The sequence below is a fragment of the Diospyros lotus genome, chromosome 1 (genome assembly GCF_014633365.1).
Source record: "Diospyros lotus cultivar Yz01 chromosome 1, ASM1463336v1, whole genome shotgun sequence".
Lineage (NCBI taxonomy): Eukaryota > Viridiplantae > Streptophyta > Magnoliopsida > Ericales > Ebenaceae > Diospyros > Diospyros lotus.
The window spans coordinates 51,125,939-51,270,117 of record NC_068338.1 but is presented as its reverse complement, the minus strand read 5'-3'; the positions used below and the strand labels follow the sequence as shown (position 1 = coordinate 51,270,117).

The window sequence follows — 144,179 nt, the reverse complement described above, 5'->3', positions numbered from 1 at the left end:
TCTCACTATCTGAATTTGTAAACTTTGTAAAATTATCCCAAACCTCTAACCTAGCTCTTATTGGTTTTCTCTTTGCCTTCCCAAATGATGTTGCTGTTAGACTGGGAAGTGCTATGGCACACGCCAAGAGGGAGGGTGAATTGGATAATTTAAAAACTTAATTGAACTTGTAAAACTTTTTGATACAAATTAAAGTTTTAGTGATTTAAAAATGTAAAGTATATAAAATGACAAATATAAGTTTGCAAAGATAAATAAGTGAACTAAGTGAGGAATAATGAAATGCTTGGAAAGATAAATAGATCAAAGAACGCAAATACAAAAGAACACAAGGATTTATAGTGGTTCGGTTTAACCCAATCCTAATCCACTACCTTAGCTCCTCATTAAGGATTTTGCAAATAATCCACTAAAACCTCCTATCACTTCAGATAGGCCCTCTAGCACCAAACTAGGAGATACAACCTCTTGCTTTCAAGCAAGTCCTCTAGCAATACAAGCTAGGAAAAACAACCTCTTGCTTTTAAGCAAGCCCTCTAACAAAATAAGTTAGGAAAAATAAGAAAGATACAAAAAAGAGTTTCTAAGAGTATATCCTCTTAATTACAATGACTCTCAATAAATATACAAGGCTTGAATCAAATGAAACAAATTTAGAACAAAGCCTTTTGAGAGAAAAATTGAAGCACAAATGTAAGTCGAGAAGTATGAAATAATACTTAAGCTCACTTCACTTCATTCCCATCCATTAGCCTCTTCTTGGTCATCAATGAGTTGTATATATAGGCATTCAAAAAGATTGAAGAGGAAACTAGTTGTTTGTGACCGTTGGGATTTGAAAAACTAGCCATTGTGCTTTCTGCGAAAGAAACTTAGTCGAAAGAATCAAGCAAAAATAACAAGCTCAGTCGATAGAGAAAATAGGTTGGTCGACCAAGTCATAAAGACAACAAGGCACTTAGTCGACCAAGACAAAAATAGGTATGGCAGTTAGTCGACCAAGGGTACCCATCTGTTAACAGACTCAAAGAGTTAGTCGACCAAGTCATATCAAAAGCACTGTTAGTCGACCAATGCTTATAGTTAGTCGACCAAGGCACAAACAAACACACTGTTAGTCGACAGATCCCATAGCTTTAGTCGACCAAGCAAGAGCAAATTCAATCCAATACATTACAACATATTTACATAAATATATTTACACAAACACACTGTTATATTTTACCTTCCATTTACTTTAATACATAAATGTAAATAACAAAGTACCCCCCATTTGGATTCAATAAAAATATCTAAAAAATCAAAATCCATAAGAATAAGAAAGTAAAATTTGAGTTTTAGTACAAACTTAAGATTTTACGATTTTACCACCTCCAAGATATACACTTTCTATTTCTTGAAAAATTCATTAAAATTCATTTTAACAACAATGAATACTATATATCAAAATATCGGGAGATGGTTTTCTAAAAAGAAAACATTTTCTTATAAGTCTCCTTATAAGGTGCTAACCTTCTAGACTTAGAAAAAATATGACTTTGAAATCTCGATACTTGAAATTCATTTGATTTTCATTCTCTCAAAGTAATACTTGATATTGAAATTGATTTATATTGAAAATCACAACTTTGACTCATGACTTAGGGATTAAACAAAATATATTTTTCATCATCAAAACTAATATACAAAAAGTACAACAACAGTTGCACCTTTATCATTTTCTAGTTGTCTATCTTGGGTTGATGCTATTGGTGCAGGCCTTGAACTATCATCCACACTAGAGATATTTGTGGTCTGAGTCATGTCTTCTTCTCTTGCCATCTAAAATTAGATTATTAATACAATTAATAATTGTAATTTTAATTTAAATATATTTAAAGAGTAGAGTAATTTTAATTTAATTTAAATATTTTTAAAGACTAAAGACTATGATTGGAGAGGGCTTCTATGTTATGTATATAAGTGTTAGGAAACCCAACACATCAAAACAAGAATCAATTACAAAAATATCATATAGTAATCGTAGTATAACTTTACGTACATTGCAAGAAGAGGACGTTGAGACTGCCATTTCGAATGAAATACCAGTGAATGGCCTTGGAAGGATAACTTTAGTGGGGTTTAAATAATACCACCACTAGTATCCATAGAAACCTATGAGAAAAATATATGTTTTTATTTTGAAAAATATATGTTATTTGTCATACATTTTGAAAAATATTAGTTTATACCTTTTATCAATGAAAAATATATGTTATTTGTCATGCATTTTTTAAGTATGACTTTGAACAAAATGAACATGTTCTGTTCAATGTTCATTTCACTATGACTTTAAAAAATATATGTTATTTGGATCGCAACTCAAGCCTTAAAGTTAAAGATCCATTTGATTATGATAAAAAAAAAAAACTATTAAAATGAGAAATAGAATAGATATGAATAAAAAAGTATAACACAATAAAGTAAAATACAAAAAAAAAAAAAAAAAAAAAACTTCTTATGTTCGACCGAATCCTTTATTTCGTGGTCTTGAAACAGACCATAAGTTAGCTAGCAGTACACAAAGATATGGATTGATGCCATCATGCCAAGAAGAAATCATTTAATTAAAACTAAAATAAAACCAAAACGAAAAAAGCAAACATGGATTGGGATAGTGTACACAAACTTGAGTAGCATATCAAAATCAAAACAAATGAAAAAATCAAAATAAATAAAAAAATACCTAAGAGTGGTGGATAGACGATGAAGGAACAACGGATGGTCGGCGACTCGGTGTCGGCGCTGAGATCTATTTGCTTAACCAAAAAGGAAAAAACAAAGCTAAATATTGGAAAGAGAGAGAGAGAGAGAGAGAGCAAGACGCGATGGCCAATCAGATTAGAGACCTACCTGTGTTTGTTGATGTCTAACACAAAGGCGACGGACGGGCCAGGATAGGACAGCGGAGGCGACGAAGGAATTGACTACCGAGGGTTTCACTCTCTCTCAATCTCAAGGAAGTCTCTCGAAGTCGAATGGCGCGCGGACAGAACCGAAATCGACAAAGCAAGGGTATAAGGCTAGTCAAGTCTTAACGCAAAATAACGTCGTTTTACGATATACAAAACGACGTCGTTTCATATATTGATCGGTTCGGTTCATTCGGGTAAATGGCCAAACTAACTGAACCGCTCAATCGAACCGACAATCGTCGATCCCTCTAACCGAACCAGTAACCGTAAAGCTAATTAACCGAACCGAGTCGGCTGATTCAGTTAAACCGAACAAATGCACCCCCTAATAGTAATGGACTCCCCCAAGTGGGGCCCAATAAACCTTTCTCTTAATGCGAGGCAAGTTTGAATAAAAAGATACTTATCAAAAAGGATAAAAAGGATTCATATGGGCCTTTAAAAATAGCCACCAAATGTACCTAATATTTGCCCTCATTGCAATCCTACTCAGGGGTGTTTATTTGAATCGGGACTGGTTGGGTCCGACCCAAATCAGTGTTAAATATTCTATTTTTAATATAAAATTTTAAAAATTTGCTTTTTTTTTTCTAGCCTGAGGGACGGTTGAAGGCGAGCTTGCAACGATAAGAGATGAGCTTCAGGGATCAGTCCATCGGGAGATGTTGATACCTGCAAGCACTCTAACATTCAAGTAAGTAAAAAAGTAAAATGACAAAGTATCAATAGGTTAGAAAGAGAATATACCTTGGCTCTAATAAGAGTTGACTTATATAAAAGGTGGAGAGGTTTTCCTGCATGTATGCGTCATGCATTTATAAGGTGATGGGACTGGATATCCGACGCCAATAAGGCTCCCTAACAGTGGCATGGTCCCTACAAAATCCTCATTAATATTAATAGGATCCGTCATTAATGTGGATAAGATTTGTCATTAATGAGGATGAGATCTTGAATAGGCACGAGAGTATCTAACATGCTACTGAAATGATGTTGTTACAAGCTAGTGCAGGGTTAAGATCGGGCCGGGGTTTGAGCTCGCCCAAGATGGAGCTTAATCGATCCGTGGGCCAAAATAGAACTAGGTTGGGCCAGTGATTCGACTTGGGACGGTACACTCCCAAAATATAGTTGTAATTTTCATACATATCATGCGAACAAAAATAATATATCATATATTATAGGTATATTATTAATAAAAATAAATATTATATTAATTTCAATATGCCAGACGGATGTGAGATGGGGTGGTGACCGCACGCAGCCGCAATCAATCAACAATTGGATGAATCTTTTTCAAGCCAATTGGAAGACGTCCTTTCTGTAAAGCCCAATTGGAAAGGTCTTCTACAGAACTCACATTGAAGAGGACGTCTGCTTTTATCTGTCACCGCAAATTATAATTTGAAATTCAATATCAATTTTCCTTTCAACTGGGGTGGGTAATTGATTTGACCCAACACCCGCTACCAAAGAATATGTGAATTGTATTCCTATCTTTTTTTTGTTAGGTAACGAAGACTTTAATCCAGCTTTAAGGATGTTGGAAGGCTATAAAAGAAAGATAGTGAGATTATCTCGAGACTAGTCGTGAAAGTTAACTTTGAGAATTAAGTCAGACTTGAAACAGTAGAGAGGAGACTGACTCACGAGCTAGAGATAATTTTGAATTGAGATTGAAAATAAATTGAGTGCTTATCCTAAGGAGAAGACTTTCTTTTATAAATATGTGGTGATAATTCCTAGTTTAGAATTACATCTCCATGTTGTATAGCATCATCTCCCACCCTTGAGATCTAGAATTTTTTTTTTTCTCAAAATTTAAATTAATTACTATGGTCGAATCAAATCCTAAGTAAAACTAATTTGTTCGCAAGCTTGCAAGAACTCTGGGCCTCAGGCCCAAGCACGACCTGTCCAACTGCCCATAATCTTAAAAGAAGTTGGAAAATATGAAATTGTGCTCGGCTCAGACCGGCCCAGCAATCACCAATGTTATAGGCCCATCTTAGCCGATCTGGAATTTGTTCTTTAGTGAACGGGCTGAAAGCCCAAAAGAGTATTCCTTTTGGGTACTTGGAGAGATGGCCCACAACTCAAAGAATGAACAGCTTGTGCCACCAGAAGAGGCTTCCCTGCAAACCGAATTCGGCCAAAATTTCTAAGATTTTTGCTTGCCAGTGAGCCGAAAGCTTTATTGTCTGTCGTTTAGTACAGAAATTAAGATTCATCGTTTCGGTGTTTTTGAATGGTTTCAAAATTTATATAAATTTGTTGGAAAGACATTTCCGGCTGAAAATGTGTTTCCAGCGAGTGCCGCACAGACCAAACAGGAATCACAGCGCTTACTTTCCCTCTTTTCCTTTTTCTTTTTTTTTTTAATATTCTTCTTCAGTCTCTTTTTTTTCCTATTTTCTCTTTTCTTTTCAGTCTCCTTCTTCTTCTTCTTCTTCTTCTTCTTCTTCTTCTTCCTCCGGTGATTACTTTTCGAATCTCACATCCTTTTTTGCTGATCCAGTGCTCACCGAAGATCTGGCCCATCACTTTGATTTTCAGTTCCCTCACTGCCAATCGCGGTCGTTCCTTCTCGCCCCTCTCGCTTCTAGTTTTGGTTCATTTTTCTTCTGTTGCGTTTTTCTTCTCCCCACCTGTCAGTTCTAAGTAAACACCCCCTCCCAATAATGCAGTCTACTCCAAAACTTGCACTACGTACTTTCATTTTCTTGGTATTTTTTCATGTAATTGTTGTCTTTTAACAATTAGGGTGCGTGAAGGATAGAATTTGAGTGAAAAAAAAATGAATTCTAGAAAATTGAATTGTAGGAAAAATGAATTTTTAAAAATTGAAAATTTAAGCTGTTTAATTAGTATAATTTTTTATCTAAAAAATATGTTATTTTCTATCTTTTAGTATTCAATTGATAATACTTTTCATAGAATTTGATTATTTTTCTGGCATTTCGTGTTTGATAAGAATTATTTTTCATGAAAAATGACATATTTTTTATAGAATTCAATGATGAAAATGTATTAAAAATATTAAATTTTATACAAAAAAATTAAAATAATAATGTATTTTAAATTAATTAAATTATTTTCTCAAAAAATGAAACTACAAAATTAATTTTTTTTTGTTTTTCAAAGAAATAATTTATATATAATTTTTGGTATATTCACTTTTTATATATTTATATTTATTAATTATTACTTTTTTGACATATTCACCTTTTATATATATATTTATATTTATTAAATAACCCCTACCGACCTGCTTTTCTCGCTCATCCTAACGACCATCCACCTGTATTTTTCAATTGTCAGGAAAATTTCATCTCCTCTTCCCCAATGAATTTGATTTCTATAATTTGAAAGAAAATACCCTCACACGTGACCATTGTAAGGAAAATAATTTTCCTGAAAAAGAATGACTATCAAACAATGCACAAGTTAAAAATTTGATAAAAAATTTACTTTTACGATGAAAAAAATTAACTATAAAACACGTCCTTAGTGTTTGCTCTAGATTTTTTTTGACATGACACGAGAAAGATGTTTTAGTATTGATTAATCTTGTAAGGCCAATGATTGAAGAAGGGAATAGGAATCAAAATTAAACAATCATTTTATTTATTTCTTGCAAGGTTAGATGAACAATCAATTTTTGAACTGTGGAAACGGAACTTTCCACTGGAGTTTGATTAGGTGGTATAGCAAAGTTTCCAGCATTATTATTAATTGATTTTGACCATTACTTTTAATTGATTTAATTTGCATAATCAATTGGAATTTGATCTTATATTATGAATCCTATATTTAATTTTATATTAATTTAAAAATAAAATTTTAATTATTTGTATTATGTATGAACTAATTTTTATATTTTTTAAATTTATAATTTATCCTATATTTTCATTTTCTACATTTTTAAATAAAAAATTGTTTATATATTTTTATTTTTTATCAGAAACGTTTTTTATTTTTATTTTCATGTTAGTTAGGTTTAATGCGACCCTTTCTTTATTCTTTTTAGAGGGAGAGAGAGAGATATACTTTGGATGCGACGTTAGTGACGGATGATTAAGATGTGTTTAGTGATGTTTGAATGTAAATGTATCAGCATTTTATTAGAGAAATACTGTGGTTGCAGTGCAGCTTATGACTTTAATCGACAAGTATAAAGTTGATATGTCTTGAAAAGGTGAAAACAATGGAGGAATTGGGGATGCTGAGTGGAATGGAATGTGAGCCAAGCACTAGCAGTGAAGTGAATGCTGCCGGCCGCCTCCCTCCCCTCCCCTTATCAATTGTTTAAAATTCTGTTAAGATTCCAGTGGAGGCTCTCTATATTTCTTTATTAAAAATTTATGGTAACTAAATTACACTCTCTCATACTGAATTTTAAATTTATTTTAAGGTTAATTTCGGATAACATCAAGTAAATGAATTTGCATAAACTCAAATTAAATCAAATTTCGGGTTTATATTCTCATTTATTGCACCTAGAAATGACATTCTCTTTTCTTCATAAAATATAGGCTAAATTCATATTTTTACCTTTATATTTTTATTTTTTTTGTCATTTTAATTTTTGATTATTTCAATTATATTACCAGATCTGTATTTTTATTTTATTTAACTCGATCTTGTACCTTAATTTTTTTTTGTATTATAACTTAAATTTTTTATTATTTTAATTACAAATTTCTATTTGTATTTTCAAGTCAATTTAATTTTTATACTTTGATGTGTATAAAAAAAAAAGATAAAATAAGATGAATTAATTTAATCATTTTTTATATACCAAAATATAGAAGTTAAATTAACTAAAAAATACAAGTACATAAGTGTAATTCAAACAACATAATATTCAAGTTGCTCTATAAAAAAAAGTTTAAAATGTAAAAATTAAATTAATTTAAAAAAATAAGTACGTGAGTATAATTAAAATAATAAAAAATTTAAATAATTACATAAAAATATATATATATATATATATAAACATAAGAACAAACATGAAGTGAACCACAAATTATAAACAATAGTTTGATCTAAAAAAAAAATAAAAAATGGATCAATTCAAGGAATAGGAGAGGAGTGAGAGAGATGGCTGGAATGAGTGGGTGGGCATACTGGTCCAAGCACTAGCCGCCCATATATTCTCGTCTCGTGCACGCCTAAGATCGCAACATGCCCAAATGGAATGGTCCTCCGCGGTTTTGTAGGGCACTCGGTCGTTGGCATTTGAACGATTCAACTTCTCAATCGTGCCCGCCAGGAAATTAAATTTCTTGTCTTGTCATATCATCCTATTTTTATTAGGGAATATGTTAAGTAGAAAAGACAATAATATATAATTTTTTTAAATCTTTTTCAATAAAAATATGTTACATGACCAATGATTTATCTTTAAATATTTAATATCCACACTTGTTTAATATATTACCAAAATAATAAGAAAATATGTTACCTCGTATGGTGCTGTGCTAATATGAGAGATTTGTTTTCAACATTTTTCAAAATTATAAAACGTGTTTGAATATGAACAATGAAATTGGGTTGATTTGTTTGTCATTATTAAAGGATGTAGTCGGTGCTTTTGTGGGGCAACCTCAAACCTAATTCTTTACTAAATTTGCATTGATTTTAAATATAGTAAAAAAAAAAAAAATCATTTTACCCTCCCTAGCTAGTCCCTGCTTCTTTCTTTGGGTAGGTGCCCTGAACTAAACCCCAACTTCAGATCCTCTTTCCCTAAAATTTGTCTAATAGCTATTTTGGGAATAGCTAGTTGAATTTGAAATGATTTAACCCCCAGTCCCACTATAATTTATTTATGGATATAAAATGTGTTTTAAGTGTATGATGATGATGATGATGGGATTATTGATTAGTTTTCAGAAATTATTTACAATGACCGAGAGAGGACGCGTAATGATGGTAACAAGTGGATGCATTTTGTGATTGTAACAAGTGAAGTGCGTTGCCCAACAAACGCGCGCAAAAACACCATTCACTTGGGAAGTGGGCTAAGCTAAATTCCAACTTTCTTCTTTTTTCTTCATCCTTTTGCTTTCATACGCTATCATCATTAATTAATAATGATAACATTATTTAGGGACTATATATATATATCTTAATATGTTATATTAATATGAATATATAAGTATTTTTAAAATATTATAATTCAATATCTAAATAACATTTTTGAATTAATAATTCTTGAGTTTCTCAAGTCGTGATAAATTTCAATTAATTTTAAAAATAAAATAAAATCCTATGAATTCCAAAGTATCAAAATTGATCCTATTATAATTAATTAATTAATTAAAGAAGCACATAACTTATGATAATTAGATGGACGTAAGTGTGGTTTGAGGAGGGAATGAATATCAAGTTTTAGTGGAAACACGAGGAGGAGGAGGAGGAGGAGCACAACCTTACTGGATACTGACTTAATATGCATCGTGGCATGGCATGGCATGGCATGGCATGATAAAAACCACTAATTCATGGGTCATTCCATTCCAGGTGGCCTTACTTAGTTCTCTGTACATTTTATAAAATTATTATTAATCTTCTATTATTGTCTTCTTGTTCCGGCCCAATAAAACTTGACGTCGGATCAGTTCCCACAATAATTCATTTTAATATTAATATATTTTGATTCATTCATGACGTGGTATGGTACTGATGGCTGTGGTCAATTTTCGATTTTGTCTCGCGTGCACGGCTCCTTCACGTTTGCAATAAAAGTGGGGCGTTCCTGTTAATAACCCAAATCACAAGAGTTTGAGTGCAATATACTCAAAAGATTTAACCATCCACGGTGGTTTAGTGTCACAAGACTAGCCTTCAAGACCGGCAATCTTGTGCATCCATCTAAATAAGTCAATAACCCTATGAGATTTAAGCGCACACAAAAAATATGAAAAATTTTTAATTTTATATTTAGATTTGAGAATACAAAGAATGATATGAGTTTTGCTCTTTAAAAAGCTATCAAAATTGTCAATCTACCCACGTATGTAGAGTACAAAATTACAAACAATTATGACCCCATAATCATCCCCTCAAACCTACAAGGGCTATATGCATCACGTGAGAAAGCCGTCTATTGGGTCGTATGGCTCACTTAGTTGACACTTGTCGTGACTATCTTGGTTGCGCGCGTGCGTGCAGGCTTTCATGGGCATGCATCGTGCGGACGTGCCCCACTGGTGCTATAATCGTTCTCATTTCTTGGCTTTGTCTCCTGCTTAGACTACGTGAATTGCCCCCATGTCCCGCACATCTCGCTCAGCTCAGCCCGCGTACGTGTCCTGTATTTCCCGGCCTACATAGTTGCCCCGTGACATTTACCCTTACTTATTCGGGTCTAGCCGCATTCGTGCACGCCAGCCATGCTAACCATCACCTTGTGTGCGAGCATCTTGGCCATCGAGGTCCATTCCTCCGCACATTGTTGCACATTTGTTGCCACATTGACACAATAACCCTATATCATCCAACACTTGAACCTGTCATATGTCTATACCCCGTCATGACATGCCACCCTCATGTCACGATACTTCACAAAAGTCGGGCAACTTTCGATGGGTTTGTCGGAGTTGAAAATATCAATTTTCCAAGTCTATTTCCATTTCATAATTTGATAAATTGATATGTAAAGCTTATGTGTCATATCCTTTAATTCTTTCTTGAGTGTGGTAGTTTGGATGAATTAACATATGCTTGTGCCTTTTAATTTAAAATCTATTTAATATATTTTTTGATTTTTTTTTTTATATATTTGATGAGATTGGTTTGTTCTGATGGATGTATATTAATTCTTAAATTTTTAAAATTATATTTTTTATATTTCTCAAACCGTCAACGTAACTAAACTATGATTTGAATAGGTTGAGACAGATGATAATAATTAGTTATAATTTGAGAAATATCCAAACTGTCTTAGTTCATGGTAAACAACAGGTGTCCTACGAGCTGGAAGGTAGCTTGGAAAAGATATATAAACAACCAAATGAAATGAAATGAAATGAAATGAAAATTACATTCCACCACCTTATCGTCGGGTCGGCTAGCCGGTAGCCAGTAACCAGTAGCCGGATGGGTCAACTTCCCTGCTCAATGCATTTTTATCTTTAATCCTAAGCCTAATCATTTCATAATATAATTGCATTTTTTTTGTTCATAAGTAATATGAAATATTTCAAAGGAATTAATCAATCCAAAGAAGAAGTCTATACTCAAAAGCAACTTTTATTACTACTTCTTAATTAATCCCAACTACCAAGATTATTGAGGTTTTTGATGATGATGGTTAAATAGCTTATCAAATCTAAATTTGATACATGTCAACCTCTCCTTGACAAAATTTAATTTCTTCGCAAATATGATATATATGCAAGGCATATCGAAAAAACATAACTCTTTTTTGTAAAGTTGTTAAAATCTAGATTTTAAGTGGGTTAGAATGAAAGTTTATAAAATCAGATCGTAAAATTATAAGATTTTAGAGATAATTAAAAATATCATTTAATTTATGTAAATATATATTATAATAATATAATTTTATAAAAAATAAATTAATATTATTTAATAATCTGATTATTACAATCTTATTAATATTCTTTAATATAAATAAAATATATGTATTTATTTTAAAATTATTTCATCCATCAATTTTAAAAATATTAAATAATATAAAATTTTTAAATATCAAGTCCATCATTTATATATCATCAATTATTCATTCATAGTAAAAAAAAAAAAAAAACAGTTAGAGCTACCAAAAAAAGACTTTAGGAAACATTATCAAAATTAAGCAAAGCTTCTAGCTAGGAGGGCTTTTCCTCATTTTATTTGTGATTATTTTCTAAATCAAAGCTACCCTTTCAATAGAAGTTCCATGGTTTGTGTATTTTACCACTTGTTTTGTTTTTTTATCAATGAACTTTTGAATATACAAATTTTAACAGGAAAATACAGTTTAGGGATTTTAATTCCTATTTGTGTTGTGTGGTTGCCCAAATCAACTGGTGAATTCCTAAGCTAGCAAATTGTTTGAGCATGCATGGTTTCCTTAGTAGTTGAAAGTGAAGTATATGAGAGAAAAAAATAGAGATTACGCGGAGAATGTTGAGCTAGAAGATGTGCGACTGAACACCGAGCAACCAAGAAACAAGAAAGCAGACGATGGCATAAAGCATTGAGCAATTGTGGTGAGAAGGAATAGAGATAGAGAACGGCGATGGAAGGTTAAAACTAGAGAGTGAAAAAGAAGGGTTTTTGGTTTGTGGAAACCCTTGATTTTGCGTGCGTAAGAACATCAAGTCATTAATCAATTTTTCGTCTCTAAACTTCTAGGAAGTGAAAATTAAACTCGCTCAAATCTTGATTAAAATCGTGATTTCATCTATTTTAACGATTTAAATCTCAATTTAATATGATTTTTCCCAATTTCAATTTTACATGCGATTTGAATCATTTGAAGGTCTCCAACGCATAATATCGTACTTGTTGAATTGAAATTTTAACAACAATACTTTTAAGAGTTATCATATATAAATTACTCCATCTAGCATAATAATTGATCAAACTTATAATTTAATTTTTATATTTTGATATTTTTCTTCACGTAACAATCAGAATTTTTTATTATTTCAATTATATACTTGAACTATATATTTTCGAGTTAATTGCATATTTTGCTAGTATGGCGAAGAACTAATGTTGTCAATACACTTAAACTATATTGAAGATCTATAAAAGAAGTTGACATGGATTTTTCAATATCTATTTTTCCTCTCTTGAGTTTTCAACTACCACATTCTCATATTTTCTCAGTCAATCTTTCTTCCTTGGCTCTATCTCTATTTATCTTTTCCAGTTTCTTTTAGCTTACTCTTTCTTCTCCACCATTTGTTCTTCGGAATATTAAAGTAACAATCAATCTTTCTTCCTTATCTCTATCTCTTTTATCTTTTCTTGTTTCTTTTAGCTTACTCTTTTTTCTTCACCATTTTGTTCTCTGGAATATTAAAGTAACAGTTCTACTGACCCGAATTTGGATTTGGCAACCATTGACAACTAGCAATGAAAAATAATCGAATAGATTACCTCACTACCTACCATTGTGGGGGTGATTGCATAGTTGAAGCTGTTCTATACTAAGGCAAATCCCATGAAGAAGTTCTAAAGTGGCAGAAATTATGGGATAATTTTAGAATAGGATTTTAACTGTCACAATTATGTATAGACTCATATATCAGCAATTCAAGAGAGAGAATACAATCCAATAACTGAATTTGAAATATTTAAAGCGTGCCGTAACTAGAGTACTGTCTATATATATATAACGTATCTTGACTATTTTATTAGGAGTCACGAGATTTGATGTAATTTTCAACCTTGCCAGTACAAAAATTATATTGTATTAGGGGGTTTTATATATAGTTTGTACATAATTATATATTTAATAAAAATATTATGTTACTTTCATAAGATAATTAATATAACATTTGATGCGGAGAAATGTGAGACGGCAGACGTAAACCCCATCCCCTCCCTCCCTCCCTCCCTCTTGTTAGCCTGCATCGGGCAAACGTACGTGACACAAACAATAAAACAGAAGTGATATATTTAATGAAAGGATAATGTTAACAATTATCTTTTAACCTTTAAAACATGTGTTAGAAAATTTATGAAAGGAAGTGACCTCTGTGCCCACTTTCTGAAAAGGCGAAATTGGTACGTATATTCATCAAATCACACCCCAAGCAGCAAATGCAAAAAATTATATTTGGGATGTGAAGTCACAGTAACAAATTTATTAATAATTTTATGATTATAACAAATATTTATTTTATTTAAAAATAAAAACTAAATTACACATTAGATTTATATTTACAATTTTTTTTTTAATTTTTATTTATATACGTATGACCCACAAACGGTTGCTTCACGGGTAATTTGCAAAGAACGAAAGGCGGCCTTTTTCCGGTCAATGGTTAATCAGAAGCAAAATTAGTTTGTTTCATCTCACAGTCAGAGACTTCAACCCAACGAATACGCCCAAATACTTTCCCCCCACTCTATCCCCCCCCCCCCCCCCCCCTTTCCCACCCCATGCCCTTCCATCATGGATATATATATATATATATACATCCATATAATCTCATCTCTCCATTCATATCGATCGCCACAACCCATCTCTCTCTCTCCCCCCATAATATGGCTTCGGCATCTTCCGCACCAAAGTCCATGAAGTCGTTAAGAGCCATGGCCGATGAAGCTTCATGGTTCTGTGCGATTGTGCTGGTGGCTCTGGTCTTGCTAAGCTCCTACAAAGAGATTACTTCTCCGGCTGAGGCGGCCGGAGAACCGGTGAGGGGCAGCCAACTGCTGGACCGGCCGTGCGACGAGATATACGTGGTCGGAGAAGGGGAGACCCTCCACACCATCAGCGACAAGTGCGGAGACCCCTTTATTGTGGAGCAGAACCCCCATATCCATGACCCAGATGATGTTTTCCCTGGTCTTGTCATCAAGATCACTCCTTCAAAGCCCCGCAAGCTGCCAAGCTAGCTACCTCTACCTACCTACCTACCTACCTACTATCTATCTGTGTATATTTGTATATGCAGGCAAAGCTGTGAGGTTTGTGTAATCTAATCAGATGAGACAAAGGAATTTTCTCTTCTTTTGATTAGCTCTTTCTTTTTCTCAAAGAGAGATACTTTATTGGCATGTAAACCCGGAAGGGATGGATAAAGTTGATGATAGATAATTTTCAACAAGTTCATCGTGAAGACCGCTCATATATATATATATATATATATATAGTATTTGTATGAATTAAAGAAAGGATTTTCATTTTTGATTTTGATCAATATAATATATATACATATATAATACCATGGTGGATGCCTGTATTGATTATTACCTCTCAATCGTCGGTTTAGGAATGAGTTCAATTCCTGGCTGGGTGCAGTCAAAGCTTCTTTCTTCCATCTCCTTCTGTTTTCTTTTCTTGTGTTTTGCCTCAACGATGGCAGGTGAACAGTTATTTTGTTTAAATGTTTGATCTTATAGTTAATCTTTGTATTTATAAATAACATGTAGTTTCCTGTAAACTGCCGGGAAAAGTGATTTAAAAGGCTAGCTGTTCATATGACTTGAAACTGATTTTAGTACATATATATATATATATATAGTTGGAACTCATCAAGCTAAACATATGAATTAATTAATCTATCAATTATTAGGCAAAATGAAAGCAAAAGAACAGTCAGGGATTAACCCATGACTTTGTGGAGGATATGATAAGGATATGATTGCCAATTTGTGTCCTAAAACGACACCATATGTATGATAAGCACACTCATCACTTTCCTAAAGTGATAGCAGTAACGCATTCGGAACATCGATTGATGATCAAAACAAATTAACCTAGCAAGGATGCATGGATATATTAGCCTTCTTACTCTTGTTTAATACAATAACAATGTCTTAAATTCATTAATTCAGTTGCAAACCTATATCATAGATGATGGTGTTAATGAGGCAAAGTCTTTAATTCAAATCATATTAACTTACTATTCCACTAAATCTATAGGGTTCATATGGTCCAAATTGGATTAGGACTAGAATTTTAAGAATTGAGATCGAAGATCAGACCAGTCCTGGTAGAGACTAGATTGGTTCAGTCCAAACAACTCCTTACTGATTCAATATATATATCTATTTCCTATTTTTATTTTTTAAATATAAAATTTTAAAAATATGCATATATATATATAATTATTTATATATCATTCAAACAAAAATTTTCTTAAAAAGAACATCTAAATAAAAATTAATATTCAACAATCAACATAATGCATCATTCTCGTTATCGCTCAAACACAATAATAAATTTATAAGGTAAAAACATTGTCATCAAGCCATTCGGGCCTGTAATAAAGAAAACGGTCAGAAGGTGCGAGAAAATTCTTACGCAAATATTCTGATATTTAAATTAAACATTGAAGATTTGAATGTCTTATTTGAAACCAATATTAGACACGTACTTTTTTTTGAAATGAAGACCTACTCATTTATAGTAGTAGTGCACGGGCTAATCCTAATTCCATTAGGATTACGACTCTTATAAATAATGCTCATCTTTTACGGATGATATTTATCTTCTCAAATGAATTTTTGAATGTTGGAATTATCTTGGTTTATGCATTGCGTGGGATCCTTTCCTCCTTGTACATGGGGAAAATGTTTGACAGCTTTGTCGCTCTTAGGTGACAAGAATGGTCCCTTGTTATGAGTCTTTGGAAGATCGAAGGGCAGGAAACTTGTGTGACCATCATCGATGGAAGGGCAAGAGACCATTATTGGTCTCTTGGGGTATGACCATTTAAGAGGAAGGTGAATTGAGTGTTTAATTTTTTTACTAATTTACTTAATTAAAATTATTTTTATTTAATTTTAAACAAATTAAGTTTTTGTAACTATGTATAAATAAATTGTAAGTCACAAGATATAACAAGAATATATAAATGAGACACAAAACGATCTATAGTGGGTCGGTGTCTCCATACACACCTACTCCACTCTCCCAAAGTTTCAACTACCATTAGGCTTCCACTAATCTTACTAAGATTTTCATACTAGATCATCTTGAAAACTAAATATTCTCCTGAATTACAATAGATTCTAAGTAACCACTATACCAAGGTTTTTTCCTTAGCTTATATTAGAAACTAGATACACATAGATTTTAATGATTCTAAGAAACCTATACAGTCCACAATAATAAAAAATGATTACAATTAGTTGTCCACAGATGGATACAAATGAATAAACAATTAAACGCAAATATACAAACAAAGCAATAAAAATAATTACATAAATCAATGACCTCGGTTTGAATGGAGAATATCGGATTTGGTTTTGCGATATTTTTTGCTTCTCTTGTCTTATGGCTCTTCGATGGATGTACAATGATGCTTTGAGAGCTTCGAATTACTTGGATATTTGCTTAAAAGAGTTTGAGAACTTTCGATTGCTTTGGATATGTAATATGTACACTTTTTAATCTTCAAAAACGAGTTTGTGCCTATTTATAGGCATTCTGAAAAATACTTTAGTGTCACTGTTCACAAAGATTGGATTTACTATTTAATCGGTCAAATTATTGTAGCGAAATGTAGCGCACTGTTACGTACTGTAGCAATAGTAAAAAAAAATAAACTTACAGTCCAAATTTTGAGGAAAAAAAATATTTATATTAATTTTTACTTACTTGAAAAATAATTTTAATAAAAAAATACTAATTTTGATAATAGCCAAAATATTTTATAAATTAATAAAAAATAATTAGGTATAAAATATCATTTTTGTTAATAATTAAAAATTAAATAGAGTAAGTTGGCTCAATAATTATGGGTCTCCCACCTCAATCATCGTCGTCAGTGGGTGAGAGTCCCTTGGTCTCTCACCTACGTCGTCATTGTTGAAGGAGGGGTTTGGAAACCGTTAATCTCCTATTAGTGTTTGCAAGTGCCAATGGGGTAGGAGACCGAAAGAGAAGGTCGAAATTGACTTCGTTAGATAGGGAAGGAGATCAAAGATTTTCGCCTTCGATGTTGTCTCTCGTCCCGTTACTAACTTTGGAGGTTCGATCTCTCACCCTTGGGTCTTTGCCTATTTTTCTAGGTTGACCCGCCTCTTCTAGTTATATAACTTTTGATTTTTCCAATGTCTTTTCTCATGACACATGAATTCTAAATTATAGAAGTTGATTAATGTTGCGAGCGTTTTTCGAACCGCCTTGGGCTATTGTACAGATTGCTTTGGACTGGAAATAGTCTTATGATCGAGCCCCAGCCACTCGAAGCCCAATGGGCCTAAGGCCGAAGAGCATCTCAGCGAGGTAGTACAATGTTAAAGCAGGAGCTCAGATTGCGGTAACAAGCAAGCTCCTAGCGATGCCTCTAGCTCGTTGGCTGATCCAATCAGCTCGCAAAGAAGACCACGAAGCAGAATAATCGAAGATGATATCTATTTGTCCTTATCAGTGGTGAACCAGTCCCCACATAGTGCAAAACTTTTTCTCCCGATTTTATAGAGATAATAAGGGCACATTATCCCTGACGATATGGTCCCGTTACTCAGAACTTTGTGTAAATTGTAAATATTCCACACTATAAATAAAGGGTCAAAAACCATTACAAGGGAGGAACAACATGATAAAATGTATATTGTTACTTTGTCAAAATGATCAGAGAGCAGTCATGGACTAAGCATGATTATGGCTGAACTACGTAAAAATTTATGACGTATTGTCTGATTGATTGTGTTATTATTTTCTTCCCCTCATGTTCATAATCATTCTATTAGTACGAATTGAAGAATCACAATCGACCAAATCTGAATGTCGATAATTAACAATTAATTTCATAAAAAAAATTAAACAATATTGAATGATTCAACTTAATACAACATTCAATATTTTTTTTTATAATATTTTTAAAATATGACATTCATGTCAATAGCATCTAACCAGTCTAAACCAATTTTGACTCTTAGGCCAATCTTGAATCGGACCCAAGAGCTATTGCTGCCTTTCAACAAATCAAATGCCAAACAAGAAAATATGAATTACCGTAATATTTTCTTTCTTTCTTTGGACTCTGTTTAAGCTTTTCTTTTGCTCTAGAACTAACGGCAACGGCATCAGGTCATGATTTGATTTGGGTCTACACCTCCTCCTCTACTTTTCTGGGTCTAATTAGTTGAACGACATGAATTGACCGTTTAACATCAGGGAGGGAGCCATCGCATTACGACCACTTCAAACATATAATTAATCCTAAAGCAAATTTCCCTTTCTACAATAACCAAAGCCAATATTATCAAAAATCATATGATGGCGACAACAAGCCATGACCAACCCCCCATATTTAAATTACACCAATCATAACATAACAAATACCTAATCTATAGTTTCGTAATACATTTATGTTTGCTGTCGCTTTAACCATACCAAATCATATATTAAACCTAACAAACCAACAAAAATACAATAATTAATACTTTGCGTTGTGTTGTTGTTATTGTTGTTGTTGCTAATTAAATTAGTAGCAATATTAATTGTTGGTTTAATTTGTTTATGTGGCATCGCATGCATCGTCAATGTAATGGTGATGCACCAAGTGTTTAAGAATGTTGGACGCTTCCACATGAATAGTCAAACTGGTTGGTAGAGTAGTTAGTAGTTATGTGGGAAGGTAGTATATATTGGTAATAGATATATTGAATAGCCAAGGCCTTTGAATCCAATTTATTCAAATTGATTTATACGTCGATGATGGCAGTCGCCGGTCGGTGGGGTAGCTTGAAGCATGGCGGAGGAAGGAAGTGGTGACACTGACCCACTCCCTGGCAGTGTCATGCTCCCTTGTTATGATGCTTTTAGAATTAATCTACTCTACGTCTAGATGTATCAAGGAGGTTATCAAAGGGTATCAAAAAAATAAAAAAAAAAACTTTCATTTAAATTACAAATTTGTAAATCCTGCCATTGCCTTGCTCGCCTGCTCTCTCATCACTCCCCTTCCCATGGTTATCGATGCAACCGTCGATCGCCAATACCTTCGTTTCACTGTTATCGTCTAGCCAACCGCTGTTACATTCTCTTTCCATCGAGGCAAGACGAAAACAGTGGTGACCATCGATTACATTCACGACAATGAGAAGGGGAGAGAGAGGAGAAAGCAGACGGACAAGATAATGACAAGGTTTACAAATTTATAATTTGGATGAAGGTATTTTTGTCATTTTAACATCCTTGATAGATTTGTAGAGCAAAGTAGAAAGGTCCATACATTTCACTTAGATAATTAAATAAATTTATATAGGATTTTATCGTATTATTTAAACTTAATTTATTGTTGATTTTATAAACAAATATCTATTTTCTTAAAAATATTGTTTGAACTGTTTAGACATTGAAAAGTAAATGATGAGGGATAGTTTTAAATTTTTTTTATTTTTATTATTCAAAATTTATATATTTAAATATATTTATTTATGAAAATGTAATTTTTAAAAAGAAAGAAGTCTGCGATAATTTAGGCCCAAATTTGCCCATAAGCCCAAGATAACGCCCAAGGCCCATTATCCGTGTTTGTGTATAGATTTGTCCAAGTCGGAAACATAATGGGCTGTTCAGCAGCCCATTATCCCTGTTTGTCGATAGTTTTGTGATAATGGATTGAGCCCAACTGAATTGCCGCTTTTTATATTGTTTTAAAATTACTTTTAAAAAATTATATTTATTTATTTGATAAATAGGATATAAAAATATTTCTAAGAATACAAATTCCACTTTTAAAATAAAAATTTAGAACTTAGAATGCTCTAGCTTTGATTGACCAAATTAAAATTTTAAAACTATATTAAATTTTATAAATATTCAAAAATTATAAAAATATACATCTAGCATTTGTTTATGGTGATTATGGATTTCTGTGTATGAGACTATATAATTGTGTATGACATATAAATTTTTTAAATGATTAATTATTAGATATAATTTTTGAGTTTTCAGTTTCTAATTGTTACTTTTGTTTATTTTAAAAAATGAATTTATGTTGGACCCAACTAGTTGGACTTTCGGCACTCCCTAGCCAGAGTAGGCCCTAGCCTTTTTTCAGGCCCAATCCTATCTAAGGGTTGGTAGTACAAGTCGAGCCAAGCTGGCCCACAAACTTCCAAACTTGTTTGAATTTGGTAAGGAGGAAGGAACTTATATAAGATATTTATTATAGGTAATTATTGTTTTTAGTGAAAGTAGTTGCATTATCCAATGGAGTTAAGTCCTCTTAGGGGTATTTTTTGGATCATTTCGTATGGATTGGACTTGACCCAATAAATCGACCTAATCTCTTGAAATTCAATAGGCATCGAAACTCAGATCACGAAATCAAAAGAACTTCCAGTGATGCTTCCAACGAGCTAGCATAGCCAAACAAGCTCCCAACGATACTTCCAGCTCGATAACTTAACCGTTCAGCTCATATAATAACAAGGCTGCTAAATAAACGGAGGTGGAACCCACCTAACTTACTTGAGGTGAACCGGATCCCTAGTAATACAGAATCCACTCCCGATTTCATGGAATTGATAAGAACATTTTGTCCTCCCACAACATTATCCTTTCATTTATAGATTTTGTAAAAATTGTAAACACCACGTACTATAAATAGGGATCAAAACACTATTGTATAGAGAAATGAATAATAATGATATATTGTTACTCTGTCAAAATAACTAAAGAAGAGTCGTGAACTAAGCCTCATTTTGACTAAATCACATAAAAAAAATTTCTATATGTGACTTATTATTGTTCTTCATTTGTTCATCCTCTTTGTATTTGTACTCATTTTTTTTATTATAGATCTACGAATCACGATCGACTAACTCCAAATATTGACAAGTCTCATATCGAATTGGGGGGGGGGGGGGGGGAATTAAAAACTTCCATTTGGTGCAAGTACAAGGTTATAGTATAAATTTTAATTATTTTATATTTGATAATTCAAAGTTAAATATAAACAAATAAAGGATAAGTTTAGATTAATTGCTAGAAAAGGAAGAAAGAAAAAGGACACAAATTGCAATGTTTTAGATATAACAAATAAATGCTCCTTCATTTAAGGGTCATGTCAGCCCACTATAAAGCAAGTGGTCCATTAGGCACAAATTTCAATTATTTATAACGTTACATCCAATGCAAGATTATGGACTTTCTAACTTTATCATTCGAGAGTGTATGCATGCATATAAATGATTCAATATGGACTTTTTTTGCTCATTGTGTCAATTGATAGTGAAAACCGCTAGTGATTGACCTTAGTGTTGCGGTGACTTTGTCTATTGCTAAAAATCATCATTATTATGTTGTTAGTGATTGTCTAGGATTGCGGTGAATTTAAAATATCAAGCATTACAGTCTTGTAAAAGTTATATTTTTATCTCGTGGGATAAAGTTTAACGATCAAATTAGTACTTGATATTAAAAGATGAAACATTAGAGTAATAAGTGACTAAAAGTGTACTATTTATATGGCCCAACCCCATCAATGGGTAAACGAAATCACAGGTGAAATTATTTTTAATGACTCTCGAATAAAATCTTCGACAATAATCGACCCAAAATTCATAGAATAATTAAAAAGTATCTAATGATGTAGACAATTTTATTGATAAATTAATTAAAAAAATATGACATTTGCTAATAAAAAGAAATACGTGTTAAATCATGATCATACTGTCTACCATAATGACTTTTTGCAATCACAAAAAAAAAAAAGGGTTGCTTTCTATTATATATATATATATATAAAAAAAAGAAGTCTAATAAATAAGAGCTTACAAATATATATGCTTAATTTTCCATGCATCAATTTTTGCAGATGTAACATTAATTTACCTCTTATGTAAATGTTATTGCCTCCTACTAATTAATTATGAAATTAATTTCATAAATATTAAAATTTGGATAAGGTATTTAAATTTAAATGTTTAATAAATGAATAGGAATATAATTTGATAGAGAGAGAGGCGCGTTCAATAAATTTAAATGTTGATTGCCTCCAACTCATTCAGCTGACTTTGTACCAGCTGGCTAGCTCTTGAGTTAACTCAACCTTATCGCGTTAAACCTAACTCACTTGACATTTCCACTTTGCATTTACATGTATCGACATAATCTGTGCAACAGACCCACCACCAATAATAATAATAATAAAATCAAGGAAGGGATTGTTAATTCTAAACAAAAATCCTAATAAATGTTGGTTGTCAGCAATTAATACAGCTTTTAATTCTACTAACCCCCACATGGGCTATTCAGCAAACCTACCCTTATTTAATTACCACTATATATATATATATATATGTTGTTTCTTTAAACTACATTAATTCACAAAAATTACAACAATTCCACCACTCCCATATATATATATATATAATTAACTAGTCATTACAATTTTTTTTTCTTTAATTTTTAGTCATGATTGATAATTAACGAGCTAGATACACACCTAATTATTAATTAATTAATAATAATAATATAATAATATGAAAACCTAGCTCTTTTATATATCTCCCGTACGTCATCCCTTGAAACTAACAGGTATTCTATTGACTTTTTCATCACAAATTATTTGGGTAACCTCATCCTCCCATCTACCAGAAATAAATAAATAAATAGACAAAGCAAGACGTACGTACGCCATCCTCTCAAACTTGTACGTGCTCCTGTGAGTACTGTGACACTCATCCAACGCGCATGGGCAGCTGCATTTACTAGCCTCCACCGGCACCGCTTCTACCACATATATATATACACCACCATCATGTTCATATACGGCAACTATCACTTCTACTGCTACATATACATACATATATAGCTCAATCTAACCAACAATGAAAGGAACAAATACATAAATAAAAATCATGAGTTCCAGATGGTGCAGTGAACTGAAGATATATAGTCAGATCTGGCCCGTCCGCCCGCCCGCCCGCCGTAACTGAGAAACTTCTTTTGTCAGATTATTAATTCGATATATATTTTGAATATTATTATGAAATTCTGTTCTGTGCAAATTTGAAGTGCCGAATATATTATTATTATTATATATATGCGATTTAAGGATATTATTATTATGGAAAGTATAAAATACATACATGAATATATGTTCAATATTATATATATATATATATGGACTGTATACATGAGCTAGCTGAGCGTACCTTCGCTGATAATTGACATGTTAGGAACAGCAGATTAAATGAAGCCACCAACAGCTAGCGTAGCGTAGTAGTAGTCAATGGGAACGCTATATATATATATATATAGTCTTCATCGTGCATCGACTACTGCTTCCTTCCTTCCTGGCGGAGACAAATTAAGACAGAGGGAGAGTAAATGAGAGGAGCTAGCTAGCTTGGGCTTGAAACTGCCGGCCATTAACTCTTTTGACTTTTACAGGTAGGAAGAAGCGGTTTCAGTGGTTGTTTTTTGCCGCCGATACCGCTCGTGCCCTTCGGGCGTCTTAAAAACCCTAGTAAATTGATTTCAGGTTGTGATTGCGAGCAGAGCAGAGCAGAGAGAATCCAATTCCGATTCTCAGGTTATCTGACCTGCTCTTCAATTATTGCAGCTTTTAATTTGATCGAGTTTGGATATGGCTTCGTCAGGCTGGCTTCGAATCAGCTGCGTCTCCGCTGCTCTCCTCGGCGTTCTACTCTTCCATGGCTCTTGTTTCTCCGAGAAAGGTAAACGAATTCCCGATATCTCCTCCTGATAATCCTAACCCTCGCTTTAATTTGATTAAACAATTGATGTTGCGAAAATGATTTTTTTCATTTTAATTTCACGATGCTTACCCAAATTTTGCACCGGATCATTATCGCCGGCGATGGTAAGACCGCGATGTCTTTCTATTGGAGAAACATGCTTTTTCCGACATCATATTCCTCGTAATGCTGTACCGCATGGCCAACCATTCTAAAAAGGGTACATCGGCGAGGAATAAATTTCTGAGAATCATCAGTCCGCCGGCTTAATTTAATTTACAAACTTCATTATCAAACTTTTGTTTTTGGTAAGTGATATCTTCACTAAATTAATTAATTTAAAGAAATGTTACCAAAAAAAAAACGTGGCAGTACTACTAGAATAGAGTGTAACCATTTTTATTATTATAATATAATGGTCAAAGTCTGGTCCCATCGTCCGTCCAACCAAGTACAGACCACAATCATTGAATGAATGGTCATTTTCACACTTACAATCTCCTGTCCTGATAAAATCTTCTCTTAATTAGTGTCGCAACGCAACAGCTCGTTCGTCGATCATTGAGATTGATTGAGGCAAATTACATGGACTTGCTTTAATTTGGGATCTTTTTCTTTACAAAAGGATAATATGATTTTAATTTCATCTTCCAATATGTATTGCTGAAACTGTCTTCCTTTTTCATTCTCAGCTCCATATTCCTCATTTGCCCACGATGCGACGGCGGCTCCTCCGGTGGAGTACTACGACTACATCATTGTCGGAGGAGGAACCTCCGGCTGCGCACTGGCGGCAACTCTCTCCGAGGGTGCCAAAGTTCTCCTCCTGGAACGAGGCGATTTGCCCTACGGCCAGCCCACCATCAACAACATTGCCACCTTCGCCGCCACCCTCGCAAACAACTCTCCCTCGTCGCCCTCCCAGTCCTTCGTCTCCACCGACGGCGTCATCAACGCCCGCGCTCGGGTCCTGGGCGGAGGCTCCTGCCTGAATGCCGGCTTCTACACTCGCGCCAGCACGGCCTACGTGAGCCGCGCCGGCTGGGACCAGAGGCTGGTGAACGAGTCGTATCAGTGGGTGGAGGGGAAAGTGGTGTTCGAGCCGCCGATGTTGGAGTGGCAATCGGCGGTGAGAGACGGGTTGCTGGAGGCCGGCGTGCTTCCGTACAACGGGTTCACGTTCGATCACATTTATGGGACGAAGGTCGGTGGGTCGACCTTTGATCGGGAGGGTCACCGGCACACCGCCGCCGATTTCCTGGAGTATGCCGATCCGAGAAAGATTACTGTGTACTTGAATGCTGTCGTCCACCAGATCTTCTTCACGGTGAAAGGTGAGGATTCATTGTGTTCAGATCAGATCAGATCAGATGGTCTAGGCGATCTACCTCTTGTCGAACCCCCATGTTCGTTCCCCCCATTGGACCCCTACCTACCTCTTCTAGAAAATGTTATTTTTGTTACTCAAATTTAATAAATATTTTATAAAATATTAAATTATAAATATGTAAATAACATTTTTAATGACCAGAGTAGCTAAGTCTTGAATTAGATTAAATTAACAAACACTTAAATATATAATCCCTTGTTATTTATTAGTACGTAACAATTAGTAATTAGTGGCACGTGACAGGACAACCGAAGCCAAGAGCCTACGGCGTGGAATTCAGAGATGCGAAAGGAACAGTTCACAAAGCATATCTTAACAGGGGCTCAAAGAACGAAGTGATATTGTCTGCAGGAGCCCTAGGGAGCCCACAGCTGCTGATGCTGAGTGGCGTTGGGCCCAAGGAGCACCTCATGGCCCACGGAATACAGACGATAGTGGACCAGCCCATGGTTGGCCAGGGGATGTCCGATAATTCCATGAACGCTCTGTACGTTCCCTCTCCCCGACCCGTTGAGATCTCTCTCATCCAAGTCGTGGGCATTACCCGCTTCGGTAGCTTCGTTGAGGCTGCCAGTGGCTCCCAGTTCGGCTCTGTTTCGCCCCACTCCATTCACGAGTATTTCCAAACGTTGGCCAATCAGGTATTATTATCTCTCTAATATATATTATTATATATAGTTTAATGCTAATTATTGCTCTTTCTTTTTCAAAGGCTAGCTTAATATGATATATGATATGGATATATGTTGTTATAAATATTGCATTTTGCAGACAGGCGAGGACGACGCCATCTTTTCTTCGGGCGAAGCCAATTCGTTGTCGTTGCAAGGCGGCCTGATCCTGGAGAAAATCCTAGGCCCCGAGTCCACTGGCCATCTCCTCCTCCACACCACCGACCCAAACGACAATCCCATCGTCACCTTCAACTACTTCCAGGACCCTCGCGATCTGCAAAGATGCGTCCAGGGCATGAAAACCATCATCAAGGTCATCGAGTCCAAGTCTTTCTCCAAGTTTCGGTACCCCCTTGTCACGGTTCAGGCCCTCATCGACATGATGCTGGCCCTGCCGGTGAACGTCCGCCCGCGTCATGTCAGCGCATCATTCTCTCTAGAGCAGTTCTGTGTGGACACTGTGATGACCATTTGGCATTACCACGGCGGGTGCCAGGTGAGTAAGGTTGTGGACCGCGATTACAGAGTGATGGGCGTGGAAGGGTTGAGGGTTGTTGATGGATCTACCTTCATTCGCTCTCCGGGAACCAATCCTCAGGCCACTGTTATGATGCTTGGAAGGTAACTAACTCTCTCTCTCTCTATATATATATGTATCCTTAGGATTTGAACAATTATAATGGTGTTTTACACTTTTTTGTTTTATGCATGGAATGAACTGCAGGTACATGGGCCAAAAGATCCTGCAGCAGAGGAAGTGATGGTACTGTTCTATTTTAGTAGAGAGATATGATGATGAATTCAGCATGTAGTGTTATTTATTTTATGTATTTGTTAAGACGGCTTTTTAGAAATAAAAAAACTACAAAAAAGTGGGTTCTTAATTTAATGGAAAATTGCACTTTTAGTGCGTTTTTATTTAAGCCAAACTGTTCGATCGGTTTTTGTGTTGCAATTAATTGCTACTAATTAAAACCATGCATCTATTTTCCTATATATGCTAGGTAAAATAATTAAATTCATATGTATCCCCAATCTAATATATATTTCCTGTAATTTGGGTTTTGAGTTATTTGTATTTGTTTCTGATGTGATGTTTATGTAGGCCAAAACCTAGTAAAATAAATTAATCTAAATAGAGATCTTAAGGGAAAAAGATTTGGGCTCAAAGGAGACTCCTAATGAATATATATCAATCAAATCATAAAATCTACGATAGAACAAAGTTCAAAAACAAAATAAAATGGGCCAAAAGAACAGCTTTAGACCAAAAGATTACAAGAGACCTTTCGATCGTGGGGTTTTTGAAATGGTCTTTGTTGCAGAAAACTCTACAAAGCAGTGGAGTTAGTACTCAATCGAAATCAAATAAAAAAAACAACTGAATGCAAGAACAGATCAAGGCAGAAAAATAAACTCCCTATTTCGACTATAATGATAGTCACGAAGACTGCTCCAAGGCTTAGATCTAGACTCGTTCAATCACCACTTAGGCAATAACCAACAAATAGAGATACCAAGCCACAAAGGAATCCAAACCCCCAAGAAGCGAAGCCCTCAAACCCCCCCCAAGTCTCTCAGCTGATCGACACCCCTCACACAAGCTTCCACACATAGTAGGATCCGCCAAGGAACAAAAAGTAATCACGAAGATATGGGTTAACAATGGTCGAAAAACTTACCTAAAAAAGAAGACAACAACTCAGACTAAATAGTCATTGCAAACGCCATTGAGGAACAACCACAACGCACAAGGAAAGTGCAACACTCAGCAAGGAAAGAAGCATCTGACCAAGAAGGAAAGAAACCCCAATAGGATCAGCCATCAATGAAGGGAGAATCGACCGAGAGAGGGAACAAGGGAGAAAACACAATTGGCCGCCACACATAGGGCACAAAAGGGGAAAGAATCCATTTTATATTAAGGGCCTAGGGCACAAAGTGAGAGGAAATGGGCTTGGGCTTCATGGGCTTCTTCCCTTCCTTGAGCAAATGGGCCAAGGTCCATTTCTCCTCCAAATGGAGGGTTAAGGGCTTATGGCCCAACTTCTATAAATGGGCTGCCAGTAAGTGGATTGAACCGTTGCTTTAATCTCGAGTCGAAGTCTATAAAACTAACCCGAATCATCGTCATTACCTTGGGTCTCATTAGAAAACACAAAACCTAAGGTGGTGTTCTCTTTGTGTTTTAATTTTGAGTTTTGAGTTTTGAATTCATTTTGAGTTTTGTGTTTTGAGTGTCTGTTTTGAAATTTTTAAAAACGCGTTCTTTTTGCTATTCTGAAAAACTGTTTCTTAAAATAGAAAACTAGAAAATACGTTTACTTCGAAATTTTGAGAAAATTTATTTTAGAATATTTTATTTAATAAATCTGATTGAAAGTTATAAATATTTATTAATAAATTATAAATTTAATTAAAAAAATTTAAAATATAACATAATAATCTAAACATATATAATATATTAAAATTATAAAATATATTTAAAATTATGATCTAATAGTCTGTTTTGAAATTATAAATTATTTTTCACATTAATTTTGAGATTTAAATTACTCATAACATAAATATTAAAAATAATAATAAATCATAAAATAACAAAATGTTGATTTATTCAAAATTTTAAAAATATAATTAAAAATAAAAATTAAAATAAAAAATTGGGAGTGGAGATAGGGCTATGGCGGAGGAAGAAATCGCTAAAAAAAGAAGGAAGAAATGGAAAGGCAGGAGGCGATGGCGGCAAGCGATGGCGAATCTGGGCATGGCGGTAGCGGCGATGGCGGTTATGGCGGATCTGTGCATGGCGAGCGGCGGCGATGGCGGATCTGGAAGAGGAACGGCGCAGGTGAACGACGAAGCGCGACGGATCTGGAAGGGATAACGACTTGCAGCGGCGACATAGGCGAACGACGTAGGCTGTGGTGGCAGGCGCTGCGATGGCCGACAAGGAAGAGATGGCGTCTGGAAGGGAAGAGGCGGCGACGGAGAAGATGATTGGGGCAGTCGCAGTGTTTTGGGTGAGGAGAGAGAGAGAGAGAGAGAGAGAGAGAGAGAGAACGAGACTGGAGGGTTGTTGGGGGTGGGTGGGGGGGACCGTTTTCCGTGTTTTGTGTTTTTGATAAGTTTTCACTAAAAACACCCAAAACAACAAAATGTTGTTTTGGGTTTCCTTTACAAATTTTTTCCTTGTTTTTGAAAATGCGTTTTTGAAAATAACAAAGAGAACACGTTTTTAGTGTTTTGAAAAACTGAAAACTCAAAACAGGTTGAAAACAGCAAAGAGAACAGCCCCTAAGAGTCTCGTCAAACTCACATAAAAAAAGTATCCACGAAGAGTTATTCGCAAGGTATTTTCAAAATAAAGAACTCAAAACACAATTTTGAAAATCTCTTGAAAAATCTTGTAACGGATAAAGCTTATTCATATGAGTTTAAATTTTAGTCCATCTTCGAACACTAATGATATTTATTACAAATCTGCATATTCTTTTATAAATAAATGAGTCTAAAATTTAAAAAGAACATATCTGTAACACCAATTCAAAAACTTTGCAAATTTTTTAATATTATTAAGAATCTGAGTTAAGCAATTAATGAAGAATTTACTTAGAGAATATCTTGCGCTCTTTGACTAATTTATATCTTGCAAATTTTTAATGGCTTTAAGACGATGCCTCTATCCAAATTTTATCATTGTATTTCATCATATTTGAATTACAAGAAATCTTTGTTAAATGGACAAAAGTTTTGGACTTTTTTAAGAGTAATTTATCTGAAATTATCATGTCAATTTTCTAAAAATTTGTTGATTATTAATGGTAAAATAAATTCACCATATGCTCGTGGGATGTCACTAAATCTCTAACATTTAATTACTGTCTACCCTTTGATTAAGAAAATTAACTTAAATGATGAGTCACGGTATTATGTGCAATGCAATGAAACCTACTCCCCGCTGGTTGCGGCTACGAGATGATGTTGACATTCGAAGGTAGAAAGCGTCTTAAAATTAAATACCGTACTTGGGGAAGTCAGAGGCCGCTAATGATTTAGGAACCTCTGCCTGCCTCTGTACATTAATTAATAAACTTCATTTCATATGCATGTTGTATAGTTTTCTCCAACGGAGCCACGACAAATCGGAGGTCCTTTCAATTTCATTGGTTCGGATCCAGTTTGTTTGGCTTTGCAACTTATAAGAAATTTGAATTTGAATAAGGACAGGATCGGATCGGGTCGGGTCGGATTAAATTGAATTAACAGTCTCCGCAAGCACATATTGCATAAATTGTTGTAATTATTATATTATTATTGTTATCGCCATTTGGTGGTTGAGGGGGACGCCATCCATAACGCGGGAGATGAAACGGTCGTTGGAGCATTTGGGAGGTTTGGTGGATGGTGGGACCAACTAATTGTTATGTCACGAAAATGACAGTTTTGAGTTTTTTATTTATTGTTTTTACACCACCTTTCTTTATAAACATTGTTAATAGTGTTTGTATTTTTCTTAGTATTTAAATTTTTTCTGATTAATTTTTAAAGACACATAACCTTTTTTTCTTGATATATTTTTTTTTGAATAAATTCAAATGCGAACACAATCTAATATTCTATATTCATGAATCCATAAAAATATAATATTTGTAATTGTAACTATGGTTAATTGATTGCCACATAATAAGATTGTCTGCTACCCCTTGTTAATTAGGATATTCATATTACTACTAATCATTTTAATTTATGTGAATAAGACTCTCATTACCACATTTTTTATAATGGAGGAAGAATTCTCTTTAAAAAAACCTCTAGAATTAAAGAAATATTCCAACTGACATTTTTAATATAACAAGTACCCTTAAACCTCTTTGTTCGGGAGAAATGTTCATAATATCTTTGATTTTCTGTTAAAAAATTGCCTGAGAAGAAATGAGATCAGTTTGGTTCGGATTTGCCTTTCAAACCAGAATGAATTGAAACTAATATAAATAAGAAAAATACTACTTTGTCCGAATTAATTGACACATGATTAAAAAATATCAAATGACAAATATACTCTCACTTCGAAATTAGAACTTGACTCGAAGATATAACACGCGCATCAAATGAAATCCGCCCAACAATGTGACGGGCAGACTTCAATTCAAGTGAAGCCTGCCCAGTTCAGGAGAACTTCATCATGATGAAGCTTGTCTATCCGCCCACGCACATTGCTGATGAAGCCCGCCGACAGTCTGAGTGGATTTCAATTAATTTTTTTAATAAGTTTATGTGTTAATCTTTTCGAGCACTATAGCACGGGTGTATAAATAATAAACTCCATCCTTGTTACTTTACTAATGCCCAGTAAAGATTTTAAATATTTTATTCATATTCTTATCATAAATATTTTTTTTAAATCCATATTCATTCACTATCTTTTCAACAGACGGGAAAAGAAAAGTGAAAAGAAAATGACCCTGCCGATGGATGTGACAGCGGGACACTCTTTTAAGGCAGGCTTGGCCGAGAGCGATTTTGTTCACCCCGTTAAAGGGGGTGAACAAAATCGCACTCGCCTTGGCCGCTTGGGTGCCTACAACAGTGCCAAAAAGACACCTTGACAAAGAATTAAAAAAAAAGTGACTTGACTGCCATGGCCGGAAAATGGCGGGGAGGGGAGGGCTTTGCTTCTTTGCGAAGGAAAGTTGCAATGGAGCAACAAATTAACTAATGATTCGAAGAAGGTTACACGTTTTGCAATGGAGAATTAAATAATGATGGGAAGATTTCACGTTTGGTTTATTTATGCCAAGAGATTGGGAAATTTTATTTGGAGCAGTGATGGACTCATTCCAAAACCAAAGCTCTTTCTTCCGGCCAGCCCTCATACTGCCGGCCAATTCCGATGCCCCTTTTGTCCTCCACTTCCACTTGTTGCCTTCTCTTTTCCTCCGCGACAGACTACCCCCATTGCTTTCTGAAATTGAAGCCCGACGAATAAAATTAGCATATCTTTGATCCGAGGGCCAAAACTGCACATCATCTCAAAATCAGATCATGCTCCTCAATCTCAGAATTCTTTGGCCCCCTCCAAAGCCGCATTCCAAAGCATATGTCAAATTAGAAAAGGTCAATCCCCAGAGACCTGAACAGTTCAACAATCATATCGAGTCACTTTAAACAAAAGACTTTGAACGCTGTTTCTTAACAAAAGAGCACCCATTTTAAACCCCACGAGATTGGACATTAGAGCAGCCAGCAGAAAGAGAGACGAAGAGGCCGGAGAAAATGCAACCACAATGGTTCAAAGAAGCCACCCAAGTCTGCCTCCATGGCTGCTGCCAGAGACCCTTCCTCACTCCGCCGGAGACCCAGAAAACCGTCGGTAAATCCAGAAGCACATCGTCGACTTGCAGGCACCACTTCGCCGTGACGACTACTTCCTCCTTCTTCTCCAACACCCAATTCACCAACCACGAATCTCTTCCTTCTTTGCAGGAATCATTCGCCCAGTTCACGAAAACTTATCCACGGTACTCTGAAACTTCTCAGATTGATCAAATCCGAGCCAAAGAGTACTGCCACCTCTCCCTCTCCAAACATGTCTGTCTCGATTACATAGGCATAGGACTCTTCTCAGATTCACAGTTGCAGAGCCATTATTCTTCGGCAATCCCGGTTGCTTCCTCCTCTTCTCCACCGCCTCAGAATTCTGAGTTTCCGCTCTTCAGCATATCGTACAAGTCCGTGAGTTTCAAGTCGCAGCTACTCCATGGCGGGGAGGGATCTGAATTGGAATCCAGCATCAAGAAGAAGATCATGGAGTTTCTTAACATATCTGAAACTGATTACGCCATGGTTTTCACTGCCAACAGATCGTCGGCGTTCAAGCTTCTGGCCGAGTCTTACCCGTTTCCGTCCAGCCGAAAGCTTCTGACAGTGTACGACTACGAGAGCGAAGCGGTTGACACCATGGTTAGAACAGCGGAGAAGAGAGGAGCAAGAGTCATGTCGGCGGAATTCAAGTGGCCGAGGCTGAGAGTTCACGGGGGGAGATTGAGGCAGATTCTGGTGAGGAAGAGGAAGAAGAAGAAGAACAGGGGACTCTTCGTTTTCCCTCTCCAGTCCAGAGTTACAGGAGGAAGTTACTCTTATCAATGGATGAGCCTGGCGCAGGAAAATGGCTGGCATGTCTTGCTTGATGCTTGCGCGCTGGGACCAAAAGATATGGACAGCTTCGGCCTTTCTCTTATCCGCCCCGATTTTCTCGTTTGTTCCTTCTACAAAGTTTTTGGAGAAAATCCGAGTGGATTTGGATGCCTCTTCGTCAAGAAATCCACCGTTCCAGTCTTGGAATCTTCTACGAGCACAGGGATTGTAAATTTAGTCCCAACGAGGAAGCTGCTTTCTTTTTCCGAGGATTCTTCCGAGATAGATGTCGAACAGGCTTCCAGATTGGGGATTGAAGAAGTTCGGTTACCGGCATCGAGCTTCTTCTCAGGTCCAATTCTTGCGGAGAAACAAGAAAAAGAAAAGGAAATTTCGGAAAAGACCAGCGAGTTGGTCCAGGAGATTGAATGCCGGTGCCTGGATCACATGAATTCGCTTGGACTAATGCTGATCAGCAGCAGAGCGAGGTTACTGATCAACTGGCTGGTGAATGCGATGATGAAATTGCAGCATCCGAATGCGGAGGAGAGGATTCCGCTGGCCAGAATCTACGGGCCGAAGATAAAGTTCGACCGAGGACCGGCATTGGCGTTCAACGTGTACGATTGGAAAGGGGAAAAGGTGGAGCCGATTCTAGTTCAGAAGCTCGCTGATCGGAGAAACATTTCGCTCAGCTATGGCTTCCTGCACCACATCTGGTTCTCGGACAAGCACGAGGAGGAGAGGGAGAGAGTGATGGAGCCGAGAAAGAGCGGAGAGAAAGAGACGAAGAAGAGAGGAAAAGCGGATCGGATTAAAGTGGTTACCATTGCGCTAGGGTTTCTAGCCAATTTTGAAGACGTTTACAGGCTTTGGGCCTTTGTGGCTCAGTTCCTGGACGCTGACTTCGTGGAGAAGGAGCGATGGCGATACACAGCGCTCAACCAGAAGACGGTCGAAGTCTGAATCCATCGTCTTCCTCCGTCCGTTCATCCAGGCTAGCAATTACAGAAGGTAAAACTTCCGTGCAATTCACTTTGAAATCGTATCGTTTCCCGATTAACTGTCATTATCAAATCAAATCAAAGCAAAGATCAAAAGGATGCATCCAATGATCCAAATGAGAGGAGAGTCTACACTCTACAGGTGATGTGATGATAGTACCTTCCTATGTAATCCTGTGAATCGCCATATAGAGTAGCGTCTCTGGGGCGTTTCCTAAAGATGGAGCCCATTTACGAAGCCCAAAGTGTTGGGCCGTCTGCAAATTGCTTGATATTGGGCCCATTTGTGGGCCGACACTTCTTGCTCTATTTGAACGGGTTCCTTTCTCTTGAGCTTACTATCTTTTCTCTAGCCTACAAAACAACAACAACAACAACAACAACAACAACAACAACAATAATAATAATAATAATAATAATAATAATAATAATAATGTTGGTAAGCATAACATCTCACTAATACTTGAAGAAAAAGTGAATAAAAATGTGAAAGATTTAGAATCGGCAATGAGAAGATTAAAGTGCCCGTGTCACTTAGTCATGCCTGTAACCCCCTACTAACTTCGGCTTCCTTTAAAGCCTTGTTGACTGTCTCTGCCCCGCAACCATCGCATTGAGGCGGCGTTTTTGTTCACACGATCTCTCCGCGTTTATTTGTATTTCGTTATAATTAGTATAATAATAATTATGACATTTTATTATTAACAATGTTGATGTTGATTAAAATATGACTTCAGTTACTTCTTCTTCAAATATGGAACTAAGAATAGGGGTGTTCAAAAAATCCGACGCACCGCGAAAATCGCCTGCACCGAACCGAACCACACCAGACCACATGATTTTTTAGAGTGGCGGTCCAGTGCGGTTTGAGAAACCCTCAAACCGCACGTCGCACGATTTGGGGGTTTCGCAGTTTGGTTTCAAACCAAACCGCCAGATATAAGTATAATAATCAAAAACATAAAATATAAAATATAAAAAGAGGTAGGGGTACGTAGCCTTAAATCGCAGTTCTCTCATCTCCCTCTCTTCGTCTCTCAAAGCTCTTGTGCGCACCCATCCCCGTCAACTGCCGCACCAAACCACTTGACTCATCCCCCGTCGACTGTCGCACTAGACCACAAGGCACGAGAGATGAAAAGTTGCGACGACCCTCACTGCTGGCCGCACTAGTCCACGCACGAGCGACAGAGAGTTGCTACGATGACCCATCCCCCACCGTCGGCCGCACGAGCAAAGGGGAGTTGCGACGATCCATCCCCTGCCATCCATGAGCGACGAAGAGTTGCGACAACCCATCCCTTGCCATCGGCCGCACGATACTAACTCCATTTCTGACAAGATATCTCTTCCATTTGTACTTTCATTCCTGAATGTTTTGTTAATAAGATGGTTCAGTGTGGAAGCTTGAGATCTTTGGTGGACATTGTCTTATCAAGATATTTGGATTTGGATTTATCTGGATGTTTATTGGGGTTAATGGGATTTATTTGGAAACCTTAGCACGTATGCAGTGCGATTTTTCTGCACTAAATCAAACCGGTTGGTTTGATTATATGTGAAAACTGCATATGCGGTTCGGTGCAATAAATTGGCAAAAAATCGGCCAGACCGAACCATGTACACCCTTAACTAAGAAAATCTAAGAATATAAATAAAATAGGGAATTGCATTTTGAAAAATAAAATTGTTATTGTCAAGATACAATAATAAATTTATTTGACTGAGAATATCATCATTTAGCAGTCTGAGTCTGCAATAAAGAAAATAATTAGGGGGAGCAAGAAGGTCTCAACAGAAACACTTCGATGCTTAAATCAGACACTAAGAATGATAAAATTTGTAGAGCAGAATTTACACCAGTATCAAAAATATACCATTTCTGCAATAAGTGACTATCAATTTATAGAGGGGTATGAAACAATTTTAAGTAATCCATGATTATGATTCTTACCGATAATATTTATCCTCTTGGAGAGATTTTTAGATGTTGAAGTTATCTTGGTTTGCGCATTACATGGGATCCCTCTGTACTCAAGGAAACGGTGAAGTCACCTTTGGGAGGCGAGATTGCCCCTCCCTAGGTCTAGCTCTTGGGCCGTGGTCGTAGTATCGTCGGCCCTGACAGGGCAAGGGTTTGCCTCTCTCAATAGGCCCATGGGGGTTGCCTTATGCAGAGGCCCTTCGCAACCCCATGGCGGGCACGTAAGGGTGTCTTCTACGAGAGCCTGCCACTTTCACTGTGGCTGTTTTGCAGGGGTGCCTTCCGTAGAGGCCCCTTGTGGCCTTCTCTATTGGCCCATTGCTTGCGGTGGCCACCTATTTTAGGAAACTTGATCTCCTACGGCCCTCTGTCACTAGTTCAACATGGTCAATCTAGATTTACCAATTTATTATTAGTTATTAATTATTTTTTTCAGTGTGCATTTTTGCTATGATATATCAATTGCTACCCACTCTTTCTTCTGAGTTTGCTAGGAGGAAGAGTAGTTCTTTTCTTACTAATTATCGTGTGCATTTTCCTCCAGTTATGGATTCCCCCGAAGGCATTTTATGTAAAATCTCTAACTGAGCTTTAAGCTCTTTGCGTGTGGTCCCCCGCTATATAAAGGGGGGACCCTTCACTTTTTTCCATCTCATGCTCTATTCTTCCTCTTTCTAGAAATCTCTTTCTTCTTCCTTTGGTTTCCCAATTTCTGGTTGCTTGCAACAGACCACTATAGTCGTCACTTCTTCGCCGCCATGACCTACCTCTCTGCTAGCCTACCATACACCCCCATGGGTCGTCACCGCCTTCACCACACTTGTCGCGAACCCCTTGTGGGTCTTGCAACCCTCTGCCTTCCTTCGAACATCCTTCGTTTCCTATGGTGTTTGAGTCTTTGGTCTTCCCTCCTATCTCATTTGTGTTTCCAGTATCCATAGAGGTATTTCTCCTAAGTCTTTCTTCGAGCATATTTTCTTCTTGTATTTAAGTTATCATGAAATGTAAAAGGGTTGTTAGAGAAATCCCAAAGCTTTTGAGAGATATTATTTTATGAAAGAGCTCCCATCTAGGGAAAGGTGACCTTGCAAGGATTGCCTCTTCTTTCCTATTTCCATCCAATTACAAGAATTACAAGATGAGGTTGCCTTCCTTAGAAAAGAGCTACAAAACAATGGTTGGCGGAGGATGGACAGCCATGTACAAGGCTTCTTTAATCGTGGGTCTTAGGTTACCTTTGTCTGACTTTGGTTAGGGATTTCTTTAAGATTTTCATATTTCTCCTCCTTAGATCCATCCAACGGGTGGATGTTATTAATCGTTTGTTCCATTTTATGTGGTCAAAGAAAGGTGTCGGAATCTCCCAGACTCCTTATAGTTGCTTCTATAGCTTGCAAGAGGTGGACCATCGTGCTAATTTTTAAACCTTTCAACAAGTCGTTTCTATTTGGGGATTATTTATTGATTCCCTATGCAAGGTCAGTGATTTCGAGGATAGGTGGTTTTTACCTAGGCCTTCTTATGATTTTGCGACTCCTCGATATTGGTGCTTCGATTCTAACCGAAAGGATCATGCTGCCAAATTCCACCACCCTACGAACCTTCAGGTTAATTTCAAGCTTGAGATTGCACGTTTGTTAGCTCTTAGCCCTGTTTCCCATTGGGACATCGTGTCAGAAGAAAATATTGTTATTGTAGGTTGTTGGGGCATTATCCTGAGCTATTTAGCTGGTGCCTTTGGGGTTTCTTATGGTGTATGTCCCCCTATGACGACGATGATGCTGATGACGCTCATTCTTTAAGGGAACTCCCTCCCCCTATAAGGAGCAGGTTTCTTCCAAAGGTATTGTTATTTTTCTATTTTAGCCTTTTGTTTGTATTACTTTGCTTTTGTTTTCTAAGCATTTTCGTCTTGCTCTCTGTATTTTTGTATTGCAGACATGGGTCAACTAGCAGATGCCATCAAGAGGAAGAAAGTGTCGATCGATGGTTTGGGCAAGCCCCCACCTGCTTGGGGTGAAGGCACTAGCAAGCACCCTAGGCCTTCTCATTAGACCATTGCCATGTCATCGCCAGCCAAGGGGCATTCTCCAAGGACTCCACTCCCGCCACCAATTTCTTCGACCATACCAACGAACGTTTTGAGCTCTTCAGCATCTTCCATTACCAAAGCTTTTCTCTAGTTCGGCTCCCAGCATTCCTAATGAGTTGATGTCGACCCTCCAAGCTCTTCTCATAAGCGTCCTCATGGTATTTGCAGTCGTCGCTATAGGCCTCTATCTCCCTTTCGTCATGACCATGTACGACTTTCCTTGGAGAGTAGCTGTTACTCGTCTGTTCTTCTGAAAGTTTTGTCATCGCATCTACCTATGCGATTGGAAGATGGCCACTTTCTTTGAGGTAAGCATTTCCAGGTCAGTCTTGGCGTGATTGATTCCAATTCCGTGAAAGAGCCCGAGATAGGTTCTTACTTTATTTATTCCACTGTCCCTTCTCATGATGAGAGGGATATGTTTAGCAGGAAATTTCCTGACTACTTGGATAGCCTAGAACACGAGCTCATCCGTGTAAGTTCCATTATTTTTTTCTTCTTTACTTTAATACTTGCATTCTTTTTTTAACTTTCTTCTTTTCTTTTTCTTTCTAATGGGTGCAATGCGTGGTGGTAGCCAACGCACATTCTCATTTCCATCACGTTTCATTGAAGAGCAGATAGCCCGATGGCATAGAGACTGAGCTAGGTCGGATGCCTAGTTTAAAAGTGCTGACTAGTCTATTATCAAGGTTCGCAAGGAGTGCAATTCCTTGCGTCGGTCCTGCCAAGAGTTCCAGGGACATGCAATACCCTATGTTTTCATGAGGTTGCCATATAATTAAGGTTAGTTTGAAATACCGAAAAATGGGCTTGTAAAGGCAACAAGTGATCGAATCAGCTGTAGAGAGTGCCCTGGAGCTTAGATACCTAAGGTAAAATGTATGAAATTGACGAGCATCTCGAGATGAGATTTATGACTCTGAAAGAAATCAAATCAGATATGATTTTTGGTACAACTAAGTTATAGCCTGAAAAATTGAATAATGGAAAGAGACTTCCAAGAAATTCACGAAACCTTAAGGAGACTCTAATTTTGTAGTTAGAACAACCCTTAAGTGGTTTCAAAATGAAACAAAAGGGTTTTGCGATCGAAACATGAATTTGGGGCCTAAGTGTAATTTTCAATTCTAATTAAAAAATGGGCGAAATGATATTTTTTCCAATTTGGGGAACCAAATGTTGAGGGTGAATCTTATGGGTTCAAATGGTCAAATATCGAAGACTAAGGACTTCAAATAAGGGCTCAAAATGAAATTTGAAAATGATATGACGTCAAAGTGCGAATTCTAAAAAGCAACCATGGCCACCGCTGACCAGCCTCCAGCTGTCGTCAGAAAGGTCGCCTCAAGGTCCATCATGGGCTTCAAGGCATGGAGAGTTGAATTGGGTAGGGTATGGGCCAAGGATGGCCGTGATTTGACGTCGGTAAGGTGGGGTATGGCCGAGGGTCACCAAAAATCAGGAAAGGGGTGTTCGTGACAAATCATCACAATTTGAGGCTATCTAAGGTTGTATCAGGAATTAAAAGCTTGGATTTGACTATGCATGGCTTGTTTTAGCTCAAAAATCGAGTACAAATAGAGGTTTAAGGATGACCAAATACTTCAAAAATTAAACTCGAGAATTCGAGTATTTGAGGAAGAATTGAGAGAGAAGGATAAAGGAAATTTGTTCCCCATGTGTTGAGGATCAATTCTAGAGTTTGTGAAGGGTTTTCATGTGGTTTTGAGGGAGATTTAAGGCTTGGCCGAAAAATGTGTGGGTCGTTGAAGGCGGACTGAAAATGGCAGTTTCGGGCTACCTTAGTCGATTGTTTCAAGCCAAGATTGGTTCCATGGGGTTCGGAATGGTCCATAGGCCAAGAAGGAAGAAAGAAATCGAGCATCGGAGCAAGTTGCAGTCGCCAGCGACAAAGTGGTTGTCAGAGGAGAAGATGCGCTTGGGGTGCACGCGCAAATCTCACGTGCAGTCCACACGCTAGCGCATGAGGACTAGTGAAGCACGGGGTAATTTTGGAATTTTTTTTATTATTTTTCTGAAATTATTTTATGAATTATGGTGGAGAAAAATTTGAAAAAAAATCTTGAGCATGTATTTATTTTAAAATTATCGAGAGAGAAATATGAGAAAGTAAGATAAAATTATGTAAAAATAGATGATATTCTTTTGAAAAAATATAATGGCCTGGGATCGTTGAGGCTTGAGATTGAGAAATAGTACGATTATTTAGGCTTGACATGAAAATCAAGGTAATGCAAGCATACCGAGAAAGTCTAAGAGGCTAAATCAATGTGAGTAGTTTTTCCCGAAAACTTATACATATTATGTTTTGCCTATGTTGAGTATGTTATTCACAAAAATTGCTAAGTTATATGTAATTTATGTACATCTTGGCATATTTGTACATGTATTGTTGGCATATCGATAATTGTGAATGGGATGAGATGTTACCCTGATAGTGTAGTCGTAATTCTCCAAGGATATTATCGAAATAATGTATAGGAGTATCATGTTGCCTTGTGTGCTTGCCGGGATGACTGCCTAGGGTTCCATGTCAGGCTGGATTACCAAGGAAGTTACACTAGGGTATCTGTTTGTTCTTGTCCATGCATCATGTATTCATGTAACTGTTTTGAACCCTCACTTAGATGATTCAGCATCTAACTTGGGCTATGTCGCTAGAACATTCAAATGTTCCAATTGAGAGCTAAGGTAAGGAAGTGGTTGAGAGATAACGGTACGAGGTGACGAGTCCAATGAATTTGGCAAGTTATTCTTGTATTTTGCTTTTTCATGAGGATTCGAATATGTTTTAGTCATATTGAGGAACTTATGTTCCATTGATGAACAATCTTGTTAAAATTATGAATGTTACATATTACGAATGATGTTTAAAGGTTGATCATGTAATACTGTTATGGTTCAATGTTATTTTGAGGTATCTTTTGATTATATTTGAGGTTCTCAGTTGTTACTTTCGAGAGATAACTCTCCATGTATTTTGTTTGAAGATATGATGTTATACTATTGTACGGTTTTCATGTTTTGAATAAAGTGAGTTTGGTTAAGTACCATATAAAGTTTCGATTTTTACTTCTACATTTGTAATAATATATTGAGAATTTTTCTTTAAAATACGATACTTGAGATGTTAAAAAATATATGGTGAAAAGAAATGTATATTTTTAATGAAAAAAAAAAATGGGGGTGTTACAGGACAACTTGCCTAGAGCAAAGTTGTATACACCGACTGAGTTATCTCATTGGAGCATGAGGTAGATTAGTTGAGCCAAGCATGCTCCTCCCTCCGTTTAGAGGTTGACCAAAGCCGATCACAAGAGGAGGAGACTCGGAGGGAGCTAGAGGGATGCCATCGATAGCTCGTGCAGGATCGTGATTAGATCAGGGCTGAGGTAGTTTGGGGGAGCATTGTCTTTCTCAAGACTGCGCGCTTTGAGAGGAATGAGGAGTATGCTGGCAACCTCATGAAGCTCCTCTTTTATTTAGCCCGTTCCTTCCTCGAATTGAAAAGGCTCGATAACTGCTTTAATAACTTGATTTTTTTTTCTTCCAAGGCCACTGATGATGTAGATTCCCTGGATTGGCAAATGAGCCCAACGCCATGAGTCCAAACACGTACAGCTTAGTTGCTGTCTATAGTGGACAATTTATCAGGCCCCTAGGAGGAGCCATACGAGGATGGGTCAATTGTTCTGGAGGCGATTAGTGCTCTTACGGGCTTGGATGCTACTGAGGATCCTGTTCCCTCGACAACCCCGGCCGCTTCATCTCTCCCCCTTCCTGCTGACGACTGACTTTGTTTTCTTTATTTTTTTAATACGAATTTTTGAGTGTTCACTGGCTTGTACTATTGACCCTTTGTTTTGCGTATGTTGAATGCTTTTAATGTGATGACACTCTTTCATGGCAATGGATGACGTATTTGGTTGATCTTTATTGTTTTGTTGGTGTTGTGCTTATTCTCTATCTAACGATTGTTGAAGGACTTCACGAATTCCCTCCAAGTTTTCGAAAAGTCATTTTGCTGCTCCCCAGTCTGCTGAGGGCCTGGCACAGTTGTAAAATTTTTAAGGGTTATTTTTTGATGTTTTAATTTTTAATTTTGTGTTTCAAATATTTATTTTGAACTTGCTGAAAATGTATTTTTTTTATTTATAATATTTTTTATACTTTTTGTTATTATAATTTTTTTAATTTTTAAAAATATAAAAATAAATATATTTTTATTATTTTAAAAAAATAAAAACTAAAAAAGACATAAAAACAACACAGAGAAATATGACCTTATTCTTTTCGAGAAAGGTCACACTGTTGCGGGGGCACTCTACAATTATTGTAAAACAATAATAATAATAATAATAATAATAATAATGTTGGTAAGCATAACATCTCCCTAATACTTGGAAGAAAAAGTGAAAGATTTGAGATTTAGAATTAGTAATGAGAAGATTAATGTGGCGGTGTCACTTACCCTACTTTCCTTTGTCTTCCTTTAAAGCCTTGTTGACTCTGCCCATCGCATTGAGGCGGCGTTTTTGTTCACACGATCTCTCTGCATTTATGTGTCTTTGGTTATAATTAGTATAATAATAATAATAATTATGACATTTTGTTATTAATAATGTTGATGTTGATTAAAATAAAACAGGGAATTGCATTTTGTAGAAATATATTAAACTCAAGAATTAGATAATTAGGATTAAAGAGTTTCATAAGCTTTCAAGTCTTCTTTATAAATATAATTAATGAATTATATGAAAAATATTACTTAAAACATTTAAAAATGACATTAATAATATAATACTTTTTACATTCATATATTAATATAAATATTGGATACACTAATACAATAATAACGAGACATTAAGTGTGAAAAAGAAAGATTTTGGTTTGTAAATATAGTGAGAGAAGGAAGAGTCGAAGAAAATTTATTTATATAATAGATAAAGAAAGAGTGACAGAGAGAGAGAGAGGGACATGAAGAAGCTCAGAGCAGCCTCTTTTGCCTTTCGTTTTCCGTCCGTGTTTTGCCCACCCAACACCAACATGCCCCCGGGGGGCATCATCAATTACAATTATATAACCAATATATATATATATACATACATACAAATATATCCATAGCTATTATTATATATACTCTACTCACTTACTTCAACTATTATGTTGCTCGATGGGACCGTCTCCCATGGGCTCAGGCCCCACTCTTAATTTGTTTATATTAAACAATTTTTTTTATGTTATTCAACATGAGTAATAAAAAAAAATTTAAATACTATTCATTCATAAAGTTGAGATTTACTTAAAATTTAAAAATATTATTTTTTTATATTATATTGTAATCGTACTAGATATTTGTTTTATTGTTGTGCTTTAAAATAATTTTTAAATTCAAATTAAAAATTTGGAACTACCGTGATTGTATCGTATCGTATATGATCTAAAAGAAAGCTGAAAAAATATGGCGAGAGGAGGGTATTAAGGGAAAATTAAACAAAGCGAGGGGGCGGGGGGTAAAAAATTAAAAAAGCCGCGCTACAATCGGCGCCACACGTTCGAGGCCCATCATCACATTTTTTAATCCAAAAACAAATCAGAGAGAGAGAGTTTGGGAGATGATGGTGATAAGGATGCGGACCGCAACACACCTGCACTGTCATGCACCCGCCGTCCACGTGTCACCTCCGGACCAATTGGTCCCCACCCAGACAGCTAAGCCCCGGGACGCGTGTCATCTCGCCGAGCCAGGTCCCCTCTCCCCACGCACCCCAATTTTTAAAAAAAATTAAAAAAAAAAAAAAAGCCGAAAAAAGCAGTAAAGCAGCAGCAACCAGCGGACCTAGAAATAAATAAATAAAGGGTTGCCCCCCGCCCCGGGGGGGAGGGGGGGCGGGGGGGCCAACTTGGGTGGGCCCCCTCATTTCTAGGGACACGTGCGACCCATCACGTGGCCAACAAGAAAAATAAAAAAAGGAAAATTCAATGGCCCACATTCAAACCCAACTCCTAACCATTCGTTTCGCTCTGTTGACCCCACCGCACACAACCCATGAGGCTGGGCCCCACCTCGCACGTGCGGCCACTTTAGGGAAACAAATATAAACTTAAAACACAGTCAGCCCACATAAAGGTACCTTAACGAAAGCCTGATCATCACATGTACGTGTAATTAAGTGTGGATTTGGAGAGTCATTAAGCTAAGCCGCCATGGCCAAATTTACAGAGAATAGGGAAGAGGATTGATTTATGACAGTAACTGAGTTATAAAAGCAAAATATTACGACAATGGCTAAACCCTAAAACGGAAAAACTGTTTTCTAAGCCTAAAACCCTCCTAGCTTTGTCGTTTCATTTCCTTTTCAAGGTTTTGAAGATGGAGGTTTGTCGCCTGAAGAGCTGACCATAAATTGAAGCTCTTTCTTATCATAAATCTCCAAAGAGAAGTCCCTAAGCATCTGGGTTGTGGTCGTTGCTGTCGAACTCGAGCTCGGCGCCATTGTCGATGCCTTTCCGGTCTTCTCCCCGCTCGCGGTATTGGAGCTCGAGTCCGCCGGAATTTGGTCCTCTCCGCCGCTGCCGCTGCCGCCGCCGTGGCTGAGACTCACTCCCGGTTGCATTGCTGACACGAAATTTGAAATGGGTCTCGCCGAAACGTTGAACACCGGCGTCGCTCCGGCCGGAATGGCCCAGAGTTGGGGCTGGTTCGAAGGACCGGCAATGGCGGCGCCCGTGGGCGGGATCATGAAAAACGCTCCGGTCGGCATCGCGCTCGACGGGACAACACCGGCGCCGCAACCGACAGTCCACACCGGCAGGAGCCCTTGCGGTGCCATCGACGCCACCGGAGCGAAACTCGACGAGACCGAAACAGAGTCTTTCACGTCGTAGAACTCGCTGTTGGACGCCCGCTTGCGCTTCTTTTTGGTGGCGTCGCCCTCCGTCGTCGTAGCCGGCGTCGTCGGGATCTTTAGCGCACCGTTGACGGAGACGGCGATGGCGGGGACCGTGCCGGTGCCCGTGGCTTCGATGATGGCCGGCTCGGCGCGCTCCAGAAGCCACCGGATGGTCTCGCCATCGGACTTGTGGCCAAGCTCTCGCGTCAATTGGAAGATTCTCGCGGCGCAAGGCGCCGGCATGCGGATCCGCCGGCCCCGACCCTCCACCTTCGTGTGGCGATCTTTCGATGGCCTCTTGGCTGGAGCCGCCACCGCTGATTTCTCGTTCGGCATGATTCCAACTGGGATTAATCCCTGCACGTAGGCGTCGGCGGGCTCTTCCTTCGGAGCTGGAACAAGAGCCCCCCGGCGCGGCGGCTCCGCCGACTGCTCCACCGCCGTGATGGTAAACTCCGGTGGGTCCCCGAGCAAGGGATCAGCCGGCAAAATCTTGGTATTTTCATTGTCATCCGGCTCAATACTCTGGTTCTCAATCGCCGCCATGACAAACCTAATCCAACAGTAAACCTAGAAAGGATCGATCAAAACCCAGAAAAGATCGACAAAATCGAAACCAAGAAAGCCAAATATTAATAGTTGGGGTTGTCGAAGTAGGATGGTTTGACTGGCTCTCAATCTACAGTGAGTGAACAAATTACAGGGCACAGACAGAGAGATTGAAAATAAGATTGAGATTTATTTACAGGGGAGATAGAGAGAGAGAGAGAGAGAGAGATTACTGTTAGGAAAAATTGAAAGAGAGAGAGAGAGAGAAGAAAGGAACCAAACCCTAGAAAAGGAGGAGGAGGAGCCCACTTATCTCTACGAGATTCCTAACCGGAAAAGGGGACCCTCCTCGAAGCTTAATATAGTTGGGGAAGTGGATTGAATCAACGGCTGGAGGCTCTCGTACGGCAGATGGGCCCTCCAGATCGCGACACGTGGTGGGTCCTACTGCAAATGGGTTTGGCCGTTTTTAATTTGGTCAAACCTGGTGATTTCTCCCCAATGTAAATGTAATTCCTGATTCAATTTGACTTATTTTTATATTTTGTTTTTAATAGCCCAAAATGTAATTACAAAAAAAACCAAAAATTGAAAGGTTAGTTTCAAAATCTTTGAAAAGAGGGGGCATTTTCTCAACCTTTTCAGACTCTTGTAGAAATTTAATTAATTTTATATTTTTTCTAAAGTTTTAAATAATAGACAACTCAGTGCAGTGGTGGGGTGGTGGGCTGTGGACCCCTACCACTTTCAGAAAACAAAAGCCCAGTCGCCACAAGTGGGCCCAGCTATGGGCTTCTGTGAATTGGGAGATGATCACAAACACATTCCAATATTGCATAGTTAAAAGGCAGCCCACTTTTGCAAGTAACTAGCAAGCAAATTGCTTTGCTCACTCCCCACCCACCAGCACGAATTGTTCTTTAAATTTAAAATAATCATATATACATTATATTTTTTTTATGATAATATTAAATCCATCTTATTTTTAAATAATGTAAGTTTATTATATCTCTTTTTAATATGTAAATAATTTTATTAAGAAAAAAAAAAAGAAAGCAGAGAAAAATGTCTTAATACTTTCTATTTTAACTATTTAATTAAATCATTTATAATTTAAAAATAAGATAAATAAATGTATATTATTTGAACAAAAAAAAATATTTATTATCGGTTGACTTTTACCCGTAGAAGAATTATTAGCCTTACTTATAAAAAAAACATATTTTATTTTCTAACAATGTGCATTTATTATATATTATTTTTAACATTCAAACAGTTCTATTAATTAATTAAAAACACCATAGACTCATCATTAAACAATAAAATTATTTTGATATTAAAAATAAGATATAATAAATATATTTTATCTAAAAAAAAAATACATTTAACTTATATATCATTCTTGACTTAGCATTAAGTTAGCACTACTCATAAACTTTTCATTAGCGTAATTAATGAAATTATAACTGACTAAATTAAAGGCGAAATGAAATCCGAGGCCACAAATTACATTTGAAGCAGTTATACATTTATACCATGGCATATAGATATAGCTCTATTTTCTAAGGTAGACGTCGACCAAATTCAACAACTCACTCTTTCTTAATGCGTTATTTTAATTTGAATAATAATAATAATAATAATAGGTCAAGTTATTTTCATTGTCTTAAAATGTCAAAAATAAAACATTTTAAAATGTATATAGCCTTGTAATTTAAACTAGCAGATCACTCATGCGATGCATGGATGAATGGATATCGTAAAAAAAAAAAAAAAATTATTAAGGTAAAAATTATATAATTTAATAGTTACAATAAATGAAAATCACAATAAAAAAGTAAAAAATAAATAAAATAACCGTGTTACAATCATGAAAATACAACAAAAAGATTATAAATTTTGAAAGATTTCCTTATATGCATTTAAGGGTAGACAAACAATTAAAAACACATAACTCTATCCCGAAATCATGTAAAAATAAACCTAAATTAACATATAATACAATAAGCAATGCGTAAAAAATAAAAAAATTACACAATAACAGGAAAAAAAAATAAACGATAACCAATCTCTTTATTTTGAAATATGCATTCAAGGATAGACTTTTTTTTGGGGGATTTTTACGTGTATTTGTCTCATATGTGCATACCACACGAACTCTCAAGGTCTAATTTTTTTTAGTTGCATTCACATCACTCACTTGACAGAATAGTGGTGTTATGTTACACCAGAAGACCAAACTGGGTAAAAAAATACGGTTAAAATTTACTAAAAAAAAAGTAAAGAAGAAGAGAAAATTTGAGAAGAATAATCGAAAAAGGAAAAGAGAAGAAATGGAAGGGTTGAACGGGGAATGGAGAGAAAGAAGAGAGATAGATATTTACTTTCTTTTATTAATTTCTCTTCATTCAAATTCTCCTATTTCTCTCAATTTATCAAATCACATGCCACCATTAAGTTTCTCTTTTTTCCCACGCTTTGCCACACAATTTGAATCTTACTCACTTAACATAATTTTCAAAACACAAATTTAATTTGCATTTAATTTCTCCAAGTCCAACATATAACACATCTTCAGTGTAGACTAATGGGAAAAAGGAGAATTAAATAAATGATAATAATCAATTAAGTTGAAAAATAAAATTATGACATTTAAAATTATAAAAAATAAATTTAAATTAATTAAATTGTATGTAAAATAAATATAATTTAAATAATCAATTAATTATACAAAATAATAATAATCAAATTTTCAAAATTGATTATCCATACATGACTTTACATATTTCTCCTAACAATTAATTATCACATTTAAGACATATCAAATTTTTAAGAAAGTAAAAAAAAAATTTAAAAATAAAATTATAACATTTAAGTTATATATAAAATTATAATATTTAAAATTATAAGAAAAATAATTTAAATTAATTAAACTATATATAAAATAAAGATAATTTAAATAATCAATTAATTATATAAATGATAAGAATCAAATTTTCAAAATTGATTATCCATGATTTTACATATTTCTCCTCGTAATCAATTACCACATTTAAGATAGGTCAAATTTTTAAGAAAGTAACAAAAAAAAAGTTAAAAAAATAAAATTATAATATTTAAATTATATATAAAATTATAACATTTAAAAATTTTAAAAATAAATTTAAATTAATTAAACTATATATAAAATAAGAATAATTTAAATAATCAATTAATTATATAAATAATAATAATCAAATTTTTAAAATTAATTATCCATACATGACTTTACATATTTCTTCTCATAATCAATTATCATATTTAAGACAGATCAAATTTTTAAGAAAACAACAAAAAAAATAAAGTTAAAAAATAAAATTATAACATTTAAGTTATATATAAAATTATAACATTTATAATTTAATTAAATTTAAATTAATTAAACTATGTAAAATAAAAATAATTTAAATAATTAATTATATAAATGATAATAATCAATTTTTCAAAATTAATTATACATACATCACTTTACATATTTCTCATCTCAATCAATTATCACATTTAAGACATGTCACATTTTTAAGAAAGTAACAAACAAAAATAAAGTTAAAAAATAAAATTATAACATTTAACTTATATATAAAATTATAACATTTAAAATTATAAAAAAATAAATTTAAAATAATTAAACTATATATAAAATAAAGACAATTTAAATAATTAATTAATTATATAAATAATAATAATCAAAATTTTAAAATTGATTATTCATACATGACTTTACATATTTATCCTAACAATCAATTATCACATTTAAGACATGTCACATTTTTTAAAAAGCAACAAAAAAATAAAGTTAAAAAATAAAATTATAACATTTAATTTATATATAAAATTATAACATTTAAAATTATAAAAAAAATAAATTTAAATTAATTAAACTATATATAAATAAAAATAAAATACAAAATTTACTTAACAGTCGGTATTCAACAATATTACCTAATATTTCAAGATTTCTCCCGATTTAAAAAAGTCTCATTTTTCTGTAATTTATTTCAATTAAAATTTGATACTAATATTTAAAAATTAATAATATTTATCTTTGCTCTTCATATACAAGCATGATTACACATTCTCCAAACACTATTTAATTATGAAAAAACTATTTACATATTTCAAGAACTACATTTCCAAGACTTAATTAATGACTTATAAAAATTCTATTTTAGGTAATTAAAAAAAATTAAAAAAACATAATAAAATATCAAAATAGTAACTGGAAATGGGCGGAAAAAAATTTGACGGCTGTTTTGTTATAATATATATATATATATATAAATGAATGACCTACAAATACGGTTATTAATTTTTGTGACCTTCGAGATGGAGTTTTGGCTTCCTTGAAACCAAAGGATGCAATGCATGCAGTACAGAAATTCTTGTACTCCATCATCCTACCAACCGATACGGACAAACGAACAGTCACCCTTAATACTTTAAGCAAATTATTATTATGACGTTCATAATTTAATTATTATGGGTTAAGGCATAATTTTACCTACCATGCATGATCCATGGTGGTTACATATTTTATTCTCATTCTCATAGTTATATCTATAATAATTATTTTGTTGTAGCCATATATAGTATTAACATATATAGTTGTTAATTTGACTTGAAAACTGAATAAAAATTAGTTTTAATTTATATTTTTATCTTTTCTATCTAAACAAAAGAGAGTCAAAAAGTCTCGAGAAGAATGAGCCGACAAGGTGAAACTATAAATTCAGCATTACTTTGTATTTAATTATCAATGTTCGAACCACGATTATTAAAGTTTTAGAATGATATATACACACACCAAGTTGACATCCTAGCTACTTGATATTAATAGGGTACATATAGATGAATAAAATTTGTATAAAGTAGTATATATGATCAGTCGTTCATATCTCCAAATTATTATATAAAAAGATAGATAAAAACTTATTCAAAATGTCACATACCTGCTGAGTTATTTACTAATGGTAGTTGCTACTGGGTTATTTACTAATTAATTAATGGTCAAAGACTCGTAATCATCCATGCATGTGTTGCTCACCTCGACTACAGACTTTCTGCAGCTTAATTTGTTCTGTTTCTAAGCATAGAGAAAGAGATTGTTAACCAGCTTTGCCAATCGTAAAAGAAAGTACAGCTTAGGAGGGAGGAAGACAGAGCTTTGACCAAGAACTCCAAGCAAGCCTGCAGCCTTCTGTTTTCCACAGTTTGGTCCATCATATGTGTTGAGTAGCTTCGAAGCACATGAATTCTTCAAAACAATTAACTTATAAATTTGCAGAACTATGTGTATATATACTAGCACTAGCATAATTCCACAGGAAACTTCATCATCGTCGTCGTCGTCTACCAGTGAGTAATATATTGATCATTCAACAACAAAAATGGCTGGTAATTTTGATCCAGAAATGATCATTTCTCGAGCCATATTTGTCCTCTTGCTCATGACCCCTCTCTCAAAAGCCGTTCTTGATGCCCATTATTATGATCAAACTTGTCCCCATGCTGAGACTACTGTGTATGAGGCCGTCCGTAATGCTACCATGCACGATGCTAAAGTCCCCGCTCGTATCCTCAGGATGTTCTTCCATGACTGTTTCGTAAGGGTATCCTCTCTCTCTCTCTCTCTCTAGTTCTAGAATTATAGACCCATTTTTCCTAAATAAACGAAATTTCATAGACATATCTGATTGTTTTGTGGTAAATCATTATCTTTAATGTTGATCCTACTGTGTCATAAATGAATTTGTGGGTGTGTACTTCATCCCTAACCAGTGGTATGAGAGTCCTATGTTTTTTTATTTTTTTTTCTGTCCCCTAATTAATCCTAATGTTATAATAATGGTGTTTTCTACGTTGAAGTTTCAGTTTATAGATAATTTGTTTGAATGTTGGTAGGGATGCGATGCATCAATATTGCTGGACTCGACCCCGACGAACAAAGCAGAAAAAGATGGGCCCCCCAACATCTCAGTCCGATCATTCTACGTTATCGACGACGCCAAATCCAAGCTCGAAATGACATGTCCAAGCACGGTTTCTTGCGCAGACATCATCGCCATGGCAGCAAGAGACGTTGTAGCCATGGTAGTATTAATTCATTCCTCTTCTAGAATATCTCAGACTTACAAAATATTATTTCTATGCCTGATTTTATCGGCAAAATAATTCTAGGTAGAACTAGAAGAATGTAATTTAACTCTGAACGTACCTCTGTTTCTCTGCTCCAGTCTGGAGGTCCATACTGGAACGTTCTGAAAGGCAGGAAAGACGGAAGAGTGTCGAAGGCTAACGAAACCATTAATCTACCAGCTCCAAGCTTCAACGTGACTCAATTGGTTCAAAGCTTTGCCAAGATAGGCCTGGGAGTCAAGGATCTGGTAACGCTATCCGGCGGCCACACGCTAGGGTTTTCCCACTGCTCTTCTTTCGACTCGCGGCTTCGCAATTTCAGCGCGGCGAGCGACACCGATCCGAGCATGGACGCCGAGTTCGCCGCGAGCCTGAGGAGAAAATGCCCCAAACCGAACAAGAATCGAGCTGCCGGAGAGTTCTTGGACTCCACCGCCTCGACTTTTGACAACGACTATTACAGGCGAGTGATGGCGGGGAAAGGCGTGTTCGGATCGGACCAGGCCTTGTACGGCGATTACGGGACGCGGTGGATCGTCGAGTTGTTCGCGAGAGACCAGAGTTTGTTTTTCAAGGAGTTTGCAGCTTCAATGGTGAAGCTCGGGAACGTAGGGGTAGTGCAAGATGGAGAAGTGCGGGCCAAATGCCGCGTCGCGAACTGAGAGAGAGAGAGAGAGAGAGAATAAATGTATTTCCTTTTGTAATCGAATATATTTGTAACGAAATAACTTACGAACAGTTTCATAATGTGCCAGAAAGAGTTTCATTTATGAATCAGATTAATTGTTTTTGGCAGTGAAATGAAATGAATTTGGTTATGAAGCTAAATGGAATCTAATTTGGCTATTGTTGCTATTGTTCAAGTGACAAAGAGAATAGACATGTCTTTTGCGGGGTTCACGAAGTGTAAATGGCTGGCTGGCTGGCTGGCTTATTGTGGCATTTCAATATCCAAAAGGCCAAACAAAACTCTACAAAACCAAGACACCATTGTAGTAATAAAGCACGTGCATTTTAAGAAGAGACGAGAAGAAAGTGCTAATGATGATGCTAATGGAATCGTTGGAAAAAGAGGTTTTGTTTGGAAGACAGCAACAAGAAATTAACATGGTAATTGGGTTGATGAGATACAAGGGTGAAATGAACGAGCCAAATGCAGCCAATGCAGGAGGCTTTGTTCTTGGAATGCCAGTTGTGAGAGACAACAGACAAAAGCCATTCCATTCCCATGCTAACACACACACAGAGAGAGAGAGAGAGCTTGGCCTATAAATTAGCAGAAAGTTTAATCTTCATCTCACCCAAACTAATCTCCCCCCTCAAATCTTCTTTTCTTCTTGAAAGCAAAGATGGCTAGAGCATTGCCAGTCTTTCTTCTCTACATTGTGTTGATCGCAGCTTCACTGTCGCACTGTCATTCCCACAAGAGGAAGGTACAATAAATTACTTGATCTTTTCTACTTGCAAATATATCCGACCAATCCAATTGTGACAAGAGAAATCGATCATTTCTCAAATTTAATTAAGGACAGGGTAATACCCCACCCTTTTCAATATGATTATATTGTATATGTACACGATTAATGAAACTAACGTATACTTGTTTGAGAAATAAAAAAAATACAAACAATCGGACTTGAAAAGGGCTTGAAAATATGGAGGGGCTAGATAAACACTTGATGGAAATGGTCTTGTGTTGTGCTTAACGTTTGGGAACTTCTAACTGGAGCCTCACATGCAGGTCTATATCGTATACATGGGATACAAGCCAAAGGCAGATGCTTCCATCACATTAACCCATCACTCCATGCTACAGACCGTTCTTGGAAGGTCTCTTCAAACTGCAATTTCTAAAGCTTTAGCCTTTATTAGCGGCTACACATCCACTCCGGATGCTTGTATAGATGCTGCTGCACTACTTTATTAGGCTAATACCAATGGTTCCAACTATATGCAAATCAAATTTGTTTTGCAGTGCCCAATCTGCAAAAGAGTCACTAATTTACAGTTACACGAGGAGCTTTAACGGGTTTGCGGCGGAGCTATCCGAAGAAGAAGCTGCAAGATTTGCAGGTGAGAATCAAGATTACCAAGCAAGAAAAGATAGGATGAGGATGATAGGCAGGGGAAGCTTCTAACTAATCTTCTTTATTCGATGAAATTGGGGATACAGATATGGAAGGAGTGGTCTCAGTTATCCCCAGTACCATACTCCAGCTCCACACGACAAGATCATGGGACTTCGTGGGATTGACTCAGTCCCATGTTGGTGATTCTCAGGGGAGTGATGTGATTGTGGGGCTTCTAGACACAGGTTAATTAGTTGAAGCATTCACAGCAACTGTGATTTTGGGAATATTGTTAAAGTTGTACCTGAAATTTGTCGGATAATGCAGGGATTTGGCCGGAATCAGAGAGCTTCAGCGACAAAGGATATGGTCCTCCACCTACAAAATGGAAAGGAAAATGCCAGACTGAAAACAACTTCACCTGCAACAAGTGAGCATATTATATGGTCTCGTATTTAACCATTTTTGTTTCTTCCCACTGTTTCCCTACTCGCTCATGGTAAGGCAAACTTTCCCAGCAAAGTCATTGGAGCAAGGTACTACCACAGTTGGAGAACATACTACGATGGAGAAATCAAATCGCCCAGGGACTCAGATGGACATGGAACTCACACTGCTTCAACCGCGGCAGGTAGAGAGGTGGCCGGAGCAAGCTACTATGGCCTGGCGGAAGGACTTGCACGGGGAGGTTTTCCGCGAGGATTGCAGTGTACAAAGTTTGTTGGGAGCTTGGATGTGATTCTGCAGATATCCTTGCGGCTTTTGATGATGCAATTGCAGACGGAGTTGATATCATATCAATCTCCCTGGGATCACTTTTCCCTGTCCCACATTTTCAAGACACAATCGCAATTGGATCTTTCCATGCCATGAAAAACGGAATATTAACTTCAAATTCAGCAGGGAACTATGGGCCATGGAAGGGATGGGTCTCTAACTATTCACCTTGGTCCTTAACCGTTGGCGCAAGCACCATAGACAGGAAGTTTGTGTCGCAACTCGTTCTTGGCAATGGACAAATATTTACTGTAAGTGTCCTTGCTCAAGAAATTTACTCTCTACTAGATACTTAACTATTCTGCTAAATTGTCGGTCATTCCCAATTTTTTACCAACTGAAGGGTGTCGTCATCAATAGCTTCAACCTCAATGAATCCACGTATCCCTTGATTTGGGGAGGAGATGCAGCTAACTTTTCAGCATACAGCATTCCCTTAGCCTCAAGAGACTGTCTCCCGGGCGATCTGGATTCACGAAAAATCAAGGGAAAAATTGTCCTTTGCGAATTCCTCTGGGATGGTTCTGGTGTGATGATGGCAGGAGGATTGGGCATCATAATGCCTCAAGGTTATTTTGATGACGTTGCCTTCTCCTTCCCATTGCCAACAACACTCCTTTCAGATCAAGACATTGCTAAAGTATTGGAGTACATCAAATATACAGAGTACAAGAACCCTTAATCCACATCTCTTGCAACTTCAGTAAGATAGGATTAGATATCAGTCTCGTTGCTGAATCAGTATACTGACTTTGATAAACCTATTTTCAGCAATCCATATGCCACTATCCGAGTGGGTGAGACATGGAATGACACGATGGCACCTACTGTGGCTTCATTTTCATCTAGGGGTCCCAACCCCATCACCCCTGACATCCTGAAGGTAACCTGTAATCTTATAGTATTTGTCATAATTATTTTTCTGCTATTTTACTATTGAAATCTCTCTCTAAATTTATGGTTACTAATCAACGAGTAATGAACAGCCTGATCTCACTGCACCTGGTGTTGATATTCTTGCCGCCTGGTCTCCTCTTGTACCCCCTTCAGAACTCAGTGATGACACCAGGAGTGTCCCATACAACATAGTCTCCGGAACATCCATGTCTTGCCCACATGCTAGTGGAGCCGCAGCTTATGTGAAGTCCATCCACCCAAGTTGGTCTCCTGCTGCCATTAAATCTGCGCTCATGACCACAGGTAAATCAAACGGATACAAGACCTAAGGATCCATCAAGTTATATGAGATGATGATGGTGTTTGCAAAATTTTCCTTGTTTTCAATTTCAAAAACTATGAAAAAAAGAAACTGAAAATGTGGTAACAATAACCTAACAGGTCCTATAACTCTCTCTGAATTCCCGCACTAACATTATAGTCTTGTTGAAACAGCTACTGTGATTGATCCAAGGAAGCACAACGAAAAAGAATTTGCTTACGGGTCAGGCAACCTTAACCCTGTGATGGCCATAAACCCAGGGCTAGTCTTTGATGCATCTGAGGCAGATTACATCAACTTCCTCTGCAAGCAGGGCTACAACACAACCACACTACGACTTGTTACAGGAGATGACAGTGTTTGTAAAAGCACCAAAGCTGGAAGGGCATGGGACCTCAACTACCCCTCATTTTCACTTGCGATAGAAGATGGCAATAAGATATTTGGAATTTTCACAAGGACAGTCACCAATGTTGGATCACCAAATTCAACCTATTATGCCAGCATCTCCATACCTGCTCCGCTTCAGGTCAAGATTGAACCAGCAGTACTCTCATTCTCTAGCATGGGGGAGAAGAAATCCTTCACAGTTGAGGTGAGTGGTCCAGAGATAATTCAGGAGCCAATTATATCAGGTTCTATCACTTGGAAGGATGGTCTCAACCAAGTTCGGACACCACTCGTGATCTATACATTCCTTCCATCAAAAATTTCTTCATATGCCGTACGTTCTGAAAGGGCAGAGAAACCAACTCTGAGAGAGAACAACAACTATCGCATGAACAAAGCTTTGGGACAAAGGTATAGCCTCCACTAAAAAGCAGCCTGAGTATACACTACTTGACAGAAATGGCAAAGCCACAGTTGGTCAGACTCTAAAGTCTCCAACTAAACTCAAAGCCCCTGAGGGCATAAAAAATCATAACTGATGTCAAAATTTCCATTCAGAATAAGCACATGCTGTTTTCCTCTCTAGAATAAAACTGATCAATTGTCTACTCCTTGTTTCCCAATTGCAGCATCTCCTTCAGTACAACATTACTAAATGACAAGTACTTTGAGCTATTCCATCCAAAAACAAACAGATGGGTCTACAGGCACCATCTGCAACAAGAAGTAAGCAGCTAGCATTCTTGAATTAGCTAACGATAGAATAAAAATCTTAGTGGAGATTATTGTAGCCAGTCACGACTCACAAGGAAAATAACTCTCGTCCAATATAAATCTACAAGAATTGTTTGCACAACTTGCAATGATGAAAAAATGCAGGAAGGCAAATAAAAAGTAGATGGATAAGCTGCCTTAAATGAGTAATTAATCGGGTTTTTTGGGGGATAAATAGTTAATAAGGTATTTATTAGTCTAACGAATCCCTTCAATTCTTTAAGTATCCAGAAGAAGCTTCTATGGGTCAATCAATCATGACTACCAGTTCAGGACATGGAAACAACATACAGAATAAGAAATGGAATAGAAAATGTAAGGCCAGGGACAAACTGAGTATCAATGAGAACTTAAAAGATTCAGATTTTCCTTTCCTTTCTCTCATTCTTGTGAAACCATAAAGCCATAAGTTAAAACTGAAAAATATCAATAGATTCCTGAGAAGTAGAACTAGTTCCTCTTCCTCCTGTATAAGCTGCCATCTAGCTTGGGAAATGGATCAATGTCTACTATAAAAATTTAAGCAATTGTGATGTTAGATAAGTATCATGAAATTGTAAAATTCATCACTAGATGTTTCAGAAGAAAAGTATAAATAGTTCATCTGTCAGAAGCCCCACATGCCCAAAAATTGGCAGAAAAAAAAAAAGAAGCAAACAAAGACAAGGTTCCCTTCCCTTGAGCCCAACTGGAGGCTGAAAACCCAACACCCTTTCAACATCAGCTGAGCACCTCATGCTGAAATCCCACATATTGGCATCAATTTACTTTCTATCAACAATTACAATGTCCTTTTATTGATAAAAAGAGAAACAATATATGTTGGAATACAAAAAATTTCATCAACACATGAAATAGAGACATAATTTACATACCAGATTCAGTGCAGTCCACTGAAAATAATTAAGCAAACAGAAAATGTGCATTTCTGCTATTGAGTACCAGTAGAACAAATAACGGAAAGTAAAACTTCTTTGAAGTTGTTTCAGCAAGCAATAGTGATATGTATATCCTTTAGTGGGCCAAGTCTCGACCTCATATGTAATACCTGAGAATTTTCAAATGACTCAAGAGTAATTTATCTTGGAACGAAAATGAAATTTTCAGAAGCTTTGAGAATTTTAGTATAATTTCTCACAGTTATAAGTGATTGAATCGACTGCAAGGAGTGCCCTGGAGCCGAGATATCTAAAGAAAATGATATAGTATTGACGAGCATTTCGAGGCAAAATTTATGGCATCGAAAGAAATCAAGTTAGAGACAATTTTCGGTACAGCGATGTTTCAGGCTAAAAAACTAAATTGTCGTAGGAGACTTTTGGGAAGTCAATGGAATCCTGAAGAGACTTTGATTTAGTATGTAAAACAACCCTTCAATGATTTCAGATTGAAACGAAAGAGTTTACGGTCAAAACGTACATTCGGGCCTAAATGCAATTTCTTAATTTTGCCTGGGGAGGTCGAAATGACGTTATTCTTGAATCTTTGAGAATGAAATGAAATGTTTAAAACTTGTGGGTTGTAATGGAATTATTAGGAAGCTCAAGGGCTTCAAGGAAATGACATAAGTGCAAATTGGAAAGAGGATGGGGTTAAAGTGTAATTTTGCAAACTTGCAGTGAGAACACTGCCATGGCCGACCAGCCACCTTGTCAGCCGCCGGCCGCCGCTTTCGACCGTGAGGGACTCGAGGAAAGTGGTCGGGGAGGCCCTAGGGCTAGGCCTAGGCCGACATCGGCCTCAATAGTAGCCGATTTTTCGAGATTTACGGCCATGTCTTGGCCAAAAATTTCAATGCTTTGTAACCAGGTTTGGGGGCGAAGGATGATGTTTTCGGGTCGATCTAGAGCAGGTAGAGGCATTAAAGACCTCGGATGTGATGGCTAAGAGCATTTAAGGGTTCGATTTTGGCTATAAATAGCCAGGTTTGGCCGAGGGTTTTCACAAGTTTAGGCCTCAAAATTGCTCACGTTTTTGGAAAAATTGAGGGCTATGGATAAGGGGCTTTTGTTCCCCATGTCTAGAGGATGATTTCTGGAGAATTTCGTGAGTTTTCGTGAAATTTAGATGGTGTTTCAAGAGTCGCCGAAAAACCCAGGCGGTCGTCGGGGCCAAACCTTTAAACGACCGATTGAAGGCCTTCCAGTGATGATTTCGAGCACAAAATTGGCCCATTGAGATCGACTGGTAGTATAGAACAACGTGGGAGAAGAAGCCAGCAGCGCCGGTGTGCCGATGCTGGAGAAGATGACTGGCACGTGGGCTACACACGCTGGTCATCACGCACAGCCCACTTTCCTGGCGCGTGAGGGCACGTGGCCTATCTGGTAATTCTGAATTTTTTTTATATTTTTTCTAGAATTATTTTAAGAATTATTGTGGAGAAAAATTTGGAAAAATGTTTGAATAGGTATTTATTTTGGATTTTTCAAAGAGAAAAATGAGAAGAAAATAAAGAAAAATGTGAAGAAATTACGGAAAAATAAGGATGATATTTATTTAAATAAATATGATGGATAGGGTGCTTTGTGGCTCAAGATTTGAGTGTTTGTGCAACTTTTGAGGGTTGACATGCAAACTGAGACAATACTCGCTTTTCGAGGTGATCTGAATCTTATTTAGAATGTAAGTGGTTTTCTCCAAAAGCTTATACATGTTATGTTTTGCCTATGTCGAGCATGATAGTCATGAAGGTGGCTAAGTTATATGTATTATATGAGCATTTTGTCATATTTGTGCACGTATTGTTGCATCAATAGTCGTGATATTTCATTCAGCATGATGTTATTTGGCATATCGATACTTGTGTCGGGATGGGATGTTGCCCTGATAGTGTAGCCGTAATTCCTTAAGAGCATTGTTGGAATAACGTTAGGAGTACCCTGTAAACAGGTCAAGATTACTACCTAGGGTTCCGTGCCGGGTATTGATTGCCAGGGAAGTTACACTAAGGCATATGTTTGTTCATGTTATTGCATCATGCATTCATGAATCTATTTTTAAACACTCACTTAGATGATTCAGCATCTAACTTGAGTTATGCCCTTAGAACATTCAAACGTTCCAATTAGGACTTGCAGCTTAGACAAAGAAGTGGTTGAGATGTGACGGCACGTGTTGACGTGCCCGATGGATTCAGCATGTTGTTCCGATATTTTGCTTCCTCAGGAAGATTCGATTATGTTTTAGTCATGTTAAACTTATGTTCCTTTGAGGATTGGTCTTGTAAAATCAAAGTATGCCATGTATTACAAATGATGTTTTATCAATCATGTAATATTGTTCAATGTTATTTGAGGTATCATTTAATGATATCTGAGGTACTCAATTGCTATTTTCGAGAGATGGTTCTCCATATATTTTATTTGAAGACATGATGTTATACTATGGTACGATTTTCATGTTATGAATAAAGTGAATTCAGTTATATATCATATCAGGTTTCGATTGTTGCTTCCGCATTTGTGAATAATATATTGGGGGTTTTATTTGAAATATGGTACTTGAGGTGTTAAGAAATGTATCGTGTAAAAAGAATGTATATTTATATGTTGAGCCCAGTATAATGACACGCCCTTGAGAAGGCGGGGTGTTACACCATATAAATGTGATAATGCAAGAAATGGTTCAGCCGAGCAGCATAATGATATATCAGAGAATGGAATCATTTACAGACACTGTGCATATAAATAAGATATGGAGAAAACTTACCTACTCTGGAAAAAGGAAAAGTGAAGTTGAAGGCAAAGTTATTTTCAATACTACTCTACTTGAAGAAGTCTTCATATGCAACCATATTCCCATCTATCTAAAGAAAACAATACCTCTACATTTGATGACCATTTAGATAATAATGACATGAAATATAATCATGAAGCAGCAAGAGTGTACTTATCAATACTGACAAGCTTTAAGGCAAATACAGTTGTAAATAGGCCAAAAGGCACAAGCGAAGTGGAAGAACCAATAACCCTTTCGAGTCTCAGATAAATCTTATTTGATTCTTTTACACAACTTACAAAAAGAAAAGACATCTGACAAAATAAACTTCAACTGAAGAACTTACACAGGCTGACAGATTTGGTTATGTATGGACTAATCAAGCAAAAACTACATCTGATCTTAGAACATATTTGACACCCTTAGTAACATTCCGAGCTTCATGCAGCATGCACTTATCACCATGAATGTGAAAGAGAGCCATCCCCTCAGTAGGATGCACCTAAAAAAATCAAACCATTTGCATCAAAAGCCATGCCTTTTTCCAAAGAGCCGCAAACATAATTTGATAAAACCAAAAATAACATACAACAAAAAAATTCAAGCAGAGTGTGTTACCTCAGCAACAACACCATTTCTGGAACCATAGAAAACAGTCTCTCCTCCAATTAGAATCTCAGAAGAATCTTGAGGACCGCTCTTATCATTTTTAGATTTTGGCCTAAAACCACCACTTAGATATATCAACAGAGTATAATGAGTGCGCTTTCCTTCTCCAATATCAACACTTTCATCAATATGGCGCCCAAAACGCTGACCAACCTTGTACCTAACAAGAAAAAAATTGGGCAATTGAAATCAAATCAAATTCTTAAGGATATAGCTCCATTTTATAATTTATGCTGTCCTTTTGAATGAAAGAGGCACATGAAAGAAAGAACCATAACTATAAAAGATACTTTAACAGGATCAAGTCCAAAAGATTTTTTGTTAGAAAAACATGGCCAGTAACTCATGGAGATTAGATCATAGTGCTTTGCAGCTCATTTAGTCAATGAAAGATACGTAATTGTTCCCCATCTATCTGAAGAAATGACATAAGCAAAGATAAAAACATTCAACTAACCGGTAGAATCTGATGTTTGGATTCAATCCTATAGCAATTTTGCCCCGTATCTTAATTTCAGAAAACAATTTGTCAAGTCCAGATTTCCATATTATATCTGCAAGAACAGGGTCATTCACAGAGACCCGATCATTGTCTCTGTAAGCTTCGCCTTTTGTTGGGCCAAGACTTCCTTGGTGGACAAATCCAACCAATTCTGCAGCTGTAATGAATGCCTTTGACTCACCAGAGGTCAAAAAATTATGCACCTGAATACCTTGAATAAAGATGGAACAGTTACCTCCCAATGAATCCAACATAAATATAAAGCAATCATCTGAAGCAAAAAAATTGGTGCATTGAAGTACACCTAATTTCAGGGGCAGGCCCAGGATGGAAGGTCGGGGGGTTCCAAAATTTTAACATTAAGATAATTATGCTTTGGATACTCTCTTAATATGCCCAAGTGTATAAGTCTCTTTAAGTTTATAAGATTTTGACTTTAGTTGGGGGGCCAATAATAGTAATATTCCAAATTTTTTATTTTACTACATACTAAAAGCAGTTTTCAAAAATCTAGGGGGTCCAATAATAGTAAAATTCCTAAATTTTTTGTTTGTTTTTAGTATATACTAAAAGGGGTTTTCAAAAATCTAAGGGGGCGCATGCCCCCGGGCCCTAAACATAGGTCCGGCCCAGCCGTATATACTGGTGGGGAGAGAATGAGTTAGGTGATCCCTCCTCTATCCACAATCTCTCTCTCACAGATTTCCATGCTCATTTGCTTTGTTCCCTGTAGTTATTCTCAAGCCTGACGGAAAATGTTTTCAAGCTCTCTCCAGCTGGAACTATTGAACTAAGAGTCAAAGGCTCTTGTTTGTGAGAGAGTTATTAGTCATGGAATAAAATGGAATGGACTGCAAAATATTTTCTTCTAGTTTGGGAAAAGTGGAAACGATTGAAATGAAAAAATAATTTCAGAAAAATAAAATATTAAATAACAAAAAACAAGTATGCCCTCTTAATGGATAGAATTTTGTTATTAAAGATAATGCTCCCAGACCAAAAAATTAAATTCTTCATCCATTTTCGTTCCATCCATTCTCCCCCAATTCAGAGGACACAAAAAATAGGGCTTTAAAGAAGAATAGATGAAAAGTGTTTCCATTCTTTTTCATTTCATTGTATTATTATTGCCTCCCAAATGGGGAAAAACCTTTCTACCCATTTCCACTCGGACATTCCATTCCCCTTCTCAAAGACACAGTAAAAGCGAGATTGGAATATCTTTCCTAGGGTTTGGAAAATTCTAAACCGTGAAGAGATGAAACTGATAATGTTCTGATGCCATAGGTGAAGAAGAGGCATTTTTTATAATGAGAAAATGAACACATTGTCAGATCCTATTAATAGATACTATTATAGGTTACCAATCAGAGTCTGTTCAAGTTTTGATTTTTTTTTTTTTTATGAGAAAATATACACATTGCTAATTTCCATTTATGGGTAACCCATCAAAGTCTGTTCAAGTTTTGAAATGTAATGAAGCTTTCCGGTAAGCTGAGAACAACTGCTCCCATTAAAGCAAAAAACAAGAACTTTGTGCTGAGATTTATAAGTTCAGCATTGGCAGATGGATTCTTATGGTGAGAAAGTGAATTTGGATTATCATAAATACCAATCCATTTAATTATCGAATTTTTAAATATACCTTTTTTCATATAGTTTTCTTTTTGACATGAAAAAAAATTTGGAACAAGTAGTAAGATGATTTAGTCCTTTCCTCAAGCTTCTGTATTCTGAGATCACTTGCGAACAAAAACCAATTCAACAAACACGGGCTAGTGGAGACCATTGTTGCTCGAGGACATTTCAGGGAGGAAGGGGCGACGGATCGGGGAACACACTTCTACTGGAAAAATTAGGTTAGGCTTGCCCACGTAGGGCTTGAACCAAAAAGTTGAACATAAGCTGTCATACAGCCGGGATGCCAGTGCCTTGAACATGTTTGATAAAAATCCCAAGAGGAACTCTGATGGAAACCATGAAAGGATCACAGAGCACGGATGAGTTGCAGAGATTACAACCCAAGAAAGACAAATTCACATCATACCCAGAGAAATATTAAAAGACAGAAACAGTACCGTGAAGAGATCGGTATCTTTGAGGCGAGAAGCGGTGAGATTAGACTTGGGTTTGATACGTGGCCATTCAGTTTTTGCTTTCTTGCCATCTCCTTGTCTCCTGCTTTCCCCCATTTTTCTCTTCATTTGGTTGTTGCAGAACATGGCATTACATGATAATTGTTGTACATCCTTTGCCCCTCATTATTTGGGCCCCAAAATCTAAATCCATACACATTGGGCCAAAACTAGTGCGTGGTAAATCCATACACATTGGGCCACTTATGGGATAAAGCCCATGAAACAATTGTCTGGGCCCATCTTATACGGAGGACCCAAATCTGAATTCTCCCAACAATAATACATCTAAATAATTTCAAATTTAAAATCTAAATATTATTATTCTCCGGCTTAAATTTTAAACCTTAAACTTTAAACCCGAAAAATGTTCTTCTCGCTCCTCTTAACCAATTGTATTTAGATCGTTTTTTTTTTTTTTTTTTTGTTGATATTTTGAACAATAATTCAAGGCTGGTCCCTGTTCTGCATTCTCTTATTCTGCAGTTGAATAGTAGCAAGCATCAGACAACACATATAATTGTAATTGCAGGCACTTATCTGCTGTACACAGTGACCTACCAAAAGACAAGCCAGCACAGCAGCCTCCCTTTGCCTGTTCTTGTCTGCCGGACGCTCCACTTCCCTGCACCTCCGCTCTCATCTGCAATTTTCAAGCCTTCCATCACTGTATGCTCCTCGAGTGACACCTCATGATGATGGATATAAAACTTTAGATAAGCCTCTTATCATGCATGCACGTTGAAAACACAGTAAACGAATACAGATGCCCTTTTATTGTATGCTGACACATTACCAATTATCACCGCTACTAAAGTTTAGAGTTTAAAGTTTAAATATGATAAGTTTTAGACATATTTTCATGTGTCTTGCAGTGCTCTTTCAATACATTTATTAAGTTTAGTAAATTGAGAGATTAATGACACCATTATAAAAACTTAACTGATATCATCAAATTAGGAACATTCATTCGATCCGAACTGGATGAACCCTAAATTAATTGAATCAAGTTGAGGACAAAAATCTCAAACTAAAAATCGAACTGGATTGGGTTAGGATTGGACTCGTCTAATTATAACATGAATATTTTTTCTCATTTTTCAAAATATGAATTTTTAACAAATATAATTATATATATCACTCAAACAAATTTTTGTATAACAAAAACTAAACAAGAATCAATTGATTTACATTTATTATTAATAAATAATATTATTTTTTTAAATCAATTTTCAGTCTTGGATTGGTTTCGAACCAAATTTCAATAAGTCCAAACTAATTTTGATTTTAGAATAAAATTTAAATAACCCTTGGATCTCTAATTAGGAGTTGAATGTTGTTTCATTGTGAATATTATATAAGGTTGTCAGTTGTATCAAGCCTAATCTCATATAGGGACAATGAGTTGAAAAAGATTTGGTAGCATGTGATCGCTCAAAACCTAGCAAATATACTAGTTCATATCATGCAAGTAATATAATAAATATGAGTTCAATGATCGATCCCTTAAGAACTAACTTATTTAATTATCAGAATTATGGAATTACATATCTTAACTTAAACCTATCAAATATTAAGAATTTTATTAAAATAATTAATTAAAATAATAAAGTAAAATTGATTGGGATGATGACTTAATCAAGAGAAATTAATAAATTTTAATAACTAAGACATATATATGAACCTAGTTATTTAGTATAAATTATGAAATTTATGCGAATAAATTGATAAATTAGGCACGTCACAACAAAATCTTCAAATACATTTATTATCCTATCTCTAAGTTATAATAAATCTATTTCTATTTAATAACTTCTTATATTTTTATGAAAGTTTAATTAAATAAAAATATATTATGATTTGTGAAATTCCTATTTTACGGTAAGATTTGTGAGTCACCTTATCATTAAAATTATATAAAAAATAAAATTTTATTTCTAATCAATTTTACTTTATGGTGTTTAATCACTCACAAGTATTAAATCTAATATCACACAACTCAACGTAACTCAAATCATTCAATTACATAAAATTATAAAAATTGCACTGCCGTAATTTCAGTCATAACATGATCTTAGTTTAAATAAATTAGTTTATAACGGAATTAATTAAAATCTAAATCAGAGAAGAAGCAGCTCCGTAGCCAGATCCGGAACCGGACCCGAACCAGCTGCTGCTCGCCCGCTTGGCCGCGCTGCCTTCTGACTTGCCGCGCGCCTTGTTGCTGGCTTTGCGTGGGCCAAGCTGGTTTGTGGTTGGTTGGTGCGTGAGTTTCCTTGGCTCTGTGCTGTGCGTGGGCCACGCCTGCTGCTCAATTCCAATTCTTCTCTCTCCTTGTTCCGTCCAACTCTGCCGCTCCAGCCTCCGTCTGGCCGCCTTACTTATGCGTCTGTCCGCCGCTTCAGTCCTTTTTCTCCTCCTTTTGCTTCCCCTTCGATGTTAATATTCTGCTGCCCTACTCCTCCAATTTTTCAATTCTTCCTTGTCTCCACCTTCATCTCCTCATCATTTAATTTGCACTCTTTGCTTGTCCAGAATTCTTTCTCCTTAATTAAAATTAATTATTTAATTAATTTATAATATTAATTTTAAAATTAATGTTATAAATTAACTTATAATATCTTTTTGCTTCAAATTCTTTAAATTAATTTCTTACCCAAAAAAAATTAATTATGTAAAATCTATAAAAATTCATAATTTAAGTAAAAAAAAACACAAAATTAAGCTTGAAATTAAATAAAAAAAATATGTATAAAAATAAATCCTATCAACACGCATATACAAGTACATTGTCCATCCGACTTTATATTTTACCCAGCAAAAAAAAAAAAAAACCCAAAATCCTGAAACTAGTTGTTATAAATTAAAAACAAAAAGCAAGAAGATAGATGGATGTGTTTCAGAAAACAAAGGTTGGGAACAAACGACAACTAGTACAAAGTAGAGAGAAAGAGAATCCCAGTGATAATAATATATATAGTGAAATGGCAAATAAAAACTGAAATATTTTGGTAATGGATGAGAGAGAGAGGAGTGGGTCCAACTGCAACTGGTCCAACAAATTGCAGCATGTGGTCCTGATGATGAATAGTAGTGGCCCATATATATATATATATCAAATTAAGCTCAGTTTTTGGAGCCATCTGCTGTGCAACTCATCAGGGTTGGGTAGCTAGCACAGACACAGTCAGAGTCACAGCAGCACTAGCTTAAGGGTTCATTTTTCTTTGTCAATTACCAAAAATAAATAAAAATAATAATTTTTATTTTTATTTTTTTCTAGCATCAAGATGATTTGAGACACCTCAAATTTACTAATTTAAAATTTAAAATCCCATTAGAGTAAGAGATATGTAGATTGGAGAATGTTAGTGAATGAATTTAGGATACATATACTAATACCATTACCATATATGCTACAAGTAGAATCTCATTAATTTTACCCATTTCATTCTAGAAACATGCATGCTAAATGTTATATTTCATATAATAATAAAATCAAGTTCCTAGTTAGCATCCATTGTTATGGATAATTATATTTATTTCATGAACGAACCCTTATGGCTAAAAAGTCATTAATTAATTAATTATAAAAATAAAAATAAAAATAACGTGGCAATATCCTCTTTTATTTGAAAACAACAAAAGAGAAGAAGACAAAAGAGAAGAGGAGGACGGGTCCCCTTCCACACTAATGCATTTCCACCACCGCCCCAACTCTCTTCTCTTCTCTTCTGTAACCCCACTTTGAGTCGATCTACAACTACAAGATCCCAATCCTTGATCTTGGGTTTACTAACCAAGCATGGTTAACTACTGTGCGTCATGATTTGAACCCAATCCCCCAACAAACAACACACCCCATTTGACCCCACGGAAGACACTCGTACAGAGTACACTAGTGTGGATTAAGAGTTCATCATCTACTCACTAAACATTTTTAGATTAGGTTAACCAGTGTTTTTATGCCCCCTTTTTTTTTTTTTGGTTAATTAAATCTGAAAATGTTGGATGATATATATGGTTAAAAAGGGAGGGATATAAGAGGGCAAATGATCAAAATGTCCAAAGTAGGGCCGTCAATTTACCCTCTCAATGAAATGGTACCTTTTATTTTTTTTTATTAATGAGTTATATGCATGTATTAGGTTACGTCATTCTAAAATCATGCACCCTTGGACTTGGAGTTGGCAGAGTCACCAATGGTGGGAGTTAATATTTCTCGTTTATATATATATATATATAGTAGGGGTTGATGGATCCGGCTTTCCCGCTTCCTCAACATTATAGCGTTTTCTCAACACAAAGCACAAAATTCCTCCACTTTCTTTCTGAATTTCCCTCTTTTTCTCGCCACTGCTCCTATCATCTGAGTCCGGCCGAGCAGTCCAAAACAGTCTCAGATTCCTTCTGCAAAAGCCAGCCAGCTGCTGCTACCACTGTCGTTTTCATTCTAATTCCTCCGTCTTTGGAAGCTTTTCTCTTGCCGCCGCCCGCTGGATATGGGAAAAGAGTGGCTCAGCTGGGGCGGCGCCGGATCTTCAAAGAGAGCAGCACTAGGCGGCGGTGGCGAGGCTCAGAAAGAAACCACCACTGCTTCAGCTGGATGCATGAGCTCTGTCTTTCATCTCTTTCAGCTTCCCTCTTTCAAGCTTGATTCTTTCCTCTCTCAACAACCCACCGTTCTCAAAGGTCTCTCTCTCTCTCTCTCTCTCTCTCTCTCTCTCTCTGTGGATTTATGTTTGGTTAGGAAGAAAATTGAGTTGTGGGTTTTGTTCAAATAATGCTTGCAGGAGAAGAAGGAACAAGGAACAGCTTGGAGATCACGGAGGAGAGATTCATCAAAGGTGCCATGAAAGAGGAAGGAGAAGCATTTAGTATTCCAGTAAGAAGTACTGTAGTGTCATCATCATTTTCCATAAATTAATATTCAATTTTCTGGACGCCCATCTGTTTAAAGTATGTAATGATGATGATAATTCTGATATTGGATGCTCCAAATCTAAAAAAAAAAAAAAATCCAATCCAGATGGGTATTCAAATCAAAACAAGTGGTCGATCAAAAGCAGCTGAAGCTCCAAAAGCAAGAACGGATGAATCAGAATTACTATCTCCAATGGCTAGGACACCAAATCTAGTGGCTAGACTAATGGGTCTTGATCTTCTTCCCGACCCACAAACTCCAGTACAGAATCTAAAACAAGAATTTGGACTCCGGCAGCCCCCCTCCACAGGCCGGTCAAGAAGCAGCAGATCAATCCTGTTGGATGCCGATATCATCGGCAGCCGGTCGTTGCCGGAGACTCCAAGAATGTCGGCGGCCAGAAGGTCAGACGTGGATCACAGGTTTTCTCTTCAGATCAACAAAGAGAATGTCGGTGCAAGCCAAGAGTTGGAACAAATCTCAGCGGAGAGAATGAAGCAAGTTATAGAAAGTAGAGTTGGAAGGAAGTTTGGCATGGATTTAAGCAATAATTTGAGGAACAGAGACCAAAGAAGAGATGGAAATCTTGTTGTGTCCCAAGGGAAGAACCTATTATATGAATCATTTTCTTGCTCGCCCAGGCTCAAGAGCAAGAACAAGGTCAAGGCGGAAACCACCAAACCATCGCCATTATCGTCAATACCGGTGGATTCTGAACTACAACAGCCAAGGCCGAAGAAAGAGGAGCTGCAAAGCCAGCAGGATCGGAAGAGAAGTGCGAGCGAGCGTTACGGTCCGCGCCTCAGAAAGCTTCCGAAAACGCTTCGAAATAAGCAGGAGGAGCCGTTTGTTCGATCGCCGGCGGGGGCGGCGAATAAATCAAATCTCTCAGCCGGGAAATGCAGGAAACCGACATTGCCAAGTAAGCTTCCTAGTGTCACTGCCCCAAGCCTTTTCGCGGTAAAGAGAGAGCCTTCTTCTCCGACCACAAAATTACCTCAAAAACAGGTATCAACCCTTCATCTTTAATTTCTCCCTCCCTATATTATACATAATATAGTATAATTATGTAAATTCAATATCTGGTCTTGTCAAACTCTGCATTTTTTAAACTCCAAGAAGTCCCTAATTTTAGTTGAACGAAGAGTTTAAAAATAAGTTAAATTAAAATGGACAAATTTGGTCACTAGAGAGCTTTTTATCAAAAGAATACATTCAAACCCACAAACAACTTTTATAGATAAAAACAAGAGTGAGAGTTTCTAGGATAATAAATTATAAAAAATTTCAATTGAGGAATTAATTTCATTAAAAACACACACACACACACACACACCCCACAAATAAGAGCTTAATCACTATGTCATTTAGAGAGTGTTTGACTTGGTTTAAATTATATATAGAAGCTCCAAACTCTAAAGCTTATAAGTTTTATATAAAAAGGTTGTGAGAGTTTATTTGATAAGGTATGCTCCCTCCCTCGTGTGTGTACAACTCGTGAAGTCTTTTATCCAACAAAGATTAGAATGTGCTCCCTTGTGTGTGCGTATTGTGATTATACCTATGAGTATATAGAACATGGTTTCGTGTCATCTTGTGTATTAATTTTTAGTGTTGAAAAGAACCCACAGGTATCTGGTGCTCTTTCACGGAAAAGGAGGACGGTACAGTACTTGTCTAGTAGTCTGGGCCAGACGTACGACCAAAAAGCAAGGCATCCGTCCACCGCCCGAGAAACCAGACACCCCGGCACCACCGTCGGTGACGACGGAGCGGAGCTTCAGTACATAAAAAGGATTCTGAAATGTACTGGCATCATCAACAACGTCAATACCGACGACGTCTCTTTCCCCAAATTCCACTCTCCCGCCCACCCCCTCCACCCTTCAATCTTCCACCACCTTGAACTCTCCTCCGTCGCCAAACACTCGCACCTGAAGCACCGGTGCAACAGGAAGCTCCTCTTCCAGCTCCTAGACGAGCTTCTCGCAGAAATCATGAAGCCTTCCATGAATGCCCACCATGGTCGTCGACTTAAGGGGTCACAGTTAATCGAGGAACTAAGCTCGAGAATTCGGAGCTTTGTTTCTGAAGACATAGATGGGCTGATCGAGAAAGATTTCGGAAGAAAAGAAGGGGAAGGGTGGGGAGAGTTTGAAGAGGAAGGCGAGGCCATAGTTGCAGAGCTGGAGGGGGAGATGGTAGACTGGCTTGTGCATGAAACGGCCATGGAAGTACTGTGGGGGTCCGTCACGTGGCGTTCACGTGATCCGACGTTATCGGCTTCGGCTGCTTTGGAGCCCTCCCTTCCTAGGATTAGAGCCACTAGATTAGGGCTGTAAAGACTGGTTTTGAAAGATTAATTAGCAGCGTTGACAGACAAATATACTCTAAATGTGTTTTTAAGAAAAAAAAAAAATTGTCGTTATTTTGGGCATTTAAATTGCAAATCATAAGAAAAATATTTTGACCGACTAATCAAATTATTTTCATGAATTTACAATTTTATTCAATTTTGATAATTAAATTACTCAATTGAATACAATTTTATTCAAGATGTAAAATTGATTTAGAGGAAATTAACTTAGTATATCCAATGTTCTATAATAGTAATATTTGTGAAACTTACATATACGCATAAATAAAATATATATATATAACTTATTACACATAATCTATTTATTTTATGTGTAAATATATGTCAAATCAATATGAATATATTTTTTCTAAATTAATTTTAATAAAATTACACCCAATTGAGCTAATTTAAACTTAATTAACAAAATTAAAAGAATTAATTAGATAAAATTATAAATTAAGGATTAGGTTTCTTTCTAAATTAGCCCAAATATTTTTTAGCCAAAGTCTAAGAAAGGATTTGCTCAAAGAATTTTATTATTTAGTTTTTCACACAAAACATTTTAGGTAAGAACAAAATAAAAAATTACATGAAGTGACATTTCACATATAATATTTTAAAAGTAAATTGATTATAGATCCAGAATTTGGTCATGAACAGACACATTCTAAGCTTTAAAATTAATCACTACACCCCTAAAGAGCCAAAGGTTAAGAAGGGTCTAAGACTAGTTCTCACCAGATATCATTGTTAATTTTGAAAAGTTGATGAACTCATGAGTAAGTAAATTTCAAAAATTCAAATAATATTCAAACCAAATAATCAGAATTCAAGAGCTTTTCGATCTATTTACCTATATTTAAAACTTAATATTTCCCCAGACCATACATAAAATAGATTGTTTCAAAGTCTAGTTGTCATATAAAATATTTTACAAAGTTTATGATTGATCTCATCTTTTTTGGAATTTTTTTTAAATAAAAATAAATTACCTAAAAATAAAATAAACAAATATCATTACCGTCGTCACAAGCCTTAATCTGATCTAGTGAATGGGATCAATATAAAATTCTAGCTCTCTGGTAATGTTTGTTTACAATTCATGTCGAAAGATTTAATAATTTTTATGCTAATTGACAATAATTACTTAACGCAATTAAATCTATGATAAAAAAGAATACCCTTGACCCTAGAAGTACTAAGATGAATACTCAACCCACAAGCATAGTTGGGAGATAAATAATATTATATTATATTTGTAATGCATGTAAACAAAATATGCATTTTTATTTTTGGTCAAAACATCCTTCTTCCAAGTATCACTAGACAAGTGACTTGACACTATATTTATCACTCACTTTTAGAATTTTCCAAAACCATGTAATTTACTAAGCCCCCTACGAAAGTTGTGTGGACGTATGGAACCTTTCTAGCCAGACGAAAAATGGAAGGAAATATTAGAGGAATAGGAATACATATATATATATGTATATGTATGTATTATATGTATATATATTATTGAAACTCTAGAGTTGAGAATCATATACAGCAGCCAGGTACAGTCTTAGCAAGTAAGGCATATCGGCTGCCACTCCATGAGACATTTGTCAGTGGCACAGTTTAGAGAGGAAGAAAAGCCAATTTCAATAGAGAAGAGAAGGTAAGGGAGAGGAATTTGATCAGAGAAGAATTGGTTTATGTACAAGTAATAGCATGCAGCCAATGCACAATTCATGGGGGGGCAACCCGTGTCAGTCTTTGAGTACAGTAGAGGCATCTTCTATTCAGTATTCACCAACCCAAATCAATAATTTACCTGACAAATATGTATATACATACATACATATATATATACACGCGCTCGAAAACAACTCCAAATAAGATTAAAAAAGTAAATATTTTCCCTCTGAGCCCTCTTTGTTCCATTTGAGAAAACTATTTTTAGTTGCAGACATTGTTTTAGTAACATATTGGATAAATTTCAACCATTTACAGGAAAAAAAAAAAAAAATTCAACCGAAATCCCTGTAAAAAAAAAAAATTTACAGACACCTCTGGTTTATTTTTAATATTTCAAGTCCATATGATTTTGTAAACAATCCCTTCGCTATAACGATCCATATGCTTGCACTGTGATTTTGCACTTGGAATACTATAAGAATAGCTCAAACCATAGGGATCTAAGTGTACTTTACCTAAATTTTATATTAGAACGCCCCAATTTTAAAAAGATAAAACACAGAAATGCTTGCTCTGATTTTGCAAAAATAGGATCGTTATAGCGAAACAATGCCCATTCTAAAGTCTTTATTATTTCTGAAACTGAAAAAATCTAAATAAAAAAAAAAAAAACGAAGATGGAAAACATCCAGGCAATAACCAACCAGTCCCAAAATTCTGTGCTAGTTATAGCAATATGCAGTTACGGCAATCTTCAAGCGGGAAATTTCAAATGCTACTTCTACATAAATGCGAATGTACATGCCCAGTGCAGATGTAGATGAAATGCAGTCAATTTTGGCATATGGCTGAAGCTCAATAATTGTTTTCTCTGCAATAATTAATGGTGGGTATGCAGAGGTACATAGATTATGGGTCTAGTTTGGTTAGCCTTTAACAGTCCTTGTAATGTAGCTGGAGCCGTTTAACATCAAAAGTTGGTTCTCACAGGCCAGCCAGGTGCATCTATTCAGGATTCAGTATCTTGTTATTTATTGTGAGATATATAATTATTACATTCAAACATAATTTGATGCAACATCTGTATTTTTCTACTCAAGCTAATAATTTCTGCCGATCTAGGTTTTCTAAGCAAAAAGTTGGTCAAAAGATTGTGGCAATGAGAGAGCCAGATTTTAGGTTTGACAATCATAATGCCCCTCCATATCAATTCCATGAAGGGTTAGGAAACTGATGTAATGGAACCTGCCACTACCCCTCACTAAACAGAAAGGTTATTAATATGGCTTTTCGGATGGTACAAGCAATAATTATTCACATTGACATTGATATCCATAAAAGAAAAAAAAAACAATTATCACCTGTATAAAGCCAAACCAGTGCTTCAACTACCGTGATATAAAACCAATCACCTGCAAAATCAAAAGCAATGCTTCAAAAATATATAAGAAGGAGAAGATAATTATTGAAGCATATGAATTATGATTATGACAATGACATGACCGACCAATAAAGGACCTTCAAAAGCTACGGTAAAGTCACTATCAAAATACTGTTCCATGACCATAGTAGTTTTACTGCACAATTCAAGGTGTTATCTCTGATTCATTGCATGAATTTGACCGAGCAATTAAAGTTAACAGCCCTTTTATTGTGCCATTATGTGAATTCATGAAACCAGAAACTGCAAGACCGTCTCAAAATAACATAGCCCATGCTATTGAATCCATATGAAGGAAGTTCTGATGGATATTGGTCCATTGGAAATGAAATGACAAAATTTCACCATTTAGCAATGCGCTGCAAATGGTTGCCCTAACTTTCCAGATATCCATCATAGTTGAATTGGACTACTGTAAGTCTTTAATAAAAATAAGATTCCAAATGCAGCATTCAAATTTCAAAATTAAATAAGAGAGAAGAAAAAAACAAAACACTATGAGGTCGGCTCTAAATTCTCATTGGTAAGTAGGTGATGCAATCATTACATGAGATGAAACATGGAAAAATATGGACATGACGCAGAGGTGTAGGCAATAGATATATCAATCAACAAGAAAGAAATTTGAATAGAAGATACTGGTCATAATTAGGCATAATTCAAAAGCGGCCCAACCACACGGATCAAATTACTATGTACATATATATATTTTTAGATTAAATTATATTATCACTTTTCTAAGATTTCAAAATAAAAATATTTTTATATTTTTAAAATTAATTGGCCATCTCAAGTTATTAGATCTTATTGTCATTTGGCTATCGTCCAGAGTGTAAACAAAAATATGCGGACATCAATATGTTTGAAACTGAAATGCTGATTTTATCTTTGAACCTAAAACTGAGTTCCAAGGGCCTCCCTCCCTTCCCCCCCCCCCCGGGTCTCTCTCTCTCTCTCTCTCCCCCTCCCCCTCCCTCCCACTCTCTCCCTCTTTTCTTCTCCCATAGGTTCACCACTCAACCATTAGTTAGATTTGGGTTCCAGTCGACGGCTCTAGGTTTGCTAGCTAAATCCAATTTGAGTTTCAACTCATGAATGGTAATCTTACAGAATAAAGGAAAAGAAAAAAAAAAAGGATTAAAAATAGACATTTCATCAGCTAAAAAAACAAAAATAAAGAAAGAGATAGAGCACTTTAATCCCTTTTTTAACCAAAAATAAGTCACATCTAGCATTAACTAAATTAAAAACAAATTCTATCCTACTGTAATCTTAGAAAGGGGAAGGGTATTTCTTAATGTTGTCAATGTAACTCACCTTACTTTCTATTTACATGAATGTTCGTACTTGAAATATTACCCCTTTTTTTCTTTTTTTCTTTTTTTTTGTTCAAACAAAATGCAATTAACATGCACTCCAAAGGGTGAAAATTAAAGGATGACTAGAACCATGATCCGCACTCCAAAAAGGCTAGAAAATTCCTCTGAAGTTTTGGACTAGTAAACATTTGGTTTTCTAAACTTCATTCTAAGGTTGAAACTACATAAAGTGGGGTCTGAGGGCGTACTAAAAACAAGTTTTGCATAATGGTATTGAAGACACTTAAGGAAAAGGAGAAGGTGAAAATGGTTAACCATGGGAAAAGCACTCGCACTAGCAAAAGTTAGTTTCCTTGTCATGTCAGCATTTAATCAAAATATCCTATAGAGACAGGCTAAATAGTTCCAACAAGAATATAGTGTCTGCTTCTATAAGGAATTCTATGGTACTAAATTCAATTGAAATAAAATTGGAAAACAAACAAACACTCTTGACAGGTGAGAGGGTGAAAATGTTTACAATTAGTTAGTGAATTAACCTTCATACTCAAGATCTTAAGGATAGGTCTTTTAAGTTCTAATACTTACCCTCCATGTAAAAGATTTTATTAGTTTATTTGCTCTAATTCCTCCGTTCTTTATTTTTTCAATAACAAGTAGCTTCCAAGGCTTGTTTCATCTATGAAAATGATTTTGTACTAAAGCTTCTCATGAAAAAAAATAATAAAACTTTAAACCATTCTTTGTTTGATTGAAAACATTGACAACATTTTCAAGAGTGAAGCAGCAGAGAGAAGTACGAAAAGTTGATGCAGGACGGGGAATAATGTGTAGAAAAGGCAGAAAGTGAAGAAAAAGGATAGAGATCAAAGAGAACAAACCAGGGAAAGAGACTAAGCTAATCAAAAGTGTTCGTCGTGTTTTAATTTGAGTTAGATTCTCAGATTTTTGATAAAGATCAATATAAAAATTTAAATTTCAACACTTTGGATTGGCTCAGTCTACCTTCACCATCTAGACTAAGTCTATACTAGAATTGCTCTGAAAAGAGAAGACAGGAGACAATGAAGACCAGAGATGAGACTATAAGAACCAAATTAGGGGGAAAACGAGCTATAGTCAATATCATTTCAATATCCCACTATGTTTATTATATCAATAATCAATACTTATACACTAAAAATCCTGAAATAATTATGACTTTCAAACTAATCCTACCCCAAAATCTATTGAAGTGCAAAATTCAAAATCCTTATCTCATAAACAAGATTCCTTATCTAACTGCATCAAATTTTAAACCCCAATAATTTAAAAATTCCTTATCTAACTGCATCAAAGGTCCCTCATCATTGGTACAGATAATTACCAAAAGAACAAAAAATAAGGTAAGGAAGGGTATTCCTAGACTTGTCAGAAAACAACTTCTTAGTTGTTGCATTTTTTAAAACAAAAAATATATATAAAGGGCATTTTGGGAAATCAAAAATCTGACAGGGCTTCATTACATAACACCAAATCTGGTGTTTGCTAATAAAATAGATAAGAATATATGAGAAAAGTTGTACATCAATTAACAAACCAATTAAAATATTTTGGACAAACATTATACCTAGTTGATGAGAGCTGGTAAACTTTCATCCTATAGAGTTAGCAGGAAAAAGTGTTCTAAAATGAAGCCGCTAAGTTCTACCATTGACATTGTAACACCACAAAATCTCACCTGAAAAGTGTTAGCTAAATGCGACTCTCTTGGACTATTGAACCAAGTAATACTCTAATAAACTATCGATGTGGAATAAAATCATGACAGACATCAAACTCGGCCCCAATCAAGCACTTGTTTGAGGTCCTCGACCCTTGGTAAGAGATCTTATTCTTTTTCCTCTCCCTTGTATCAAGATTTTCTTCTCCCTCTCTTTGCCCTCAGCAGAATGCTGTTGATTGCAACCATTTGTGACTTGGGCAATTACTCCATTTTCTTGATTGGCTAGATTATCTGTTCCAGCCAATGTCATTCACAAGGAACTGAAGAAACACCTGGAGCAGGACTTTGCGCATGCCATTGTAACATATCAGGTTACAAACTTCAAGCCAAGGATATGTTGATAATCTTTCTACAGCTCAAATCTTCAGTGCAAAAGAAACAACTCCATCATTTATGTGTGAATCTGATGGTTTTATGCTATGTGATGCACTAGAAGGGATTGGGCAGGACAGGTGTTGCTTTTGTGCATGCCTGCATGTATGTCAATCTGAAGACTTATAGGGGACTAATGTAAAAAAGAGAGGTGATCCATAAAGAGCAACCTAATTGCCCAATAAAAAGGTTATAAGGGGCAACAAGAACATGTTATATGAGCCAGCTGACATAGATGTTATAGGACCATCTTCCCTGTATTAATTCTTTCCTTCAATGTTACTTCCCCTTCTTCTGGGGCCAAACTAAGTATTTCCTATATCTTGGCCTGGAAATAGAAAGATGGTTGTCAGTTAAAAGAGAGAGAAGTATGTAGTCCTGCCCATATATTAGATCTGAGAGCAACCAGGGATACAGATCTGTTCCACAAAAAGGACTAGTTCCAACATCATTGTGCTCTCACGGGTGTTAGCATCTCTTCCAACAAACCAGCATAATTCCATGGAGATTAGGACAGTCACACAGGCATATCCTAAGAATATAATTTGTGGGAACAAAATGATAAATATCTTGGGCGAAAAAGTTTTTGACCAGCAAGCAAGTGAGCTGCTAGGGGGCTGCTGGGACATGCCCATTGGCTGGCCATCTGCAAGCCAATGCTAAGGCCTAGAATATATAACACAGATTTTGAGGATTAATGACTTAAGAACAAGAGAATCTTCAACTGAGGACATGGATATGTAAAGGGTGTTGTGAGTTTGTGTCCCCTGTACATGTGATAGGGTGTAAGATGATGTGAGTTGGGGTGTACATGTGAAAGCTTAATTCTCTAAGGCCTGGACTTGGCCCTTTAGAAGCATCATAATGATTTATCTGAGGCTAGGTTGATTGCAGAACCCTTTAGATTGCATTCTTTCCAAGGTAACAAGACGGGCAATCAAACCCATATTGATCACTAGCATGTTGTCACTAGGTGGAATAAAGTCTATATTATACCAACTTGAGTAGATAGTGTGGGTATGTTTCGAGTATTGAACCTACCCCAATACTAAATCTCAAGATGTAGGGATACCATCCAAAAACTAGGTATGACTTATTAGATTCCTGAACATTTAGGTACATTGTATATTTTCCAAGAATATGAGTAGTAAATTATCATATATTGGAATAAGTTTTAAACTAAATGAATTTAGAGATAAAACAAAATTTCTTGTTCCAATCCATGTGAGTGGTTAGAATTTTTTTGTCAAAGACACTTACATTAAGGATTGGAGCAGTCCGCAAAAAAACAGGCTAGAGTTGAGAGCATGTGACTGGCCTTATTTAGAGAGCATGTGGATTTTCAACTCAAATGAGCAATACCTTCAGATTGCAGATTTCTGCCCCAAGTGTGATAATCATGCACGCCAAAGAGCAGACAGAAAATATCTCTAGTGAAAGCAAAAACAAAACATGCTTTTCAGGGTGCCTTGTTCCAGCCTCTTCAAGCAACTTGCATTTTGACTGACCTCATTTAGAGAGCATGTGAATTTTCAACTCAAATGAGCAATACCTTCAGATTGCAGACTTCTTCACCAAGTGTGATGACCATGCACGCCAAAGAGCAGACAGAAAAGATCTCTAAGTAAAGCAAACACAAAACATGATAAATATATGTAATACCCCGTAGCTCCCAGCAGCACATTCAAACAACTCTATAGCATTTGTTACCTCTGAGAACTTCATTACCTTTAGATTATCTGGCCAAGTAAAGAAGTCACCTATACCTTTGTGTCACATGATCATGTAATCTAATCTCTAAGGCCTCACTAATATACAGATAGAGTTTCCACCCTATCAAAAACAAGAAATCATCTTCCACATTAGTGATTGTGGTTCCACATGTCTAGAACTCTCCAAGTTTTCACACTAACAAGAAGAAAAAGCCCCTTTCCGGACACATTCAGGTTCTTCATCACCTGAAACTCTATCCCTCTTATCCAGCAGAATCATCCCAACAACCATACCACTTCCAGAAAGTCTCCCTCCATCACCCTGCTAAACCCTATACAGGTTCATCAACCGACAAACAGTTCTATTCACGGCTAAAGACATCTCTCTCTAATCATTTTGGTCCAACCTTTCTCCAAACCTGTTCTCTCGCCACAAACTCCTTCTCCAACTACTTGTTTGCAGGATTGGAGAGATGATATTAGAAAATCCGTCGTTCTATTATTCAGAATTGCAATTAAAAAAAGCCAGACATAACTACGGAAAGGAAAGTGGAAGGGAATCAATTGTCCTTTCAGACCTCAAGATGAATGCCATCAACACGAGCAGCCGACTCAAAATACTTGCACAACAAATAAATAGAATAAAATCACAGTCAAAATTACTAGCATAATAATGAATATAAAAATAAGCATAATTAAGAGTTCCAAGAACAAATGGGGGATGCGTACTTCCCGATCGAAGCTGCTCTCCTCTATTACCTGAATAAATGGAGCCAAAGAGAAAAAAAGTCACAAACAGTAGAACACTTGCCAAGCAATTCACCAAAACAAAAACTGCACCCAAACACAGATATATATATATATATAGAGAGAGAGAGAGAGACCGAGCGAGCGAGAGAGAGAGAGAGAGAACCTTCTCGGTATGGATGCTTCTACTGGGAAGTCGTCCAGTCCAACATCTGGAAGCAATAAAACACTTGACAATGGCGATGGTGTTGGCTTGCCATCCATCTTTGGACTAGACGATCAGAAATGCCCCTCTGATCTCACCGGCGCTGATCCAACACTACACCAAAACTCGCCGTTTTCGTACATCGACGAAGCAATAGGCCACGATGTGAAATGTCCCAGGATCGTCACCCGATTTGCGTTTTGAGGTCGACTCTGTGGCTTTTCTTGTAGCCCGGTGACATGTTTGGAACAATAACTTGGCGGTGCAATAGAAACCGAAATGACAATAAATTTATATTATGTAAAACTATAAATTAACTAATAGTTTTTTTTATTCTATTATGTTAGAGATGCATAATTAATTAATTAGCATGATAATATCTTATCATGTATTTTAAGAATGAATAAATGATAATTAATAGCCCTCAACACAGACCAAATGATTGAGTTATAATAAGTTAAAATTCGCATTAATAAATCATAAATTTAATTTTTTACCTTACGCATAAAGTAAAATCTCTACTTACGATTTAATTCTTCTGCCAAAATCAAATATACGAACAGTGAAAAATCGCACAAAGACAATAATCTCAATAAATGATAATTAATAGTGTTATACAAATTTAAAATTTAAAATAATTTTTTTCTTATTTTTTAAATTAACATATTATTTTTTGCTAAATGTAAAATCATTAATAAGAACAATCCTCCCATGCAAGGCAAGTAGAAACAACTTGCTAAGGAAGAAAATATAACACTATGTACGAAAAAGAATCTTACACTAAAGTCTTGTGCCATAAAAATACACTTATTACGGGAGAACGATGGGACTTGCCGCAATTTATGGCTCAAAATGAAACAAAAGGCCAACACAAAAGCAAGATGTGATATGTAAAGAGGAAGTCATTATTTTCCCAGAGGGGTAGTCCAAATTGCACTAGCTTAAGAGAACAGGTACAGGTCCAAGATCATATGCAGAGCTTTCGTCTTCGTCTTCGTCTTCTTCTTCTATACTGACTTGGCTTCAGCTAAGAATTGGAGGACCGCCGGCTTTGTGGGTAGGGCAGGGATGGCGCCTTTCCCTTTCACGGTGAGGGCACCGCAAGCATTTGCAAACAGGAGAGCTTCTCTTAAACTCTTCTCATCCTGCCATCAAGTCAAAAAGGGCTCGGCTCAATTATGTGCATGCAGCCAAAAAACAGTAAATCCCCGATTGAAAGGCCACTGAGATTGTTACTCCAATAATGTAACATCTTACACAGAATGACACAGTTGTAAAGCTATAAAATTTCATAATCTATTCAGTGACGAGGATTTGTTAGAGAACAAGTGTTAAGTAGAAATAAATGAGTAATGTAGTTCAAGGTTCCTCCATTAACAACTCGAGTGAGAAAGCAATTCGGATTTCTCAAGTAAAGAAACAAATTACAATAACATAACTGTACTCAAAAGAAAGACGACAAAGTAGTTGTGTTCTTCTCTGAGCCAGAGGAAACAGAGAAGTTGTTGCTAAATACAGAAATCAAGGTCTTAAAGAAGTAGGACGAAATAAGTAACAACCAAGCAGTACCTCCAAGGTTTTGCAGGATCTACCATACCTTATAAAGATTCATATTAGAAGCCAAACGGTTCAGTAGCCCACCAACAAATGCATCACCAGCGCCAGTTGTGTCAACAGCTTTAACTTTAACACCAGGAACTCGACCCTTAAATTGCTGAGCAGCACGCTTAATTAGTTAATAGTAGAATGTCTGACTGCTGGTTAATGTTAATTGAACCATAAGTGGCTTTTAATTAATTATGAGCTCAACTTGACAAACTATAAATCATTAATTGTAAAGTAATGATCATAAAAGCAATATGAATCAGAATGTTCACAGTGCATAACTGCCAGGATAGGAAGCAAAAGCAAGAATAGATGAGGGAAATGGAAACAAGACGTGCAATAAGGAAATAGAGGACAAATGGGAAATGAGAAACAACTAAGAATCAAATAAGAGTTAATAGGAGCTTTGCAAAAAATAAAAAAATAAAACTTTTGCAATAATAAATGAAAGCCTTATGAAATTTTATAAAGAAATTACAATAACCTCTAATAAATAACAATAAATATTTAACTCTTTAACTTAGTGAATGAAATCATGAAAATGAACCATCGGGTTTTCAAATAGTTTCCAATGAGATTATTACAGGTAGCCCTTAGGTTTTTTGGAAGTCTTTCTTTAGTGTACAAAAAATGTATCCTAAACATTTTCCCAAAATATCTTCAAATTGTCTCCCAGAAGTTTCAAAGAGATTCAATCCAGTACTGGAAGCACCCACCCAAACTTAGCCTCATCTCCTGATAACGAACTGCATACTTGTTTCGCATTTACAAAAATGTGAGGGCACGTTGATTATGACAAAACAATAAAGATCATGATAAGATAGATAATCATGTGCATCAAATTGAATGCTATTTGAATTACAAAAAGAAAAAGAGCAAATAAGTTCGAAGAGTCTAATTCCAGTGGGATCCTTGTAAGTCAAGGCAATATAAGAAAAGAAATACCTTAGTATAGTATCTGCAACCCTCAGATCCTTCAGTCACAAGCAAAAGCTTAAGATTAGGATGAAAAAGCTTCCCCAACACCACGTTATCATCATTAGGGTCATCACCCCTGGTCAAGAATGATATTTCATCCTCACTTATCTGTGTTCAACGGTGGACATTAAGAACTTTTGTATTAGAAATAATGACTCTATCCAGATTTGTCCATCCAATATAAGATGCCCCTGCCGAGGAAGCGGCAACATTATTAAGAATCTTGGTGCTAAATCTTATAATGTCCAAAGGTTTACCTTTATTACATCTGCTTGGTCCCATATGCTCATTATGCCCTCCAGAGCAGCATCAGCTGAGGGCCATAGTTGCACTCTCAAATTTGGATCGTAAGAAAGGACACAACCAGACTCTTTAGCAATAGCCATAGCAGCTAGATGAGCTGACCTACATGGTTCTGAAATCAAACTAATTGACCCGTAGTGGAAAATCCTCGCCTAGAATCACAAAAAAAAATTATCAATCAAATCAGTATCTCAATCAAAAAGCACTAATTCTTGTTTAAGTTCCTAAATGCGCAAGGACAAGGATAGCATACCTCCTTTATAAGTTTTACATCAAGCTCTGATTCATGGAGAAGCATGTCAGCACTAGGATTGCGAAAAAACAAGAATTCCCGCTCACCATCAGCCCTAAGTGTAACAAATGCTAGTGATGTCCTTGCATTGCGGTCAAACCGCATGCCAGAAATGTTGACCTTGTTCTGATTCAAAATATCAGCCAACATGCGCCCAAATTCATCCTCACCTACCTAATACAAATGAAAAGATTTATGCAACCATAACAGCACTTACATTAAAAATACAAGATGCTTTGGCAACATTGGAAAGTATGCCCACAAACCTAAGTGTATGCCAAGGCAATGCGGTAAGCCAACACATTAACAGTGGTAACCTAAACTATTTATGTGTAGCACCAGCTACAAATTATGGACACAAACAAACCGTTAGATATGTGAACTAAATAACATTCATTTTTTTATATAACATCAACTTCACAACATTTTCCACCAAAAAATATGGGAAATCGTAGTTTATCTCTTAATGAACCTCATAGGGAGCCTCTTTAATATGCGTACTACCTGCACCAGATATGTAACTGCCCAATTACAATTTTCAGACACCTACTGTGGTGTAGCTAAGAATAGGAAGGCCCTGTATGTTTAGCTTGTTGGTAACTTAACTACTTAATGGCCTACTACTGTAATTCTTAGTAACTAGGATGCTCTTTTTCTTGGTAAGTACTGCATTTCTTTAACAAAGATGCTTTAGCTTGCATTTTCTTTTCTGATTATGTCATTAATACTTCAGAATTCAACGGAACCAGCACTCAGAAACAGAGCCCATCCAGAGAACATCATACCAAATCATGTAGTGTAGGTCAGAAATACAACTGGGTTCAAAGGAGATATGTTAGGATTGTGAATATACTTACTTTACTGGAATCACATTACAGGATTTATGATGAAAATGAAGGAATACTAGGAAGAAGATGAGAACTGCAAAGAGTATGATAAAACATATGGAAAACAGAAAATTGTCAAATGCACCTTCCCAATAAAGGCCGAAGAACCTCCCAATCTTGCTACACCAACAGCAACATTTGCAGGAGCACCACCGGGAGCTTTCTTGAAGTCAGGAGCTTCTGCAAGTGAAACTCCACTGACTGTTGGCACAAAGTCAATCAACATTTCTCCAAAGCAAACAACTAATGAACCATCATCATCTGCATTGGTGGGCAGAACATTACAGGTGACCTACATATATGAAACCAAATCAACATGAACTGCAAAATAAATTGATTTTAGTAGCATGGATTATTGAAAAGAAATACATTGGCCGTTCACCAGACAATTCAATTGCCAGAAACCATATGCTCACAGAATAAATGCAGTAGCTAGTTTATCCTCCTAGGAAGTAGGAACTACCTCTTGGTTGTCCACTAACAAGAAAATTTTCACTTAACTAAATCATGCAGATGACCTACAAAAATAAAAGAACAAAAAGACAAAACTAAAAAAGGAAAAAAAAAAAAGAAGAAGAGAAAAACACAAAAATCGAGCTTGAACAAAATTTAACACAGAATTGCTTTAGGTAGCAACCCTTTCTCCGCTTATTCAAAGATGTTTCTCAAAAAATTAGCACCCTATGGATTGGACAAGTTCCCCCAGCACAAGCTCTTCCTGTTTGTCTTCTTCCTGTCTGGTAGAAACAATTCCTAGGTCCCATCAGGTACAGAACGAATTGGACCCATCTGAGGTTCCCAAAAAATATCTCAGTTTTGAATTCATACAGATGTTCCCAAGATATGCGCCCTAGAGGACTACCATCCAAACCCTTGCAAGAAACATGAAGGGTTTGTCTTGTTCTATTATATACACAACACACAAGACACACATGTGATAAAAAAATAAGCAAATATAACCAAACAAATGTATTTTATGCCCGCAACAATTAGAAATCAAGTACAGATCTCAAGGAAATTCATGGATTTACAAGAAAAATACAAGGAAAAGAAAAGCTACTACCAAAATCAGAAGAAAGATCCAGCACTTCCAGTAATCATTCAAGTGCAAAGACAATCCCACAAACAAACGATTAACCCCCATAGTCGTACCAAAAAAGTCAAGATCTCATATATACATATGTACACATGTATTTGTTAACAGTCAAGGGAAGGGGAAGAAATTGAAGAAAGATGACAAACCTGATGTGGGCGTTTCAGCCATTCTGCGATTACACAGAGAGAAAGAGGGGCTTAAACAGAGAGCTCAAAGATGTGAGCAAGAACTTGCATACATTAAGAAACTAAACTGCGGGTCTGCGGAGATATTACAGAGCGAAAACGGAGAGGCTGACGAAAGAAAGCTTGAGAATCGGCGGGGGCGAAATGTTGGAGTGTTTGGTTGGTGGACAAGTCGGAAACCAAATATATATATATATATATACGGGCACGGATCTGGACTGTTCCCATATGCTGATATGCATATGAATCCCTCCCCATAGCACCTGGTTTAATGCTATTTGAAACAGTTCTGAAGCCCATTTTCCAAGTAACAGTTCTGGTTTAATTTGTCAGTTTTGTTTTGTTGATTTGATAAATATTTAAGATCGTGAACCGTGAAACTTACTCACGAAAATAATAAACAAATTCCGGTCAAAAAATTAGAACAGATTCCAAAATTCGTGTCTACCCATAAGGAAATGGTATCCAAGTTGTCGTCAAATTACATCTTCATTTAGACTTCTTGTTCTTTTCTTCATTTGCTGCAAGTATTCAATAAATTTTATCCGGTATTATTCGAGGAAAACAGTGATTGGCGTCTAGATTCGTCAAAGGATTGAACCCAGAATTTCAGAGTTGATTTGGTAAGTATTCCAGGTTGCCAAATGAGGGGACCAAATGCTAGGGTTTTCGCCAGACTAGGGTTGTCGTCAAGGTTAGGGTTTGATCAAGTGAAATGATGCTAATAATCTTGTCTGAAAGTTAGGCTTCCATCATCCCCTCGATCCGCAGAGCATTTGGCTCGCCATTTGCCAAGCAATTCTCACGTTTGAGCACCCGCCGATTTGGTTGTTTTTATTTAAGTGGGGGTAAATTAATGGTAAACCCTTTAAATTTGATTTTTTTTTATTTGTATACTTTTTAAATCTACTTAATTAAGTTTTAATTTTTAAAAATTAATCATGACACCTGCTCAAAAAATCAAAATTAAAAATTATTGTGACTAAATTAGCCAAATTCTTAACTTTACATGAAGAGCCTCGTCTTTATGTATTTTAAATATGAACTATTTAATACTTAACATTTATAATTTATATCTATTGATTATCTATTTATCTACGTAGCTAGTGTTTATTAACCAATATATAGACCAAAAAATATGAAATATGAAAAACATTTCAAGTAAAAGTGTTTTTCATTGTATTTGTTAAATTTATTTAGAAAAAAGTCGCATGACTTTTTATCTTGAACTTCTCAGATAAATTTATTTTTTCTTCATTCGAATAAGTTATCTTGAATTTTACAAATAAGTTATCTTAATGAAATCTTATATTACTTATTTTAACAAACATTACCTTAGCATTAAACGTATAATAAAAGTGTTATTAAATACGTGAAAACAAAGCAACAAAACATTATGCTTAGTGGCTATCCGATTACAAATTCACCAATAGATAGGTTGTGAGTCGCTGGTCAAAGCAAAAATAATGGAGGAATGTGAGCAAAGAGGAAGGGAATTGTGGGCCGATCGTGACTTGTGGGTTGTCGAGTGGAGCAAAGAATACGGGAATGATGGGTCGATCATAGGTCATTCATCAAGGCAAATAAGAAAGAATATTGGTAGGTTGCTTGCAAGTCATCAATCAAATAAGGGAAATGATCGATCAGTCACAACTCACAAATTCATGGGTAGAGAGGAAAGGTCGAGATTAGTTGATACAACAATAGTTAATGGGAGACTCAGTTATTTTGTTTGAGTTGACAAGAGATGGGAGCAAATAGATGGGCAAAGGCGTTGAGAAAAGCAAAATGAATTATCAGTTTGGTCAGTTCTTCTTATGTTATTTATTTTTTTTATTTTTCTCTTTTCCAACTCACATCGCGTATAATTTCAGGATCAATTGAGATGGCGATGATTGACAAAAGACTCAATTCTTTTGTTCAGGTCGATGCGAGCAAAATTATAGTCAAAGGCGAAAGGAAAAGTGGAAAGAATGATTAGTTTGTTAAGTTATTCATTTCTTATGTGTGTTTTTTTAACTCATATTGTGTGTAACTCACATAATATTTTAAATCATGTTAAGTAATTAATAAATATAAATTATAAATATCAAGTATTCAATACGTTAGATTTGAAATTCACCAGATAATAGACTTTTCATATAAAGTTTATGAGAGAAAATATGAGATTAAACAGTTTTATATAAACTTTTCATATAAAGATAGTTGCGTTCTCTTTGCTTTTCAATTTTTAATTTTGAGTTTTAAATTTATTTTAAATTTTCTATTTTAGTAGTCTGTTTTTAAAAAATTGAAAACGCGTTCTTTTTGTCATTTTGAAAACTTATTCTTCAAAACAGAAAATTAGAAAATGTGTTATCTTTCAAATTTAAAAAAAAAAATTAATTATATCTTATTCAATAAATTTGATTATTTAATAAATTATAAATATTTAATGTTAATATATTATTAAAAATATATATACATTTTAAAATTAATGAATTTTATAATATATTTTTTTCATTACAATAATAAAATATGAATAAATAATAAATAAATATGTTTTGAGTTTTGAGTTTGTTTTGGATGAAAACACTCAAAATAACTTTTTATTGTTTTGAGTTTTTTTTATAATTTTTTTTTAATTTTTAAAAACAATAAAGAGAATGCGTTTTCATTCTTTTAGAAAATTAAAAACTAAAAATGACTTGAAAATAATAAAAAGAACGCAACCTTAATGATTGAATAGACATGTTTTAAAAAATATGAAAATGCATGAGCTAAATATGTAAAGTTCATCAAGTATCAATCTATCGTTCCAAGTCCTAAATTTTAGTACAAAGATAAATAATATTAACCTTTATTTTAGGACTTGACCGTGCATTTTCATAAATTTTAGGACTTGAATGATAAATAAAAAAGGTTAATATTATTATCTTTGTACTAAATTTCAGGACTTGAACGATAGATTGATACTTGATGAACTTTACATATTTAGCCCATGCATTTTCATAAAATATGCCTATTTTTATTATCCAAAATTATATCATATTTTTTCTATAAATGCAAAAAATTATATGAGGTAACCCTCTAAAATTAAATTATATGGATTGATAAGCAATGGAAGGTAAATTAATTTTCATAACGTAGGAATATTCACTGTAACTCAGTATAATTTTAAAGGAGTGGAGTCTAATATATTATTTATCTTATTGATGATAATTCACAATTACTATTGTTTGGAGGTACGCTCCTTGGTATGTACGATAATCTATAAAATAGAGACGTATAATTAAGTAAAAAAAATAATAATATAAATATTATTACATCTTAGTAAAGTTCATATTATGGTAAACTATTATTTTAGGTTTTTCGATTATTTTTTATTAGAGGATAAGTAACATTTAGATTAAATTAAAATGACCGAACCAAATTGGCCAAAATTGATTGTTTGATTCAATTTAATCTATATTTCGGATTGGTATAATTTTAAAATTTAAATGTTTTGATTATTTTGATTCGATTTAGTATTCATATTGACTAAAATTTAAATAATTAAACTAACTAAAATGCCAAAAATGATGTCACGTTTTATATTTTTTTTATTAGTTTAGTTTTTTCGATTTGAACATCTATTCAATTAGTTCGACTTAATATTTTTTTAAAAATCTGATCTATTTAATTGAGCAATTCACATAATTTAATAATCGAATCAAGTAAATAGTCACTCTCATTGTCTATTTTTCTATGTGTAAAGGTTGTATTGCTAGAAAATTAATGTTTGTAATGTGTTTGTGAGAGGGGATAGGAATGAATATTTTTTTATTTCAGAAAAATAATAATAATGGAGAATAATAAAATTAATAAAAATGTTTTTGTTATTTTTCCTCTGATACTCTATTTTCCGTAGTCATTTATAATTACATAAATTATCAAAAAAGAAAAAAATCATAAAACATATTATGTAAATAAAATTTTTGCCAAGTATCAGTAATTGGAATAAATAAATAATTAAATTTAATAAATAAAGAAATATTAGACATTTAGTTAACTATAATAATAAATAATTAAATATATAATACGAAATTTTGGAAAAATATTAAATGTAACATATTTCATTTAATTATTTATCATTCCACAAAAATATTATTTATTCATTTCATCTACTGTAACAGTTGAAATACGATGTAAGATTTTTAATAGAACGTGATGTTTCAAATTTCAAATTATAAATAGTTTATTTAATTTGAAATTTTGTTATTCAGATCCAAATTAAAATACGAAAATACCCTTAATTTCTTTTCCCTTTTACTTTCCTTAATTTTTTAGTCAACGACTCTCGTTGTGGTTGGATTTAAATTTAATTGGTCAAAAGACACCAAACATAAGTACATAACCTTCTAGCAGATGACAATCCATGATATATAATAAGTTAACCTAAAATATATATATATATATATTTTTCCTGCCGAGAGGGCCCTTGATTTTTGCGTTGTACAAATTAATAAGTTTGAACAAAATATATATATTTTTAACTTTGTGGCTTCACTTCTTGGTAAAAATAATTTAGTTAATAATCAGTATATTTTTCACTCTTATTTAGTAATTCAGTCTTAGTATTTAAGTATTCAATAAACATGATTGCTATTAATTTTGAATTCAATATTGTTAATATAGATTCACATCACATGCAAAGCGGATATAGAAAAAAAAAACGATTTTGGTGCATAATAAGAGTGAAAATAAAACTTGAAGGCATGATCAGCTATCAACTTGAAATAAGATGGAGAAAGTGAAAGTAGAACAAGAACGAAAAGTGAAAGGCAAATAAGAAAGAGGCTAAGGAATAAATTTAGCGGGCTACAACGATATACATTCTGCTATAGAACCGCTATAAGAATTAGTTTACAGAGCTCACGGTCATACACCGGAATGCACACCGTTATAAGACTGCTTTATGAATTGTTATCTGGAGCTCACGAGTCTACCACAACAAACATATCACGGTAGGGTTCCAAAGTTTCGTGAAAATTGCCGTTTTAAACCCGTTTCAATTCAAATCAAAAAATGATAAACTCATTCAAGGCGCACGACTTTGATAATTTAAAAAGTATTATATAAAAACTTATTCTCGAGGGATTTTGAGAGTTTTTGGGGATGGAATATAAGTCGACGGAATATCGAAGACTATACTCTTGGGTTGTATTTTTATTTTCTTTCTCAAATATTTGTTATAGATTCAAACTATTTTCTTTTTCTTTTGATTGCAATAATGCATTGTTAAATGTTTATAGCCAGGGTGAATGATGAAACCTCAACTTTTAATAGTTTGATTTAAAGTTATTCAGTTTGTTATTTTCTTATTCATTCGGGTTGATTGTTTGTTATGTTCATAATACTGTTTTGATGCTTGATCACCATTGGAACATATTTGTGATTTGTATTACTTTCGAGAGATTCAATATGAATTACACATGGTAACAAGCAATGTATGGTCCTATAATAGGTAGAGATACCGTTATGCCCTATGAAATCATTTTGTAATAATCTTCGTGATTGAATGCATGTTTATATATTCAAATATTGACTAATGATAGTTAATCTCATATATATACATAAAACTAAATAACTATGGAAATAGGCATTTGGTTGTAATTAGATAATCGATTTTTAACCTAAGATAAGGAATAATAAGACCCGAGTAATGAATAATTGAATCATAGAAGATCGATAGTGGATTCACAAACCCTAGTACCTTAACTTTAAGAGTTTTTGAATCAAATAAATTGTTTTGTTTGCATATTTTATTAGTAAATTAGTTTTCATTACAGTTGAAGTTTTTGTTAATATGTGTTAGGTTAAGGTTAAATCAGTTAGAATAAATGTCAAAAGTTAGTTCTCACGGGTACAACACTTTATTCATTATTATATTATTTATCACGATCCGTTCACTTGCGATATAGAATTAGATGGACGCTTAACCTAAAATATATTATTATTTTGATTTTTGTGTACAAGATTAATTATTTTTCAATACATGTTTACTATTGAATTTTATGAAAAATGTGTCATTTCTTATAAAAAATAATGCCTATCAAATACAAAATGCCAAATAAATGATCAAATTATATAAAAAATATTATTAATCAAATATCAAATAAAAATTTATACCAACTAAACAGTTTAAAATTTTAATTCTTAAAAATTAATTTTATCTATGATTCAATTTTCTGTAATTCATTTTGTTTTTCACTCAAATTCAAAACTCACAATTATCTACTGTTAGACTGAATTGAACAAAAAAAAATTAACATACTACCAATAATATAACTCCCGTTAATATCACCCGAGAAAAAGTATTAGAAGAATCTAACGAATCACGAGATGAGTGAGTCAGAGATAAGTCTGCTGGAGATAATGTGCGGCCTTGGATTTTCAAATCACAGTCAAATCACATCGCATCATCGGATCCGGATCTCCCCCCTCCGCTACACTCGCTCCATATTCGTTCGGTCATTCATTCATTCATTGATTCATTCTTTTTATTCTTTCATCTCCTTCCACGAGCGCACTGTCTCTCTGCTGTCTAGCCTCGGCACAGTCACTGCACCAAGCCGCCAATCTCATCTATGGCGTTCTGCGTGCGAGCAGACATCGCTCTTCCCTCCCCCATACTCACTCCCTGGCCGAACCACCCCGCTCTTTCTCATCCCGCCCGATCTCTCTCCCTCTCCTCCCGAAACCCCCCTCGCGCCGCTTCTCTGTCCTCCGTCAGAGCGTCTTCCCCGTTCGCTTCCTCTCCCACCGCCACGGCCACCGATGCGCAGGGCATAAGCGTTAAATCCGTTTCCACCAAGCCGATCGAAGGCCAGAAGACTGGCACCAGTGGCCTCCGGAAGAAGGTAAGCGTCGTTTTTGACTTTTCTTTCTCTTTAAATGAGTTTCTGTTGAATGCGGATTGGGCCGATTGGCTTTGCTGCGTTTGTCGATAGGTGAAAGTGTTCATGGAAGATAACTACCTCGCCAACTGGATCCAGGTTCGACTTTCGACGCTTTCTTCGCGGTTCTGTTGTTTTCGGGTTTAGTCTACTGGAACTGTTGATTTTTTTTTTCTTTTTTGGGGAATGTGAAGGCGTTGTTTAATTCGCTGGCGCCTGAGGATTTCAAGAACGGGGTGCTTGTGTTGGGAGGCGATGGCCGGTATTTCAACCAAGAAGCTTCCCAGGTCTTTTTATGCATTTCTATAATGCGGCAAGTTCATTTTGTTCTTAAGAATTTTAAGATAGAGGAGTTTTTCTGGTTCTGCTTGTGGAGGTTGTAACCCGTTTAATGCAATTTCAGATAATAATCAAGATCGCAGCGGGAAATGGAGTTGGCAAAATCTTGGTTGGCAAGTGAGTTATCTGATCACTTCTCAAATGGTGTCTAATCCTTTAGCCATTTCCTGCAGAAGGAGCTTTTTCCTCGGATTTTTATAATACTGTTTCGGTATAATGTTTGAATAAACTAATGTCACTCTTGTCATTGAGCTGTAAACTCTGCTCCTAAGTGATGATCTCATTAAATTTCTCCGCAAACATCAAGGTTGGACTTCCTATAATAAATCTTTATATGTAATTTAATAAGATATCATCGAGGCTAGGGGCATTCTTCATGCAGAAAGGATGCCTATTTTTTAAGCTCTAATAGGAAGGGGGGAGGCAGAGGACAAAGTGTTAAGAGGAAACTAGGGGCAGAAGATGTAGTATCAGAGGAAAGCACTTCAATGAAGTATAGTAAAATTGATGTTAGGGAAGTCTTTACTAGTGTTACTGAATTGTAATCAAATTCATGGTTCTTTGGAGGTAATTCGGAAGAGGATAGCTATGACTATATTGATAGATTGCTGTCAAATTTATCAAGAGTTTCCTTGGGATTTGTTTGGGAGAGATTTAGCTATGAGGTGAAAGGGAATTTCAGTCGAACAACTATTAGCCTGTTTTTGTTGTAAAATGAAGAATATGAGGTAATTAAATACTTAAAAAATGTGAGCCTGGTGGACGAGGCTGCTGCATCACATTGCGGGCTCTGGAGAATGTCAATTGTACTCAGCCTTACCCTTGCTTAGCAAAGAGGCTATTTATTGACTTGAATTGGTGACCTCAAGGTAACAATGGAGCAACCGTACCATTGTGCCAAGGCTCGCCTTCATATGTAAAATACTAGCTTAATTTAGATAAAAATGTTATGGATATAAGAAATGGTACAACTAAAAATGAGATTATTTGTATCGCACTTATTGAAAATATGCTGTACAAAACATGATTAAGATTGTTTGGACATGTGAAAAAGAGATAAGTAGATGCACTCATGAGGAGAGTGGATGGAATGAAAGGAGTCTAATAAAAGAGTTAAGAGAAAGACTAAAGAAAAAATGGTGAAAAACCTCTAGACAAGACTTGGCATATAATTGCTTTGTAGGTATGGTGGCCTTGGATAGAGATAACAAAGAGCTAGAGTCTGTATTGCTCGCTACACCTAGTAGGATTAGGACTTGTAATGATTGCAACAGTCTATAAGATAAGCTTCTCTTGTTAAGTGACTTACAGCTTTTATCATGTGTCACATGCAATAAAGCTGTTTGAGACCAGTTTAATGATGTGGAAGGGGAGGGGGGGGGGGGGTAAGCGATATTGATGCACATTGATGGTACTAGATAATTTGAGTCAAGGTTTTGCTTTGTCCATAGTTCTGAAAGGCGTGAGGTGCAGCGAGGCGCAAAAGGTCCTAGAGCCTGAGGCGCACTTTTGCGAAGCGAGGCGCGCCTTTTAGGAAAAAAAACTCAAAATCTTGTAAAATCATAAACAACTATCAAATTATCAATAATAACATATTCATGTCATTCATGATTCATTATCTTCAAATTCTATAAACTAACAACATCAAAGTTAATTCATTCATCATGCAAATTCTAAACTAGAAACATCATCAAAGTTCAAACTTAAAGTCTCAAACTTTACCAAGTACCAATTATAATGCAAAGTTCTAAACAAACACATAAACACTACAAGTCCACAATCAATATAAAGAAGTTTTTTAATCAATCATCATCAAGGAGATCATCAACATCAAGGTCAATATCTTCATCATCCCCTTCAATCACCCCTTCATCTTCTTCTTCATCTCTCAATTCTTCTCCCTCTTCCAAGTCTTCATCATCTTCTGTCTCTGCCTCACTTTCCTCCTCCTCTTCAATCTCCTGAGTTACTCGCCGCTTTGAAGTCGAAGCCGAAGTTGATCTCAATTGTGATCGAGTTTGTTTAGTTCTAAATTGATAACTAGGCTCTCCAACTCCTGCAGCCGCAACAATATTACTCCATGTCAACCCATCTCCAACGTCATCTGGAAAAACAGTTTCATCATCTTTATCATTCTCCTCATCAAGTTTTCCAGTCAACCATTCATTGCATTCATCAATGTCGGTCAATATGATAGGGTCAATGGTATCACACATTTGATACCGACACCTCAATGCTTTATTGTATTTCACAAACACTAAGTCGTTTAAACGAAGTTGATCAAGCCTGTTTTTCCGTTTAGTATGAAGCTACAACAATTTATGCAAAAACATACTAAGAATAAGCTACATGAAACAAACCAACTACTAATAAAAATTGTAAGTGTTATATATACAATGCACTTACATTTTCAAACACACTCTAATTACGTTCACACCCAAATGAACTACAAGTCAAGCTAAGAATTTTAATTGCAAGTTTTTGCAACGTGGGTGTTGACATTCCATATGAAGCCCACCATTCAGCTGTCCAATAAAATTCATGGGTTAGTTATTATCTATTATCTAAAATGATTATATATATAATGTAATATATATATATATATATGTGTACCTGGTGATTTCTCAGCTCTCGTTCTAATAGCCATATAGTTTCCAAAGAACCCATCCGCATTGTTATACATCGAAAGCTCAGCATCAATTTGGTCTTGAACCTTTATATCTGGATTTAACTTTCTAATGCATTCATATAAGCCAGTCATGATCTCTGGATCTATACGTTCAGCGTTGTAGAAATATTCTAGGTTCAAATACCAACCAGCTGCGTGCAAGGGGCGATGAAGCTGAACATCCCATCGATTATCAATGATCTGAAAAATGGGTGCATACTTCTTTTCATCCCCATTAAAAGAGTTAGCAATCGCTTCTTTGGCCCTATCCATGGCCTCATATATGTATCCCATAGCAGGCTTCTTCTCACCATCCACTAAGCGCAATACACGCACCAATGGACCAGCCACCTTTAAAGCAAATACAACATTGTTCCAAAATGAAGGCATCAAAATCACTTCTACAACCTTTTTAGCCCCCACTTCTTTTACCCACTTGCTTGTCATCCACTCCTCGGAGGTAAACATCCTTCTAAGGTTGCTTTTTAGACTATGCATCCTACCCAAAGTGATAAAGGCAGCTGCAAATCGTGTTTTTGCGGGCCTCAACAACTATTTCTTGTCATTAAACCTTCTAAGCATGTTTACTAGACCCGAACGAGTATAGATATAGCTATTCACCATAATAGCTCTCTCAAATGTCTTCTTTATATTAGGCAACTTGAAAATATCTTCCAACATTAAATCCAAGCAGTGCGCTGCACATGGTGTCCAAAACAACGTAGGATATTTTGCCTTCAAAAATCTTCCTGTTATTATTTAGAGTGAAATTAACAAGATATTAGTAAATAATAAATATCTAATGAATATTCAAATTGTTCTATTTATAAACATAATAAAAATTACAAAAATGAATTTCATACCTGCTAAAACATTGTTTGAAGCACTATCGATGACCACTTGCACCACATTTCTTACTCCAATCTTTTCCACACATTTGCTTAATAATTGAAACATTTTTCCCCAGTCTTTGAATAGCTAGAACCATCAACAGACTCCAAGAACATACTTCCTTTAGGAGAATTGACTAAAAAGTTAATCAATGTTTTTTCCCTCTTGTCTTTCCAGCCATCTGACAAAATGGAACATCTATATTTGGCCCACGCCTCTTCATGATCTTTCATCATTTCCCGAGTGGCTTCCACCTCTTGTTTGAGAAGGGGAACCCTGACTTCATGGTAACTAGGCGGCTTCACACCCAGACCATACTGACCAACTGCTTCTATAAATACTTTAAAACTGTCATATGTCACTGTATTGAATGGAATGCCTGCATCATACATCCATCGTGCAAAGCTTCTACAAACTCGAGCTCTTAACTCTTTTTTTGCAAAATCATGCTCACCCAACCTTGTTTGCTTTCCTTTGCCCTTGCTTTTCAACACATTAACTTCTGGGTCTTTAAGAAAAACATCAAGCGGACCCTTTTGTGTTGGCCCTTTAACACTACCAACACTACTGGTACCGCTTCCACTTCCGGTAGATACATTGGGTCTTTTTCTACTTTGAGGTAGCGGCTCATCATCATCATCATCATCATACCCTTCACCAAATTGAAGATCATCATCTAACGATGCTATATTTCGCTCATCCCTGTTATTTTTCTTCTTTTGCATGTATTTTCCAATCTCTTCTTTTACTGATGGAGGACATTTTGGACAAGCTTTAGTATTCCTAAAACCGCCCACAAGATGTTGTTTCGCCCGAAATATACCACCTTTTGTTACTTTACGACAAAATTTACATGTGGTGGTATTTCTATCATTAGGATCAGCTTCAAAATAATTCAATGCCGGGTCCGTTTTGGAAGTGGTTGACAACATTTATTGGGCTGTTGCAACACAGTTTCAACTTCCACAAAATTCTCCTAATGGTAGAAATAAACTATAAAAACTTAAAAGAGATATCAGCAACCAACTGCCAGCAAAAGAAATTAGGCAAGAATGCAAGAAATAAACAAATAAAATACAAGTAAAAAACTTACAAGATAGGAGAAGACCGTGGGCAGCCTTAGCAGCTTCAACTTGAAGAGCAGATGAGAAGAGAGGCGAGGAAGAGAGGAGAAGACCGTGGGCAGAGGAGAATAGAGGAAGAGGGCGCAGCTGGAGAGGAAATTAAGAAGCTAGGAGGTGGGCGTGGCTGGATAGGAGAGGAAGAGAGGAGGCAGGCGCTGCTGGAGAGTGGAGAGGAAAGGAAGAAGAAGATCAAGGGGTTGCGGCTGGAGAGGAGAGCAAGAAGAAGATCGGGCGAGCTGGAGAGGGGAGGAAGAGAGGAGGCAGGCGCGGCTGGGGCTAGAGAGGGAGAGGAAGATCGAGCGAGTTGGAGAGGAATAGAGGAGGGGGTCGCGGCTGGAGAGGAGAGGAAGAAGAAGATCGCTGGAGAGGAAGAGGAAGATCGGGCGAGCAACGAGCTGGAGAGGAGAGGAAGAGAGGAGGCAGGTGCGGCTGGGGCTAGAGAGGAAGAGGAAGATCGGGCGAGCTGGAGAGGAAGAGAGGAGGGGGTTGCGGCTAGAGAGGAGAGGAAGAAGAAGATCGCCGGAGAGGAGAGGAAGAGAGGAGGCAGGTGTGGCTGGGGCTAGAGAGGAAGAGGAAGATCGGGCGAGTAGCGAGCTGGAGAGGAGAGGCAAGTGCGGCAGATGCTAGAGTCGGGAGGAGCAATTGGGTTGCAAGATTTAGTTAGAAGACCTAGGTTTCATGAGGCGCGCCTCACGCCCCAGCGCCTAGGCCCAGGCGAGGCGCCAAACTGGCGCCTTAAGGCGCCTCGTGCCTAGGCGCGCCTTTGGTAACTATGGCTTTGTCTTAGTATTTGAGTCTCAGGTCCCATGGGATAATCAATTTGTCCAGTCTCTCTCTCGGATGACCAAGCTAAAGATGGGATCACATTGTTGCAGGGATGGTATTATGTCCACACCAGCTGTTTCTGCGGTGATACGGAAGAGGAAGGTGAATTTACATTTTTATCATCTAGAATCTTTGTCAGATAACTTTTTTATCTGAAAAACAAAGCCTGTGTAAGATCACTTTAATTTCATTTCTTCTTTCTGTACCAATAAAAGAAGTTTATTTTCACAGGCCAATGGTGGTTTCATAATGAGTGCAAGTCATAATCCTGGTGGGCCAGAATATGATTGGGGTATCAAGGTGAAATCTTTTTTCTCATGTTGCTAGGCTCTGAACATTTTCCTGTACTTGGGTGATATGAATATACTATCCTTTTAAAATATGACATTGTTGTCTCCAGTCCAGTTTTATTCAGTCATATTTAGATGATTCCTAAAGACATCTTGGTGGGAAACCCTTAGAGTTGACATAGGATATAATGGCCTTGCAGAGAATATGGTCATGAATAGGGATGACTGGAGATCTGTAATTCATGTAGCTGATGCCACCTAGTGGGATTAAGACTTGTGATTGTTTTTGTTGCTGTACATTTAAATGGTTCCTAATTTCCTTTATTTGTGGTTTCAAAAGAAAAAGTACTGTACTTTTTCTGAGAAAAATCCATACATACCAGGGTAAAGTTTATAAATTCTGTATAAATCTCTGTGTGGGTGTGGAGATTGATTTTATTTCCACAAGTGAATTTTTGTAGAAAATTGCAATGGTATAAAAATACATGTAACTGTGTCCTCAATGTTTCATGAAACAATGCCATCCTTTCCATTGGTTGGTTTGCAGTTTAACTACAGCAGCGGGCAACCAGCACCTGAATCCATTACTGACAAGATTTATGGAAACACACTTTCTGTAAGTATCTGCACTGATACTGTATATATGCTCGGAATATATTATTATTTTGTTTGCATGTTGTTGAACATAGTCACTAGTTGCTTGTTACCTGCATCAAGGTTATTACCTCTTGTTTCTGCGGCTTGATCTCTTATGTGATAGTCATTGATATGTGGGGGTAATAACATTTAAATCTTAAAGCTATGGTCCTTTTCAGTTGGAGAAGATTTGGCCTGTGTGGCATTTTGATGCTAAGGTTTGGTCCTCCTGGTTAAATAGCATTGCATGAAAATGTGATATGGAAACCAGTTGACGCAATCTACTAGCAGCTGCCCCTAAGCTGGGAAGTGCCATAACTGGTGTAACATTTTGATGATTAAGGTTTACTCCTTGAATTGGTGACATAAAATTGAAACTTTGCAGTTTTTTTAAGAAAGAGATTACCATTTTTAGAGGAATGCTTTGTGTGAAACATGCTGTGTTGTGGGGAAACATGTTAGATACATGTGTTCACTCTTCATCATACACTTCATCTTACATCTCCTACTTAAAAAATTAACTAAAACTTTCATGTTGATGCACCCATCCTCTTTGTTTCTTGATTCTTTACTTTTAAAAAACTTGGTTTTGTAGGTTAGTTTTTCATCTTCCATGACTTGTATAGATCAAAAACTTCTCTTCACTATCTTCGTTAAAATATTTTCTGATTTTCTTGTCTTCTCTGAACAAGTGTTACTTTCTGATTTTTTTCCCCCTGGCTATTTAAGGTTTTTGTCCACTTAAATTTGTGAGATTTGCATCTAATATGTTTTATATGCAATATTCACATTATGTTGTACTTCAATTGGAGAATACCAATTAACTATGGGCTATCTGACTATTATAACTTTCTTATAGACACCTCATCAATTACCATTATATACATCTGAAGTTCAAATGGCATAAACATAATGCAGATATCTGAAATTAAGATGGCTGAAATCCCAGATATTGATCTCTCTAGTCTTGGAGTTACAAAGTATGGGAATTTCAGTGTTGAAGTAGTTGATCCAGTTTCTGATTACTTGGAGCTAATGGAGGTGAGTTAAGTGTGCATACTTGATTAGTATTTGAAATATAAACTTGAAATCAATGACAGTAGGACATTATGTGCAGAATGTATTTGATTTCTCACTTATTAGAAGTCTTATTTCACGGCCAGATTTCAGGTATGACGAATAAGTTTTTTTTTTCTCAGCAGTTATGACTATCTTTATCTATTTTCTTCTCAATAATTTCATATCACATGTGTTTGCCCCCACAAAATTCCAAATGATCGTTGTTGGCCTGTCAGAAATGTTTGACAAACATGTGTTTTGTTATTAGCATATTATGTCTTTAGGTTTATAATATGGAGTTGTGATTGTAAAATATACATATTTTACTTTTACTATAAATACAAACTATTTACTAATAAATACAAACTAAGGCATCTAGTTGTGTCGTGGTGTCTGGTTACCATATTTTTGTTTTTGATTTATTTATTCTCATTATACTTGGGATCATGTACCCCTTCATTTAGGTGGATTTATAGTTGGTGTTGATTGTCAATGGGTCTATGCGAGATGATACAGTGGGCATATTAAAGACTTGTTTGGCTTAGGGTTTAGGGTTGGCAAGGATTATACATGGGTTAATGGCTTGAATTGTTCTGATATTCTCTCTGGTGGTCAAAATTGCATCTGTAGGTGTGCCCATTCCTCCTGACATTGTGTTTATTGGCCTTTTCATCTGCTTGGTTTTAAGAATATTGTCTTCATGCATGCAACCTAAATGGAAAAGGTATATGTAGCACTTATAGGATTTGTTGCTTCAGGAGTATGGACTGCAATGTCAATTGAAGAAATGACTGAAATATTGTTACTTGTATCTGGTTTGGGAGATTCACTGACATTGTTATGTTGGTCTTTAGACTGACATTTATGTGATGCTAATCATTTTGTTTCCTATTGGCATTTTTGTATCTGTAGACTATGGTTATGCGTATACACAGATGATGACCTGATTTGTTCAAGGGCATAAATAAGTCTACATAGTAAGTTTCATGCTAAGAATTTAGGAGGCTTGAAGTACTTATTGGGTACTGAGATGATTTCTGTTTATCACAGCAAATATGTTCTTGATTTATTATCCAAATAGTGATTTAGGATCTAAGCCTATTGATACTCCAATGAATCTAAACACCAAACTTGTAGTTGATAAAAGTGAAATAGTGTCTGAGCTGAGCAGGTGCTGCAACCTGGTGGGGAAGCTGAGGTAACTTTTTTTTTGGTGTAAATGAAGTTGAGGTATCTTAATGGTGCCTTCATTAGATTATAGTCATTTATTAATCTGGGTGGAATTTTTTTTTATTATGGGATCTATTTTTTTGGGTGCTAATGTAGTATCTTGAAAGATTAGGAAGTAAATGGTGGTAGGCTGATTTAGTCCTGAATCCAAGTATTGAATTTATGACACATACCAATTGTAAGGTGATATGGTTAAAACATTTTCTAGAAGAGCTCATAGTTCAACATTCATGATACACAGAGTTAATGCTTGATCATCAGGTAATACTTTATATTGCTTCTAGTCTCGTGTTTCATGAGAGGTACTAAAATGATTGTTATTCATTCACACACGGACTTAAAAAAACATAAAGACCACTTCTATAACATCAGAGAATCAACTCACAAATTTGTTTACTAAAGCTTTGGGGAGCTACAATGATTTATCTATTACAAGCTTAGAACAAATTACATGTATGCTTCCAGTTCAAGGGGAAGTGTAAATAGGGTATTTGTGCATTTTTCTATGTAATATGGGGTATGGTTTGTAAAGTGTAATGTTTGATTTTAGTAAATAAAGAGGCATTTGAATATAATAGTTTTCTAGAATATCTATTTGTACGTTTTTCACTGTTATATAAATTTTCTAAATCTTTCTTTCTTATCTATCATTGCATATGATAAGAAAAATAGTATGGGGTGTCTCCTATCACGTACCCAATTTAGACATTGAGTCCTTTAGTTTTTAGCAATGTTTGAATAGAGAAGAACTCTTTTTGGCAATTGATGATGATCTTGGAGACCGACCACCACGTGCCGTCTCATTGGATGGACCTTAGGAGTGGAAGTTTCGGACTTGGCTATGACTGACCTCGAGAATGTAGCCTGCAAGACAACGGAGCGACGGGGCTAGGATCCCTCGAGCTTAAGTCAGTAGAGTAAATGCGGGTAGCAGAAAATGTAAGAGTTGGAAACCTGTGATACCTGGTGAGGGCCCTTGTTTTTTATATACAAAACCGTTATAGGGTACTCGGGATAAGGCTTGAGGTGGTTGGGCACGGCTTCCGGGGACCTCGGTCAAGTTGGAATGAGTCGCATGGTCTGGTTCGGATTTTTCGGACTCCACTCTGGATTGCTCTGCAAGTATTACCACATGCCCTTTAACTGTTTGTAGAAGACTGTTCCCCACTCCGCATTGTGGACTTGACATATGCCAGTCTCTTGGGCGATCCACGTGGTTAGCAAAACGGTTAGCGTGCATGGGGTATTTTAGTAATTTAGATAATATCACATCACTTGCCCCCCACTCCTTGAGCCTAGCTAAGAATTATATTGGGTCGAGGAGTAGCCTAATTTTTGAGATCATTTGAGTGTGAACTTCCTCGAGGTGTACATGAGCATGTTAAATGTGAATTTCATACTTAAAGAGTATTATGTATTACATTGGAATTACAAGGGATGCTTGGTTGGAGGGCTTGAGTCCCTCTATATAAGCCCAAGGCCCCACCCCTCAATTATCACTTCACTTGGTAGCCAAACATCTAACTTTTGAGGTTAGTCTTTCTCTTTCTTTTATTTTTTTTTCTTTTTCCTTTTCCTTCCTTTCCTTTTCCTCTATCTTTTCTCCTTTTTTATTTTTTTCCTTCTCCTGAGAGATCTTCTTGGTCGGGGTTGAGCTCGACTCGACCTTGGCTAGGCCGAGGGCGGCCTTGGTCGATCCCCTATGAAGATTGATTTTTGATTTTTTTTAATTTAATTTTTTTTAACTGAAACTTTGTCTTGACTAACATGTTTCTTGTTACTTTTGTCGCAGGAGTGGTTGAGATTTCCCAAGCTAGATCGCATTTGTTGAGCTCCTTTTAGCTGGTGCCCAACCTCGATTTTCCTTTCTTGACTTCTATCATCTTTCTCCCGATCATTTCTTCCTTCCTGATTAATCTTATTTATTTTAGCATGTCCTCTTCTTCTTCTTCCTCTTCCTCGGACTCAGAAACATCGAGTACTAGCCTCCGTAGTGAGGAATTGAGTCTAGAATTATCCCGTCCCTCCCACGGTCCCCCTCACAGGCACAAAAAGCTTAGGAGGCATAAAAAAGCTTCCCCTCATTTTTTCTTAGAGTCCTGTCTGAGTAGTGATCCCAACTTAGAGAACTTGTCTGAGAATCTTACTATCGACCATTCCACTATAACCGAGAAAGAGTTGATTCCCATCTTCAAGAAATACCACCTCATTCTCCATGATTATTGGTATAGGGAACCCAGGGGTTTGAAAGCCCACCAGGCCCCCTATGGCTGTGTCACCGTGTATGAGCAAGCCCTTGTTGCCGTCCTCAGGTTTCCCCTTGTGGCTCTTGTAATCGAGGTTTTCTCTGCTGTGAGGTTATGTTTTTCTCAGTTCACTCCCAATGGCTGGAGGTGTCTTGCTACCTTAATTCTTTGTTGTTGAGCTCGAAATATCGAGTCTAATGCTTAGCTCTTTTTTAGAATGTTTAAGGTAGTCTTTGCTAGGAAGATTGAATCTCGGTTCGCTTTCTCTGCCCTTAATCAGCGTCAGTTTATTATTAATATTTAATAATCCTACTTCAGTAAAACGATGGAAGAGTATGTTTTTCTTTGCTGGCTTGAAGGACATGGATGTCAGTTTTGGGGTGCCGGCTGAGTGGGTTTTTTAGCCCTCAAAGATTCGCAGTCTCGAGGTCTTGCATGATGAGCTTCGTAATATTCAGATTTTGAGAGAGCTGAACCCTATCAGTGACCGTACCCTGTAGGTTTTTGCTTCGAGTGTTGGGCAGAGACTTCAGTGGGGTGTCAGTTGATGAGTTTCTTGGATGCGTTCTAGGGATACCGCAAAATTTCACTACACCTTGATGACCAGGAAAAGATCGCTTTCATCACATACAAGGCCACCTTTTGTTACCAGGTTATGCCTTTCGGGCTTAAGAACGCCGGAGCTACGTATCAGAGGTTGGTCAACAAGTTGTTCAAAGCTCAGCTCGGTCGTAATATAGAGGCTCATGTGGATGATATGTTGGTCAAGAGTCTCTTGGCTAAGCAACATCTAGATGACTTGGAAGAGTGCTTCCGAACCTTGCGCTAGTATCAGATGAAACTCAACCTTGGTCAACAAGTGTGCCTTCAGGGTTATGGCTGGTAAGTTCTTCGGGTTCATGGTACACTACCGGGGAATTGAGGCCAACCCCTCGAAGATAAAAGTCATCTTGGAGATGCCTCATCCTCGGAATATCAAGGAGCTATAAAGATTAACTGGAAGGATGGCGACATTGGGGAGATTCTTGTCAAGGTCTGCAGAGAAGGGATTGCCATTTTTTAAGGCCTTGATTCAAGTCTAGAATTTCGCATGGACAGAAGAATGTCAGGAGGCGTTTGAGCAGCTAAAACGGTATCTAGTCTCCCTCCCGGTCCTAGCTAAGCCACAACCGGGGGAGTCATTATATATCTATCTAGCTGCTTCAAACGAAGCTGTCAGTTCGGTTCTGGTGCGGGAGGAGTACAAAGTTCAGAAACCAATCTATTATGTGAGCAAAAGGTTGGTCGGGGCCAAGACTCGTTACACTCCTACAGAGAAGTTGGCTTATGCCCCAATTATCTCTGCTCGAAATCTGAGACCCTACTTTGAGGCGCACCACATTATTGTCCTAACTAGTCAGCTTTTAAGGCATATGTTGGGAAAGCCAGACTTGTCTGGGAGGATGCTCAAATGGGCAGTAGAGCTAAGCGCTTTCGACATCGACTATCGCCCTCGACTAGCCATCAAGGCATAGGTTTTGGCGAACTTCATAGTTGAAGGCACCCCACCGGAGGAAGACGTCAAAGGGGTTTCCCAGACTTGGACTCTCTGTGTGGATGGAAGCTCTAGCATCGGGGGCAGCGGTGTTGGGTTACTGCTCTAGGGCCCCGATGGCCAGGCTTGGCCGTATGCCCTCCTTTTTGAGTTTAATGCCTCTAACAATGAGGCTGAGTATGAGACGCTCATTGCCGAACTCAGACTAGCAGAGTAGATGGGAGTCAGGGATCTGGAGATATATTTTGACTCAAATTTGATTGTACCAACAGGTAACAGGAGAGTTCGAGGCCTGAGAGGAAGCTATGGTCCAGTTCTTGGTGATAACCAAGGATCTTATGGCTCGTTTTCGGGTGGTAAAAATCAACCATGTCCCTCGAGCACAGAATGTCGTGGCAGATGCTTTCTCAAGGATAGGGCCTACTTCATTCCCCAAGAATTCCCAGGCTGTCTACATGCAGTCACTTCCCCCGAGGAACATAGAGACAGAAGCGTAACAACTTTGCTTGGATAGGGGAGAAAGTTGGATGGATCCTATCATAGCACATTTACCTAAGGGATGGCTACTAGAGGAGGAACAAGAGAGTCGAAACCTCAAGTGCCAAGCTACCAAGTTCCTACTGGTTGGCCTGGATTTCTACAAGAAGTCCTTCACCCAGCCGCTGCTGAGGGAGATCCATGAGGGGATTTGTGGCAGTCATATTGGAGCTCGGTTTCTTTCTCAAAAAGCACTCTGACAAGGGTACTACTGGTTGATGATGATGAGCGATGCTGTGTAGCTGGTTTGAACTTGTGAGCGATGCCAAAGGACTTCAAACCTGGTTCACACCTTGGGAACCGAACTTACCCACCTGGCGTCGCCTTGTCCATTTGCCAGGTGGGGAGTTGACATCCTTGGACCCTCCTCGCTAGTGGTCGGATAGAACAAATACTTGATAGCAACTATTGACTACTTTACTGAGTGGGGTGGAGGCAAAGCTTGTGGTGCAATTCCTCTGGAAATCCATCGTCGGCTGGTTCAGTATTCCCAGGGGGCTAATAACGGATAATGACACTCAATTCAAGGACCGGTCGGTGCAGGAATGGTGCCGCGAGCTAAGGATTAAGCAACATTTTACCTCGGTGGCCCATCCTCAAGTTAATGGGCAGGTAGAGCTGACAAACAAAACCATTCTTCAGGGACTTCGTGCTCGGGTTGTGAAAGTGGATGGTCGATGGGTAGATGAGCTCCCCAGCATACTATGGTCCTATCGAATCACACCGCGAATAGCTACAGGAGAATCCCCTTTTACACTGTGTTATGGCTCGGAGGCTATTATTCCTGTTGAGATTGGGGTGACTAGCTACTAAGTGGAGCATTTCAATCCCGAGGTGAACGAGCAAGGGCTAAGGTGCAACTTGGACCTGATGGATGAACTCTGATATTTGTTGTAGATTTGACAAGCTGCGTATAACTAGCGCATTGCTAGGCATTACAATCGACGAGTGCACGTTGGGAGTTTCATGCCAGGAGATCTTGTGTTGCGACGGTTTGACATGAGTCATCCTTGGGACGTGAATAAACTAACCTTGAATTGGGAAGGATTGAACCGGGTGGTGGAATCCCCAAGTCTGGGGGCATCTTGACTAGAAGATATGGCAGGCAAGGCCCTTGAAGCATACCTGGAATGTGCAAAACTTGAGAAAGTTTTATCAATAAGAAGGGGAATGCCCTGAACCTTTTTGTACTCTTTTTACGACTAATGGCAAGACTTTTGATTGTCTCCATCCAATAATAATCTCACAAAGGTCAACAATTAGTCAAAAGAAAATCTAAGGGTCAAGAGCCTTAGGCTGCCCCCGAAGGTGTACTAATGACCGGAGAAAAACTCAGAGCCCAATACCCTCCTCCGCGAGAGAGTGACTAAAATTCAAGGGTCAAGAGCCCTAGGCTGTCCCCGAAGGTGGACTAGTGGCCAAAAAAAAACTCAGAGGCCAACACCCTCCTCCGCGAGGGAGTTGCTAAAATCCAAGGGTTAAGAGCCCTAAGCCATCCTCAAGTCGTAGGTGGACTAATGGTAGAAAAAAAGTTAGGACCCAACACTCTCCTTCGTGAAAGAGTGGCAAAAATTCAAGGGTCAAGAGCCTTAGGCTGTCCCCAAACTAAAGAAGGACTAAGGGCTGGATTAATCCCCTAGCTCCTATATTTTCAATCAAGAATTGAAGAACCAAAGTAGAATAGTATTATATAAAAGTGACTAGTCCAATTCATGACGTTAGAAGAAGCATAAAAGTTCTAGCTAGAAAATGAGGAAGAAAACTCAAGTGTCAGGAGAAGCGTCTTTGTCGTCCGCCATCTCCGAGTCTTCCAGCTCGCCACAATTTCTTCAACGGATCGAACATTGGACATGTCCAAGTTTGGATGAGCTCGTTAAACCTCGGTAGCATGGGCTCAGAATCCTTTCATCCAAGCCTCTTGCAGGTTTTGCTGGATGAACTCTTCCACCTCAGGAAGTTTGGTGGGCTCGGCATACTTGCGTTCGTATTTACGATTGAGGGAATTTGCCTAGGATAGCTCCTCCTCGAGCTCCTGAATGCGTTAGCCCAAAGACTGCCGCTCGAAGGTCAACTCCTTAGGTCCTTCCTTTGACTCTCTACTATCTCGTCCCTCTCGTGCAATTGGGTGTCTAATTCAAGGGTTTTCATAGAAGGCTGGGCAAAGCGTTCAAAGAAGTCCGAGACAAGCGTGACCACTTGCAACAAGCGAGGTGAGTAAGGGCAGCACAATTGAGCCTGCCAGTAAGGTAAAAAGGGTTACTTGGGCTAGATGCTTACACAAGCAGGCCTCCACTACCTTTGAGGAATGTTCTACCAATACTTGACGGTCTGCTAGAGTTGCTAAGTGGTGAATCGTTCGTCTTGCTACCTGGGTGTTCCGACTGAGATCGCTTTCCTTCACTCCCCAGTTAGGAACGCGGTCTGAGCAGTTGGGGGGGGGGGGGAATCGGATGCTTGAGTTAGTTGTCTCGGGGGTTGAGAAGTCTTCTTCCTCTTAGAAAGACGGCTAGACTCCCTATCCTTGGCGGGGGAGGGTTCAAGGCAACTTTCCCCTTCTTGGGGGCGGTGACACCCTTATCCTTCGCGGGCCTCCGCTTATTCTTTTCCTAGATGAAGGCCGTGCTCACCATTTCAACTACAAAAACACAGGCAAGATGTTAGTAGCAAGGAAAACAACAAATCGAAAGTGCGAAAATAGTGGAAAAAGAGACTACCCAGAGTAACATTGGGCTTGGAGTAAGCGTGAGTTGATAGACCCCTCAAGTACAGGGTACAGTCACATATCAATGCCTGAGCCCTGATAGGGTTCAGCTCTCTCAAAATCTGAATGTTACAAAGCTCATCATGCGAGACCTCGGGACTCCAGATCTTTGAGGGCTGAAAAACCCACTAAAGTGTTACCCCGAAACTGACATCTCTATTGTTCAGGCCAGCAAAGAAAAACCTACTCTTCAATTGTTTTACTGAGGTAGGATTATCAACAATGAACTGACGTTGTTTAAGAGCAGAGAAAGCGAATTGAGGTTCGGTCTTCCTGGCAGGGACTACCTTAAACATTTTCAAAAAGAGTTGAGCATTGGGCTCAATATTTCGAGCTCGACAACAGAAAATGAAGGTAGCCAGACACCTCCAGCCATTGAGAGTCAATTGAGAAAGACATAACCTCACATTAGAGAAAACCTCGATTACAGGAGCCGCGAGGAGAAACCTAAGGCCGATAGCACGGTGATACAGCCATGGGGGGCTTGGTGGGCTTTCAAACCCCTGGATTCCTTGTATCAATAATCATCGAGAATGAGGAGGTATTTCTTGAAAATAGGAATAAGCTCTTTCTCTGATACAATGGAGTGATCGATAATAAGATCTTCAGGCAAGTTCTCTAGGTTGGGATCACTACTTAGACGGGACTTCAAGGAAAGATAAGGGGAAGTTTCTTTACGCCTCCTAAGCTTTTTGGGCCTGCAAAGGGGCCGTGGGAGGGACTGAATAATTCTAGACTCAATTCCTCATTGCGGAGATTAGTATTCGAGGTTTTTGAGCCAGAGGAAGAAGAAGAGGACATGCTAAAATGAATAAGATTAACCAAGAAGGAAGAATTGATCAGGAGAAAGAGAACATAAGTCAGGAAAGGAAAATCAGGGTTGGGCACGAGCAAAAAGGAGCTCAATAAACACGACCTAGCTTGAGAAATCTCAACCACGCATGCGATGAAAGTAACAAGAAACAGGTTAGTCAAACCAAAGTTTCAGTGAAAAAACAAAATTAAATTAAAAAAAATAAAAAATCAATCTTCATAGGGAATCGACCAAGGCCGACCTTGGCCCTCTGGCTGAGCTTGGCGGTCTGCCACAGTCAAGCTCGGCTAGGATCTAGTTCGGCCATGGCCGAGCATCGGCCAAGGCCGAGATCTACCAAGATCTCTCACCAAAAAAAAAAAAAAGGGAGAAAAAAGAGAGGAAGAAAAGAAAATGAAAAAAAGAGAAGAGGGAGAAAGATTAACCTCAAAAGTTGGAAGCTTGGGGCTTTGGGCTTATATAGAGAGACCCAAGTCCTCCAACCAAGCATCTCTTGTAATTCCAATGTAATAAATGGTACTCTTTAAGTGTAAGATTCACATTTAACATGTTTCTATACATATCGGGGAAGTTTACACTCAAATGATCTCAAAAACTAGGTTACTCCTCGACCCAATATGATTCTCAACCCGGCTCAAGGAGTGGGGGGCAAGTGATGTGATATTATCTAAATTACTAAAATACTCTCTGCACGCTAGTCGTTTCGTTCACCACGTGGATCGCCCAAAAGACTGACACGTGGCAAGTCCACAATGCGGAGTGGGGAAATCTTCTACGAATAGTTAAAGGACATGTGACAATACTTGCAGAGCTATCTAGAGTGGAGTCTGAAAAATTCGGACCGGAGCATGTGACTCATTCCAACTTGACCGAGGTCTCCGGGAGTCGTGCCCGACCACCTTGGGCCTTATCCTGAGTACCCTATAATGGTCTTGCCTATAAAAAGTAGGGGCACTGACTAGGCATGACAGGTCTCCAGCTCTTAAATTTTCTGTTATCCGCATTTACTCTACTAACTTGAGCGTCAGAGTCTACCTTGGGAGATCCTAGCCCCGTCGCTCCACTGTCTTGTAGGCTATATTCCCGAAGTCAGTCATAGCCAACTCCGAAGCTTCCACTCCCGAGGTCCATCCAATGAGGCGACACGTGGTGGTCAGTCTCCAAGATCATCACCAATAGTAAAGACAAATTTCTTACCTCACATGGATGGGGTGGGGAATGGAAATTTCTTTTTCCTGATAAAATTTATTTAATTTCAAGAATTCTGAACAATTACAGAGTTTATGTTACAATCTTATACAAAATGTTTACCACTTGTTCATGTATGCATACCCAAGTTTGGATACATGTCTCCATGCGATGTGATTAATCATTGAAGGAGGTTTGATATCTATGGTCTCGACACACCCACTATAGATTCTCCTATCCTTATTATTATTTTTTTTTGGGTGGGTGTTGGGTTTTTGCATGGAGGATTATTTCTAGAAGATGAAGAATAGAATCTGTTAGAATGAAGATGATTTCCAAGTGATTTTATTCTAAGTTAGATTAGTTAACTTAGTTGTTCTATTATGAGGGATATATTAGTCTTTTGTATAGGCTAAGTAGTTAGCCTTATAATTACCGCCCCTATAGTTTATAAATAGGAGGCAAGAGGCTGGAAGTTGATATAACAAATCATTCTATTGTTTTCTCTGGATACTAGTGATGTTGTCGAGAGAGAGAAAGGCTTAGAGGGAAAGTTTGTCTTGATATTCTCTTGTATAGAAGGCAACAAACTTGTGTGTGAGAGAGAAGGAAGGTTTTTGTACTCTTGTTCAAGCGGTTTCTAGTGGATTTGTCTCTTGAGAAAAGGCTGGATGTAGGATTGCATTTTGCAGTCCGAGCCAGGATAATTCTGCGCCTCTTGTGTGGTTTGATTGCTCTTTTACTTTAGTTTCTTTGCTGTTTTCATTTCCTGTTTTATATATTCTGTTGTGGATTTGATTTCCGGGTGAGGAGTGGAGAGAGATTGACAAACTTAACCATTGAATCGGTTTCTAAGAGCTCCTAATTCTAACAGTTGGGGGGGGGGGGGTTAACTTTTTTGTAGATCCATTTTGAAGGTTTTTTTTTTTTTTTCTTTTTGTAACAATCAAAATTAGCTGACATTATTTACAGGTCTACTTCCGTTGGAACTGAGGCCATGGGTCTAGTTATGCTCATTCCTGTCAAATGAATTCATCTATTCCATGCCATGAAATGTGAAAATTTTAATTTAAACCACTTATATCTCATTTTTATAATATAACCGTTTCTATATCTCATTTTGTGTGGATTCTTAATTGAGTTAGAAGAGTACAGAGTATGGAATTGTTAGATTCTGAATTGTTTTGTGTTTAATATTTACTTTCAGGTTTATATTTGATGCCATGCATGCAGTTACAGGTGCTTATGCAAAACCCATATTTGTTGACAAGCTGGGAGCCAGTCCAGTATGTTTTGCATCTTTAATCTATTCTAAAAATCATAATGAAACTGCAGTGGAAGTTTGCTGAACTAGATATTTGGAACTTTCTTGAAAGGATTATATTTCAAATGGAGTGCCTCTTGAAGATTTTGGGCATGGTCATCCAGATCCCAATCTCACGTAAGAAAGTGATGGTACATGCGTATCTCACACTTTGGTACATGCGTATTATAATTTTCCATACAATATTCATTTTGATGTCGTCCTGTCCAACAGATATGCCAAGGATCTGGTCAATATTATGTTTGGCGAGAATGGACCTGATTTCGGAGCTGCAAGTGACGGTACTGTATAAAATAGAAAGATTTGGAACTTGCATCTAGCAGCATTTCTACTCTAATTTGATCTTGCATATATATATATATACACTATAGATGTATATATACATTTTTACTCACTAATATATGTATCTATTTCCCTGAAGGTTCTGGACCTTATTCTGTTGAAAAATTAACAGACAGAGAAGCAGTAGTTAAAGCAAAATTTAACAGTTGCAACAAAATTTAGGGCTATCTACCGAGCAATCATATCATCCCAATAAAATCTTAATCATCTGAATCCATATTTGTTATCACATACCCTATGCTACCGTAACCAGTTGCTTCATGCAGAGAAGCCGAGTTACTTATCTCAGTTGACTCACTTATCTTTTGTTGTGGATTATCTGCTTTTGACAGTCATTGCACGAACAGTTTTCTCTACTTACTGTCTTCATGCACTTGGCAACTCATCAGGGCCAAATGCCTTGGTTCAGCCACATATTTAAGACTTTGCTCCTTTTGTCCTTTTGTTCTCTCTTCACTGTACCATGGAGTGTAAGTGACGTTATAGATTTGTAAAATTTCCCTTCATTGTTGGCATACATGCTCGGAAATCAAAATAGGTTTTCATCAGATTGTGAGGATGGGATTCTGTCAATACTAAAGAGTGAATAATGACAAATAAGATCCCTCTGATTGGCATTCAGAAGATTGTAAGATCAGAAGGCATGCTATGCTGATAAAGCGAAAGACTTGCTAGATGGTCCGGGTCTATTTTTCTCTTGTAAGATTTTGGGAAGCGCAATTCTTCAGCAGGCATGTTATGCTGATAAAATGAATGACCTATTGGATGGTCGAGGCCCATTCCTGTTCCTGTGTAAGATTCTAGGAAGAGGAATTGTTATCATGATGACCAACAACAACAACAACATATCCAGCCTTTATCCCACTATGTGGGGTTGGCTACATGAATTCTAGACTTTCATGTATTTCTGTCTTTTGTCATATCCTCATTTAGATTCATATATTTCATATCAAATTTTAATGTCTCTCCCAAAGTCTTCTTGGGTCTACCTCTACCTCTTTTTGTGACTAATTGTTCCATTTCATCAACTCTCTTCACAGGAGCGTCTCTTAGTCTCCTTCTCACATGACCAAACCATCTTAGTCTAGTCTCTCTCATCTTCTCCTCGATTGGCACTACTCCTACCTTATTACGAATAACTTCATTTCTAATTTTATCCTTTCTTGTATGTCCGCACATCCATCTTAACATCCTCATCTCCGCTACATTCGTCTTTTGTTCATGCTGGTATTTGACTGCCCAACATTCTGAGCCATACAGCAAGACTGGTCTTATAGCTGTTCTATACAATTTTTCTTTCAATTTTAATGGGATTTTACCATCACATAACACCCCCGATGCATTTATCCATTTTAGCCAACCTGCCTTAATTCTATGTGCGACATCCTCGTGGATTTCTCCATCTTTTTGAATCACTGATCCCAAATATTGAAAATGGTCTTTTCTTTGTAAGATTTGGTCTTCTAATTTTATTATAACATCATCCACTCTTGCATTTTTACTAAATTTGTATTTCATATATTCTGTTTTCTTTCTACTTAATTTAAATCCCTTAGATTCTAAATTGTTTCTCTACAACTCAAGCTTAGTGTTCACTCCTTCTTTTGTTTCATCCACCAACACTATGTCGTCTGCAAATAGCATACACCATGGCACATCTGTCTGAATATCTTTAGTGAGTTCATCCATTACTAGGGCAAATAAGTATGGACTTAGTGCAGAACCTTGATGCAGTCCTATTGTAGTTGTAAATGGTTCACTATCCCCTCCGCATGTTCTGACCCTTGTCTCTACACCATGATACATGTCCTTAAGGGCTTGTATATAGGTTATTTTGACTCATTTATTCTCTAAAACCCTCCATAATACTTCTCTAGGGATCCTATCATAGGCCTTTTCTAGATCTATAAACACCATATGTAGGTCTTTCTGATGATCTTGATACCTTTCCATTAGACGCCTCAGTAAATATATAGCTTCCATTGTTAACCTACTAGGCATAAAACCAAATTGATTTTCTGACACCTTTGTTTCCTTTCTGAGCCTCTGCTCTATTACTCTCTCTCAGAGTTTCATGGTATGACTCATTAACTTAATTCCTCTATAATTTTCACAGTTTTGAACATCTCCTTTGTTCTTGTATATAGGAACCAAAGTACTATTCCTCCACTCATCTGGCATCTTTTTTGATTTAAGGATGGCGTTAAATAGTTGCGTTAGCCAGGAGATGCCCTCTTCTCCCATGCATTTCCATGCTTCTATTGGTATATTATCTGGTCCCACTGCCTTATGATTTTTCATCTTTTTTAATGCTTGCCTTATTTCATTTGAACTTATGCGTCAATAGAATGTGTAGCTCACATTCCCTTCGGAGTTACTAAGATGTCCCAACCTAACTCTTGTGTCACCACCATCATTGAATAATTTTGTGAAATACTCCTTCCATCTCTCCTTAATCGCTCCCTCATTTACTAAAACATTTTGATTGTCATCTTTTATGCATTTCACTTGATTTAAATCTCGTGTTTTTCTTTCTCTTGCTTTAGCTAATTTATATATATCCCTTTCTCCATCTTTTGTATCAAGTCGTTTATATAGATTCTCATATGCTTTTGACCTTGCTTCACTAACAGCTCTTTTTGCTGCTTTTTTTGCTTCTTTATAATTTTTTTGATTTTCTTCATTGTTGCATTGATATACCGCCTTATAGCAAGTTTTCTTATTTTTAATTTTCAATTGTACCTCTTCATTCCACCACCAAGACTCCTTAAGGTTAGGGGCTCTACCATTTGTCTCTCCAAGGACTACCTTTGCCGTGCTTCTCAGAGCATTAGCCATTTCTTTCCACATTTGGTTTGTCTGTCTTTCTCCATTCCATTCCCTTCTACCCCTTAATTTTTCTTTGAAGATTAGTTGTTTCTCCCCTTTTAAATTCCACCACCTGATTCTTGGATTTTATTTTATTTGATTTTTTCTCTTCCAATTTCTTACTTGGACGTCAAGTACTAGAAGTCTATGTTGAGTAGTCAAACACTCTCCCGGTATCACCTTACAATTCCTACAACATAACCTATCCTCTTGTCTCATGAGGAAGTAATCTATTTGGGTGCTTGAGGTGATATTTTTATATGTGATTAAGTGTTCGTCCCGTTTTTTGAACCTAGTATTGGTTATAATGAGCCCATATGCCATAGCAAAATCTAGGATAGATTTACCCTCATTATTAATTTCCCCGAATCCATACCCTCCGTGTACCTCTCTATATCCGTTTTCGTCTCTATCCACGTGCCCATTTAAGTCACCTCCTATAATCACTTTCTCTCATCTTGGTATCATTTGTATGAGTCCCTCTAGGTCCTCCCAGAATTTTACTTTTATCTCATCACCTAATCCCGCTTGTGGTGCATATGTACTAAAGATATTCATAGTCATTCTTCCTAGACTAATCTTCACCATAATAATCCTATTCCCTATTCTCTTTACATCCACTACCTCATCTATTAAGTTTTTATCCATAATAATCTCCACTCCATTTTTCGCTTGATCAGTTCTTGTGTACCATATTTTATATCCAGCTTCTGATAAAATTTTTGCTTTTTTCCCTACCCATCTTGTCTCTTGAAGGCACATAATATTAATTTTTCTCCTAATCATCACATCCACCACTTCCATAGCTTTGCCTGTTAATGTTCCTATGTTCCATGACCCAATCCTTAATCTATGATTTTGTTTTTGGCCTTGACTTTGGATTTGATTTTGTTTTTGGCCTTAGACTTTGAATTTGATTTTGATTTTGATTTTTGTTTTGGTTTTGGTTTTGGTTTTGGTTTTGATTTTGATTTTGGACTAGCTTCTTTACCCACATCTGTCCAAGCAAATGCGGGAACCCTTGCTCATTTATCACTACATCCGGGCGCCGATGCAGCGGCCCTAGCTCACTTGTCACTACACGGGAGCAGTGTAGCGCGTCGCTATGAAGGGTTACGTCCACGCCCAAATGATTTTTCATAATTTGTCTAGAGTTCATGTTTTGGATCCGACTAAGTTTTACGTTGGCTGTCGGCTACCTAACACAACCCTCTTCCTTTATCCGGGCTTGGGACCGGCAATGGATAACATCCCCAGGCGGAGTTTGTTATCATGACGACCCATGGTGGAATTTATGCATGCATGGGAGATAAAAACACTAATCCTGTCCTGGGTACAAATACAACTACCTTACAAATTGCTTGGTCTGACTGCAATGAGAGTATTTCTCTCCAAATTGGAGATCAGCTATTGACAACATAAGGATGGACTGCCTCAAGCTCGCTTGAAGCTTATTAACAACTTTTTGAATATTGTTGCTTATTAACAACATAAGGATGGTCCGGAGGATATACCGCTGTAAATACCTTTAGGCATGTAGTTAAATATTGTTGCTTTAACTATGGACAACTTCTATTGCTTTTTATACACTAGGAAAGTTGGTGAATTTTATAAATGAAAACAGGCATATTTATGCAAAGCAGTTCTTTCTAGCTTTAGTTTAGGTGCTTTAGGTTTTAAGTACGTAATCTTTACACATTCTCCATGGGCTTCATTTCTGGAAAGGCTTGGCTTCAGAATTATACATGTAGCTTTTGCCTATTTCAGGTGATATCTCGTGACACCTAAATAAGGTCTAGGAGCAAGGTTGAGCAAGTTGTTTGGAAATGCATTCAGTTTTGTAACCGCAGTTTCATTGCATGAGATCTTGTATCGCTTATCAATGGGAGTATAGTTACTGCCTTTATATGTGTGGGGGAGCAATGAAAGGCCTCCTAAATTTTATGCTAATACTCCTTAGCAATCACTTGTTAGAAGGGGAAGTAATTCTAGCCAGCGTACGTAGAACAGGAAGAACGAGCCTCTCCCTACTGAATGGCCTTTTCTCCCCATTGAAATTATGCCTGTGAATCATACATTCTCCACAATTATACTGTTTTAACTACTGTTCTTACAAGCTTATTGAGGGAACCACAGATGCTTATTGGTAGAATTGCAGAGTGGTAATTGAATGTGACTGGGCCAGTTTAAATTAAAACCTAATGCTACTATTTCTATCACTATCCAGGTGATGGTGACAGAAACATGATTCTTGGTCGAGGGTTTTTTGTCACTCCTTCAGATTCTGTTGCAATGATTGCAGCCAATGCTCAGGAAGCCATTCCATACTTCCAGAGTGGACCTAAAGTAGGAATTTTTGCTACCTTTTTCATCTCACCACTTTTCCACCTATAAAACAGAAATGACCATTCATCTTTCTTATTTTCTAGGGTTTGGCTAGATCAATGCCAACAAGTGGTGCTCTAGATCGTGTTGCTCAGAAGTTGAATCTTCCCTTTTTTGAGGTGAAGCACTTGATGAACTCATTTATTTTTTATTATGATGATCTGAAGAAGGCATTTAGTTACAACAAGATGCATTGTATTTATATGCTCTGACAAAGTACATTCTTAAAATGAGATGTTAATTCAGGTTCCAACAGGTTGGAAATTCTTTGGGAATCTTATGGATGCTGGGAAGCTATCAATTTGTGGCGAAGAAAGTTTTGGAACAGGCTCTGATCACATTCGTGAGAAGGATGGCATATGGTACATTCATGTCAAAGGAAAATTCTATATTTTCTGAAGTGTTCTAACATTTAAATAACCCTGTAACCTCGCTTAGATGTCAATTAGAAATGTAAACTGGAATTAATATGATTCTAGTCCAGGTGGGAACCTCAATTACATAGTTGTTTCCCATATCAATATCCATGCATCTTTTAGTTTCTTGCCTATGTTTTCATATAATTGTTTTACTACTGCCTTGCTCGGTCGTTCATCTGGTGATGAAGTTCAGCCAGTTTGACTCTTGCAACTTAGTTCTTTGATTTATTTTTGGTTAGGCAGTAGGTTATAAGAAAAACTCTTCAAAGAACTACTTACTTTGTTGTAAAAACCATCTAAACTCTCTTTATATTAATAATAAATTGCTGTAACATTGTCATATAACTCCAATTGTTTCATATTGGCAGGGCAGTGTTGGCTTGGCTTTCAATAATTGCATATAGAAACAAGGATAAAAAACCTGGGGAGAAATTGGTTTCTGTCTCTGATGTAGTGAAGGAGCATTGGGCCACTTATGGAAGAAACTTCTTTTCTAGATATGATTATGAAGTAAGATTTAGTCTATGATTTGTATGGAATTGCATTGCTGCAGTTTATACGTTGTACTTTTTGCTTTCTTTCTGAGGTGCAGTATTCTGACTTTAACTTTGTCTTCAGGAATGTGAGTCTGAAGGAGCCAACAAAATGATTGAATATCTTAGGGATTTGGTATCTACAAGCAAGGCCGGGGATAAGCATGGTAAATTTGAAGTTGGCTTCTAAAATCTATCTCAATCTTCTGCTTATATTAGATGCTAAAGAGGGTCTCTGTTGTAGGAGATTATGTCCTTCAACTTGCAGATGACTTCACATATACTGATCCTGTAAGTCGAAGCAGCTCACAATTTTATTGTTCTTTTTGGTAGTCATTTCCTCTGAAAGCAACTTGCTTTACCTGAGCTGGTTTTATTGAGGTATTATACATTCATACAGGTAGATGGAAGTGTGGTGTCCAAGCAAGGTGTCCGGTTTGTTTTCAGTGATGGATCAAGGATAATATTTCGTCTTTCGGTATGCATGAATTTATTACATTGCCCTCGAATAAATGGGGGAACAGGAGTATTATGATTTCTGATTTAGTACCACTGTTGCTAGTGATACTCTTTCAGAAATCCTTGGCTATCCTTCTTGATTTTTAGCAAAGAGATACTTACCACCGTCACAGAAATAACCCAGTTCTGAATTTTCAGGGGACTGGTTCAGCAGGTGCAACTGTTAGAATTTACATTGAACAGTTTGAGCCGGATGTGTCTAAACATGAAATGGATGCCCAAACAGCACTAAAACCATTAATAGGTTGGTTCACTTTTATTTTAAAAAAGTTTCTATGGTAATATACATTCACTATTTCTTTGGTAATGGTCTCAGATCTCGCGTTATCTCTATCAAAGCTGAAGGACTTTACCGGAAGGGAGAAGCCTACAGTCATTACATAAGAGCGTAGTCTATGACATAATCTCATACAAAGAGGCCTCATTAGTGGTAATGCGGAAGCAGGTTGGGCATTCCATCTTTCACCTGCACGTTTGTCATATTTATGTTTCATTTAGTGCCGACCGCAGCACATGCGGTCCCTCAGAGCAAATAAGTCAACCCATGTAAAATAGCTGTAATGTATATGTGGAAATAAAATTTGCTCTTCATAATAGTTCTGATTTATAAAACTTGTATATAGATACTATCCAATATGTGTTTTTTTTTTTTTTGGGGGGGGGGGGGTGGGGGTGTGTTGAAACTTTTAAGTCTTTTTATTTATTTATTTATTTTTCTTTTGGTTGAACTATTTGTATAAAAATGGCTTATCAAATAACCAAATAGACTTTTTACGAGGCAAAAGATTGTAAGGCTTGCAAAGTTAAATAAAAAGGGAAATTGCACATACCTGAGGTTTGAGATAATTGCCAAACTATCCTTGACGATTAGGAAAATACAAGTAATTTATCCAAGATGTGAGATAATTTTCTCTTACAAAACTACCCTTGACATTCAAGTAATTTATATATAGCATGTTAAATACATGTATCATTGAGTAAAAACATGTGTCAGGACCCGAAAGAGGGATTGATGCCTTTTCAATTACAATTGTATTACATCAATGGTTTGTATTGAGCCCTCAAAGATCTTAAAAAGAGGTGTCTTGGTGTATATTATTTGCGGATGGCATTCTTTTGGTAAATTAGACAAAAGAAGGTAAGAACATTGAGGTTGAATTATAGAGGGACCCCTTAGAATTTAAAGATGTCTAGTTGAGAAGATCAAAATTGAATATATGGAATATAAATTTTGTACAAGTAGTACGGTTGAATTATGATCAGACTTGAAAATTAAGTTATGCTAAGAAAAAATTAGTTTTGATATTACAATTGTTTAAGCAAAAAAAAAAAAAAAAAAGATTATTGAAAATGTTACTAAGGTAGGATGGTTGGAGCGGAAAAGTGCGTCTAGCTTTTTTTGAGGTTAATTTTTTTTTTCTTTAGATCTAAAAAGAAAATTATATCAAACAACTATACGATTAGGTTTATTATATGACAAAATACGAATAGTTATTTATCTATATGTGCAAAATTCGAGTATAAATAAGATGAGCTTGTTGAAGAATGTTAAGAGTTATTAAAATAAGATGTATAAGACCTAATTAACTTGGTCGGGATATGTAAAAGTAGGTCAATAAATAAACCTATATGAAGAGTGTGTTGAATAGAAGAGTTCTGTAGCAAGAGAGAGAGAGAGAGGATTAGAAAAAACATGCTGGCAATAGGCATGGCATGGGATTTTATAGCCTTACATAAAATATGACTATGAATAAAGATGATTGAGGAGTTTAGAATTTATGAGACTGATTTCACCTAGGGATATTAATGCTTGGTAGTGGCGGCGTTATATTTCTTAGTTTGGGATAATTTATGAGACTGACTATGAATAAAGATGATTGAGGAGTTAAAATCATTGGTTGGATGTGTTTATTTGCTAGCATTTCTGCATTCGTTGGATTCATTGTCTCACATTGGTGTCTAGTTTCTTTTCTAAACTTACTTAAATACCATAACTGAAGGCAGTTATATTTATTCAAAGACATAATCTGCCAGGATGATGAGCTGAAGCAGCTAGACCCTGCGTGGGAGGTTGTCTTTGGCATATATCAATGCAAATTCATTATGTGGATGCCCTTTCTCCTTGATGATAGTCTGCATAGGACATTCAGCTGGGTATGCTTGAGAACCTGACGACAATTTCGCTCCTGGTTGAGAGTCACCTTCACCTGTTTGCTTTTAGCTAAAATGATTTTCTCCATGATCAAAATCGTCCAAGGATAAAGTCCCCACCGCTGTATGTGGGAAGCCTAGTGTACAACTAGGACAAGAAATACCACCATCTTCACTTCCAAAAGTTTGTCTCTTTGTACAACTGGGTTCTTTTTCCTATATGGTGGCCGAGGATTTGGCTCCTCCTGGTTCCAACACCCCTAAGTGACATCTTGGCGCAGATTGCACTTAAACATTAAGGCCTCCAACTAGTAGTATCACTCTCTCACCTCTAAAAAACTCGGGAAAGTTCATCTTTTCCTGACATGACATTGCCTGTTATTATCAGACTACATTCCTTTTCTCACAGAGGTTATACCAGGGACAAACTTGTGCTTTCAATTGTTAATGAAGATTCATCTAGTGTTGCAACTTCTTGTGAAAAAGTTAAAAAGGAAAAGAGAAAAATCTACAGACAAACTCCTAGGGATCGTGTAGGTTCCCCCTGAGAGTCGTGATCTCTTTTGGGTTTTAGAAGCAACCACGGAATACTGTAAAATGACTAGCACGGTGGAAGGAAGTGCAACAGGAACATGTCTGTGCGGATGTAATTCGGCAGGAATACATTAGGTATTGCTGGGATTAGATGACAATTTGAGCAAGCGAGCCAAACATGCTTCACAGCCTGTTTCCTCTAGAGGAGCTAGATTAGGAATGTAAGAATGAAGCATTGAATCGGGCAAAAGGGGAGAGATAACTTGGTAATGATATTTACTCATCAAAACCAACATATATTGGCCCCGGGGCTCCACTGTTTTGGCTAGGAAACATAAGAAGGTTGCCATTAGGTTCTGATTTCTCCTTAAAAGGAAAAAGGAAGTAATTGCATTAAACAAGATATGTTTTATGCATTTCCGTAACAAAAGACAACCAACTTTTGAAACTCATTTCTGTCATTGTTCAAACCATTCTTTTGCCCTCAAGTAAATCCAGAACCAAAATCAACTGAGATTGTCTTTGCTCCCCATCTTTAATAAGATTAAATCCCTTACCAGACCCACTACCGAATGAATAATGGTGCAGACAGAAGAAAGTAAGCAATCTTTTAGTGGATAAAGAGAGAGGATGGAACTGTGTTTGTCCTAAATGTGACGCACTGATAATCTTATAGCCTTAGTGTTGTAGTATAGTCTATAGATCCAACTTTGTTGGGTCAATCAGTTTCATGGGATTTGTTCTTGTTCTTGGAGAGAGTCAGTTGCCCCCACCTTTTGTCTGCATGACATTGTGACCACTCCACCATCATGTTAGTTGCCTCCGGTGATGGACCATGATGTTCCCCTTCCTCTTCCCCACCTATCCCTGTCTTGTATTAATGAAATATGGGGATGCTGGAAATTATTTCAGATTTTATCTGGAAGTAGTGGACTTGTGTTGAAAAACTGGGACTTGATAAAGGAGAATTTGGAGCACTAATGTTATATTTGGAACTAGGATTTGTGGAAGGAAAAGAAAAGAAAAGAAAATGAATGTTCTTACGTCAATGTAATATTGCATGTATCATGATGCGGGCAGAGGAGAAAATGAGAAAGAAGAGAGGGAAAATAGACTAGGTTGAGAATAGAGAGGAGTTGGGGGAAGGGAGAAGAAACATACGGGAAAGGAAAAATGTTTTGTGCCCTAAGAGGGCACCACGTGAGCAAAAATCTTGATTCCCTTACCTAATGAGTTGCTTTAATGGTAACGTTAAATTTGTAAATATATTAACGCCATTATTTTTCTTGATCTAAAGATTTTTTTATAAATATAATTATATGGCAGCTACTTATTAGTTTGAAGTATCAAGATTTTCTGTAGATGTGTCTTCGAGACACAAAGTAATTTTCTAGAGGGGTGATAGTGAACCAAAATAAGGGGGATCGTAACCAATTTTATTCAAACTCAAATCATATTTTTGTGTAGATCAATTATCACTATTTGTGGACTAAAAATCCTAGAATGCATAGGATTCTTTCAAATTTATCCAATATCTAAGTACAAAATCTTTAGATCACAGGCACATAAGTTGTATACTTTTGTGCACTTTTCCCCCGTCAAAAATCTCTGTTCAAAACACGACCTAAGAGTGCACATAATTTTTCTCTGAGAGTTTTATTAGACCGTATTTAGGTGATGCTGAAAAGTGTTTTTTTTTGGTGTAGTTTAGTTCTAGGAAAGCGATCAGACCATGGCAACGATTACAGCTCATGCTGCCCTGCAGCATTAAATTTAGTGCAGTTATATACTGCGCCTAGTAACAAGGCCAGGTTCCTTCTTTCCTAATTAGATCTACAATTACAACAATATGTTACGTGCAGCGGCTTGTTTTGAAGATCCAGGGTGGCCATGTCCCCCTTTATCTTTGTCCTTGTTTACGCCCGTCGGACTTGTGCTGGGCCTCTCTCCGTCTTTCTACGTGCCAAGCTGAATTTTCTTCTGAAACTCTGGCAAGTTTGAAACCAGAGTTCCAGTCTACTCGCTGTCTATTCAAATTAAGTCAGAATGTCTTGTTATTTGATTCTAGAGTAAAAAAATATAACTGTAGCTGCCAACTAGTGGTTGATTTTGATGGTTCTCACTGTCTGAACTCATGCCCAATACTGGTGTTGGTGGTTGACAATGGAATATGTTGTAGCGATTGAAGTTATTCTTAGATTGCTTAGTGATGCTTCGTCTTTCCAAAATATCTTTCTTGTCTCTCGACCTCTTTGTGATTAGTGGGCAACTGTTCTCTGTATGATTTTTGTCTGAAAATAATTGATTCAGTATTCCATAATAATCTGTACGATATTGACATGAATAAAATTCTGGCTGAAGTTATTGACCCAACTCTCTGACACAGTTGGTTCCGTTATTGTTTATCATATCGTATGAGGATGCTGTCCAACATTAGTTCCATACTTAATTTGTCAAAAGTCCACTCATAGTAACTTGTCTCTTCTCCACCCACCTTCCCTTGTCAACAGATTTGTCAAGTGTGGTTTTGAAATCACAGAGCTTTGAATTTCAGTTGAAGCAGGCTCTCTCTGTTCTTTCCACGCTTCACATAACGTGACTTCTCTGCTACTCATGTTTCATGACGCACTACTAAGAACTTAAAAGAGATATTATTTCTTAGCATCTCCCATGACTATATTACTTTGTCATTCTAGTAAAACAAGTTAAGAGAGACTAAGCAGAAACTGCAACAACAACATCGACATATCATCGTGGTTTTATCTCACTATCTAAGGTTGCTCCTATTTCATGACTTTATCTTCGGAAATGTCTTTGTAGCTCGTATCATTTATTTTAACTTCTTGGTGCCATAATCGGAGTGGAGCAGCCCACAGGGCACTTCTTATTATTAGAACCACTTTGTTGCTTAGCGTATTACATGATGGAGTTTGTAGGAACATACAAAGTGTCAATGGATTGTACATGGTGTAGCCTTGTGCTATAGCAATGTTCACATCAGATTTTGGAGTTATTATGGGTTATGTCATAGTCATGATTTAGAATGGAAAGAGGAACATATATAGTGTTGACTGGGGCCAGCCATGTTCGTGTGCCATTTTTGTTCAACAAGACACCTTTCTTTCGAGGCCACTTGGTATTAATTCCAAGTCCCATTCTTCTTTTTATTTCCTTGTAAAAGCTAAAACCAAAGCCAATGGGGGCATAGGCTGTGTGCCCATTTTCTTACGTAGTCCCAGCAAGCTCCCACTTAGACCCACCACTTATCAAGAGAGAAAAATAAATAAACAACAAAGGAGAAGTGGTGGATGGTGAAAAGCATATTAACTACATATGGAAACATGTTCACGCCCATTCATTTCCTAGTTTTGGATTGCAAATCCACACCTCATTTCGCTTTGTCTTCCAATGTCTAATTAGGCTTTTAGTTTTTTTTTTTAATTTTATTATATTCAAAATTAGCATTTTGTCTAATAATATTACATTTATTTTTATTTTCTCGCTTGCTCCACCACTATCCATGACATGGGATGCCATGGCCATGGCCATCAACAACTCACAAAAATTCTTTTTTTTTTTTTTTTTTTTTTTTTTATGTGTGGAGATTGTTGGTGACCTCTTCAATGACTTTGGGTCAATGAAAATATTTTTTTTTTAAAACAAATGAAAGTAAAAAAATGAAAATTGAAAGTAAAAGGTTTAGGCCTTGATTTGTTTTTAAAATCACTAAAAGGTTGCTAAGGACACTATTAACATTCATGATCATTTATAAGAAATAATGCTATTCATTTAGGCGATATTTTTCATTGAATAATAAAAAGTATAATGTATCTTTTCATTGTCTAATCAAAAGGTGTCACTTAGGTTGAAAATTCAGTTTAGATGAATAGCAGTACTCTATTTATGAGCAACGTTTGGATGAGTCATAGGGTTGGTGATTTACCTGTCATTATTTGGTAACGTGCTTTTTGAATAAATGGCTTGTTGTCTTAATGTTCACTATTGTTGTGGTTATATTATCCTCGACAACTTATTTGGTTATTTAATTTGTCAACAATTTAACTTGTAAAAGTTAGAGAAGAAGTTGAAGTTAGGGTTGATTTAATTAGAGATATGACATTAGTTGGTGAAGGTTGACCTTTTCTTGTACTACCATTGTGCATTCATAGTTATGTTCCACCATCACTTTGCTTTCCCGCCTCCCCCTGCAACTCAACTCAGTCTATTTTATCAACCTTCACTTTTCTCTCACACAAGTAATAGTGTACGTGTCACGTTGTTATCGTGTTGATATAGTATCCTAATGTGATAAATTTCTTCATATAACCACTAACAATTGATGAAGATAAATTAAAGATATAGGGCTCAATGAAATGAAAGCCGCCCCTTTGGCTGCCTTGGCCTTCTCCTCCTCCTCCTCCTCCTCCTCCCTGTGTCTTTGTCCCCTTCAAGATCCCAGTGCTTCCAAGTCACAACCCTCCCCTTGTCTCGTCCTCTCAACTTGAATTTCGAATCATTTTGGCGACTGATATTAGTGCATTATACATATAAAGTCAGACCCAAAACAGTTTACCCAAGTGAAGAGTGATGATTATTTGCTAAGCGAGCGCCTATCTTTGCTGTTATTTAGAATAAAAAAATCAACCTTCAAGACGAAACTAACCTTTGCAATCCAACAAGGAGGACCCCGTCAAAAGGCTTTTAGCAAACGAAAATGTTATCCACAAAGTCGTGTTATGTTACATGACAATCGTCAATAACTCTCTAATGTATGTTACATGACATTCATATATATATATATTTATTATTTATTATTTGTAGTAATGTAAAATCATTGTTCGAAAATTGAGTGTCAAACAAAACATAATTATTCTTCTGTCTCTAATGAACAAAGCTGTAGGACAAATACAAGAATAGCAACAACATGGGTGTCGAATGGATGTGGTGTCATGGAGCCACGGAGTGGGAGGGGGGCGCTAGGGCTAATACATCGAGCACTGGCACATGCTGATGCTTTCGTAGGAGATGATGGATAGGATAGGCATAGGGCGGATCTATTGTATAGTATAATGTATATCATAGATTATAATAAATTATTAATATATGTTGAAGAAGGAGGAGGAGGAGCAGTTAACTAAAACGGGGGTGACGATAGTGTTTGCTGTGTCTCCCTGAAACGCCTTGGGAAACGCTGTCCCGCTCCTAACCAACATATGACACTCCCACCTTCCCCTAATTTTCATTTTCCCAAGTTACAAGACCCCACCCCCACTTTATACCTTTCAAAATTCAGTAGATATTGGATAACCTTAATTTATTTAAAATGAGAATCAGCTTTTAATAAAAAAATTTACAAAAATTCAATTTATATCCAACCCAAAATTAGCCATTACCACTCCCAACGGCCTTTTAATTGGACTTAATAATAATAGGAGTGCTTCTTTGCAAATTTATGGGCAAAAGTATTGCTACCTCATGGTTCTAATGGCATTTATTATAATTTTTTTTTTATAAGAACGTCCTTTCACGTAAGAGAGAAGAACTTAAATAAATAGTTGAGAATATGTCACTGTTATTATCTTATTTTTATTTTTTTAATTTTAATGGGAGGGTACCAGCGACAAAGAGAGACTATAAAGATTCGAAATTTTGGCGATCGATTTGCCCAATGAACGGCACTGGCCTTTCTTCTATCGCCTTTCCCACCCTCCTTCCCGCCTCTTAACTATTTCTTCTTCTTCTTCCCCTTCTTCTTCTTCCGCGCTCTCTCTCTCTCTCTCTCTCTCTCTCTGTGCAATTCCTAATTCTTAATGCAATGGCAATCGGCTGCATCGATAACCCAAACCCACTGTCCATGGCCAAAGACGACACCAAGCTCGAAGACCAGAAGCCCCTTGTTTTCGACGCCGCCGTGCTGAGCCACCACGCCACCATCCCCTCCCAGTTCATTTGGCCCGACAAGGAACGCCCCGCCGCCGCCACGCCTGAGCTTCCCGTTCCGCTACTGGACTTGGGGGGCTTCCGCTCCGGCGACTCGGCCGCCGTCATGAAAGCATCCAGGATCGTCCGGGAAGCCTGCCTGAAACACGGCTTCTTCCTTGTGGTCAACCATGGAGTTGATCCCCAGCTCATATCTCAAGCTCATGCTAATATGGATTCCTTCTTTGAGCTCCCACTCTGCCTGAAGCAAAGGGTTCAGAGAAAGATTGGCGAGCATTGTGGATATGCCAGTAGTTTCACTGGAAGATTCTCGTCCAAGCTGCCATGGAAAGAAACTCTCTCTTTTCGCTTCTCTACGGAGAAGAACTCATCCAACATTGTTGAAGACTATTTCAGGGACAAAATGGGTGAAGATTTTGTCGAATTCGGGTACGTATGTTGCAAATTATTCCAATTTGTTAGAATAGCTTTAACACCACTTAATTGCTTGCTGGGATAACTTTGATGGTATATCCCTTGTGGTGGGACCGTACGTCCGTAAATGCGGGCAGGCATTGATCAGCTCAGACTATTTCAAATTAATTTTTACATTTCTATTTTCTCTTAATTTTTCAACCTTAACAAATGGTATTATTAGAGTTATAAACTCTTGACGTGATTTGGTCGGATCTCTCTGTTTCTTTCCCTCTTAAGGTTAATTTCATGATTAGGAATCTAAATTTTGTTGCGTATGTGCATGCAGGAAAGTTTACCAAGAGTACTGCAATGCAATGAGCACGCTTTCCCTTGGGATCATGGAGCTCCTGGGGATGAGCCTGGGTGTAAGCCGAGCCCATTTCAAGGAATTTTTCGAAGAAAACGATTCCATAATGAGGCTCAACTACTATCCACCATGCCAGAAGCCAGACCAGACCTTAGGCACAGGGCCTCATTGTGATCCCACCTCTCTAACCATCCTTCACCAAGACGCAGTCGGCGGCCTCCATGTCTTTGTCGACAATGAATGGCGCTCTATCATCCCGAATATCAATGCTTTCGTCGTCAACATTGGCGACACCTTCATGGTAAGCTAGCTTCCCGACAGAGCCATTACCGCATCGCCTTAATTTATTGGGGAGGTCTTGAATGTATTATTCAATTAGATTTTTGAGTGGGGACCCGTTGCTTAACTTAATTTGGATTTGATGTATTTCAGGCTCTTTCGAACGGGAGATACAAGAGTTGCCTCCACCGGGCAGTGGTAAACAGCAAGACGCCGAGGAAATCTCTGGCTTTCTTTCTCTGTCCGAAGAAGGATAAGGTGGTGAGCCCGCCATCTGAATTGGTGGACAGCAAGCACCCTAGAATATATCCAGACTTCACGTGGCCGATGCTGCTCGAGTTCACCCAGAAGCATTACAGAGCGGACATGAACACCCTCGAAACTTTCTCCAACTGGGTGGTTCAAAACAACAAAAACCAGCTGGTCTCGTAAATAATTGTTAAGCCATCAGATCAATCAAAATTAAAGCTAGCTTGCTTCTTGCATGGCAGCCTCCTCCTTGCTTCAGGGAAGCATTGATGGAGAAGATGGGGTTTTCTCGCTAATCTTTTTGAAGGCAGAGGCAAGGGGAAGGGCCATCTTTGTTTCTTTCTATCTCCTCCTTTTTTTTTTTTTGGTTTCTAATGTTAATCAGTCAAGTAGACCAGGCGTTAGCTAGAGTAGACGATAAGATAGATAGCTGAATAAAGATGAAGATGGGCCAATTTTGTATTTTCTTTCGTAATATATAGAAACATTTAATGAACAGCATTACCTCTTCGCTTTCCTTTTATATGCCAAAACCTATAATTAGAAATTAAGTTTTGAACTTTAACCCTTGTTTTTTTTCCCATTAACTTTTTGTGGGTCCTCCCCATTCCAACCAACTACCGAAAGCGCGCGCGCGCACACACACACACACTCTCTGTGTTCATTTGGGTCACTTTAAAAATTCATTTAGCAAATTTAAGTCACTTTCAAATTAAACAATTTCTCTGACTTCCCTGAACATGATAATAATTTCGAATTAACTCTCTGCATCAGTTATAACGTTTCGACTTTTCATCAAAACAATCCTATAGGTGAAAGTAACTTCTTTTGAATTTACAAGCTTCCAACTTTCTTCCTTGTGATTCTTAATTAAATCACTTGGCTCAAAATGAAGTGCTTATTGTTTATAATAGTTTTATTTTTTTTAAAAAAAATAAAAAATCTAAAATCTAAAATCAAGATACCCACAAAAATTTAGTGTTCTTCCTACTTGAAAAAACCATCGACACACCACGCATATTCTGTGTTAGTATGTATGCGGTGCGTCACATCTTGCATCAACCAATAGTATTGTTAATTTTGAAATGGTTGGATCGATGAGTAATGGAACATGGCCGCCAGATGCAGCCAAGGCCCCCCAAAATATTGAATTATATCACTCCCTCTCGATCGGACTCCATTGACAGAGCTTTCGTTGTAAGGGGATTCTTCTCTGCAAGTGTTTTGGTTGTATTCTTGTTTTTATTTAACTATTTATTATTTCCACATATTATATTATATATCTGGAGATTTGGAGGGTTGTGGCAGAGAGTATATATAGTAACACCTGTGGGAGTTGTCTTCTTCTTGTTTTGTCCTCGAATGCTGCAACATTCTTCGAAAGATATTATTTATACATGCCTACACTTACGTCAATTTTGTGAAAATAATGTGCTGGCCAGTGCCAATTCCCCACCACTGTTGCTCGCTCTCTTTTGTCGCTATTCAAGCAATTCCATATGTACAGTTTCACCTCTTATCTCTCTAATATATATATTTATCTCTCCCCAATTTTTTTTTACTCTTATCCTTTATGATTTCAATCGTTTCCACCACCACCACTACTCCTACTACTTAGATTACCGTTGATTTACCGGAACAAGGGCTCCTCTAAAAAATGAGGCCTTCTATCATTCATAATTCTATTTTATGATAGTTTTTTATTTGAGTTTTTGTTTTATTTATTTTATTGTTTTATTTAGAAAAAGATCATCCAACTCCCCAATTCGATAGTTTATTTTTTAATATTAAGTAATAAATAATGAGGTATCATTTAAACGAAGAGGTCTCCCAACTCTCCAAATCTACGACTCATTTTTCATATTAAATAATGAATAATAAGGTACAAACTGTAATATCCCAAAAATAATAAAATTTTAAATTAAATTTATCTAAATTAATTAATTTGTTTAAAATTTGAGGCGGTGCTCGTGAGCTTCTAGGAAGCTTCCTCCATTCCTCTGATATTTGAAATCGCAGAGAGTGAGAGATAGAGGGAGCGAGCAGAGAGAGAGCTCGCGAAAGATTGCGAAGGAGAGAGCATTGCCGAGAGAGGGAGCCGGGCCAAGAGATTGTGAGAGGGAGAGAGATCGAGAGAGAGAATGGCCGAACTCGCCATGGTTGATGCATCACCGAGCTGCTGTTGCTGTGGCCAAGTGAAGCAAGCACGCGGTGAAGACGAGCAGCGGTGGCCAGTTGAAGATGGCCTAAAGCGACCGCGGTGGCTAGCAGTGGTGGCCGCTTGGAGCAGCGGCCATGGCCGACGCACTAGCAACAACAACGCGGAGGTAGCGTGCGCGTAGGGAACCAGCGACGCGGAAGCAGCTCGCGTCGAAGGCAGCCATCGCTGGCGGCCTTGCAGTGTTGTGGAGCGCTGGTTCGTGGTGGCGTGAGGTGGTAGCCAGGAGCTTTAGCGGCAGCTATGGCCGTTGCGGCAGTTGCAGCGCGCGCGGTGAGCGTGGAGGCAGCAACGGAGGCCGGCAGGGGCCGGTGTTGGTGCGTGCAGGCGTGCGCGCCATGGGGAAGAAGAAGAAGAAGAAGAAGAAGAAGAAGAAGAAGAAGAAGAAGAAGAAAAGAGAAGAAAGAGATGCAGGCGGGCAGGAGCAGGGGCGGGAAGAAAGAAGAAGAAGAAGGAAGGAAGGAGAAGAAAGAAAAGAAAAGAGAAGAAAAAGAAAAGAAATGAAAGAAAAGAAAAATAAGGAATGAAAAATTCGGAAAAATGAGGTGATTTTAGGATTGTCTTGGCATGAAAAGTGACAAGATAGGTGGGTAAAAATTAGTAGAAGCGTGATATGTTTAAATTATAAATTTTGCGTGATTAGAAATAATTAATTTAAGTCCTGGTTGTGTTATTTGCTAGGAAATGATTTAATTCGCATCGAGAGTATAAGAGAGGTTGAAAACAGCTATTTTCAGGCAAGTTTCTAACTATCTCCTCGTGTTCTTTAATTCCCGTGAAAGACCCCGTGATTTCTCGTATTTTATCCTCTCCCTTACTCTAATTTGGCGCCTAGCATTGTTTATTGAGTTATTCTATTTTACAGCGTGTATTAATTTGGTGATGTTCAAGTGTGGAAACACTGTAAACGACTAGATACAGGCAAGTTCTTTATACCCTCATTGTCGATTCATTCGTTATCAATTTATTTGACCTCCATTCGTTGGTTTCAGCTGTTAATAAATTATGAAATTTAAAACGGTTTGTTTTAAAATTTAATTTATTAAACTGGTCTCTAGAGTTTTATTCGTTGGTTGCCTACGGGGGTTTGTACCATTCCCAAGCCTATGGAAATGATGTCGTACTTACCCGGGGCTAGGTTCTTAGCTGTTCGGGTATTATTATTGGATTTTTGGTTATTTATCGGTTAGAGCGGTTGTGTAGTGGGGGCAAGGATTGGCTATTCAATGACTGTGTGACTGTCTTACAGTCTGTCTTAGGCTGTCAGATGGTCTCTCTTGGTCACTGACCGCTGACCGGTGCCAGGCATTGCTGATTAGCTCTGCCATTATGTGATTATAGTATGTCTGGTTATATTTTATTCTTGTTGCATGATTTGGTATGCACATGGGTACGGGCTGCATGTTGGGATTATCATGATTTGGTTATGCTTAATCACGGACATTCTAGCTTGGTCAGGTTGCATCCAGCACGGGCATATGCATCGTGTGTGACTTACTATATGGGCGGAGTATGGCCTGATGCCTGGATGTATGGGCGCCTTGTATCACGTTGATGTTCATTACGCCATTGCATTTTTATGTGCATTGCATGGCTACTGGTAGTATATAGTTCTCGGACGGGAGTACCGTTTCGAGGGAGCCTCTGGCTCGGGTGTCGGGAGTACCGACATGGACGGGTGATGGGAGTACCGACCCGGGACAACGCGGACAGTTTTGTTGGAGATACATGTTGCCTTTCAGGGCAGCAGCAGGTTGGTATGGGACTTAGGTGCCAGGTGTCTTGTGTGGGCCCCAAGGACTGGTATATGCTTTTATTATGTTATGCTATTGTGTTGTAGCGTCTCATGACTTGTGTGTACCTGGGGGTTTATCCTGGGGAGAGTTTTCTGGATATGTTCATTTTTCAGCCTTTCTTTTTTTATGCTTACTGAGTCTCTCGATTCACTTTGCTTTTCATTATTCCAGGTAGTACCAGCGTGGGCCATGGCAAGGGAGTCAGCTTTTAGCGGCGGAGTCGGTATGGTGTATAGGCAGTCCCGTTTGTCCCGGTCAACTCTGATGTTTGAGTAGGATTTACTCTATTATTCTTACTGTGCCAGGTTTTTCCTCGAGTCTCGTGTATGTCGGCACAGGAGTCTGTATTTATTTATTTATCATGTGACCGCTGTAATAGCAGGGTACCCGTAGTGCATGCATGTGTTTAGCTTCGTTTTCGCTGTTCTTATTTTTGCACATGCATGCTAGGGTAGTTTTTGTCTTATGTCTCATTCTTTTTCTCCTCCCATAGGCGCTCTCGTTCGGGTAGTCCGGGTGATTGGGGATATCCGGGCGGGGGTGCTTACACAAACTGCTAATGTAATAAAAAAAAGAGATAAAAAATATTATTATTTTAAGAGGATAATTTGATAAAATGATTCTTTAGACAACGAAAATGTCATTTGAGAAATCCGCATTGATCTAAGTATTAAAATAATTTAGCTATATTGTCAATTAAAAAAAATTTACTTTCTAAACTTGAATACAAAAATTTTTTAATTAGTGATTTTATATCTCAAAAAATAAAAAAAAATAAATTTTAAATAATTTTTAATATTTATTTATATTATTAAAAGACTACTAATGTTACTCTTACTTAAAGGTACAAATATTCTTAACCAGACTTGAAATGAGAATGAAATTAAAATTCCTTTCATCATGTTTGATTGTTAAGAGATAATAGAATGATTCATTTATTTAAATTGATGGAAAGGTTTTTATCATAAAATAGATGAATATTCTTCTTCTTCTTTTTTTTTTTTTTTTATAGAATGAGTATTATTATTATTATTATTATAATTTTATGCTCAATTTTTTCTTAAAATTATATATTGTCATATATAAATTTGTCGGCATCGCCCGCCACCATTTGCTGCTGCCCGTTGCCAGCCACTTCCCCTAGAAATTGAAATTTATCTATATATATGTATATATATATATTTGACATCTAATCAAATTTTATTAATTATATATAACTATATTAAATTATATTTATTCTTTTAGCTGTATTCAATTAATACGTCTATATTTTGAATTAATATTTTCTATATTTTAAATGTTACTTGAATATTATTTATGTATTTGCCATTAAATAATTTTTTAACAACTAAATAAAATCTTATTAATTTTAGTTCAATTTTTATCTAATATTTTTAGTAAAAAGGAAAATAAATTTGAACATATATTTGATAATTATATGATTTTTTGGATTTAAATATAATTTTTATAATGTTAAAGGGTATTTTTGTCAAATATTTTTTTATATTATTCCATTCCACTAAAATCAAAGAAAATGACTACTCTATTTTATTCCCATTCTCTTTTCATTCAAAACTAATGGCTCAATCAAACATGACTTTAACGTACTTATAGTATTTTGGATCTTACTATTTGTTTAATTTTATTTTTAGAACAACTCATTTCTTTAAAGATGTTTAAAAAATATATATTTTTTAAAAATAAACCATAGGATATGAAGTCAAAACTTTGTAAGTATTGCTTGAATTTGGATGAAAATATTTACCCTAATTATCTCTCAAGCTCAAGTTTTTAACTTGTTGGCTAATATTTGAGAACTCTTTAAAATAAATAGAACACAATATTCGAGATTATGTAAGATATACAAAGTTTTATATACTAGATATATAATTTAAAGATTAATAAGATACATATTGGAGATATGGTTAATTTATAATACAAAAATTATCCTCTTTTGAGTTATCTAGTAGGGGGAGAAAGTTCATATTCATATATATTGTAACCTTTTTAGAGAATTCTTCTAGAAAATATTCTAAATTAGAAAAGAAAGAAGAAAAAAAGAAAAAATTCAACTAGGTTTTGATGGGGTTTTCTATTGTCATTATTTCAACTTCTCAAAACTATAATAGGAACAAAAACAAAATAAATGCAAAGATGTAGAAGTTTTGATGACACCACTAAACAGTTAAAAGGCAGTAGAGCTTGCATATATAAACTAGCTAGTGTTCAAAAGTTATCTATATAAGTGTAATATATATATATATATAGAGAGAGAGAGAGAGCACACTTGTTTCGATTGAAACATTTGATGATAACTTACAACAAATCCAAGGAGCATGGAGCTTTCAAATATGTCAAAAGATGATGCCTGTTGTTTCATTAGACTGCAGGTCTTGACAAATTCCTAAGCTCAAGGCCCCAGTAGATATTATTGTGAACTGTAAAATGGTCAAATCAAAAGGACTTTTCTAACCATTTTCTTCATGGCCTCAGCCAAACAATCCATTACCCTTCTACGGTCCCCGAAAGCTAAAGGACAATAAAATTAAAGAAAATAAATTATCAAACTTTGTGCCATTTTTGTCTCCACTCCAATTTTGCTACTTGACTCTGTAGTGCGCTTTCTATTGCATCAGCTGAAAAGGCCACAAAGGTGGATGAGCCGTTCAAAAAGATAAAACTGTGCTGTGAAGCCACTTTCATTTTACCCTTAAGTGAATTTTCTTTTCCATTAGATCCCAACTTTTTTTCGCCTAATTAACCGACAAACTAGCTAGCTCACTCAATGTGTCAAAGAAAGGCTTCGTTTGTTGTAAGTTTTTTTTATTTAATTTTTGTTGTTAATAGTCGCAGAAAAGTCTTAACTATTTTGTGTATTTTTAAAGATTATTTTTTAGTACAAAATTCAACCCATTTTTTAAATTTCTGGTAACAATTTTCATTAAGCATTTTAACTTTTAATCTTAAACATTTATAAATTAAAAGTTAAACCCTAAACCCTATTGTAAACCATACCAAATAAAGTCAAAGGACCAAAACAAAAAGATAAAAGGACAGAACGACCCATTAATATTAATTACAAGTTAACTGAAGATTAATACATATCGAACCCTTAATATTGAAGATTATTTTTAATTAGAAGTTAATTGAGTTTGGAGGTTTGAACTGAGTTGGGTAATGAGGGTTGAAGCAACTCAGTGAGGTGTACGGAGCCAAACAGCCGCCATGGGTAAGGACAAGGAGACTCCCTTTCCCAAGCTCCCCTCCAAAAGGCCCGCATCCCGTGGCAATATTTGTTGTTTGCTCTCTGTGTTTCATACTTCATAAATTATATTATTTTAATTAATTAATTACACTCACTTATATAATTTGCATATATAATATTAAAATGTTGTGGCTCAAAGTTTCACAGCTTATGGTCTCTTCTTCTTCTCCTCCTGAGTTCTATTTCCATCTGTGCCAGAAGACGACACAGTTTAGGATTGTGTCAAGGATTTTCCACTTGTCTAATATTTATCTGTAGCATTGTTTGTTCTCTTGTGCTATTTGTTCTCTGTCACTTTTACGAAAATTGTAAATTTATTATATATACATACATATTTTTAAAATATTATTAGAATGATATACAATCTAAAACGTTTATTTTCATTCTTGATTACAAGCCAATATGAAAGATTTCTTGCTCTTAAGCAAATAAGAGTTTTTTATTATTATTATTATTATTATTATTATTATTATTATTATTATTATTATTATGTTATGTGCCCTATTTATTATCACTATTAAATTATTTTTTGAGCAATAATAATAACACCTCGAATTAGCAAATGGATATGAAGTAATATCAGGGTCACTGACAAAGGAAGAAAGTGTAGTTTTTAAAAATTGATAGAATTGTGTATAATTTACATATACATGTAATTTAATCTCAGATTAATTAACCATTGCGAAACCAAATTACCTGTATAAATATAATTGAAATCTTGAGTGATGATTGGAAAACCCACCTTCCATTCAAATTCTCATTGCCAGCTTATTCCCCCTCACGTGTGGATGCTGCCAAAGCTTAGGATACCATACATGAAACCTTATATCAGATTAATTTATTGAAATAGATTATGCAGATTTTCTAATATTAAATATTATCACTTCTTTAGGGTTAGTGGTGATTAACATCATTTAATGATGATTAGGTTTAGTGTCCCTACCTGCTTTCCAAGTAATTTTATATAGCTAGTTTACTTTACATATCTTTTCAAGTGGTAACATGAGTTTAACGACTGAATTTGTAATAATATATTATTATGTCTTAATTTTATTCTAAAAATTTAATTATATAATTTTATGATGTTATTTTTATCTTAAATTTATATTGTTTATTAGACGAGCTCTTTGTTGATTCTTAGTTAATTAATACAGGCTTTCTATTTTATTTAGGATTGAAACTTACTGTCAATAAGAATTGACAGATAAAATCGAGAAAGTTGCCACAAAATAAAGCAGTAATATTTCACATTTTCTTGTTAAGCATGACCATATATATATATATATGTATAACATATGTCAATCGATCTATATAAGGCCAATCTATAACAAACGTGCTCAATGTTAATTTTATACTAATTAATGTTGAGTAAATTAACAACATCCCTAAGTTTCATTAAGTTACAGTACTGTACATTCTGAAAATTAAATTAACCTCGCTCATTAGGCTAATGTCAAAAAATTTGTGTAAGTAAATATCAAGGACGCTTACCCTAAACTTAGCTAACGTTGACAGTACTTTTATTATATCTAATTTGTATCAGACCTCATGATACATGATGAATTTTATGATTAATATTTATATTCTTACACACACACACACCATGTATATAATATATATGATGGATGATGATGAGATGACAACTTGGTTGTGAAATGGCAATAAGCTTGAAAGCTCATCCAGGGACACCTAGCCATGCCAAAGTTGTCCAATCCATTTGTGCACATGAAAGGTCTGATCGTTCCTCTCATGCAACAGAAAACCTTGCTTTATTTTTTGTGCAGTGCAGACACGACAAAGTTTTCTTTGTCTGTATTCATAATAATTAAATGGGTATTAATTATTATTGTATATAATAACAAAAATTACTCCAAAACGGATATCTACAATGGCAATCGGTAACGTACGTAAGACCCCTATTTAAATGGCAAAGAAACAACAAAGCTACAACTCAACTCCCCTCCTCCTCTTATTTCTTTATCACCTCCCAGAAAAAAAACACAAACCTTCATACAGTACTCCAGTCACTAACTTATATAATTAATTAATATATATATATATATCTTTTTCATGGCTCTATCTGCTTGGAAGTTGGAACCCTAGCCCTAGCCAATTGTTTGTCTTCTTTTCCTTTTCGATTTAAAATAGGTAATTAAGTTAAATGATAATCTTAATTTGTCAATAAAAAATCCCTCCAAAAAGATGCAGTATTAATTATATTTTAATAACTGTAAGCTTATATATATATATGTATGTATGGACATGGATTTGTTTGTTTCAACGAAATATGAATTTAGCTGTATTTTCTGTAAAAAGATTATAGTGTTGTAGCAATATTAACAAGAAGAATGGAAAAAGGAGTTTAGTTCCTTTAATAATTGAGAGAGATGAATTAATATTTTATCCATCAATAGCACATATGAATTACTTGTGAGATTGGCTCTCTCGGTTAGGTTAAGTTGGCAATTCAGATGCCATTAATCAGATCGAGTTGAGATTCCTAGCTTATTTTGAATAAGATTAATTAAGCAATAATTTAACCTATCGTTTAGTCCCATAATTACCTGCCAGGATGTCGAAAACTCATAACATGGTTGATAATTAATCCGACAAAATCTTATTTCTTCCATTCTTTGTCTCTTCTGCCAAACTTTTTTGCTTTGACAGTGACTTGGATTAAGGATATCATAACCAGAAGACGAAACCCTTCTAACCATGCAACTCCTCATATCTCTTATCCTCACTAGCTAGCTAGGTTAAATATTATCTTCTCTATCTCTTTCTTTATTTGTTTTTATTTTTTATTTTTTTTCTTTTGTGAGAACGACTAGGGTTTGAGTTTGCCACGCAACGATAAATAAATAAAAAAAGAAAAGGAAAGAAAAGAAAATGTGCATTTGCTAGCAAGAGAGAACTTGCATGTTTAAATCTCCACACACCTGTCCACGAAAAGCATCCATATAGATTTGGGTTTATCATTTGAGTTTGTCTTTTGTTAGCTGTGAAAATGACTCCACTCCAAAGTTGCATGCATCATTCTAATGAGACCAAAAACAGGAAAAATAAAAGGGTTTCTAATTCTCGCTTTCATGCTCAGTTATCTAAAAGGAAATGCTTTCTTTCTATCGAATCATGTAACCCTGCTATTTTAGAAATATTTAAGACTCATTCTTATGAGTTTATTTTAGAAACTCACATAATTCTACCTGCTTCCACTACACATGACATATCTTTTGGGTTTATAGAAGTTGAGATTAATTAAATAAATAAAAGTAAGGAAGAATGATTGTATGAGATCAATATTGTGTAAATTGCATGGTGCCCAATATAATTAGTTTTGAGTACTAGAGGTGGATCAAGCCCAAGTAATTAAAATATTCTTGCCTTCTGTAACCAATCCGCCTTTGGGCCTTGTCGTCTAAGAAGGGCTCAATACAAGCCCAATAATTGCTCCGAACATCATTCAAGTATATTCAAGTTTTGACCAAAAGAATAAATTAAGGAAAAACAAAAAGGACTCTGCCCCGAAATTCGGACTAAAAAGTTGGGCCGAAAAAGGGGTTTACATCTCATTCGACCTCAAAGCATACACTTAGGGTCCATTTGGTTCGTGAGATAGGACCAAATAAATTAACGGATAAAAATTATCTTGTATTTTGTTTGTGTTTATGCACATGAGATAATTTATAGGATGGGATAAGGTTTCCGGGGTGGACACAAGATAACATAATCTTGGGAGGGGGGCGTGGTCAGGATCCATTATCCAAACTTTAGGATAATTGGTGAAATGACTATTTTACTCCTTAAAAATAAAAACTAATTGAGCTTCTCACCTACAGAACGAATGGGCTTCGCTTTCGCACCACAGCAACCCAACAGAACGATCGAGCCTCGACAAGACAAAAGATCTCAGGAGGTGTTTGGCCTACCCCTTTTTTTTTTTTTTTTTTTTTTGGAGCTTTTAATCTGTTTAGCTTTTAAGTTATGTAAAGTTAAAAATGTGGATAATGTTTAACTTGATAATATGTTTAGATAAATATGCTCTTAAACTATCAGTTAATAATTATGTGTTTGATTTAAAAGAGTTGATAAACTATTAAAACTTGATAAAAAAATAAAAATATATATGTTGTTGAATAATATAAAATTTTATTATTAAATGTTGATAGATTATACATAATTATTAAAAAATATATTAATACAATATATATACTTTTTATTTTTCTCCTTCAAATATATTACCATTAGATTAATATATATGCAATAACAAAAAGCTTTAGCATAAACAACAAAACAAACGATGGCGATGATGATGAATCGCAGATGGACGGTGAAAAGAGGGGGTGATGAAGGCAACATACGAGATGTTCAAGGGCGACGATAAGATGCGATCGATTGGGGCAACGACAACGGCAATGGTGACAGACCATGGCGACAATAGTAGTTGGAGATGGGTCTAACGGCTAGGGATCAATTGAAATCTATGAGGGTAAAATCGTCATTTAATCAATCAACACAAATAAGTTGAGGGCAGTGTTTTGGAAAAGTTGAGAGTGTTAGAACAGAAAGTTCTATGGCACACACCAAGAGGGGGGTGAATTGGATATTTTAAAAATCTTTGATAGAACTTTGAAATCCTTTTGATGGAAAATTCGATGCAAGTGAGGATTATTGAATTGCTTGAAATAATAAATGAAATAAAACCACAAGCACAAGAGAAGAACACAAAAGATTTATAGTGGTTCGGCTTAACCCAAGCCTAATCCACTACCTTAGCTCCTCACTAAGGATTTTTCAAACCATCCACTAAAATCCCCTACTTAAACCAAGTAGGTCCTCTAGTCCAAGACTAGGAATTACAACCTCTTGCTTATACAAGCAAGCCCTCTAGCACCTAGCTAGGAATTACAGCCACTTGCTTCAACGAGCAAGTCTTCTAGCACAAAGCTAGGAAAATAAGAACGATATAAATGAAAGAGAGAAGCTAAGAGTTAACACTCTTAGTTACAAGTTCTCTCACAATGAAAACAAGGCTTAATAATAAATTTACAATGATAGAACAACAAAGCCTTGGATAGAAAATACAACAGTGAAAGCGCAAAGATTGTAAGCTTCGAGTAAAAATGATTTTAACTCTTTAGATCAACTCGTTCCCGTCCATTAGTCTTCTCTTGATCATCCATGACTTGTATTTATAGGCTTCCCAAAAAGATTGAAGAGAAATGTAGCCGTTTGTGACCGTTGGAGTTGAAAAACTAGCCGTTGGAAGCTTTCTGTAAAAGATATAGTCAACAGAAGAAAATGCATAATTGACTATTTTTACAAATAAAACAAAACATAGTCGACAGACAAAAACGCATAGTCGACTATCTTATAACACAAAAATCCCATAGTCGACAGATACATATGCATAGTCGACTATTGCAAAAATGTGAAGAAAATTTTGAATTCTAAGAACAAAAATAGTCGACAGATGAAAAGCCATAGTCGACTATCCTAATATGATAGTCGACAGATGCCATAAATAGTCGACAGATCAAAAACAACATAGTCGACTATCATTTTGCATAGTCAACTATCTTTAACAGCATAGTCAACTATTCTAAAACATAGTCAATAGAATGAAACACATAGTCGACTATCCTTTTGAAAACATTGAAAACTTAACAAAACCTCATTTTGATTCTTTTGAAAGCAAGTTGGGATTATCAAAAATATATTTTGAAATAAAACCTCTCTCAACCATACTCAATATTTCTTCCATAGGATTTCATACCTTGCTTCAAAATTCATATATTACAAATTTGTTTTCTCATTTATATAATCCATAGAGATTGATTTTCATATAGTCATTATTAAAACTATTTTACTAAGAATAAAATATCAGAGAGTGGGTAGTTTTTGACAAAAGTTGGTACGAGAGCTTTTAAGCTATTTAACTGTTAATTAAGTTCTTTGAACAACTCAAACACTTAATAAAATAAGTTTGATAATGCCCCAAGGGCATGGTACAAGTGGTAAAGCTTCCGAGTTTTTTTGGGAGTGACGAGGGATCAACTTTTGAGAGTATATAAACTTGCGACCGCATCTAATTTACTTAGAAGTCGAATCATAGGGAAAGGCCAATCTCCTCCAGAACTAGATGGGCGAAGCCTGAACACCTAGATTATAAAAAAAAAAAAAAAGCTTGAAAGTTATCCCCCCACAGGCATAGCACAATGAGAATAATAAGAGTATCGAATGTTTGAATCTTTGTAGTGTCTTTCAAAATTATTGCTGGAAGGCGACAGCAAAGTTGAAAGACAAGTCATTTACGTGAAAATAGGGTTATAGTGCGCTCCTTTTGGGGGTCCTGTCAGCACAACTTAAAAATGGGATTCACGGGGATGATAGTCATTTCCTTAAAATCTACTTTAAATGTGTATAGGTTGTGACCGCATCTAAATTTAATTGAAAAATAAATTAAGGGAAAAGATTACTCTTTATAGGATTATTCAAGCAAAACTTAAATACCAAGGTCTTAAAAAAAAAAAAAAAAAAAAACTTAGACAATTTATAAGCGGTCAGCGAGGTATGCTCATCTCTGTCAACCCTCTCAATTTTCAATTGCTGGATCAATCCGGCCACCAATGATCCCCTCGTTTTCTCTCTCAGTTGCCCGATCAATCAGAACTAGCTGCCGATGATGGCGGTTTGAGCATATAGGCCGCCGATTAGTAGATCTGTTCATCGGCAGCCATATCTACTTAACGGCTAGATGAAAAACAGATTTGTTCGTCTGGCCATTGGTCAAATCTGATCGCCTATGAATAGATCTGTTTATCTGGCTGTCGATTAGATCTGGGCTGACAATGAACAGATCTGTTGATCTGGCCAATGATAGATAGATTTGTTGATATAGTCGATGATCAGATCAGGTCTCTCACCAGAAGATTTCAAAATGTATAAAAGAAAAATGTTTTGTGAGTTATTTTGTAAGTTATGTCCTTTCACTTTTTGTAGTGTTCCAACAAATATTATTATACTGTGATGTCAATTATCAGCACTATTATTGAATTCTTTTGGCCCTCCAAGAGTGCTTTCTTGAATGTAATTTTTTTTTTTTTTTACATTGTTTATAGAATGGCAGACAGAAATGTTGTGCTGGTGGACTTACTGACTCTAGGCATGTTATATTG

At 36.5% G+C, this 144,179-nt stretch overlaps 11 protein-coding genes and 1 long non-coding RNA gene across 23 annotated transcripts; 8 read left to right on the top strand and 4 right to left on the bottom strand.

The window, feature by feature from the left end:
• The first annotated feature begins 14,128 nt into the window (after window positions 1-14,128).
• Window positions 14,129-14,872, top strand: LOC127797437 (uncharacterized). The gene has a single exon (XM_052330343.1). The coding sequence runs from the start codon at window positions 14,187-14,189 to the stop codon at window positions 14,538-14,540; it is 354 nt and encodes a 117-aa protein (XP_052186303.1). The 5' UTR covers window positions 14,129-14,186; the 3' UTR covers window positions 14,541-14,872.
• An 8,918-nt stretch (window positions 14,873-23,790) lies between these two features.
• LOC127812012 (protein HOTHEAD-like) lies at window positions 23,791-27,420 on the top strand. 3 transcript variants are annotated; one of them, XM_052352464.1, is made up of 6 exons: window positions 23,791-24,097; window positions 24,179-24,293; window positions 25,007-25,648; window positions 25,948-26,345; window positions 26,476-26,999; window positions 27,103-27,420. In XM_052352464.1, exons 2-6 carry the CDS (start codon window positions 24,203-24,205, stop codon window positions 27,137-27,139), a joined length of 1,692 nt encoding a protein of 563 aa, XP_052208424.1. In that variant the 5' UTR covers window positions 23,791-24,097; window positions 24,179-24,202; the 3' UTR covers window positions 27,140-27,420. The 3 variants fall into 3 exon arrangements, with proteins under 3 accessions (XP_052208424.1, XP_052208348.1, XP_052208263.1); XM_052352388.1 differs by having other exon boundaries at window positions 23,793-24,006; window positions 24,098-24,293; window positions 27,103-27,419; XM_052352303.1 differs by having other exon boundaries at window positions 23,795-24,006; window positions 27,103-27,417.
• Window positions 27,421-32,214: 4,794 nt separating this feature from the next.
• On the top strand, window positions 32,215-41,176 carry LOC127791601 (uncharacterized). Of its 8 annotated transcripts, none has more exons than XR_008020972.1 (5): window positions 32,215-34,526; window positions 38,199-38,343; window positions 38,439-38,900; window positions 39,022-39,067; window positions 39,213-40,406. XR_008020972.1 is itself a non-coding variant. In XM_052321589.1 (1 exon), the coding sequence occupies exon 1, from the start codon at window positions 32,652-32,654 to the stop codon at window positions 34,476-34,478; it is 1,827 nt and encodes a 608-aa protein (XP_052177549.1). In that variant the 5' UTR covers window positions 32,215-32,651; the 3' UTR covers window positions 34,479-34,849. The 8 variants fall into 8 exon arrangements, 1 of the variants encoding a protein (XP_052177549.1); XR_008020970.1 differs by having other exon boundaries at window positions 39,170-40,406; XR_008020971.1 differs by having other exon boundaries at window positions 38,439-39,067.
• Window positions 41,177-44,785: 3,609 nt separating this feature from the next.
• On the bottom strand, window positions 44,786-46,276 carry LOC127795437 (transcription factor TCP19). The gene has a single exon (XM_052327105.1). The coding sequence runs from the start codon at window positions 46,053-46,055 to the stop codon at window positions 44,976-44,978; it is 1,080 nt and encodes a 359-aa protein (XP_052183065.1). The 5' UTR covers window positions 46,056-46,276; the 3' UTR covers window positions 44,786-44,975.
• A 5,148-nt stretch (window positions 46,277-51,424) lies between these two features.
• LOC127798145 (peroxidase 66) lies at window positions 51,425-53,067 on the top strand. The gene is made up of 3 exons (XM_052331493.1): window positions 51,425-51,706; window positions 51,999-52,187; window positions 52,331-53,067. Exons 1-3 carry the CDS (start codon window positions 51,485-51,487, stop codon window positions 52,892-52,894), a joined length of 975 nt encoding a protein of 324 aa, XP_052187453.1. The 5' UTR covers window positions 51,425-51,484; the 3' UTR covers window positions 52,895-53,067.
• Window positions 53,068-53,273: 206 nt separating this feature from the next.
• Window positions 53,274-57,275, top strand: LOC127794386 (cucumisin-like). Its single transcript, XM_052325423.1, is given in 11 exon segments — window positions 53,274-53,426; window positions 53,974-54,062; window positions 54,208-54,305; window positions 54,406-54,546; window positions 54,600-54,670; window positions 54,806-54,995; window positions 54,998-55,329; window positions 55,422-55,744; window positions 55,850-55,961; window positions 56,065-56,278; window positions 56,471-57,275. Coding segments are annotated over 11 exon segments (2,367 nt in total). The 3' UTR covers window positions 57,115-57,275.
• A 4,074-nt stretch (window positions 57,276-61,349) lies between these two features.
• Window positions 61,350-64,595, bottom strand: LOC127791635 (uncharacterized). The gene is made up of 4 exons (XM_052321619.1): window positions 64,431-64,595; window positions 62,308-62,555; window positions 61,800-62,010; window positions 61,350-61,683 (listed from the first exon to the last, which is right to left on the bottom strand). Exons 1-4 carry the CDS (start codon window positions 64,572-64,574, stop codon window positions 61,561-61,563), a joined length of 726 nt encoding a protein of 241 aa, XP_052177579.1. The 5' UTR covers window positions 64,575-64,595; the 3' UTR covers window positions 61,350-61,560.
• Window positions 64,596-68,764: 4,169 nt separating this feature from the next.
• Window positions 68,765-71,872, top strand: LOC127813574 (uncharacterized). Of its 2 annotated transcripts, none has more exons than XM_052354617.1 (4): window positions 68,765-69,179; window positions 69,281-69,372; window positions 69,517-70,419; window positions 71,043-71,872. In XM_052354617.1, exons 1-4 carry the CDS (start codon window positions 68,990-68,992, stop codon window positions 71,751-71,753), a joined length of 1,896 nt encoding a protein of 631 aa, XP_052210577.1. In that variant the 5' UTR covers window positions 68,765-68,989; the 3' UTR covers window positions 71,754-71,872. The 2 variants fall into 2 exon arrangements, with proteins under 2 accessions (XP_052210577.1, XP_052210566.1); XM_052354606.1 differs by having other exon boundaries at window positions 71,034-71,872.
• LOC127813584 (uncharacterized) lies at window positions 71,819-81,368 on the bottom strand. Of its 2 annotated transcripts, none has more exons than XR_008026153.1 (3): window positions 80,973-81,368; window positions 79,608-80,818; window positions 71,819-74,862 (listed from the first exon to the last, which is right to left on the bottom strand). It is a non-coding gene; the product is annotated as an uncharacterized LOC127813584 (long non-coding RNA). The 2 variants fall into 2 exon arrangements; XR_008026151.1 differs by having other exon boundaries at window positions 80,789-80,818.
• Window positions 81,369-81,748: 380 nt separating this feature from the next.
• On the bottom strand, window positions 81,749-86,570 carry LOC127793230 (probable fructokinase-7). The gene is made up of 7 exons (XM_052324044.1): window positions 86,319-86,570; window positions 85,162-85,337; window positions 84,151-84,363; window positions 83,852-84,049; window positions 83,562-83,702; window positions 82,609-82,725; window positions 81,749-82,156 (listed from the first exon to the last, which is right to left on the bottom strand). Exons 1-7 carry the CDS (start codon window positions 86,338-86,340, stop codon window positions 82,019-82,021), a joined length of 1,005 nt encoding a protein of 334 aa, XP_052180004.1. The 5' UTR covers window positions 86,341-86,570; the 3' UTR covers window positions 81,749-82,018.
• Window positions 86,571-92,801: 6,231 nt separating this feature from the next.
• On the top strand, window positions 92,802-120,435 carry LOC127798962 (phosphoglucomutase, chloroplastic). The gene is made up of 21 exons (XM_052332624.1): window positions 92,802-93,238; window positions 93,329-93,373; window positions 93,469-93,561; window positions 93,678-93,730; window positions 99,172-99,223; window positions 99,353-99,421; window positions 99,959-100,027; window positions 100,966-101,088; window positions 101,165-101,217; window positions 112,624-112,702; window positions 112,793-112,857; window positions 112,954-113,021; window positions 118,178-118,296; window positions 118,380-118,454; window positions 118,582-118,697; window positions 119,123-119,264; window positions 119,373-119,454; window positions 119,532-119,578; window positions 119,688-119,765; window positions 119,945-120,050; window positions 120,123-120,435. Exons 1-21 carry the CDS (start codon window positions 92,966-92,968, stop codon window positions 120,188-120,190), a joined length of 1,875 nt encoding a protein of 624 aa, XP_052188584.1. The 5' UTR covers window positions 92,802-92,965; the 3' UTR covers window positions 120,191-120,435.
• A 7,710-nt stretch (window positions 120,436-128,145) lies between these two features.
• Window positions 128,146-130,251, top strand: LOC127796610 (gibberellin 20 oxidase 2). The gene is made up of 3 exons (XM_052328849.1): window positions 128,146-128,860; window positions 129,174-129,495; window positions 129,627-130,251. The coding sequence occupies exons 1-3, from the start codon at window positions 128,307-128,309 to the stop codon at window positions 129,903-129,905; spliced, it is 1,155 nt and encodes a 384-aa protein (XP_052184809.1). The 5' UTR covers window positions 128,146-128,306; the 3' UTR covers window positions 129,906-130,251.
• Window positions 130,252-144,179: the final 13,928 nt, after the last annotated feature.

Bases quoted from the DNA above. Each gene is read 5' to 3' on its own strand.
- LOC127812012 (XM_052352464.1), top strand. From the start codon at position 24,203: ATGGCTTCGTCAGGCTGGCTTCGAATCAGCTGCGTCTCCGCTGCTCTC. The intron at 24,294-25,006 runs GTAAACGAATTC...TTTCATTCTCAG, and splicing joins CTCTTGTTTCTCCGAGAAAG to CTCCATATTCCTCATTTGCC. The intron at 27,000-27,102 runs GTAACTAACTCT...AATGAACTGCAG, and splicing joins ACTGTTATGATGCTTGGAAG to GTACATGGGCCAAAAGATCC.
- LOC127795437 (XM_052327105.1), bottom strand. From the start codon at position 46,055: ATGGCGGCGATTGAGAACCAGAGTATTGAGCCGGATGACAATGAAAAT.
- LOC127798962 (XM_052332624.1), top strand. From the start codon at position 92,966: ATGGCGTTCTGCGTGCGAGCAGACATCGCTCTTCCCTCCCCCATACTC. The intron at 93,239-93,328 runs GTAAGCGTCGTT...GTTTGTCGATAG, and splicing joins CCAGTGGCCTCCGGAAGAAG to GTGAAAGTGTTCATGGAAGA. The intron at 101,089-101,164 runs GTGAGTTAAGTG...CATTATGTGCAG, and splicing joins ATTACTTGGAGCTAATGGAG to AATGTATTTGATTTCTCACT.
- LOC127791635 (XM_052321619.1), bottom strand. From the start codon at position 64,574: ATGTTCTGCAACAACCAAATGAAGAGAAAAATGGGGGAAAGCAGGAGA. The intron at 62,556-64,430 runs GTACTGTTTCTG...CAAGGTATTCAG, and splicing joins AAGATACCGATCTCTTCACG to GTGCATAATTTTTTGACCTC. The intron at 62,011-62,307 runs GTTAGTTGAATG...TTTTCTTGTTAG, and splicing joins CCAAACATCAGATTCTACCG to GTACAAGGTTGGTCAGCGTT.
- LOC127797437 (XM_052330343.1), top strand. From the start codon at position 14,187: ATGGCTTCGGCATCTTCCGCACCAAAGTCCATGAAGTCGTTAAGAGCC.
- LOC127813574 (XM_052354606.1), top strand. From the start codon at position 68,990: ATGGGAAAAGAGTGGCTCAGCTGGGGCGGCGCCGGATCTTCAAAGAGA. The intron at 69,180-69,280 runs GTCTCTCTCTCT...TAATGCTTGCAG, and splicing joins ACAACCCACCGTTCTCAAAG to GAGAAGAAGGAACAAGGAAC. The intron at 69,373-69,516 runs GTAAGAAGTACT...AATCCAATCCAG, and splicing joins GAGAAGCATTTAGTATTCCA to ATGGGTATTCAAATCAAAAC.
- LOC127793230 (XM_052324044.1), bottom strand. From the start codon at position 86,340: ATGGCTGAAACGCCCACATCAG. The intron at 84,364-85,161 runs GTGCATTTGACA...CATTTGTATTAG, and splicing joins CTTCGGCCTTTATTGGGAAG to GTAGGTGAGGATGAATTTGG. The intron at 83,703-83,851 runs GTAAACCTTTGG...CGTTGAACACAG, and splicing joins ACCAAGCAGATGTAATAAAG to ATAAGTGAGGATGAAATATC.
- LOC127791601 (XM_052321589.1), top strand. From the start codon at position 32,652: ATGCAACCACAATGGTTCAAAGAAGCCACCCAAGTCTGCCTCCATGGC.
- LOC127796610 (XM_052328849.1), top strand. From the start codon at position 128,307: ATGGCAATCGGCTGCATCGATAACCCAAACCCACTGTCCATGGCCAAA. The intron at 128,861-129,173 runs GTACGTATGTTG...ATGTGCATGCAG, and splicing joins GAAGATTTTGTCGAATTCGG to GAAAGTTTACCAAGAGTACT. The intron at 129,496-129,626 runs GTAAGCTAGCTT...GATGTATTTCAG, and splicing joins ACATTGGCGACACCTTCATG to GCTCTTTCGAACGGGAGATA.
- LOC127798145 (XM_052331493.1), top strand. From the start codon at position 51,485: ATGGCTGGTAATTTTGATCCAGAAATGATCATTTCTCGAGCCATATTT. The intron at 51,707-51,998 runs GTATCCTCTCTC...GAATGTTGGTAG, and splicing joins TCCATGACTGTTTCGTAAGG to GGATGCGATGCATCAATATT. The intron at 52,188-52,330 runs GTAGTATTAATT...TCTCTGCTCCAG, and splicing joins CAAGAGACGTTGTAGCCATG to TCTGGAGGTCCATACTGGAA.